The following is a 121,154-nucleotide window of genomic DNA, read 5'->3' on the forward strand; positions in this document are numbered from 1 at the left end:
GCTGAATGGTAGCTCTGTAAATTCCATCAACAACTTGACAAGGTTTTGACCTGGAAGGCTCTACATCACCAGAAATTCTGTTTTTCATTTTTTTGCATCATGTATCTTGTAGGAATTGTGACACAGGAACCTCCTCTTGCTATCTGGCAGAGGGCACAGATGGTCACAGAGTTTTATAGAGCTACCCTTGATGTACCTTGCATAATTTTCTAAAGTGAGGCATGTAAGGCTTCCACCAGCCTTGTGGGAGGGACGACTGGACCTGAGGCTCGACTTATTACTTGGTATAACTAATAAAGATCTAGGTCAAGGAGCCAGTAACCCACTGGTCATTCTAATCATTGTGAAATATTTAAGGAGCTGGGCCCATATTAAACATTATGCTCTTAACGCGGGTAACCAGATGACATGTCTTAGATAGGTTTCTTTCAGGCATGGGCTAGGGCAGTGGTTCCCAACCTTTTTTATACCATGGACAGGCAAACTCATTCACAAACTTTTGGTGGACTGGTAACAGTTTACCTGAATGTTGGATATTCATTATGCAAATCATGAATATTCAAATATGCAAATAAAATGTTACCAGTCTGCCAAAACTTTGTGAATGGGTTTGCTAGTCTGAGGTATAAAAAGCCCCAACACCCAGAGCCCCACAGTGCCAGCTCTAACCCCCAAAACCGCCAGCCTTCACTACTCCCCAGCACCAGCTGCAGATCCTATGGTCCCCTGCACCAATCCCCCCTTGCCAGCCTTCCACCCTCAATGCCCCCCAGTGCCAGCCCCTCATGCCAAAAGCCTCAGTGCCAGTCCCCTGCCCCTTAGAGCCCCCCACCACACTCCCCAGTGCCTGCCTTGTTTCGAGCCCCACTGCACCCCACCTGCCCCAGAGCCCCCTCCCCGTGCCAGCTCCCAATCACCAATATTAGCCCCGTTCCCAATGCCCTACGGTGCCAGCCCTGCAGCCCGGGTGGCTGAAGCCCGCTGGGCTCGTGAATACTTATTTCTTGTAAGGTCATTGCGTACGGCACGCCTCGCAATACCGCCCGTTTGCACACTGAGCCACCGACCGACTGCGAAACATATAAGCAGGGAGAACAGCGGGGGCCAGGGGCGGCCTTCAGCCGATTCCCCGGCATGGAGCCCCGCGCCTGACGGCACCCCGTACCCAGGAAAGTGACGCATGCGCCGTGTGCCGGGAGCACGACGCTTGCCCGGGGCGGGGGAGGCCACGCATGCGTTGTGCTCCCGGGCGCACAGCGAATGCGTCGTGACGTCCAGGACGCACGCGTTGTGCCTCCAGATCGCGACGCATGCGCCGTGCCGCCCGGGGCCCCGCGCGTGTGAAGCCCCGCCCCCGGAATCGGGCCCCGCGCTCAGTAGAGCCGGCCCTGGGGGAGGGGTCCTGGTTATGAATGAGCACAGTGGATTGTTCTGAGACATCTGGGGTGCAAATAGATCTTTCACCCAAGAGGCGAGCTGACAATGTGACTGGTTTTATTAAAGGAGGATCACAGCCACGCCTGGCCGAGCGCGTTGGGAGGACTGTAGGTGAGCGGGCTTTTCAAGATGTGCAAGTATCTCACTAAACCGTTCTAGGGTCTGTAATGCATCTTCTGATTGTATTTCCTATGTAACCAGTGGTTGCCAATACTTTCACTTCCTATCACTGGAATCTCCGTTCTTTGTTAAGAACGTTTACTGATTTGCTCTGTAAATGGAGTGTGTCATGGGGAGTTGTGATCTGAGGTGAAACTGGTAAGCCACAGTGTGTGGCTAATTTAAAGTTGCCATATTGACTGCTGCCAGTATCTCTTTTAGAACAGAGGCTGGACAATACTGGGAGACACTTGGAGCCTGGGATGAGTCTATTACTAACTTGGAGAGAGGAATAACAGTGCTTGCTTAGTTAGGCTTAGAGGAGAGTGCTTGTGTTGCCAGTGGAGTTGAGCACAGACAAGGCATTTTCCAGGGCAGGTGGTATTGAGGTATCAAAACCTGAGAAGTACATACACTTGAATGTTTTGCCTCTGCCTTGGAATATCTTCTTGCTTCTGAAGTTGGAAAGTAAAAGGACTGTTGCTTTTTTCCCCACCTACGGTGTGTTTTGGGGCCTGTCTTGGTTTGATATTCATATGAGTTTCCTGTGGGGAATATGGTAGGACTGGAGGTTGTCATTAAATTATGCACCAGTGATGAAAGCAAGCCTAAGTGCTTCATTCAGAATGAAATTATAAAAACATAAGAACTGCCATACTGGGTCAGACTAAAGATCCATCTAGCCCACTATCCTGTCTGCTGCTATTATGAATTATGCTTGTTTTGTTGACAGCTGACAATGCATTCAGTGGATTTTCAGATTGTTGTTCTCTTTTCCTCCTCTCTCTAATGATTTTACTGATCAAACAATTTGCTTCAGATGTCCAGCTTTTGGGTTTTTCCCAATGTAGTGGTTTGGAGGAAAGTATTCTTAACACAGTGTAAATTTGGAATTGTGTAGAATAATTGGCTCCTACATATTTGAAGATGCAGATATTCTAGGTTTCCAGATTTTTGGGTCTGATAATATTGTGCTGTTCTTTGCTGTTGTCCCCTGAAAAATCAGGATGATTGTCCCTAATAGTTGCAGCTAACTTAGGGTGGTGTTGGAGTACTGGATTCTGATGCAGATGGAAGGAAGCATTTTTTACTTTCTCTTTATCCATCTTTTTTAACAATGCTTCCTACTCCTGTGGTTTTGTGGGGAGAATATGGAACAGAGAGGTGTACATCATGGCTCAGAGGGTAACAGTCAAAGTAGAGAATAGCACATAGATGGAACTATCTCTTTAAATCTGCTTGATTCCAAAGGGGTTAAGAGTGAGGGAAAAGAAACAAATACTGCATAATCCTATAAAGATATGGTGTGCTTTGAGCTCCTGATCAGTCCTGGTGAATCTAGAGATCCCTGTTGTAAACTGAAACAAAAGACAGAACTATGTAGTACTTTAAAGACTAACAAGATGGTTTATTATGTGATTAGCTTTCGTGGGCTAGACCCACTTTCTCAGATCAATACGTGGAAGAAAATCGGCACGACCGTATATACCAAAGTGATACACTCAAAAAAATGAATGCATGTGAAATTGACAAATCAAATTTTAGAACAGAATGGGGATGAGGGGGGAAGGTTAGTGTCTGTGAGGTAATGACATAGGGGTAATAATAGGGGAAGTTTCAGTGAGGTAATGACATTAGAGGGGATAATTGGGGAAGCTATCTTTCTAATGGGTCTGGCCCAGGAAAGCTCATCACCTAATAAACCATCTTGTTAGTCTTTAAAGTGCTACGTAGTTCTGTCTTTTGTTTCACCTAGACCAGACTAACACGGCTGCATCTCTATCACTGTTGCAAACTGTGGATGCTTTAGAAGTCTTCAAAACAGATTTATTTTTCTGCTATAAATTGTTAGGCAATCTGTATATAGGAATTGTGACCATTACTGCATGGTATATTTGTGCCATTCTAGACCACTCTCAACAAAACTGAAACTCAGATATTGAAATTGATATTGCCTAATTTATCTAGCCACATAAATCTAAACATTTGGTATAATCTAAAGCTGAAAAAAGAAAATCTGTTTTGGAAAATAAATAAGAAGCATTAAACATTCTAACAGTTGTTTTTCACAGTTCAGTGCTTTTAATACAGTTTGAATGATTAATCAGCTTTAATTTTAAAATATTGACTTCTGACTCTAATGATTTTATTGATTTCTATGTCCTGATTGAAAATTTCTTAAATTGATCATATTCTCATTAAAAATTTTTACATGGAATATTCACGAATTTACAGCTTATTATTGTATGGAATTATTTCACTGAGCTCAGAACTGATCTCTGTGTAGCTTGGTTTAGTTTGGGTAAATTTTAGCGCAGAACCCATATTGTCCTTACATGTGTTTAGAGGCTGAGAAATAGTCTTACATAATTTGTTGGAAATTTAAAACAATTGTATCATGGCTTGGATGAATTATATTTCTCACTGGTTTGATGAAGATGATTGGTATGAAGAACACAAAAGAGTAAGAAATCTTTAAAATTACCAATTTTTATTGTACTGCCTTACATTTTTCTTTATTGCACTGCTGTTTCTCTGTGTTGCATATACTATTAGTATTATTTGCACTGCAGTACTGTGAATGGATCAGTAAATATTTTATTCAGATTGTTTTAAACTTAGGATAAGTATATAGTGTCCTGTTTTGAAGATTTCAGTATAATATGATTAACTAGCAGAACAGCATTTTTCATTCTTGGAGCTTCAGTCACTATATAGCTGCATTTTTATTTTTTGGTTGCATACTTCAATATGTGGTAATTTTTCAAATATTAAATATTACATTTTAGTCTTTTAGAAGGAATAAATATAGTAGCTATGGGTTCTAGTGGACTAACTATAGTAAAGAATAGACTAGATTGTGGAAAATCGGAATAAGACAATATTTAATAAATAGAGCACAGAACTTTACTCGGGGTCTTCTCCATGTTGCATGGTGGACATCTGTATAGGATTTTATGGAGCAAGTGACATTATTTCAAAATAAGAAGAATGTTGCTATGGCAACCTTTGCAAGAGTATTGGAAAAAATAAATCTGTTTGCTTAGAATATGCTCCAGGCAAGCTTGATCAATTACCGTTTTTCATAGGTTTAAGGCAGGAAAATAATGAAAGGCATATTTCTTTCAATATGTTATGCTGTCTTTTACTGTAATTGCTTGGTGTCTCTTTCATATTTTTCTTTTAAAGGTATATTTCTCAGCCATTAGATCATCTTGCACCAGGAATTGTTGGCTTCCCTTTTTTTCAGTAGTTCCTTATTAATTAACTATATGTGTGATTTGTTAAGTGTGGATTATGTACTCACTGCTGCTATGTAGAGCTGGAAGATTTTAATATTTGTTCTCATTTTTATCTACTGTATCTTTTCCAACACACAGTTGCTTTTGATACAGCCTCATACTCTAGCAGCCACACATGAGGTAAGAAGGCATGACATAAATGGTAGACATACCTCAGACAAATAATGATGCACTGTAGGGATGTAAGTGACTAGTTCAACTACCCGATATGTAGTCAAGTAGTGACTCAATGAATTGCTCCCTGTGCCCTGCTATCTCTTCTCTATCAGAGAGAGGCAGTGGGGTGGAGTAGGCTCCGATGCTGGGGGAGCTGGCTTAAAAGCTGGTTCTTCCCAGCACCATCTGGGAGAGCTGCAGAGGAAGAGGTGTAGCTGGGACCGGGCGTGAGCCAGGAATCAGCTGTTCTGGCTCATGCCCGGTCCCCCCAGCTGCACCTCTGCTTTTTAAATGTATTATGAGCATGATGGCTCTTAATGCATTTAAAAGGCAGAGCTGCAGCAGGGTTAGCGCCTGTCATGTTATTGGATTTTATAATGAGCAGACAGAACGAGTGGGGTGTGTGTGTGTTTTGCCCCAAAGTCTATACAAACGGGGCCATGTGGGGTGTCAAATGAAAGCTTATGTTCTACTGATTCTATGTATGCTACTCATATACTTGTGTGATGTGTGTATGTGGAGTTATAAATATGGAATCTGTGCTTGTACTGTGAATGTTCTCTGTCTGAGACAGAGCAATGGCCTGGACTGCCTGCTATAAGGAAGGAATGGCCAATGAATGACTATGCTAACTAGCATGGCTTCGTGGACAATGGCTCTCAGAGAGGCCAATACATACCTGAGGAATGCGTCTGGAAACATGAAGACCAGCCAATACCACATGGCTGCTGGCATGTGAAATGTGCCATCATGTGACCAGCTCCAGCTTGGGAGACACCAGGAATGAATATAAAATGCCACGAGGCTGTCTCCATCTTGTCTTTAACCATGCTGCTGATCCCAGATGCAGCCTCGCTGAGACAGAGAGCTGGGAAGCATTGATGACCCATTCTGACATAGGATATACACCAGAGATTTCTAATATTGCAGTTTGTAACATTTGTGCTAAGAGCCTGCATCAAGAACTTGGTGATTGGTGAATGTAATGTATTCTCCTTAACAACCTTACTCTCAATCTTTTCTTTCTTTTATTAATAAACCTTTCGATTTTAGATTCTAAAGGATTGGCCCAGTGTGATACTGTGGGTAAGATCTAAACTATAAATTGATAGGGGATCTGTGACTGGTTCTTTGGGACCGGGAAGCTAGAGGGCAGGACTAGGACTATAAGAGCTGCAAGGTCAGTCAGAGCTGGGCAGCTGACCCAAGCAGATGCCTGGTCCCGGCTCCTGCAGCGAAGGGCTCAGCCGTGGTACCCCCGACCGGAAGACTGGATTGGGCTGCCAGGACCCCTGCCAACGCTGGAGCTCTGTCCTGGGCTGTGGAGACCCTGGCCACTACTTGAACCCTCCAGGACCCTTGCTAGGCACAGATGACTGGTTCAGTGCACCTGGATCCCTGCCTGAGCCGGAGCCCATGGACACCCTGCCAGCCCCTTCGTTGCCCGCGGACCCCACGGAGCAGTGTCAGAGTGTGGTAGGCCCTTGGGGGGATTGGGAAGCGGCCCAAGGTTAGTCGATCTCGGAGCGGCTGAGGAGATGGAGGTCAGGTGGGCAGCGCATTATGACCTGGACTCCTGCTGACCCTCGACCTAGTCGGCATGTAACGGCCTGGATCCTCGCCGACCTAGTGTCTGCAAGGCCGCCACTATCAGGGCCCTGGGCCGGGACACAGTGGAGTGGGTGGGCCTGCGTCCCCTCCTGCCACCCCTACCTTTGGGTGGCAGCTTCCCCCTGTGGGGCCAAACCCCCTCTGCTTGTCGGCTTTCCAAGATGAAGAGACCTGACCCTTGCTTGGCTGGAACCTGGCCGGAGCTTTAAACTACTGAACCCCCATTGCCTAGCACCCTGACCCAGGGCTGCACCTTAGACGGTGACCTTTGAACTATTTGTGTTCCTCCATTGCCTCGTGCCTTGACCCTGGGCTGAGCCGTAGGAGCTGTCGCTAGGGCAATGGCCAGGCTGAAACATGCCTTAAAGACTGGTGGGCACTCTGGGGAGTCAGCGATGCCTTCCTCCCCTGCTGACCATGACCCTTTACAGCCTATGAGGGATGTAGGTGACTAGTTGACTATCCGATAAGCAAATGCTTATCGGAGAGTCGATTTGACTAGCTGCTCCCCCAGCCTCACTGCCTCTATCAGAGAGAGGCAGCAAGTGGTGGAAAACAGTAAAACCAGGGTTTCCCCCAGCACTGTCTCTGGGGGGGGGGGGGGAGGAGAGGGCAGGGGAAACAGAGGCACAGCAGGAAATGGTGCGAATGGGTACTGCTTCAGTCCCCACTCCTGCTGGTTTCCACTGCCAGCGCTTCTGCTTTTGAAATGTACAAGAGCCCTCCAGGACTCTCGTACATTTCAAAAGCAGAAGTGCTGCAGGGAGCATGGGGTGAGCAGGGATTCAAGCAGTCCTGCTGGCCTGGTACTCTCTGTGGCTACCCTCTGCTGCCTCTCTGAGAGGCAGCAAGGTGGGGACAGGAGCCAGTGCAGGGGGGAGCTGGCTTAAAAGCTTTAAAGAGCTGTCTCTGGGGTGCTGTCTGCTCCTCCCCTCCTCCCCCTGTTGCCCCTATCAGAGGCAGCAGTGGGGGGAAGGGGGGAATAGGGGACACTGCTGTGAAGCAGCCTCTTGTCTGCAAGGGTCCCAGTGGGGAGCTGGGCCCCCTTGTGGACAGGGGCTGTTGCTGCCAAGCAACCCCTTTTCGCAGCAGCCATTGCTGGCCACGGACGTGGACTCAGTGTGAGTCAGGACCAAGCAGTCCCGGCTTGTGCTGATCACTGCCCCTCTGTATTTTAAATGTAGTAAGAGCCCAGTGGCTCTTACTACATTTAAAATGCAGAGCTGCAGTGTGGGAGGTTCTGAAGCCAGCACAAGCCAGGACTGCACAGTCCTGGCTCAATTCGACTCCTCAGGAGCTACCCCTGCTGTGGCTCTGCAGAGGTGCTTATCGACTAATCGTATATTCGATACAAAGTGTATCGATTATACTATTAGCCAAATCATCGCATTTTAACATTCTTACTACCTATTTCTGTCTCTTGTCCTCCACGGTTGCTGTGATAACTATAGCAATAGTTAATCTGGAAAACTAATTAATTGGAAGTATTTAATATCTTTCAGCTGTCACTTTAATTGCATTTAACATTGAAATCTATTAATTCTAGTATCACATGACCAGCCAGCTCTTAAAAGATGTTGGTTTGAAACCTGCACTACATATTGTCTCAGTCTGAGATAACTACTTGTATAATTCAGCGTCTTGCTAAGTGCTGTTAAGAATATTAGCATTCTGGAGCACTGGTATTAGCATTTGCATGTTCATCTTAATGCAGTTCTAGAAGAAAGAATTTGAAGAAGGAAAAGAATAAAATCTTGTAATCTAGGGATGAAAAAATCTAATAGATAGCACTGGTAGAGTTGCCTATAGCTAAGGTCATCAAACACTTTTTGTTATTAGACCCTTTTTTAGAAGCTCATAAGTTTGCCAAACATTAATCGTTTAGGCAGAAATTTTCCGTGTTGGTATCTTCTTTTTATGTTTCAGCCATTTCTGAGAAGCTTAGGAAAAAATACATTCTCTGCCTATGTTATAAAATTCTTATAACCATTTATTTCGGAAGCTCTACTAACTCTTCTCTGCTTTGCAGCGAAGACTCAACATTTTGGTAGCTAAGTCTGGTGGAAAAAATATGTGATCGTGTAATCAAAGACCATACCATGAGCATATGTGTAAAAATGCTGAATTAAAGTTGCATGGGCATCTTTAGTTCTGGCATTTCCTAATGCTTGGGGCATTAATTCTGACTGAAAAAATAAAAATATCTACGTGATTTTGTAAAAGACTTCAAGGTAGGGGTAGAGGAGTAGAAGACGTTCTAAGCTGGAGTGCTATCTTTATAAGATAGCATTATGTTCTTGTGGTTTATTTTGTATGTGTCTCTTTAATTCTTCCTGTGCTAATGATTCCCAGGATGTCACAAGGGGTTTTGCATTTTTCCAAAATGGAACTTCTGAGTTCCTGGGCTCACCCTTTGAAATCAATAGAGATACCACAGAAGCCAATGTTATTGGGACGCGACATATAGACAGGTTCTCATCCCCATTGTGAAGTACAGGTTGGACCTACCAAAACCGGGACTCCCTCATCCGACAAGATCTGGGAGTCCTGGCTGAGATCCTCATTGACAGGAGGGCTGGTATCTCGGAACCCAGCGGGGCTGGAACCAGCGCCAGAGCCCCAGTAGTGCAGCAGGGGCTGTCGCAGCCCAGGTAGCAGGGCTGGGGACGTGGCAGTTGTGGCAGCGGGGTTGGAGCCACAGACGAAGAAATCACGACATCCCTGATAGTAGGGCCAGGGACAGACGTGCGGGCCAGAGCAGTCCGGACTGCTGGGGCTCAACTTCCAACTCAAATGTATCTTTAAATCAGAAGTACGCAACCTTTCCAATAATGCAAAGTCAGCATGCTAGGAGCTTGAGGATCAGGCATAGGTTTTCATACTTCGATCCATTGTACATACACAGAATTACATATTTATGCAGTAATTGACAAAATATGGGTAGAAGTCTGCAAACTATCAGTGAAAAATAGGACTGGACATACCTATTTTTTGAAGTCTGTTTTTATCTTTGAAGCAGCCACCAGCTCTTTAAATCTTACAGGCATTTATAGAAATATAGTAAATTCTCATGATTGACGTTGTATTGAAACACTGTAACTCAATGTATTCTCGAATTTCTTAGCGTGCGTGCGTGTGTGTGTGTGTGTGTGTGTAAAACCCACACCTAGTGTGGTTACTGAGCAATCAAAGTGGTACCTAGACCACAGCAACAGTTAAGACCAAGAGACCTCTACAGGATGTGCTGGCAGCCAGCTGGCTTTTAGCTCAGAGAGTAGAAGCTCCTGTACTCAGCTCCAGAGGTCCTAGGTTCAAATCCGCCTGGTGGTGATTGCGCACGTGCATTTATGAGAGTCTACTTAAGATGGGTCTGTAAACATGTTTGAACACCTCTTTGTTCCTTTGAAAAAGCTTTGAATTTTGAAGCTTCTTGCACCAATTGACATAGAAATGGCAGGCACTCACACTTTGATTTTGAGATTTTGTTGGCAAGCTGGCAATTAGGATTTATCATTCCATGGAAGCTGCCTTTGTAAAAGCATATAGCTAGCTGTAAGCAAAGTTTTTGATCATCCAGAAGACTATTGTTTAAACTGAAATTCCTAATTCTGCTATCTAGCACAATGAAATCTCGACTTTTTTCTTTTGCTCATTTTCATTGGTTCCCTGCTTCTTCAAAGGTATGTGAAAATTATGGGCAGTTTGGGAACTTGGATCATGCATGGGAAACTTAGTAAATTTTTCCCGTCTATCTTCAGTGAATGATCACACTAGATAAGCACATTAGCTGAATAGTTCTAATAAAATGGCCAGCAATAAAGTAGATGAACTATACTTAACATTTTAACTGTCATCATTAGTTTACAGAATTGAAATCTAATTTAGAAGTATGGGGCATTAAACACTTATTTTAGAGCAGCACTGGCACCAAATCTGTGCAATTATTATTGTCACTGTCATTATAAATGAAAAATGTATTAGTGGGCCAGAAAAGCTTTGCAAGGCTTTGGGCTGTTTTTCAAGGCAGTGGGTATATAGGTTCATTAAGTCTGCATTGGATCAATTGATATTCAGAAGGCCATTTTTGTTACCACTAGGGCTAGAAATTTGAAGCTCCATATCCAGAACTGGACATTCATGAGACTTGTTTGCCACCAGATAAATAACAGAGCTTTTGCCCCTTTTGATTGGTATGTACCTAATGAGAGAGTTATCATTAATGTTTTCTGTAAAGGGGAAATATAAAATATTTTTAAAAAGCCATCATTTAAAGTACCTGATTTTGCCATCTATTGCTAGATTTCTAACTTTCTCTACTTAGTTGAGGTTACCAAGGAGTTGTTAACTAATAAACATGACATAACTGTTTTCTGTCAATATTCTCAATTAGAGTCCACATTCGTTTATGATAGGAAGGGACTAAAGTAAGGGAGAGCAGCTGGTGAGCCCAGTTTGCTCTATTTTGCTAAAAACTGCACACTTCTTTCTGTATGATGTGTTTAAGTAAAGCTTCCCACTGTTCCCCTGGTGAGAACTCCTTCTGATTCCATCTATTTTAACAGCTGGCATAGATGGTGGATTTGCCTTTTAGCCATGGGCAAAGGACATTGGTGATTGATTCATATTAATGTTACATTTGTCATGTTACTGGATTTTAAGGGGAGCAGCCAGATCACTGCTTCACCCATGGGAGGGGGGTATTTGCCCCAAAGTGTATACAAAGGGGGCCATGTGAGGTGTCACATGAAAGCTTCAGTTCTACTGATGCTATTCATGTAATCATCATATATATAGTAGCCCAATGTCTGTGACTCTGTAACACTGAAATACTGGCTGTTCCCTCTGGGCGGCGCTGTTGCCTCCCTGGCTGTTCCCTCTGGGCGGTGCTGTTGCCTCCCTGGCTGTTCCCTCTGGGCGGTGCTGTTGCCTGAGTCACATTCTTTGCCTCCCGCTGTGGCGCTTGGCTGACTTCTGCGCCGCTCAGCCGGGCCGCCGCGGGGGAACAAGTGGCGCAAGTGGCCGTTTGGGCACTGCGGTCCCCATGCAGCACTCATGAGCTTTCGAGGGCACAACCCACTTCTTCAGATGACCACGGCGGGAGGGGAAGGGGACAGGGCAGTGATGTACATGGCCAGGGGGCGGGGCCTGTCTGTGTACATCACCACCCTGCCCTCCTTTGTGCCCTCCTCTGCCTTCTGCCATGGCACTCGGCTGACTTCTGCGCTGCTCAGCCGGGCCGCCGCGGGGGAGCACAAACGGCCGCTTGCTCTGCATGCTCCCCTGCGGTGGCGTGGCTGAGCGGCACAGGAGTCAGCTGAGCGCCACGGTGGGAGGCGAAGGGGGGCGGGGCTGGACGAGCGTGCATCCCCAACGGAGACAGAGGAGAGCAGAGAGAGAGTGAGAGGCAGGAGGGGGAGAAGAGAAAGAGAGAGACGAGGAGAGAGAGGCAGAAGGCGGAGGAGAGCTGAGAGAGAGAGGAGCAGGCAGTAGGAGGAGGAGAGAGAGAGAGAGAAAGAGACACGGAGCGAGAGACCAGAGGCTCAGGAGAGAAGACGGGCGTGGAGGAGAGACCTGAAAATCCCGTCTTATGATGGGCTAATTGGCTAGTCATATATATATAGTAGCCCAATGTCTGAGTGTCTGTAGCGCTGAAATGCTGGCTGCTCCCTCTGGGAGGTGCTGTTGCCTGAAATGCTGGGTGTTCCCTCTGGGAGGCCCATGCAGCATGGGGAGTGTGGGGCCCAAACGGCCGCTTGCTCCCCCGTGGCGATCCGACTGAGCGGCACAGAAGTCAGCTGAGCGCCATGGCATGAGGTGAAGGGTGGGCGGGGTGGTGATGTGCAGCATGACTGCAGCTCCAGATCCTGCCCCTTGGCCGCGAATGTCACTGCCCCGCCCTCCTTTGCCTCCCGCCGTGGTGCTCGGCTGACTTCTGCGCCGCTCAGCCAGGCTGCCGTATGGGAGCAAGTGGCGCAAGCAACCATTTGGGCTCCGCGCTCCCCGTGCACCACGGGGAGTGCAGAGCCCAAAGGGCCATTTGGTCTCTGCAGTCCCCTGAGTGAGAGGCAGAAGGGGGAGGAGAGCTGAGAGAGAGGGGGAAGGAGGCAGTAAGAGGAGGAGAGAGAGAGAGAGAGAGTGAAAGACCGGAGGCTCAGGAGAGAAGACCGACGTGGAAGAGACACCTGAAAATCCCGTCTTATGACGGGCTAATTGGCTAGTTGTATAATATCTGTATATAAAGTTATAAACGTACTCTGTGTGGATGCTGGAAAATTCTGTCTCCGGCTGAGAGATGGGCAAGGAATGCTCAGCCTATGGCTATGCTAATTAGGAAGGAGACAATGAATTTCAAGGTTCCAATACACACCTCATGAGTGTGACTGATACCTGCTGCCAGTTTGGGACACAGGGATAGGTCATTGGACCATGTGACCTGCAGTGACCTGTTCTGGCCAGGAAGATGTCAGGGGAGGTATATAAGTGCCATGTGGCTCCCTCCATCTTGGTCTTCAGTTTTGCTCCAGATCCCAGATGCAGCCTTGCAGGGAACAACGAGCCAGAAAGAACTGTGGACCCATCCTGACATAGGATGTACACCAGAGACTTTTAAGACAGCAGTTTATAACATCTCTGCTAAGAGCCTGCATCAAGAACTGGGTGATTCGATGCATGTAATGCATTCTCCTTTAACAACCTTACTCTCATGCTTTTCATTCTTTTAATAATAAACCTTTAGATTTTAGATTCTAAAGGATTGGCTCAGCATGGTCTTGTGGGTAAGCTCCAGAGTGTACATTGACCTGGGAACTGTGGCAGGTTTCTTGGGACTGGAGGAACCCATTCAGGGTGGGTGAGATTGGGTTCTAAAACTCCTCACCTGTGTGTTAGGCCCGGGACTGATTGGAGCACAGGAAGAGCTTGGGTTTCAGAGGGGTTTTGCTTGTGAGGCTTCTGGCTGGCCAGATTGGCAGCTGAAGTGCTCGGTGTAACTGGTTTGTGGCCTATTTGAGAAGGTCTCCAGTGTGGGGCTGTAAGGAGCCCCAAGTTTGAGCAATTCACCCTGATCGGATGCCCTCAGCTGTGCTCAGACCGGTCCCGGTCCATCACAATGTCTATGTCAGTTCCTCATCCAATAAAGGTCTGTCAGTCTGCATACAGGGTTTGGTGGGAATGCTGGTGAAGTGACAGTAATTTGCCTTCCTTTGAGCCTATTGGCCAAATTCTAGAAGGATCAGCTACAATACATCTAAACAGATCTATGCTGGAACAATGGCTCCTTTCTCTCATCAGTTCACTTCTGTTTGTTGGTGTGATGCATCCAATACTTTAAGGTTGGCTAGTGTCAAATTGTACTTACAGAATGCAGAACTGCATGTATGCACAAGGTGTTTGAGTGTGAGCACACGCTCGCATCTGTGTGTGAGAGAGCTCTCTCATTCTGCCATCTTCTCAGAAGAACCATGAATAATCACTTGAAAATGAGTGGTAAGTAAGTGGTATTTTTTTGTGTGAGGTATACATTATGTGTTTTGTTTTGTTGTTGTTGTTGTTGTTGTTGAACACACTATGCTTCTCATAGACTTCTTCATCTTTAGTTAGATAAGTCCTCATATTTGACTTATTTTCTTCCTTTGCCCTCCTTTAAAAAATGGTTCCTTAGTCTTCATTTCCATTTCAAGTTGAATGTCATGGAAATTTTTGAAACATAGCTCCAAAGCTCTCTTTTTGGGAAAGTTTGGGATAAAAAATGAAAACAAATCTGATATGAAGCTTTCCATGTGAAATGCGAAGGGGTTTGGTTTTTTGGAGATATGGGGGGAAGTACTTACAGTCTGTTTTATAATTGAAAGCTGGACTCAACTTCATCTCCATAAGTATTTTAAATAGTTTCCATGCTTTGAAATAGGGATGTTAGATATTAATTGAATAATTGTGTAACCACATCAAAGGTATGAGACATATGCCATAAGGGGACCGTGTGCTGATTCTGAGTGGCAAGTGCAGCTTCCCTGGCTGGAGTGTTGTAATTGCCACACAGCTATAGGCTAGAGGACTAGCTCTAGCTTCCTGCTGGTAGGACAAGTGGGGGGAAGTGGAGGTGTGAGCGTGGTGTAGGGGGTGAGGCAGTCTAGCAGGTGCAGTGGGTGGCATGACCCCAAACTGGGCTCCGTGTCCCAGGAGCTGCCCCTGTCCAGCCTGGATGTGCGGCTCCTAGGAGGTAAGGGGTTAACATCCCTCACACTACAGACTCTGCTCCAGGAGGGGGTGGGGTTGGAGCTGCTCTGCAGATTCAGGGATGTGCATCCAGTCACAAGCTGCTGCCACCTCCGTGGAGTGCTGGGGCACGGGCTGCGGCATGTTGCTCCTCTTCCCCAGTTCCCCCCTGCACCTGGCTGGGCTGGAACCAGCCCCAAGCAGCCCCTGGCTATGCCTACCCCAGCCCATCAGTCTGCAGGATAGGAGGTGTGCAAGGGTTTCTCTGAGGGGGATAGAGCGATGCAGGGGATCAGGCTGAGGGGTTAGGATCATGGGACTGAGAGGAGCAAAGCGGGAGCAGAGGGAAGATGTAAGAGAGGGGAATACAGGCAGTCCCTGGGTTACGTACAAGATAGGGACTGTAGGTTTGTTCTTAAGTTGAATTTGTATGTAAGTCGGAGCTGGTACATATTGTACCCCAGGTGTCCCCGATTCAGCCGCTGCTGAAACTGACCAGCGGCTGACTACAGGAAGCCCGAGGCAGAGCTACTTTGCCCCGGGCTTCCTGGAATCAGCCGCTGATCAGTTTCAGCAGCAGCTGACTTGGGGACACCTGGGGTAGAGCAGCTGGGGTGCTGCCAGGTTGGTCTCCGCAGCGCCGAGGTGCAGCGCTGTGGGGACCAACCCGGCAGTGCCCCAGCTGCTCTGTCCCAGGCGTCCAGATTCAGCCGCTATTGAAACTGACCAGCAGCGGCTGAATCGGACACGCCTGGGGCAGAGCAGCTGGAGTGCTGCTGGGTTGGTCTGGTAGCGCCGACCCTTGGCGTGGCAGGACCAACCCGGCAGCCCCCCAGCTGCTCTACCCCAGGCGTCCTGATTCAGCCGCTGCTGAAACTTACCAGCGGCGAGAAAAGCCTGGTCTGCTGGGGGGAGGGGGAGTGCAGCTAGTGCGCTCCCCCCAGCAGACCAGGCTTTTCTCACCGCGGAGGACGGGGGCGGCGGGACCGCGGCGCGTGTCGGTGGTCCTGCCTCCCGCGTCCTCCGCGGTGAGAAAAGCCTGGTCTGCTGGGGAGGAGGGGCACATTAGCTGTGCCCCCCCCCCCAGCAGACCAGGGAGACGCGGGCGGCGGGACCGCCGAGATGTGCCGCGTCCTCCGTGGCGAGAAAAGCCCCATTCGTAAGTAGGGATCTGACATAAGTTGGATCCATATTACCCGGGGACTGCCTGTACAATTTTACTTTGCAGAAGTTGCGCTTTCCTTTACTCCCTATTTCTTTGCCTCCCTCCTCAACTAACTATTTGGCTGCATTCTCACCCTCTCACCTTTTCTGTGTTACTCTCTCTACCCCTTCCTGCCCCCAAACTCCATCACGTATCTCTACCACGCACTCTGTCCTGCTGCCAAACTCTCTTCCAGATCCTGCCCTCCTCATCCCCTCCTGCACCCCAACTCCTGCCCAGATTCTGCATCCCTATCCAACTCACTAGCAGCCCTGTCCTGCACATTGAACCCCTCATTTTTATCTCTTCCCCAAAGTCTAAGGAGGTCCACAAAATCCACTAACTCTGGAACCCCAGAAAAGTAAATCTGGCCTGTGAGAAGCCCTGAACTTCAGTCATCCCTGTCTCTTCCCCTTATCCATGGGGCTGGTACTCCAGAAGAGTGGGGTGTCTCAGCTGGGGGCCACATCAGTGAGGGTTAGTGGTATTTGGTAGAGTTTTTTTCTCTTTTCACTTGTGTGGTCCCCAACTGATTTTTCTCTGAGTCAGTGGCCTCCGACCCAAAAATAGTTTGCCTACCTCTACCATAAATGAAGAAAACATTGAAACCTTTTGTGTTGGACATGCATTTGATATTTTACTTTATTTAAAATGGAGTTTGATAAACTAATATGCAAAAGTTAAAACACTTAGTCTTTTTAACAATTTAAATTTAAACTGTTCTCCCTAGCTGCAGCTGGTTCAGAAAATATGGTCACCGTACTCAGCTGGCCCCAACCCCAGCTTTCCCTTGGCATTCATATCTGTAACTAGAAGTGAATAAGTTAAATCTTGGCACAGCACTTCTGAAAGGTTGCCAACCCCTGAATTAAGCAGTTGAATGTGTTTATTGGCTTTCAGATGATACACATGTCCTGACTATTTCAGTGTTCTTTCCTAGTACCCTGCATTATTCCCTGTGGAATCATTATGTTTGACATAAAAAGATCAGTTGGGACTTAGTTTTGCTTTGTAGTCTTCAGTCCCTTTGGAAAAGAGGTAGTGTACTAGTTGCACTGTTACTTAGGGTTGCTAACTCTAACTTGAAGCTATTGCAGGAGGGTTTTTTTTCAGCATGACATAATGTCATTTTCTTTAAATATCCTATTAATCTCCAGGATTGCTTTCAGTAGTCACTGGGAGATTGACCTGGAGTCTCCTAAAATCAGCTTCAGTCCGGGAGGGTTGACAACCCTAACTGTGAGGCTTACTTCCTCTGAGGCTGGGGGAGAGTGTTAGTGTGTGGCATAACTGGTTGTTTGGCTAGTTACCCAGATACCAATATGGATAAGGGGTGGGGAGCAGGAGCCCGTTGCTGGGGGAGCCGGTTTAAAAGCCGGTTCCCCCCAGCAGCATCTCCACGGGGACTGGGTGGGAGCCAGGAATCAGCTGATTCCCAGCTTGCATTCAGTACTAGATGCTACGCCTCTGCTTTTAAAATGTATTAAGAACCAACAGGGTTTTAATATATTTAAAAGGCAGAGTTAGCTCTCAGGGCAGGAGCTAACTCCACTGTGGCTCCCTCATTTATCGTCTAATCGATAGAAAATCCATCGACTAATTAATTAGTTGATTAAACTAAATTTAACATTCCTCATGCATTCTATAGACTCAGAAAATGGGGCTTTGAATAGTCAGTATTCCAATGTATAAGAGGATCATAAAGATACAGCATATTCATGCACCCATACAATACTATATATATCAGCATAAACAAAATGATACCTTATGAGTCAAAATCATTCATAGCATGAGGATATAAAACTGAATTGATTGTGGCCACTAGTCATTAATTTATGTGTGTTTATATTATACATATATCCTGATTAAACAATGCTGTACTGTGGTAGTCATGCCTTTTCACTGGCCTTGAAAAGGCTGCTGTTTTGCAAATAACAATGTAGTACCATCTTGAAGTATAGCAAATAGATGAAATACACAGAGTACATGAAACAAAACAAAAAGAGTTAGTTAAAATGGTACCTCTGAAAGAGCTGCAGTTGCCAGGCTACTGACACTGCTATTCTGTGTGTGTGGCGTGACACAATGCTCAGGCTTTTCTTCTGCTTCCTTTAGTAAGTCTGCACTATCTTTTGCACATCAGGATTTCGTTCCTTCATCTGTTGAGTAACGTGATCTCTTTCTACATCCAGATCAAGAGATTGTATATTTTGGGAACTACAAGGTTTTGGAATGGACATGGAAATTCTTAAGTGTTTCACAAAAAATGATATTTGTGCCAAGGTAGGGATATAGACATAACTGAAAATAATGATAAAGCTGTAGCTATTCATCCAGTTCATTTTGTCAGATGGGTTTATATAGTTTAATAATAGTATCTCTAAAGGAAACAGATTTTCAGTTTAATGATGTTTTCTGTATTTAGTAATCAGGAAAGTGTGCTCATGCCAGTTGAAAAGAGGAAAGGCTTGGGCTTTTCTCTATCTCCTAGGAAACTGTAGACATTCTTTAATAATAGCTTCCTTAGTGCTATATACATTTGACAGAATTTTTGAGTAAGCAAAATGTTTCTGCATTTTATATATTTATACACACACACACACACACACACACACACACACACATCAAATAATTATTTGTATTTGGAATAGAAATGAGTTTAACAGAGTACGACTGGAAAATAAAGATGAATGGCTAAAGATGTAGCATGTAACACTTTGGATATATATTTATATTGTTTATCTAATTTGCTGCAGTTTTGTTCATTGTGCTGTTCTGATGAATGCTGGTGTTTGTCTCATACTATGAGCATGTTTGACTGAAACCTGCAATGTCTGAGGAAATCTACAGGATGCTGGCCTGAAACATGGTGTTGATAAGAGATAACCTTGAAAAATATGATTTAAGTTCTTTAGCAGTAATGGATTTATCATGAAATAAAACTGAAGTATTTTGCAAGCAGATAGTATCATTGAAATTTTATAAATAACAAAATATCAATACGTTTACAACAGGCACTAGAAAGTCAAGTTTAAAGTACTTTATATTATAGCTCAGAGTAAACACTAATATTTTGAAAAAATGTAGATTCAAATGTAACTGCAAATCAAAAATAAAATAACCATGTAAGGAATTAATACAGTATTGACAGTGTTAAGTTCTATTATCTCAAGAAAATATTAAGCAAACTTAATATTTTCGTTTTAACTGTGCTGTTTATAGCATAATTTCATTTTGAAAACACATTTTAAGAAAAACACCAATTTAGCAAGTCAAAAAATATATTATTTTCTAATGACCTGGCTCACCTTGTTTGCCAAGTCTCCTGTTTGTGTCTCTAAAATGGTCATGCCAATTCACTTTCAGAATATGATCCGAAGAAGTGGGTCTGCCCCAGGAAAGCTCATCATCTAATAAACTATCTTGTTAATCTTTAAAATGCTACATAATTTTTTTCCCTTTTCTTTTACCAAGATCAGACTAACACGGTTACCTCTCTCTTCTCTAAATTGTGTATTTCTATCTTTTCATAGAGTTGCTTTTTGCCTTTTTAAACATATTCTGATAGAAGAAAGTCAAGCCAAATTTAATGTTTTAGATAGGAGCACAGTAGGTAATGTGGTATATACTTTGATATGGACACACATCAATTGGGAACTAGAATGAGAATACCAACTTGTTTCAGAGCCATCAGAAGACAATGGATTTTGATCACCATTAACAGAGCTTTCACTCACACCAGCAACCTAAAGGTCTTGTATCCCATTAATGATACCTTCAGCTGTCCAGAATTCTTTATATAATTTAAAAATATAAAGGACTATATACATCATGCAGACACATTGAAGGAGAGAGTGGGGCTATCTCTAATGCAAAATTGCTGTTGTCTAGTAGTTGATGAAGGAAATTTGCAGCCCAGCATGAGAACCCTTTCCTCTTCCTGCATCTGCTCTGAAATTGAGCTTTAATCCTTGGAAGTCTCCCTGTTTTAGAACAGTTTTTTTTGCTGACTGAATTTTAGTGAGCCAGGTATAATCCAGCTAAAGGGAAAGGGTACAAGAAATGTTTTTAAAATGAAAACTTTACTTAATATTTTACATTTCAAACATTTTAATTCCTTTTCTGTATCTTCATTAAAAATCCGTTTAACCTTTTATTAGCGTTTGCGCCAGGGTGCTCAGATCTCTTTATATCAAATCCTGGACCTCGTTTAACACACTTTAACATTAGCTAGTTAGGGGGGCCATGTCTACACTGAGAGAGAAGGCTGAATTTATTAGGATCAATTTTTTAGCACCTGATTTTGTAAAGTCAAAGGCACAGGTTCCCACTGTGTGCAAAAATTTAATGTAGTTTGAAGTAGCGCATCCCCAGTAGGGTTGCCAGATGGCTGAAAGAAAAATACCAAACCCCCCCCCCCCCCCCCCCCCCAAAAAAAAAAAAACACCTGGAAAATTTTGTTGAAGGAAAAAAAAGAGGGGGGGGGGGGACCAAAGTTGTTGAGGAGAAAAAAAAAAAAAAACCACCCCTCTGAGAACCTGGATCACTGCTAGGGGTTACCAGGTAATCATTTAAACCCCCCTCCCCCCAAAAAAACACCCTGAACACGCTTCATTGGGGAGGGGGGGACCGGCCAGGAAGGGAACGGTGCTGGCCAGCAAGGGGGGGCCTGGAAACAGCTGATGGGGGGGGCAATGGGAAGCAGGGCGGGTTGGGAAGAACCGGGCTAGCCGTGGGATATCGGGGGAGGGGGGACGGGCTGGCCAGGAGTAAGGGAGGGGGGGCGGGAAGCACAGCTGGAGGCCGTGAGGGTGGCTGGGAGGAAAGGGGAGCGGGAAGCAGAGCTGGCGCGGGGGGGGGGGGGAGTGGGAGAGGGTTTGCAGCAGTGCTGGCTTGGAGGAAGAGGGAGTGGGAAGTACAGCTGGCGGGGCAGAGGTGCCGGGAGGAAGGGGGGCGGGAAGCAGAGCTGGCGGGGGCAGAGAGAGGTGCAGGAGCGCTGGCCCGGGGAGAAAAGGAAGAGGAACGGGCCGGCGGGAAGCAGAGCTGGGGGAGATGCGGGGGAGGAGGGGTGGCCAGGGAAGATCAGGAGGGGAAGTGGGGGAGAACCGGCCGGCCGGGAAGGGGGTGGTGAGCACATTGGCTGGTGGGGAGCGGGACTGACATGCACTTGCTGCCTGTCCCGTGCAGGCTCCTGGCGACGCACGAGTGAGGAGGCGTCTTCCCCTCCTCACACGCATCCAGTTGAGGGACTCCCAGCCGCTCTCCCTGCTCACGCCAGGCTTCCGTCCGGTGCACAGCTGGAAAAATCAGAAAATACTGGACATTGCACATGTCCCATATTTTCTGATTTTTTTTACCAAGCGCACAAATACTGGACTGCCTGGTACAATACCGGACACCTGGCAACCTGATTCCCCAATAGAGTGGCTACTGTCAACTTTGAGAGCGATGAACTGTGGGCAGTTATCCCTCAGTGATTGTGCCCCTTTCCATTCTAGGTTATGCTCCCACGGCAGGCCGGGACCAAAACTGAATGACATGTCATCAGTGGCCCATAATGCACTCATTCCTCCCTCCCTTCCCCCTCTACCACCGCAATGGCGAACCGTATTTGTGCCCTTTTTCTCTTGTTGGTTATCCACACAGACACCATAGTATATGCTGTATATTTATAATATAGATGACGAAGAAGCGTTGATCTTGTTCAGCATCAAAGCTTTATGATTATCACGTTAACTTTGGTGCACCTAATGCTTGAGTATGTCCAGAACATATCCAGGATCTGCCAGAATGAGGAAGAATCTCAGAAGCATACTCTTTTTGTGATGCACTTGAGTGAATTGCAAATGCCACTGGCATTTTATCCTCTCCACACAATGGAACACAGATTGTGGTTGCTGTGAGACAAGCAAAGACTGATCAGCTGTGGCTGCAAAACTTTTGCATACATAAGACTGCTTTCATGGAACTTTGTGAATTGCTTTCCTCTGCCCTGGAGCACAAGAATACCTGAATGAGACTTGCTCTGACAGTGGAGGAGCGAGTGGCAATATCCCTGTGGAAGCTTGCATTGCCAGACAGCTACCAGTCACTTGGGAATTAATTCATAGTTGGGAAATATACAGTGGGCGCTGTTGCAATCCTTGTAGCCAAGACAATCACTATCTTTCATCCATGGAGGGTAGTGACTCTGTGAAACATGGAGGACATAGTGGAGGGCTTCGCCAAACTGGGGTTTCCTAACTGTGGTGGCGCGATAGATGGAACACACTTCCCTGTTTTGGCACCCAGTCACCTTGCAAAGGAATATATGAACTGCAAGACGTTCTTCTCAATGATGCTGCAGGGGCTGGTGGATCACAAGGACCATTTCACTGACATCAGCATGGGATAGTCAGGAAAGGTGCATGACATGGACATCTTTAGGAACTTCCAACTGTTCAGCAAGTTACAAGCTGGAATTATTTCCGCCCCTCCTCCCCCCACTGGAAAATTATAACTGGAGATGTTGAAATGCTGCTAGTGATCCTTGGAGACCTGGCCTTACCCCTTGCTCCCATGGCTCAAGAAGCCTTACATGGGCAGCTTAGGCCACAGCAAGGAGAGGGTTCAGGAATGGTGGCAGGGCAACCCACTTTGAGCAAGATAAAAAGTATGAACTCATCAGAAGTGCCTTCCTTGGGATCAGTGCCTGACTGAGACATCCTGGAAGGAGGGGACTGTCTCCAAAGTTATAAAAAGTTCTTGGCTGTCAGTGACCTTGGTTGCCCCACTCACCAGCTGGGCATTCTGTCCCTTCTCTTTCTCCTTAGCCATGTAGTCCTCCATGCCCCTTCCTAAGGCTGCCTGAGTGCCTTGGGAGGAATCCACTGAAAGACTATGGAAGCTGGTCTGGGTCGCCCCCAAAGGATTGCATGCAGGTGCTCGTACAAGTGGCATGTTTGTGATGCTGCTGCAGACCATCCGTTTGCCTCTTGCCTTTTGATATGATTGCTTCAGCTTCTTTATTTTCACAAGTTACTGCCGGGCATCTATGGCATATCTTCTCTCCTCTATGATCCTTTCAGTCTTGGCATGGATATCTGCATTTCTTTCACTGATTTGTAGTTCTGTGAAAACAGATTCGTCTACTCACATAGCAATGAAGTTCAGGACCTCCTGCACACTCCTTGCTGGTGCTTGTCTGCAACCCTGGGAACTTACGGAGCTCATGGAAATTGAACTCACGGAAGTCACGGTCAGGTGCGCTGCTTGGGTGTGCTGCCTTCTCTGAGATCTGCAGGCCATAAAGGAAATGGAATTTCCCAGGGCTTTTCCTGTTCACTTGGAGAGCAGTAGAGTTGAAAGTCATGGCTAGACTGGTCATCATGGAGCATTGTGGGGCACCTCCAGGAGGCCAAGAACATCAACTTTCACCGTGCTACATCTGCACTACTGGAAAGTTGACCATTAAAGATATAATTTAGAAGCTACTCCTTGTGAAAGCAGGAGTGCAGAAATGGACTTTAATGGCCCTTAAAGTTGATGGAATGGGCTTGGTAGTGTGGACTCATTGTTTAGAGAAATCCGTATAATGTGGTTAAGTTCAAACTAAACTCTAGGGCTGTGTCTACACTGGCCCCTTCTTCGTAATAGCCATGCTAATTTAGAACTTTGGAATAGGGAATGCGCGGGGGATTTAAATATCCCCCGCGGGATTTAAATAAACATGGCCGCCGCTTTTTTTCCGGCTTGGGGAAAAGCCCGAAAAGAGCGTCCAGACTGGCGCAATCCTCCGGAATAAAGCCCTATTCCGGAGGATCTCTTATTCCTACTTGAATAGGAGCCGGAAAAAAAGCGGTGGCCATGTTTATTTAAATCCCACGGGGGATATTTAAATCCCCTGCGCATTTCCCTATTCCAAAGTTCTAAATTAGCATGGCTATTCCAAAGAAGGGGCCAGTGTAGATGTAGCCTAGGTGTAGAGCAGGCCTAGGTTATTTAAAACACCTTTAGTGCATTTAGTTCATCTATCTTAATGCAACATAGCTGTTGTGCGAAGGTTGTACCATCCCAGGGCACTTACTCTTAACAGTTGTAGCCAATTCTCCTTCCTCCCAGCCCCATGCACTTTAACAGCTGTAGCTTCCAGGCCTCCCCTTCACATAATAATAACAATGACTCTGAAGCTTTCTGCAGACTTGGGAAGTTAATGTTGCATCAGCTGACACTTGGTTTGTATTTGAGAGGTTTTTGCCTGAGCTAGAGACTTTAACTTGTTTTTTTAAATAAAAGCTGAGATACTACAGAATCTGATGGCCCACATCTGAGGAAAGAGCCCTGTGACGGGGCGCTCCCGCCCCACACTCGGGGACCGAGGCGATGGCCGGAGGAGTCCCTGGGGTGGATAAAGCCAGCCTGTTGCGGGAACCCAGGAGCTGGCTCCGGACTTGTGGGCCGGCTCCATGGGACGCGGGGAGCACGGTGTGCTGACGGGGAATGCCCCGGGAGGAGGGGCTAGTGCGACGCGGGCGGATGACGTCAAGGGGGGGGTGACCCGGGTCGCAGGCGCGGTGACGCCGGGAGCTCCGCTGGCGTGGAGCTTAAAACAATGCCTGGCAGCCGGAGAAGGGGAGAGGACGGCGAGGCACTGGACGAAGAAGAGGGTGAGGAAAGGGCACCCGGGAGAACTGGCCACTAGTAGTGGCGAAGCAGGAAGTGGCCCAGGGCAGGGTCGCGTAGCCCGTGAGCGGGTGTGTTTAGGGGCACTACCCCCATCCGCTGAGCAGGGACCGGTCGCCCCTGCCTTAGGGCCCTGGGCCGGGGTTCGGAGTGAGGGAGGGCCCGAACCCCCCTACTCCACCTGCCGGGGCGTAGCAAGGCGCATCAGTGAGATGGACTGCCCAGGTCACCGGCAAAAGTAGAGTGACTCTGGAACCAGGGGGGCGAGGCACGGGACTATTTTGGGGGTGCTTAGCCATAAGAAGTACACAATAAAGAGGATGGCAGGAACCCACCAACTGTTGGGGTAGCGTGATCCTTCTACAAGCCCACCTTGACCTACATGAGTGGATTTTGTAAGCCAGGGAGTGAACAACTTCTTAAGGAATCTTTTCTCTGAACTTCCCAATTTTATTTCACACTTCTCTCTATTTACGTGGTTGTGTGTTAAAGTAATATTAGGACAGTCTTAATATGAAACAAACAAACTCACTGTAATATGATGGGCAGAGCTTCTTGGTTACATACCGTTATTTTGTATTCATGCTATTTATTTCCTTTGCTTTAACTTTACCCTGTCATTGCTTAACTAATAGTAATTAGTATTTAATTTCCCCCTTCAATGTCTGGAACACCCACTCCTGTAATCTCTGAGTCACTTTGAAGTTTGGCTCTGTTGTCATGTATGTTTACTGTCCCTCCAATTTTGCAGAATCTGCAAAATTTAATCATGGTTGAAATTGTGCCAGAAAAACACATAAAAAGGGCATGAAGCAGTGATGTGTTTTTGGAATGCCTAACGTGGCCTAGTCTGGATTAGTCCTACAATAGTAGGATTTTTCACTTCTTGGAAACTAGAAAGGCAAAGTAGGTGAAGTCATAGGCGTGCACAGGGGGTGTGCCAGGTGTGCCCAGGCACACTCTAATGTCTCAAAAAAAAGTGGCTTTGCATTTTAATGTAATTGCATGATACGCTCTTTTAGTTTTAAAGTATGGATTGTTGTATTATGCAATAAGCGCCGAATGTAGAAATGTATAGAAAGCCCACATTTGCTCGCAGCATATCCTTTATGATTGAGTATTCAATATATGTTCATCTTTAAAAAAAAAAAAATTCCCTGGGTGCACACACTAATGAAATGTGCTGCGCACACATATGGGTGAAGTACTATGTTTTATTGGACCAACTTCTGATGACGAGAGAGAAATTTGAGGTACAAAGATCCTTTCTTGAGGTTTGCTTGGAAACTGACAGATGTTTCATACAAAGACTGAAATGGAAGCACTTGGAAGTATTCTATGAACCACTGGTGGCTGTGAACCACCGTTGGGTAACCACTGATTTAGAGTGCCAAGGATTTCTCTCTCTTTGCCCTCCCTTGTCACTTAGATTATTGATTTAATCCATATTGTTATAAACCCTACTATTTCTCATTTAAATGAAATTAAATGGAAACACACTGTCAACTCAGTGAAGAGCACCTTTGGATATGAATTGTACAGCTAATGAACTGTGTGTTGAGTTGGGAGCATGCTTAATTGTTTACAAAGACCGGTGCGCATATTTTAATCTTCATTTTAAATATAAGGGCTATGTACAAATATAAATGGATTTTTTGGGGGAATTTTTAAGAAACCACTTCACTTCATTATAAATATACATCTCCCAATCAGAGTGAGGTTGGGATATCACACCCTGCTTTGTTTTATACTGGAGTAATTAATTTGTGGGAAGAAATAGAGGTTAAGTGGCTCATTTTTTGCAATTGGTCTTGGTGTTGCAAACATTTTGTATCTGCAGAGATGTGTGCTGTCTCGGTCACTAGATATTATATGAAGGGTGTGAATGAGCTGAGTCACTATCTTATCCCCAACAAAACTAGTAACAGAAATAATAACAAAGCATACATTTTTATCTCAAGCTTCATTCCTGAACTTGGCCTTATCTTGGTTTTTCTGTGGGACCTTTCCTCCTTATATACCCACTCTCATAGGCCACATTTTTAGTAGGTGGAAGTCAATCTTCTGGGGTTTGATTTAGCCAGTCTAGTGAAGACCCACTAAATTGAACTTACAGGGCACCCCCATTGGTGCCAGTACTCCTATTTCTCATGAGGAATAAAGGAAGCTGACAGGAGCATTTGCTCCTGTCGACCTACTGCTCTGTGGCCAGCGCGGAAACATGATATTAGATACATTGACTCTGGCTACGTTAATTACTTATCTTAATTCAAGCTTCCACTATAGGTAGACCAAGCCATAATGTTCCAAAGCTAAGTACTTCTTAGCTTTATTCATGTGTCTAATAGCTACAAACAAGGCATGTCCACAGGAGAGTCCCATTTCAAAGTGGTAAAAGCGCATCCACAAAGACATTTAGAGATACATTAACATGCCAGTTGTCGTCTTGTTTATTTTTTCTGATGCATTTTAAAATCTTATTGTAGAAGTAGAGTACTCAAAAGCTATGAAATTGCATTTTCACTGATCCAAAGGGAAAAAGTAGGAATTAAATAATTAGCCCAGAATAGCTAAGACTAATTGTTTAAAAGATTAAAAAAAATCATGAAAATATGTTGCTTAGTTTATTTTACATTGAGATGTTTGGCGCACAATATATTTTACTTGCATATTTTGCGGGGAATTAGATTTAATAGAAAATGTTGAATTTTACTGTTGAACAAAAGTGTTGGCTCATTTGAAAAGGGTCCTGTCTTTTGTTCTCATTTCCATACTTTAATTTTTTATAGGCAAAAATGTCACAGGTTAAGCAAGTGGGCCTGTTAGCTGCTGGATGTCAGCCATGGAACAAAGATGTATGTGTTGCTAGTGGCGACAGATTTGCCTATTGTGCCACCCTTGCTATTTATATTTATCAGGTAAGACTACTTTTTTTTTCTCAACTAAGTACTTTAGAACATTGTTCTCCACTTTTTACTTCACTTTCGTCCCTTTCAAGAAATGTTTCTGCAGTAGTTTTGAAGTATGATTATAATCAGAAAAGTGACTGTAGAATTGGCATCTGTTTACTCAACATATCTATGGAAAAAGAAGTTTAAAAATGAGTTACAATTTGTCATTCAGGTCAGCATTGCAGAGCCAGTATAGATATGGGAGAGGGAACAAGATTTCATGTTGACTTGTGCATCACCATCAGAATTGTGTGGCACTGATAAGTAGGGCTTCCTCAAATTCACAGCCATGCAAAACATATCAGACCATGAAATCTGGTCTTGTGTGCTTTTACCCTGTACTATACTGGTTTCATTGTGGGGAGACTGGTATTTCTCAAATTGGGGGCCCTTATCCAAAAGAGGATTGTAGAAGGCTCACATTATTGCCACCTCTACTTCTGTGCTGCCTTTAGACCTGAGAAACTGAAGAGTGGTGATTGTAATGTTGGCCATGTGCCCAGCTCTGAAAAAAAGGCAACCTTCCAGCAGCAGTGCAGAAGTCAGGTATTTTCCAGGTAATACCATACCCATATCATCCTTCTGTGCTGCTGCTTTTAGAGCTGAATGGTCAGAACATGGCAGCTATTGACTAAGAGGCCAGCTCTGCAGGTAGCAGCACAGAAGTAAAGTTGATAATGCCTTACTATGCCATTGTTACTTCTGTGCAGCTGCAGAGCTGGATTCCTGGCCAGCTGCCACTGCTCTTCCGATGCCTAGCTCTGAAGGCAATGCTGATGAAGCTTTTCCCCAGTGCTCCCAGGTACCTTTCCCTGACACTATGGGAGTGGTGGGAAAAAGCTATAGGGGAAGTAGATTGCTGTGCGCCATTCTCCCTCATGCCTAAACTCTGTACTGCCCTACCTGGCCTGGCAACATCTTTAATCTGGCATACCTCATTTTCCAGAGTTGCTGGATTAAAGAGTTTCAAATAGATCTGAAATAATTACATTTACCATTTTTAAAATCCTATAATGTGAAATTGACTATGATGGGCCCTACCGATAAGAGAATGTCAGGATCAGATTTACCTGCAACCACTCCCTGTTTCCACTACTGTGTTCCTTTAAAGAAGTGGGCCCAGCAGAGTTCATCATGTGCTGTGATGAGACTGAGCTGGTTTGGGGTATGTGCAAGTGGCATTTGAACGTAAGAATGGACATGCTGGGTCAGACTAAAGGTCTATTTAGCCCGGTATCCTGTCTTCTGACAGTGGCCAATGCCAAATGCTCCAGGGGGAATGAACAGAAAAGATCATCATAATAATCCATCCCGTTGCCCTTTCCTAGCTTCTGGCAAACAGTAGCTACGGACACCATTCCTGCCTATCCTCCACAAATGTATCTCTCCTCTTCTTGAACCCTGTTATAGTCTTGAACTTCATAGCATCCTCTGGCAAGGAGTTCCACAGATTGACATTGTGTTATATGAAGAAATATTTCCTCTTGTTTTAAGCCTACTACTTAAATTTAATTTGGTGACCCTAGTTCTTGTGGTGTGGGAAGGAGTACATAACCCTTGTTTATTCACTTTTTAATTTATTTGTTTTATTTTAATTTTAATAAAATTTCAGTTTTCAATCCATCTCTCATTTTGAAGTGTAACAGTTCATAATTGGGTAAAACATCTCTGCATCAAATAGAGTAGATGAGGTGCATATTATGGAGATCAAGCAAGGTGATAAACGGCAGCCTTTCCTGTAGCCTGTGGTCTGTGAAAAATTAATGGGGCATAACCATTTTTACTGCATGTGGGCTGTGAAACATTAATAGAGCAAAACCTTCTGCTGACAAAAATGAGTATTCAAAATGGCATACAAAATAATCAAAATTAATACTATATGTAGTCCACTGAACTCTTGCAACACCAGAGCTTCTCCATGTGTCATTTTCCCTTCTTTGCTATATTAAACAAAACAAAAAAAGCCAGTTAAGAAAACTGAACCAGAGAACATACATGAAAGAAATATTAATAGTTTGATAAAAGGTAAAAAAAATCAGAATCAAATCTTTACTAAGTCTTTAACCAATCATGTGTTCAAATGAGACAAACCTGGGTTGATGTTGCTCACCATAAATACTTAAACTTCTAACTCTGAAGTGTTGGATACACATCAGTGGCACTAAATAAATGTTCCTGGAGATTATATTGATGACCAGATATGGAAAATCCCCACTGAGTTCATTCAAAGCAGGATCACTATATCACAAGTAAATGTTTTAGGTTTCTTCAAAGCGCTTTCCATTAATGCCAATGCCAAATTGTTATTGGTCTATGATCTAGGAATCATAAATTCTCTGCCACTGACTGGCTATGTGATGTAGGGAAATCTCTTCATCTCCTTCTTCTGTAAAATAGATATAATATCTGTAAAGTACTTTAAACTTCGGATATGAACATTGCTGTAGAAATGAAATAAAATAAGTTATATGGAACACATGCATTTATTTTTTAGGAGGGAGGGGAAGGAGCGTAATTGAATACTTTTCTGTGTAATTTAAATGTATTTGTACCTAGCTTATTAAATGTAATTTAAACGTATTTGTACCTAGCTTATTATTGCAAATACTAGGACTTGTTAAAAGCAGTGGAAATCAAAGTACTACTGTAAGCTTCATATTCTTGGCCATTAGTGACTTAAGCCACTACACTAACTTAGCAATGTATACCATAGATGTTAAATTAGTTTACTGAAATTTGAGATTCTAAAATAAATGGTTTTTTTGTTTTTGTTTTTTGTAGTTGGATCACCGGTACAATGAATTCAAACTCCGGGCAATTATGTCTGAGCATAAGAAAACAATCACAGCAATATCTTGGTGTCCCCACAACCCTGATATGTTTGCAAGTGCCAGTGCAGATAACTTAGTGATCATTTGGAATGTGGCTGAACAGAAAGCTATTGCAAAACTTGACAATACAAAAGGTATCCGAAACACAGAGGTTTATTTCTTATCGCTGTTCATGTTAGCAAAAATATTCACATGTACTGATTGTTGAATGATTGGTGGAGAAGGTTTTAGAAGTTAAGCAGTTATTGAAAGAACACAAAATTCTTTAATTTCACTTCTACTATAGTTCATTGTAGAAAATGAGAAAAATACAGTATTTTGGTACTGCGTCAAAGTTGCTAATTTCACATGGTGGGTCACTTTTGAGTAGTAGGTTGAATGTTATCTCTCCACATTTGGGGAAACAGCAGCTCTCTGTCTAATTGCTCACCATCACTCTCAGCCTAAACTCTTTACTTTAGGGGCAAGTCATAATCTGACTTTAGCTAGTCTGATCACTGGCATAGCAAGGGGTGTGGATGCAATAGACTAAATTTCTTATCCCAGTCTTTTCCTCTTTTTTACTCCCTCAGACTTCTGGGGCCCCAAAGGGCTGTTCCTTGGGCTTGCTCTGCTTGCCTCAGACCTTCCCTCCTGGTATCTGACAATTCCTGCAACAGGCCTTCCTCTAACCACTCCTGGCACACGTCACTAAACTGACTAAAGGGGAGGTTTTTAAGCGTTTTCAGAGGGTCCTTGATTGGCACCAGGTGTCCCAATAAACCTCACTGTTTCAGCTGATTATAGCAAGGTCTAAATGGCCTCCAGGTGTCTCAACTAACCTGACTCTCTCAACTGAGTTATAGGAGCTTTTTAATTGACCCCAGGTGTCTTAATCAAAACAGAGTAAGTGTCATTTGGCTGTCATGGCAGGGATTTGTTCATTTTAGGGTTAATATTTATCTCACTTTCTGGCTTCTCCCCATCCAGTACATTGTTCTGAACTATATAGTAATTGCTGAAAAACTGATTTCCCCTCCTCCCCCCCAACTCTTCTTAAAGCAAAAATAGCCTTTCAAATTTCTTTATATTCAGGGAAAGTTTATTTTTATTGGCAAATAAAATAGTATCAGTTATAATCAATCATTGTAGTGAAATGCAGGCAATTATGATTTAAGATTTGGATGGTGAGTTTTCATGACAGTTTTGCAAGGCTGAGCACAAGTAAAACCTGATCTACAACAAAGGCTGCTGTTTACAGGAGGCTGTTTACCAACTATGATCACGCTTAAAATCTGAAGATACAATTTTTGGTTCTGTTTAGATAAACATCTCAGCTAGCTCTTATCAAAAGCATGAAACTCTTGATCCACCTGTATTTTGTTTCAGTGTGTTTGCCAATAGTGAATATGATGACTGCCTCTGCAATAAGTCCATGTTCCTTCCCTGCAACTAGCTAGATCACTTCAGGTGCTTTGCTGCAGTCAGTTTTTCAATACAGGCAGTCCCCGGGTTACGTACAAGATAGGGACTGTAGGTTTGTTCTTAAGTTAAATCTGTATGTAAGTCGGAACTGGCGTCAGCCGCTGCTGAAACTGATCATTTCAACCGCGGCTGAATCTGGACACCAGTTCTGACTTACATACAGATTCAACTTAAGAAACCCAGGCGTCCCCAAGTCAGCTGCTGCTGAAACTGATCAGTGGCTGATTCCAGGAAGCCTGGGGCAGAGCAGCTGGGGTGCTGCTGGATTGCTCCAATAGCGCGGCTCCTCGGCTCTACTGGAGCAACCCAGCAGCACCCCAGCTGCTCTGCCCCAGGCTGACCTGAACCCAGCAGCGGCTGAATCAGGACGCCTGGGGCAGAGCAGCTGGGGTGCTGCCGGGTTGGTCCGGAGCGGCGCTGTGGGACCAACCCGGCAGCCCCCAGCTGCTCTACCCCAGGGGTAGTCAAGAAAAGCCTGGTCTGCTGGGGGGAGGGAGGGGGGGCACTAGCTGCAACCCCCCCCCCCCCAGCAGACCAGGGGGACAGGAGCAAAGCCGCGGAGCATGCCCGCAGCGGGACAGCCCAAGCGTGCCTGGGCTGTCCCGCTGCGGGCGTGCTCCAAGGCTTTGCTCCCGGTCTCCCTGCAGACCAGGGAGATGGAGAGCAAAGCCGCAGAGCACGCCCGCAGCGGGACAGCCCAAGCGCACCTGGGCTGTCCCGCTGCGGGTGTGCTCCAAGGCTTTGCTCCTGTCCCCCTGGTCTGCTGGGGGGGGGTCCAGCAAAGCCGCTGGACCCCCCCAGCAGACCAGGGACACCAGAGCAAAGCCGCCACCTGGGTGGCTTTGCTCGTTTCCCTGGGAGCAAAGCTGCCCAGGCGGCGGCTTTGCTCGGGTGTCCCTGGTCTGCTGGGGGGGTCCAGCGGCTTTGCTGGACCCCCCAGCAGACCAGGGGTACAGGAGCAAAGCTGTCCAGGCGAGGGGAGTCCCGCTGCCTGGGCGGCTTTGCTCCAGGGCAAACGAGCAAAGGCGCCCAGGCAGCGGGACTCCCCCCGCCTGGGTGGCTTTGCTCGGGTTTCCCTGGTCTGCTGGGGGGGGTCCAGCGGCTTTGCTGGACCCCCTCCCCCCCCCAGCAGACCAGGGAGACCGGGAGAAGCTTTTCTCGCCCCGGAGGACACGGGTGGCGATCCGCTGCCTGTGAGCTCCGGGGCGAGAAAAGCCCCATTCGTAAGTGCGGATCCGACATAAGTGCGGATCCGACGTAAGTCGGGGACTGCCTGTATGTTTCACCTGCATAGCTGAACCTTTTCAACTTCTGTGAGATCCAGGAAGTCTAGCAGCCTCACTAAGGTTTCTCAAACTCTCTGGTGCTCTGTGGCTTCACATTTTGTATTTATAGAATATATGGCATGCCTTTGAAAACCTTACGCACTGTGAAATCTAAAGGTCACATGAAAGCACAAGAAAGCTGCTTTACCAAATGTGATACAGTGGTACAGCTGAAATTGGTGCAGCTGTGCCAATGTAGCCCTTCTAGTGTGGATTAGCCCACTGTGATTAGACTTCCTGATGGTTTTTTTCCCCAAAATGTCAATACTTGTTTTAAAAGTTTGTATATAGCTTTGTTTTTAACTGATCAATAACAGTTTATTACTCTTACTGTAAGGCAGTGGTCTCCAACCTTTTTTTGTGCGAGATCACTTTCTGCATTTAAATGCAATCCAAGATCTACCTCAGATCCCCTTGCCCCACCTCCTTCGTGCCCTTCTCCAAGGTTCCACCACTGCTCACTCCATCCTCACCCTCACTCACCTTCACCAGGCAGGGGCGGCATGTTGGGGTGCAGGCTCTGACCTTGGATTAAGGGATTTGGAGTGGGAGAAGGACTCTGAGCTGAGCTTGGGGCTGGCAGTTGGGGTGTTGGAGGGGGTTCTAGGTTCAGGAACTGAGAGGGCATTTGGATGCAGGGCTGTTCAGGGCTAGAGGTGCAGGAGGGGCGGTTCATGACTGGGGTGGGCACCAGCTGGGCACTGCTTACCTCAAGTGACTCCTGGGTGCAGTGGAGCTAAAGCAGGTTCACCTCTGTCCTGTCCCTGCACCACTTCCAAAAGCAGCCAGCAAATCCCATTTCAAGTCCTGGAGATAGGATACAGGGTGGGAGAGGGGGAACCTCTCCTCCCCCACCTGCCCCACAGAAAATAGGATGCTCCTGATGGAACAATTCCAAGGCAAAGGGCAGGAGATGAGCAGCAGCGGGGGGAGCGGCAGCTGAAGTGCCAGCACTTGACAGCCTCTTGGCCAAACCAGTCAGGATCCCCTGTCAGAGGCTCCAAGATCTACCAGTAGATCCCGAGCTACTGGTTGGTGACCACTGCTGTAAGGTAACTAATTATGTAAAAATGAACATACATCATATGGGAGCAGGATAATCCTCTTTGGCACTAATGAAACTTAAGCATGTATTTCACAGTATAGTCTGCTACCATGTAGTATATACAATCATTTTTCACTCTCTGAAAATGTGTGTACTTGGTATGGCATGAAAGTAAACTCTACTTACACAATTGCCTACATATAGATTAAAGTCTGTTAAATTACTAGTAAAGTAATAACATATTTAAGATCTGTATCTTTTTAAGATCTATGTCAGTAATGGGCTGAGAATATTTGGCAAACAATAGCATTCTAAATTTTAAATGGTAGTTGATATGCAGGTGTGGGTTGTTTTTTTTAATGTTTCAGGGGTTCCTGCCTCACTTAGTTGGTGCTGGAATGCAGGGGATGCAGTTGCATTCGTTTCCCATAGAGGCCCATTGTATATCTGGACTATCTCCGGAGCAGACAGTGGGGTAGCTGTACATAAAGAAGCACATAGTTTCTTGTCAGACATTTGTCTATTTAGATGGCATCCAAAGAAGAAAGGAAAAGTAGTATTTGGACACACTGATGGAAGTCTTTCTATTTTTCAACCAGGTAAAATTTACTTGATAACATTATTATTGATCAATGTACAATTTCTGTTATCATTAGGTTTGATAAAACTTTTATAAAAATTTGTTCAGAATATTGTAGTATTCCTGTTCACTACATATGAAAAAATGCATCTGATTAGCTCAAGAAAATGCATACTCTTTTATCTTTGTTTAATCCTATTTGGTTTGCAAATCAACACTGCATCTTTGAAATGTACAGTAAGCTGATTCTTAGGCTGTGATAACAGCCCTCTTTATAATTTTGACCTGCCATGATCCCAACATTTGCTAGAAAGTTCTGATCTTCTTATTTTATGTATTTGGATTGTTATTTGTTAATGTACATAATTCTTTGCCTTTTGGGGGGAAAGGGGGACCATCAATTATGAACAGATCTTGGAGTCTTTCTCCTATTAAAAAATATTAAGCCAAGTAACTGCCTTTTTAATTTTTCTGAAGTGTACCCACTACATTCTTGGATACTTTAAAAATAGAGCAATACAGTATTAATGCACATTCCTTAAAGGAGTATTTGGAATTATCCTTTGGGACTAAGTAGTTAATTTTTGTATACATTCCTCACTGCTTGGTGAGAAAAGATGACTATCTGTGATTACCATTGACTCTGTTGAGGGGTGCCTTGTCCACTCTCCAAAGACGGCAGGGAAAATTTGTTGCAGTCCTTTGGACACCTGTTCAAGATAGACTTTGTGGGTGATAGGCCACCCTGTGTACTGTGACCGGCAATCAGGGAAATATGGCCTAATGGCCACTGAGTCCAAACATTCCCCCTTGCATTTAGGATAACATGGCCTAGCGGCCACAGATTTAGTACACATTATGGCCCAGCATCCTCAGTCCACATGCAATCCCCCTGTATTCAGGGTAGTACAGGCCAGTGGCCACAAAGTCTATACACAGTACAGCTCAGTGGCCTCAGTCACTAAGTAATCAGTATTCAGAGTAGTGCAACCCAGCGGCCACAGAGTTTATACACAGTGCAGCAGAGAAGCCTCAGAGTCCATATACCGTCCATCTGGGATCAGAGTAATACAGCCCAGCAGCTCCAAAGTCCAATATATAATAGACAAAGCTCCCTCACACAGGGGTATCTGAGGAGAGAGGGGCAGGCCCTCCCTCTCCACCAGGTCCCAGCCCAGGGCCCTATCAGCAGTGGAACAGTCCACTACTAAGTTGGCAGGGAGTCCCATTGCAACACACCAAGCTCTTGGGGCACAGTTCCCCACCCTGGGCTACTTCCTACATAGATCTTATAAGAAGTACCCTTTGTCTTCACACTCTGGTCCAGAGGCTTCTACTGCAATCCCTCTTAGCTTGTTACCATGCAGTTCGGCTGTGCTTCTCTTTTGGAGCTCCTGTAGCAGTCAGTCCCTGAGTGTCAGCTCCAGAGGCCTTTATAGCCAGCCTCCAGTGGGAGCATGCCCAGCAGAGCTGTGGGGGTGAGACTTTCTCAGCCAGTTGGGGCAGGTTAATGCCTTCAGCCCCTGTGCCCCCATCACAGTGTCCCTTTGAACAGAAGTAGTTGAAAAGACTCACACTTCCTGGGCAGCTCCCAGGCAACGGTCCAGTAGGACTGAGATCTGCAAGCCCTTTCAGTTGCTTCTGTTTAAAGGGTTTGCGCCTGTCTAGTGGTTACTAGGTAATGCAGCTATCCAGCAAGCACGAGCCTTTTAAATAGAAGCAGTTGAAAAGGCTCAGGTGTCTTCGGCTCCCAGGCAGCACGCTAGGGCAGGGGTCAGCAGCTTTCAGAGGTGGATTGCTGAGATTTGACTTATTAGCCTCTATTTACGGGTCTGAGTGCCAGAGTGACTTTTTAAAGTCAATAATAGTCCTATTTATAGCAGCTTCATTAATAAATAAATAAAGATGCAGCTCTTACCTTTTAGTGCAGCAGTTGGCAACCTTTTAGAAGTGGCGTACTGAGATTTAACTTATTCACAGATCTGTGTGCCAGGGGAAGGAGAACGGGAGGGGAGGCAAGTTCAGACTGGGTACGGTGACCCTATTTTCTGAACCAGCTGCAGCTAGTGAGAATGGTTTAATTTAAATTATGAAACAGATTAAGTGCTTTAACTTTCTCATGTTAGTTTATCAAAATTCATTTTAAATAAAATAAAATAAAATGTTATGTCCAACACAAAAGTTTTCAATGTTTTCTTTATGGTAGGGGTTGGGAACCCACAGAAAAATCAGTTGGGGATCACACCAGTGAGAAGCAAAAAAACTCCAAAACCCGCCAACACTCACTGATGTGGCCCCATCTGAAACACCTTACTCCTTGTCAGCCGACGGTCAGGGCAGTGTGTACGTGTGTGTTATACACCTGAGACTTCAACTGCTGAGACCGGGGTCCCTTGCAGCGGGCAACCTGGAGGAGGTTGACGGGCACCCCAATAAGTTTACAGGGAGAGCTTATAACACCTCAGATTTTAGCTGCTAGGATGCAGAAATCCCTTCGCAGTGGGCAGCCTGGGGAGGCTGAGAGGTGCCCCAACGGATCTGTCCCCTGGAAGCGACACGATCCAAAACGCCCAAGCTCTCCCTATATCTGTCCCTTATGACCGGCTGAAGTTCTTTTAAAATTGTGCTTGGTTCTGTTACAGCAACTGAAGGAGTCAGGTTAAAGCTTAAACAGTTACTATTTTATTGTTACAGGGTAAACTTAGTTGTTAAATGCTATTACTGTGTTACAGATAACACAGTCACTACAAAGGACAGGACAGAAATTACACTAATAAGTCACTTATAGGTACCATGAAACCCCTTTGGTTCACTGACCTCTTATTAAATGCATGCAAAATAGACACATATATTCTCACCCCTGCGTTCCAGACTTGGCGTGGCCAGCGTCTTTCTCTCAATCCCTTGGGAAGAAGTAGGACGAGGTTGGGCGCCCCACAGACCTCGGGAGACAATCAATACCTGCCAGCAGGTATAAATGATTGGAGCTCAAATGGGGTGGGCTACTAAACCCCTCTTTATACCCCTTGGGTCACAAAGGCTTCTTCCTGGTCTCAAGTGGCCAATTAGGAAAAATGGCTTTGAATGCCAAGTTTCCCACGAAGGGTGCAAAGCATAATTCACACCTGGGAAAATGCAGACAATGGGCACCTCTGGTATGTGCTGGGCGAAGATTCCTCTCCTGGGACAGTGCAGGCATGTCAATTACTGGTACTAGCCATCAGGACGACGGGAGGCCCCGGGTCGTCAGCTAGCCCATTTACTGTCTGGTTTCTGTTTATGGTAGAGTCAGGGACAGGCAGCACACCTGCGTTCCCAGGGCACCAAAGGCTGACTGCCTTTCTCTTGCTCTCTGGGGGGTGGGGGAACAAGATGGGGTTCGTGTCTGGCTACACTCCTGTGGTGCCCCAGCCTTACGGGGTGAGAGGAAGGAAAGGGGGGTGGGAGGGACTGAGGTTCAGGGCTTCCCATAGACCAGATTTACTTTTCTGGGGTTCCAGAATTAGTGGATTTTTATGAACCTCCTTAGGCTCTGGGGTAGGGACAAAAATGAAGGGTACAATGTGCCAGACAGGGCTTCCAGCAAGTAGAATAGGGATGGGGTGCAGGATTTGGGAAGAAGATGGGATGCAAAAGGGGAGAAGTTGTGAGATCTGGGTGGGGGTAGGGTGCAGAAGCAGGCTGGGCGTAGGGTGTCCGGCCAGGTGGAGAGAGAAGGAGCAAGGGAGGGTACAGTGTGTAGCAAGGAGAGAGGGTGCAGGAACAACATGCATAAAGGAGCAGAGTGGGGTTTCTGACCAGGAGAGAGGGTGCAGGAACAAGGGAGAGTGTCGGAGCAAGGTGGGGGTGCTAGGTCTTGGGGGGGGAGGGGCGGAAGTGAGGGGTTTTGCATGGGGGTGTCTGGGCATGAGGGGGACCTTACCTGGCTTTGTGCCCCCTTTCAGCAATGGCTGCAGCCAAGCTGTCCTGGCCACCCTGAAGGGAGGTCCTGCTGCCAGGGCCCATGTGGTCTGTACCTGGCCTTGACCCTGGAGGCCCCACAGGCCACGCTGCCAGTGCTGACACAGTCCAGGGCCACCTTTTAGCTGGATTCTGGTCAATAGCAGCATAGGGAAAGGCTCCAGAGAGCAGGCTGTTGTTCTCCTAGCCTGGGGGGATGGGGAATGCTTCTTCCCCACACAGGGAGGGTCTGTACTTTCTCTCCCTACCCCCACGGGAGGGAGGGCGTCTTCCCTACACAGCAAGGCTCAGAGCTTTATCCCTGCCCACCTCTCACTCCCTCTGCAGCACCCGTCTCGGGTGGTGGTTCCGGCTCAGGGCTCTGCGCCAGCTTCCCCTGGAAGCAGCTGCCCAGGCTGTGGGCCACCTCTGGCAGGAGCAACCAGTGGGTGGGGGTCAGGAGGTGGTGGTGGCAGACTCCAGGACACCTTGGGCCCAGTGTTGTAGTGTGACAGGGTGGAAAGGGTCTTGAGCTCCTAGCTCATGAAGCCACTGAGCAAACAGGCTGATTCTGATCCATCCAGCCCAGCCCCAAAACAGCCACTTGCTGAATCATAGAACACTAGAACTGGAAGGGACCTCGAGAGGTCATCAAGTCCAGTCCCCTGCCCTTATGGCAGGACCCAATACTGTACACAAGTGTTTCTTAAACTGTGTTCCGTGGCACACCGGTGTGCCACGGAGAACCACAGAGTTCAAAATGGCCACCCTTAAAGGGGCAAGTGACCTTTTCTTAAATTTTTTTTTGCTCAATAATGTTCCCCCTGACTTTTTTTTTTTTTCTCAACAAAAAATCCTTGGTGTTCTTCATTTAAAAAAAAATATTGTTTGGTGTTCTTCGGTCTTAAAAAGTTTAAGAAACACTGCTGTAGACCAGCCCTGGTAGATGTCTATCTAACCTGCTCTTAATATATCCAGAGATGGAGATTCCACAGCCTCCCTAAGCTACTTATTCCAGTGTTTAACCATTCTGACAGTTAGGAAGTTTTTCCTAATGTCCAACCTAAAACTTCCTTTCTACCGTTTAATCCCATTGCTTCTTGTCCTATCCTCAGAGGCCAAGGAGAACAATTTTTCTCCCTCCTCATGACACACTTTTTAGATACCTGAAAACCGCTATCGTGTCCCCTCTCAGTCTTCTCCTTTACAAACTAAACAAACCCAATTTTTTCAGTCTTCCTTTATAGGTCATGTTCCCTAGACCTTTAATCATTCTTGTGGCTCTTCTCTGGACCTTCTCCAATTTCTTCACATCTTTCTTAAAATGTGATACCCAGAAGTGCTGAAGGAGCGCTTCTTCTTGCTACTGCCAGAGCTGGCCGTCAGGATGGGGAGAGAATCCACTGGTCTCTCCAGTCTCTCTGCTCCTTCACCTCGGCTGTCAGCGATGGGGGAAGCTGTATGGCTAAGGGTGGATGAGCAGCAGGATGAAAACTTTTCCTGCGGGAGACAGTGTTACATGCTGACTTTACTCTGTTGTCCCGGAGGAAATTTTTTTTTAAATATAGAGAGATTTTATTATACCAGAGGATGATCATAACCCATGACAGAAAAAGAAACCTAATTCTCCTGTCGCAGGAAAGTGATTTGACTTCAGAACTGAACCCGAGTGCCTTTGTGGAAGAATTTAGACACTGTTATGTAAGATTTCAACTTTAGTTTCATAAACGGTCTTTATGTTATACAGGGCATCCCGGCTATAAGTTGCTCCTCTATATGTCTGTTGCACACTAAAGTCATGGCGCTTTTAGGAACTGATGTGTTATAAGTCCTCCCATTACCCGCTCTTAAGTTGCACAAAAAATCCCAATTTGCACAAATGAAAGTCAGCTGCGGGGAAAAAAAATTCTCCTCTTTTATAAGTCTACGTTTTTGGAATGTATCTTGGACTTATAGCGAGTATGGCCTGTATTCCACTTTCATCTTAAAATCAATCTTTTTATATTTATGAATCTTTGAATTTGGAATACCGTATTTTCCGGCGTATAGGGCGACTGGGTGTATAAGACGACCCCCTATCTTTTTAATTAAAAGATAGGGCTTCATCTTATACCCCAGCGCCCCTCCGCCTCCTTTGCTCCCGGTGTCCCTGGTCTGCTGGAGATGGTCCCCAGCAGACCAGAGGCACCGGGAGCAAAGCCGCCAGGAGCGCCTGGGCTGCCCCCCCCCACCCCCCCGCCGGAGCCCCTCCGCGGCTTTGAAAGCCTCGGGGGAAGCCGGCGGGGGGGCATCCCAGGCGCGCATGGGCTGCCCCCCCGCCGGAGCCCCTCCGCGGCTTTGAAAGCCTCGGGGGAAGCCGGCGGGGGGGCATCCCAGGCGCGCATGGGCTGCCCCCCCGCCGGCTTCCCCCGAGGCTTTCAAAGCCGCGGAGGGGCTCCGGCGGGGGGGCAGCCCATGCGCGCCTGGGATGCCCCCCCGCCGGCTTCCCCCGAGGCTTTCAAAGCCGCGGAGGGGCTCCGGCGGGGGGGCAGCCCATGCGCGCCTGGGATGCCCCGCCGCCGGCTTCCCCCGAGGCTTTCAAAGCCGCGGAGGGGCTCCGGCGGGGGGGCAGCCCATGCGCGCCTGGGATGCCCGGCCGCCGGCTTCCCCCGAGGCTTTCAAAGCCGCGGAGGGGCTCCGGCGGCGGGGCATCCGGCGTACAAGACGACCCCCGATTTTTGGGGGATGTTTTTTAACATCAGAGGTCGTCTTGTACGCCGGAATATACGGTATATCTTACATATTTAAATGGTGGTTCAAATACATCTTTTCCTTATTGCATAACAATAAAGTTTTTAAAAAAAGCCTCTGGTTAACACTATGCTTTTCACTAAGCATGTGAATTTTTGAAGGTAAGGACAACAGCACCCCTTGTCATGTGGTCCTCTATGCCATGTCAATGTGCTGCTAGCTGTGGGCTTCAGACAAATTAACACAAATGTCTATCAGTGTATGTGTATATTCATTTTTATCAAGTCTGGCATGTATTGTTTGCCCAAACAGCAGGAGCAACAGGTGGTGTTTTAATTCTACCTCATAAAAACCATACATCTGTAAGCAAACACACTTACTGAATTATTTTCGGTTATTTTTACTTCCTAAGGAAAAATGTTCCCCAGTGAGCAGAAATATGGGTTCAGTATATTAATGATAATTGAGATTAGATTTTTTTCTTTTCTATCTCAGGCATTAAACAAAATCCATCAAAGGAATAACATAATTTTTAATGTTTGTCAAAATATGACAAATTAATAATATTCCTAGGTGTCAAAATTAAAGTTATTCAGCTTTTTATCTACCTTTTGAGAGCTAATTAGTGAATTCATTCTTTCTAGGGAAGAAGCACAGCATGTTCATTTATTTATTTTGACTAGAACTCCATCATTTTGTAAAATAAAGATTTGTATTGTTATCTGTGAGTGGGATTGTTTTTTGCAATATCAAAAATCAGCACTAGCTTTCTATAATATTGGATAATGACCATCATGACACAAGTTACTGCACTCATTGCTAGGACAGCAGAGTGTAATTTCATGGGCTGATGTATACAGGATGCATTAAGGTCTTGATGCTGCAAAGCCATGAATAAGGGCTTGCAGGATCTAAACATGAACAGCTTTTTTCACTTCTTCTTTCCATTATTAAGATAGAAAGGAAGCAGTGGAAATGTTCGCTAGAGTCAGAATGACCTTCGTTAGTGTGTACAGCAGAGGATTAGCTTTGCTGGCTTCAGTAATACAGCTTGTGCAACAAGCTACAGAACGTGATGGAGAAAAATATTGATGGCTTGCCAGCCTATACGGAAATAACAAAACTATGCTTAACATCACTGTAATTGAGAAACATTATATCTAATTGAAGGTGATCTGATGCCTTTTGTTGTTAAAGGTTCAAAGAGTCAGAAACATGTCCTGAGACCAGAGTCTCTTGAAGGAACAGACGAAGAGGATCCAGTTACAGCCCTGGAATGGGACCCTCTGTCTACTGACTATCTTCTTGTTGCTAATTTACATAATGGCATTCGACTAGTTGATTCTGAGTCTCTCTGCTGTATCACAGCATTTAATTTTCCTAGTGCAGCAGCATCAGTTCAATGCTTAGCCTGGGTTCCTAGTGCTCCTGGAATGTTTATTACTGGAGGTAAACTTTTCTTTTTGCAAAATACAGGACTATGTAGCACTTTTTGGTTATCGTTTATTGATTGGTTATAAATATTGCATTGACTCTCCTAAATGGGTATTTCATACTTAATTTTTCTACTCCTTTGATTTGCCTGTCAATAGAAACAGAAATATTTTAATATATTCTAGAAAAAATGAAATGAAACAAAGGAACAGAGAATCAGTACAAACAGTTTTCCATATGGTATGTCACTTTTGTTCTCATGGAGAAAAAGAGTATTTATGTCTAGAAACTTTCTTGGTTTTGATTGCAGTCCCTTTAACATTTTCTTGGTGCCTACAGCTTTATTATGAGTTTACCAGCATGGATTGTAATTGGCTGAGGGATGGGAGTAAGCAAACCACTCCCCTCTCCCTACTTTCCTTTCTGTTGTTTTTAGAGCTCACTTTTTTCATTCCTTTCTCCTTTATGAGCCACATAGTGAAGGGGTAATTGTGGGAGAATTGTTAGGGAGAGGGAGAGAAAATATGATATGAATCCCACACACCTAGTGGGTGTGGTTCACTGTCCCACAGAGCAGCACTTAGGACACTTTCAGTAATTGATAAGAATAAGTGAGATCTACAGCGTAAACTTGAGCGCCAGCTGCCTCTATAGCTTAAGCTGTTGAGGCTCCTACACTCAGCTCCAGAGGTCCCAGGTTTAAATCTCCCCAGTGTGGGTTGCAATACGTAATAATTTATGCTGTTATTGATTGTTATACCTACTGTTCTATAAGAATGAACATCTCTATATTAAAGTAATATTGTGAAACTTGCTTCTATTATGTACATTGTTTATATAGAAGAGACATTAATAAATGGAGCTACTTTTTTTTTTTTTAAATCTCAGATTCTCAGGTTGGAGTGTTGCGTATATGGAATGTTTCACGCACAACCCCCATAGATAATTTTAAACTGAAGAAAACTGGGTTCCATGGTTTGCATGTGCTCAATTCTCCTCCAAAGAAAAAGTGTAAGTGTACATTTTGTTGTTGTTATAATTCATTGCAATGGATGCAAGTTAAAATATATAGTTGGTTCTCTTTGTCTGACTCTGTACACCCTAATCAAAATTCCCTGACTTTGGATCTACTTCTGCAGTCTGTAATCAAAACAGCTATTGATACCAAAGTATTATCAGATTAAGTGTTATCAGATTAAACCTTTTGTTAAGTTCTTCCTTATAAGGCACATATTTAGGAATATTATACTCTTGTTCCCAACACCAATGAAGGATAATATACATTCTGTTTATCACAGATACCTCATAACAATATGCAAAGGTTATAGAATAGCATTATGGAGAAGGAACACAGTAGACAACATGAGGCAAGGTTGGTGAGATAATATCTTTTATTGAACCAACTTCTATTGGTGAGAATGTACAGAGATCTTCATTAGGTCACACTTGATGCTAGATTGCTTTTGCATCAGATTTAAGTTTCTTGTCTCCACCTTCATAGCTCCATTTACTTTAAGGATGTTATATAGCGTGTAATTGAATAGTCTTGTAACCACACCAAATTTTATCGGTTACATGACTATTCAATAGTTCCCAGAGGCATGGCTGGCAGCCAGTGCACTCCCAGCCCCACTCTTGGGGATCCCCCTGCCACTCCATGCTGCTGCCTCTATATTAGTTTTAAAAACCAGCTCCTCACACAAACCAACTACTGCCTGTCACATGGTGCTGCTGCCTCTGATACAGAGGCAGCAGCCCAGGGTAGTAGCATGCCCTGTCTGTGGGGTGCCCAAGCTCCATGCAAACAGAGGCTGCTTTGCAGCAGCCTCCCCTGCCTATCCCCAATGCTGCTACAAGCAGGGGCAGGCGGGTTCGGGGAGCCAATGTGTGGGAAGCAGGCTTAAAAGCCAGCTCCCCATGCATCTCACAGATGCTGCCTGCTCCCCTTACACTCCACACTGCTGTCTCTCTATGAGAGGCAGCAGCGTGGGGTTGCAGAGAAGGCGGATCTGGTGCTCGTAGGGAGCTGGCTTCCCATGGGCACTAGCTCCTGCCTCTCTCCCTCTTGCTGTCTTTGATACAGAGGCAGCAAGTTGTGGGGGTGTGTGGGAAATGCGTGTAGTCAACGGACTTATTGGTTAATCATGTTGTCTACACGTTGGCTTCCTTAATATACTTATCCTCTCTTGTTCAGCGCACATTGTTCCTGTCCCCTCCACATTGCTGATTTTCTGCTGTCAGTTGGTTATTTTTCACTATTGTCCCATACTCACCTCCCTGCCTTCTTCTGTGTAACATCTATGGATTGCACAGCTTCCAAGTTACCACGACATAGACCCATATTTAAATTACTTTTAGAGACCAACTTTTGCCGTGCTACAGATAATGAATACAATTACATTCCTCTGGTTCCTCTCTAACCTCTTCTTACCTCTACCTTAAAGACTAACAAAACATGTAGATGGTATCATGAACTTTCATGGGTACAACCCACTTCTTCAGTTTCATCTTTAAGGTGGTGCTAGACCATTCATTGTTTTTTAAGTTTTTCCAGTTACAGACTAATTCAGCTACCCCTCTGAAGCTTTTCTAACCTATTTTCCTTTAAGCTGTCAGTCTCATTGCAGGAGGGTCTATCCCTTCTTGAATGTCTGGAGGGTACCTAGCATTTTTAAAAAGATGATTATTCTGGTCTTCTTTAACGTCTGTTCTTGTTTTATGTCAGGCCCTATTTTTCTGTTACCAGTATCAATTTCTATCACTTCATTTACTTGATTTTGGAGAGACACTATCAACTTGACTATTTTGAAGAAGACAATTTTCAGTAATTGTGGATTCTGATAAAGCACCCTTTAAATGGTGTAACCTATTATTTTTTTTTTAAGTTTCTTTAATATTTTTCTCAGGGAATTTCTCTGCTCTCCTGTTGATGTTTAGAATATCCGATATACTCAGGCCCACCTGTTAACCATGGAAACCTTGCTACTTGTCAGCATCATATACACAAATAAATTGTAAACCCTGATGTGAAGTGATGTAATTGCTATTTGTTTTTAAATATGAAAGAAATCAAAATATGTTAATATGTCTATATCTTTTTATTAAGCACTTTCATCACATTCTCCTACTAAAAATCATCATACATCATCTACCAGCGAGGCTGTTCCACCCCCAACTCTAACCCAAAACCAAGCATTCTCTCTTCCTCCTGGCCATGCTGTCTGCTGTTTTATGGATGGTGGAGTGGGGCTTTATGACATGGGAGCCAAGAAATGGGATTTCCTTAGAGATTTGGTATGTCTCCTCTGCCTGTCCAATGTTTTGAATGAAATAATAATAATCATTAATGTATGTATATACACACATACCACATTTTTATGAACAATAATCAAGGATTGAGCATAGGTTTGACAGTGCAGTGTGCAGCCAAAACAGCTTTCATAGGGCTGAAGATTTAGAAACTTCTAAAAAGTTGAAGACTGCCAAATAATGTAGGATGCAAATTTGAACTACAGGCAGTCCCCGGGTTACGTACAAGATAGGGACTGTAGGTTTGTTCTTAAGTTGAATCTGTATGTAAGTCGGAACTGGCGTCCAGATTCAGACACTGCTGAAACTGACCGCCAGTTCTGACTTACATACAGAATCAACTTAAGAACCCCAGGCGTCCCCAAGTCAGCTGCTGCTGAAACTGATCAGCAGCTGATTCCAGGAAGCCCGGGGCAGAGCAACTCTGCCTGGGGCTTCCTGTAGTCAGCGCTGGTCAGTTTCAGCAGAAGCTGACTTGGGGACGCCTGGGGCAGAGCAGCTGGGGTGCTACTGGACCAACCCAGCAGCACCCCATCTGCTCTGCCCCAGACGTCCTGATTCAGCCGCTGCTGAAACTGACCAGCAGCGGCTGAATCAGGACCTGGGGCAGAGCAGCTGGGGTGCTGCCGGGTTGGTCCAGTAGTGCCCACAGGCGCTGCAGGACCAATCGGCAGCGCCCCAGCTGCTCTGCCCCAGAGTCCAAAACAAAAGCCTGGTCTGCTGGGGGGGGGGGAGCACACTAGCTGCGCCCCCCCCCCCAGCAGACCAGGGACACGGGGAGCAGAGCCGCAGCGGCAGCGGGGTGCCGCGCCTCTGAGGCTTTGCTCTGGCAAAGCCTCTGAGGCGCGGGACCCCCCGCGGCTGCGGCTTCAGTCTGGATGCCTGTGGTCTGCTGGGGACGGTCCCCAGCAGACCACAGGCACCCGGACTGAAGCTGCAGCCGCGGGGGGGTCCCGCGCCTCTGAGGCTTTGCCAGAGCAAAGCCTCAGAGGCGCGGGGAACCGCCGCTGCTGCTGCTTTGACTGAAGCGGCAGCAGCGGCGGTTCCCCGCGCCTCTGAGGCTTTGCTCTGGCAAAGCCTCAGAAGCGCGGGACCCCCCCGCGGCTGCGGCTTCAGTCCGGGTGCCTGTGGTCTGCTGGGGACCGTCCCCAGCAGACCACAGGCATCCAGACTGGAGCGGCAGCAGCGGGGGTTCCCGCGCTTCTGAGGCTTTGCTTTGGCAAAGCCTCAGAAGCGCAGGAACCCGCCCGCTGCTGCCGCTTGGGTCCCGGTGCCTGTGGTCTGCTGGGGACAGTCCCCAGCAGACCACAGGCACCGGCACCCAAGTGGCAGCAGCAGCGGTTCCCGCGCTTCTGAGGCTTTGCTCTGGCAAAGCCTCAGAAGCGCGGGAACCCGCCCGGTGCCCCTGGTCTGCTGGAGACGGTCTCCAGCAGACCAGGGGCACCGGAGCAGCTTACAAACGGGGCTTTCTCGCCCCGACTTCCAGGGCGAGAAAGCTCCGTTCGTAAGTGCGGATCCGACGTAAGTCGGATCCGCGTAAGTCGGGGACTGCCTGTACCTTCAAAAGTAGTATTCTTTAGTGAGGGGGATATTTTAAATATATTAGTTTAACTTTTTTCATTTCCTCTCTCTCCTCACAAAAAAGAAGAATTACCTTTTCAATAATGGCTGAGGAGAACATGTATAATAATTGTCAGACTCTTTGTATGATGCATGTTAGTTATTCAGCCAGCACATGCTGCAAATAATGCCTATGTATTAACTGATGATGCTCTTAAGAAACAAGGAGGTAAAAAAAAGCAGTTTTGTGTCACATTTAATATAAAAAAAAACTAAAACCAAAAGCCTAAAAAGGAGAGATGAGGGAAAAACAGTTTACTTAACTGAAAAAGCCTACACAAGCAAGCAAATAAGCCTGTTTTCAAATGTCTCACCGTGTGATCCTTCATTCCATATGCAAACAAAGCATCTAGTGAAACCAATGAGTTTTGCTGGCGTAAGCCTTGTGAAAGAGACTATTAAACTGTCTCAGAGAAATGGAAAGTAATGCAAAAATCTAAAACTATTAGAATTACATCATAATGTCTTTTTTCAATGAGCAAAGACAAGAGTTAAAATCAGCAAAGCTTTTTCACGGAGCAAAAGTTTTGTATTACACTGAGGGTGTGTCTAAAGTACAGGGTTTTGTCGACAAAAGTGGACTTTTGTCAACAAAACTATACCTGCATCTACATTACCGCCAAGTTCTGTTGACAGTAAGTCAACAGAACACGGCAGTTTTGTCGATGGCGATAAACCGCATTCTACGAGAAATAATGCCTTTGTCGACAGAGTTCTGTCAACAAAAGGTAACTGTGGATGCAGGGAAGAATTTATGTTGACATTAAAAGCCTCCAGGAAGAAGCCCTGGTGGACACTCCTACCACAGCTTTCAACTCTATTGTTCCTGCCTGCAGCCATCTTTAAAAAGCACAGGCACGTAGGATTACTATTCTGGTAGCAAGCCAGCTACTGCCAGGACCCTGAGACTGCGCAGCTCAGTCCGATCAGGAAACTCGGAGCCATGTCCCAGGGACAGCCCCCCAAGGCCCTTCCAAGGACACATCCCCCCAGGAAGCCAGGGACACCAAACGCCGGGCACCCTCCGGGTCTGGGTCCGAGATAAAAGCCCTCTTGAAGCTGTGGTCTGAGGAGGAGGTTCTTCAGTTCCCACAGTCCAGGCACAGGAACACAAGGAAAGGCCACCACCCCTGCACCATATCCCAGGTCAGAGCCAAGGTGAAGGAGCTGCAGCAGGGATATGCCAGGGCCTGTGAGTGCAGCTCCCGCTCCGGGGAAATGGCACACTACTGTGCCTACTACGAGGACCTGGACCGGATCTTGGGGGCAAGGGAACCCCTGCTTCCCGAGATGTTTGTGGAGTCTGGCTTAGAGACCCCTGTGCAGCAGCGGCCGCAAGTCCAGGCAGACGTCCAGGAGCTGCAAGAGGAAGAGGGGGAGGAGGACAGCACCAGGAGTACCCAGGAGCCAGACGTCCACGCTCAGGAGGCCTCCAACACAACTTCGGACACCAGGGAGGGAATATCAGGTGAGTGATGTGAGGGTCCAACACACACAGGGCAGGGCAGGAGGGAGCAAAGTGGATGGTGCAGTGCTGTGACCTGTCTTGCTGATCACAGCCTGGGGGGGGGGGGGCACACCCATGGCCGCTCTCAGGGAGGGCCATCCTACCCTTGCACCTGCATGGCTGCAAGGCACCACCTGCTCCTGCAGGCAGTGATGCCAGGTGCAGGCATGGGTTGGGGACGCTGGGATTGCCTCACAGCTTCAGGCCTCTCAGCAATCTGTGGGAACCCCAACTGTGGTCTGACACTTGTCTATGCTGCTTGGCCATGGGGTGTGTGTGGGGATGGGGGTGGGGGGGGGCAGGATGGTGGCATGTTCACTTTCTGGGCTCCAGGGAGGCCGCGGCTGCTAGCCAGGCCACACCATGCCTTAGTGAAACGCACATGAGCATCCTCTGATCCTAGGAAAGGCATTGACTGCTGAGAAGAAAGAGGGCATGCCCTCTCAGGGAAAGTGAGAACATGCATGACTGATGACTTTCCCTCTTGTCCTCCACAACTGGACCAGCTGACCAGGAGGGGTGCCACACCTGCACCACCACCCAAATGGCTGCAGGGAACCCGTCAGCACTGGCACACATATTTGGACCTGCTTCGCCAGCACATCTCGGTCATGGAAGGGATGTAGGACGCAATGAACCAGAGGATGGAGGCAGAGGCAGAATGGGGCAGGCACTTGCTGGAGGAATTTGCCCAGCAATGCTCTGAGATTTGTGCTACTATCCAGGAGGCATGGAGTTCCCCGGTCTTATGCCTGGTCCTGCTCCTCCTGCCCCCCCCCCCAGCCCCTGCCATCCCAGAGCCAGGTGCAGCCTCACCTCCTGCCCAGCCTCCTACTGTCCCAGCTTGCATGCGTGGCCGTGTGCGAGAAGGCCTCTGCATCCAAAGTGCCAGGGGCTCTTCATCAAGGCAGCACCTTCAGCTTTGAGCCTCCCTCCCCCCTTCCGAGTTGACATTTCCCCTTTCTCACCTATGAGAATCACTGAGGGAAGCACTTTACTTTGTTTACAAACACTTTTATTTTTCTGAACAAAAGAGTATTTTAGTTTTTCCAAAAACCAACAGTGAAATAAAATGTAAACATTTTTTCACCAACACCTGTCTGTGTTCTCAGTGTGTGATGAATGAGTACAATGTGTGAATTTGGGGCCAGGAGCTGTTTTGGGAAGGAAAGCACCGGGGGCATGGAGCAGTCCCACATTTGGAAGGCCCAGGGAAAATTATCGACTTCCTTGGGAGAATTGCTCCCTCAGGGCTTCTCGAATGCGCAAGCCCAGCTGGTGTGCTTGCCAGATGGCAGCTGTCCAGGGCTGCTCAAAGTGCCTGCCCTCCATATCAGCCCATGTCCCCCATGCAGGGAGGAAGACCTCCTCTTTCCTCTCCCTTAGGTTGTGCAGCACACAGCATGCTGCAACCACATTGAGGATGTTGTGTTCCCCCATATCCAACTGAGTTAGTTGGGCGCCCCATTTAACGCGGCCTATACAAGTCATTTTTACTGCCTTGTCACCTGATCCTGGATTGTGTTACACTACTGGTGAAGAATTACAGCTGTGCTGTATTAGTGTTTTGACAGTTTAAGGTAGTAGCTCTCAACATTTTCAGACTAATGTACTACTTTCAGGAGTCTAATTTGACTTCTGTGCCCCCAGGTTTCATCTCACTTAAAATTTACCTGCTTACAAAATCAGACATAAAATACAAACGTGTCAGAGCATATTATTACTAAAAAATTACTTTCTTCTTTTCTCACAGAATTATAAAATAAATCAATTGGAATACAAATATTGTAAGTATATAGAGCAGTAAGGTCAATCCATTATCTTTATGAAATTTTAGTTTGTACTGACTTCACTAGTGCTTTTCATGTAGTATTTTGTAAAACCAGGCAAATCTCTACAAGAGTTGATGAACCCTGCATTTGCTTCATTCCTTGATTTGCCTAGGGAGTGCAGGAGACAGACGAACCTGGACCTGTTCTAGCTGGGGGACATGCATCCCTCCCCTGGCTGTGCCCATTGGAGCGGTCGCAGCCATAGAGAGGCAGTTCTCACCTGGCCCCAAGCTGCTGTGTTGAGAAGGTTCTGGAATAGTCATCTCTCCTCGGGTATACTGAACCCCTTATTGCAAGCCCCACCCTAGAACAAATTATTTATGTGAAGAAAAACAAAAATTATTTGAGTTAAGGAAGTGTTTCCCAATTTTATTTGGCTACAGAACCTCTAGGGTTGTCTTAAAAAAAAAAAGGCCCTCCCACCACGATTTGTTACACAAAAGAAGACCTGCCACCACTTTTCGTTGAGGAAATAAAAAAAAGAGTCCCACCGCAAAAAAGCTCTGTCTCTTTAAGACAGAGGGGGTGAGGAAGTGTTGGCTCCTCGGGGAACCCAAGATAAGGGATTGGTTGTCCCAGGAAAATGGCGTATGCCTGAAATGGGATTGTTTCTCACAAAACGGAAAAGGGAGGGTTCTTCTGTATAATGACCACATGAGGCTATCAGGGGATATGGTATGGAAAGTAGAGACAGTTGACCAGTATAATGACCACTGGGGGCAGCAAGGGGCCAGAGATGGAGACTGAGATGGCTATAACTCTATTCTGACAGCGGGGAACAGGGGTAGAGAAAGGAGCAACTATCTGCTATATATTTGAGCTTCTTATAAAACCATACAGAAAAGAGAGAGAATCACTAGATAGGGGAAAGAGGCTGGTTCAGCCCCCCTGATTCATATGGGAACATTGCTGCCTGTTCCCCTTTGTCAGGAAGCTGCATTCCTCACTTTAGCTAGGCAGTGCAGGGGACAGATGAATCTGGACCTGCCCTAGCTGGGACAAGGGATGGCAGGGAGCGACTGAAGCTCCCCTATTCCTAATTTGTATGAGAACATTGTAGGAGACTGGAAAAGGGCAAATATAATGCTCATCTCTAAAAAGGGAAATAAGAACAACCCGGAAACTACAGACCAGTCAGTTTAACTTCTGTGCCAGGAAAGATAAGGGAGCAGGTAATTAAGAAATTCATCTGCAAATATCTGAAGGAAAATAAGGTGATAGGTAATAGCCAGCATAGATTTGTGTAACCCTTCTGCCCGGTAGGCCTGGCAGCAACTAGGACCGGGTTCAATATCTTGGAGTCCATCTCATACAGAACTGGCTTGAGCCCCCACCCAGTAACCTGGGAAATTCACACACCCCTGGGTGCCTCTGAGAGGCAATGCTTTCCCACTCGCAAGTACAGAGTCTAAGTGTAGGAAAGAAACATTTAATGAAACAGAGAAAGAAGTCCTACAGCATTAACTTGAGAAAATACCACAAACAGAGTTCATAACCCAAACATGAGCTAAGTCCCCCCCTCCTATCCCCTCAGCCAAGAATCACCCGAAGTCCCAAAGTCCGACATCCCAAAACTCTCTGTCCCTGGTCAGTGCCACCCAGAGTCCAAAAGTTCACCCACAGGGTTTCACCTCCCAACCTGGGTAGAAATGGGGTGGGGGGATAAATGGGGGCACCTTACGAGCCGCTCCGCCAACTGTCTCGTTCCACGTGACCAGATGCTCCGCTGGTCGCCTGCCACTGCTCCTACCAGGCGCGCCGCAGCGCTAGTCACCTGCAGCAGCTTCTTGCCTGCCACTGCTGCTACCAGCCGCGCTGCGCCACGGGCCAGTGATTCCCACCAGCCATTCTGCTGGCTACCGCTGCTTTGCTGGATGCAATGGGTCTGGCTCCCAAACAAACCAGTGATTTCAGCTCTTAATGATTTCAACTCTTTCACCCACCACCTGGACTGGCAAAGGATTCCAGCTTCCACTGGACTAGCAAAAAGACTCCTCATAGAGTCTGCTTTAGGTCTGTCCTTAAAACAAAGGGGGAAAGGGGCAGGTTGGGCCAGTCTTACAGCTTACACCTGGCAGGTGTGAAGCAGGCTGACTCAAGCCCTTTAACCATTCCTCCCAGCTCAGTTCACTCAACTCTGGAAGGGGGGAGGCTTGTTCCTCCGAGACTTCTTACAATGATGGTGTCTCTCCTGCAAGCACTGGTGGAATGTTTTACAGTTCCCACATTTAGGGGTAGTATGATTTGTGACCCCCACAACAGCCCCAAATTATTTACAATAAACCTCATTCCATTCCAACTCTGATCCTCCATCAGCCCTGGCTGAACTGGATTTACATAGCCACACCTCGTATTCTCTCCCCATCCTGGCATGAGCTGTATTTACATATTAACAGTTAATTATCTTGCACAGCTAAACAATTGTAGTGGGCACACCCACCCCATGGCAGCTCTCTCCTTTTAGCTGGCTTATAGCAAGTAGCAGTTCAGCCCTTGCTTATATTTGCAAAGAACAAATCATGTCAAACCAATCTAATAGCTTTCTTTGATAGGATAACAAGTCTTGTGTATAAGGGAGAAGCGGTGGACGCAGTATACCTTGACTTTAGTAGGGCTTTTGATATGGTCTCACATGACCTTCTTATCAATAAACTAGGCAAATCCAACTTAGATGGTGGGTGCACAACTAGCTGGATAACTGTTCTCAGAGTTTAGTTATTAACACTTCATAGTCATGCTGGAATGGCATATGAAGTGGGGTTCCTCAGGGGTCTGTTTTGGGACCTGTTCTATTCAATAACTTCATCAATGATTTAGATGATGGCATAGAGAGTACTGTTAGTAAGTTTGCAGATACCAAGCCGGGGGGGGGGGCGGGCGAAGGAGTTGCAAACATGATTTTGGGATACATTAATAGGAGTATTGAAAGCAAGACACAAGAAGTCATTCATCTGCTCTACTCTGTATTGATTAGGCCTCAGTTGGAGTATTGTGTCTGGCTCTGGACACCACATTTTAAGAAAGATGTGGAGAAATTGGAGAAGGTCCAGAGAAGAGCAAAAATGATTAAAGGTTTAGAAAACATGAGCTATGAGCAAAGGCTGAGGAAATTGGACTTGTTTAGTTTGAAAAAGAGAAGATTGAGAGGGGACATGATAGCGCTTTTCAGGTATCTAAAGGTGTCTCACAGGAAGAAGGGAGAAAAATTGTTCTCCTTGGCTTCTGAGGATAGGACAAGAAGCAATGGGCTTAAACTGCAGCAAAGGAGGTTTAGGTTGGAAAGGTTGGTTTAGGTAGGAAAAACTTTCTATCTGTCAGGATGGTTAAACACTGGAATAGATTGCCTGGGGAGATTGTGGAATCTCTATCACTGGAGATATTTAAGAGCAGGTTAGACAGCTATATATCAGGAATAATCTAGACAGTGCTTGGTGCTGCCATGAGGGCAGGGGATTGGATTTGATGATCTCTCGAGTTCTCTTCCAGTCTAGTATTCTACCGTTCTGTGATTGCTGGCTATTCTTCGTCAGGGAGCAAGGAAAAAGTTCACAGTTTGTTGCATTCCTTGCTCTGCCCAGGGAGTGCAGAATGCAAATGAACCTAGACCTGTCCTAGCCGCGGGACATACATCCCTCCCTGGCTTTGCCCACTGGAGCGGCAGTAGCCATGGAGAGGCATTTCTCACCTGGCCCCAACTTGCTGTGGTGAGAGAGATCTGGAATAGTCATCTCTCCCCAGGGCATCCTGTATACTGAACCTCTCATCCCCAGCCTCATCTCCGAGTAATGATTTAGATGAGGAAAAACAAAAATGAATTAAGGACCTGAGCAATACTGGATAAATCTTCTAGTATTTAATATATAATGTTAATATAGATGTAAAGATTTTAGAGAAGTACAGTGAACTGGAGTTAAAATGATAGCAAATAAAGTTAGTTTATCAATTAAATCAACTTATTTTATTTAAGAAATAACTCTTTAATGCACTAGTATTCTTTTTTATTATTATTATTATTGTTCTGTCACTGTAGGGTCATGTTGAAACCATCTTTGACTGTAAATTCAAACCTGATAACCCTGACCTTCTAGCTACAGCATCATTCGATGGGACAATAAAAGTGTGGGATATAAACACTTTAACTGCAGTCTACACCTCTCCTGGGAATGAGGGGGTCATTTATTCTCTTTCTTGGGCTCCAGGTAAGAGTGTTTGATTTTAGGAATAAATATTATTTTATGTTGATGGAAATTTTATGCACAAACTGCATTTGACTTGATGAATTCCAGTAAATACTCTTGTAATTCTCAAGTTGGCAAGCTGGAACATACATGCGATTATGTGGAGCTGTCTGTGCCCATGGAATAAATCCTTCCCTTTCCTTTGCTGCAATTTGTAAAAGACCCTGATTTGCACCAGAATCTGGGTGGTTTTGCTTCATTGGAATGGAGGCTGATTTGAGAATTCTATACAAGAGCATTCTTTATTTATTCAATGTGGATCTGAGGGTTACCTATGAGCAACTTTTGACCTTAATCAAATTTAGTGAGATATGTCCCCTAGACCATCTAAGGAGGTAGTTCAGTGCTTCTAACTTAGATTCCCAGTGATATCAGTTAGGCATGTAAGAGTATGTCTACACTACAGCGCTATTTTGAATTAACTTAATTCGAAATAGTTAATTCAGATTAAGCTAATTCGACATAACGCTCCTGCACACAAAAACTATTTCGAAATAGCATTTTGCTATTTCAAAATAGCATGTCCACACTGAGTGGACCCTGAACCAAAGTTAAGGCTGGCCAGAACCAGTGCCGGCAGGCATCAGGTTAGGACTTAGTGTGTGGAGCTGCTGCCTGAGGCTAACTGAGCTCCGTGCTTAAAGGGACCCTACCCCCACCATGGACAGACAGTTCTCAGGGTTCCCTGCTTGCTTGTCTATCTCGATGAGGGACAGCAAAGCAGTCCTGGCTTGGAGTGCCCGCACTTGGGACACCACAGCACTTAGCCACATGGAGCCAGAGCTGCACCTGGGATGCCGGTGCATCTCGTGGGGTCGTTGCCATCAGCCTGACTGCACTTGCTGCAGGCTGCCATCCAGGGGGGTCCATCGCGGGGCTGTCAAGATCCAGGAGGCCCTAAGGGAGAACATCCACCCCTCAGAGCCATTTTGGAAATTGACTATCCTGGAATAACTGCCTGCGTCTACACGCGGCAGTGAAACGGGAGTTCGAAGTAAAGCCCTTCATTCGAAATAGCCGTTAAACCTTGTTCCAGGAGGAGCAAGGAGAGGCTGAGTTGGGACTCCAGAACAGCCATATCTGGTTCCCTAGAGAGCCAATATGGCTTATGAGCCATAGGTTGCTGACCCCTGCAATAGGGCAATAGCACCATGTGGGTTTTTTTTCCTGTATTAGATGTGCCTGGTTAACTGTAGCAGTTTCTGTTCTGGGATTGAGTAACAGTGTGGGTGAAGGTGAGTCAGTGCCTTACTTCTCCATTGTAGAATGTATAGGGCAAGGTTGGGGAACCTCAGGCCTGGGGGCCGGATGTGGCCCCTGGCTTGCCTGCATCCAGCCCCTGAGGGTCAGAGCTTCCTCCTGGCCCTCCCTCCACCCTCCAGCATTGGGGAGTCCATGCCTGCTGTAGGACTGGAGCACACAAAATTTACTAGTGTGGACCCCACCAGGCTCTGATGTGCGAGGGGTATGTGGAGAATGTCTTTCTCCTTCTCAGTTAGGGGCCACATCAGTGAGGGTTTGTCTTTTTTTTTTCTTTGCTTCGCATTTGTGTGTGGCCCCTGGCTAATTTTTCCGTGTGTCAGCAGCCCCCAACCAAAAAACGTTCCCCGCCACTGGTATACAGTAACAATTCCCTGCATCATAGGAGTGCTGTGGAGGTGAATTCACAAATGTGTTTTAAATACTCAGTACTACAAGTGGGGACCATAAGGGATCTGATGATCCAAGTAGTGGAAGTGGAATCTGATGATCCAAGACTGGAAGTAATTTTAAAAAATAAATCATTGGTCAAATGTCCTCATATCTGTCCTGGGGATACCCTAGTTATGAGAGAGGTAATGCTTTTTCCTCTGTGTTCTGCTATTCAGACAGGTAAAATGCAACTACATAATTTTCAGCAGTTGCTTTGAGCTTTAAGCACTAGACATAATGTAGCATTTACAGTTTCAAACAACCTGCTGTCAGATGCCATGGGACTTCAGCTCATGTCTGCAACTGACAATACTGGTTTACCTTGCTCAGTGGAGCATAGAGTAGGAGGGTAGAATACATGAGGTTTTTGTTGGAACTGCTGCTTCTGACCTTGTGTCAGAAGTAGCAGTTCCAACAAAATTTTGGGGTCAAATTGTGAGGATGCATTGCTGATCTGCCATTGCTATCATATAGTTATCCATTTCTTTAATTAACAGGCAAATTTTTACATGTAAAAATAATATTGACATTGTACTCATTATAATATGTGTCTCATGTCTGTTTCTCAAAGGGGATTTGAACTGCATAGCTGGTGCAACCTCCAGAAATGGTGGCTTTATCTGGGATGTCCCAAGAGGCAAAATGGTAACCCGATTCAGTGAGGTGAGATGAATTTATTTTGCTTGGTTTCTTAAACATAAGTGGCTCCCTTTAGTGCTGATCTAGATAAAGCTGGATCAATGTTTGTATGTCTGAAAAGTCCCAGTCTTAATGTCTCTTCATGCAGAGGCCATTCCATACCTCTAATAAATGTTGTTACCTTTTTTTAACCTTTTCTAATTTCTGTATATCTTTTTTGAGATGGGGATGACCATATCTGCATGCAGGGGAGCTGATCGCTATGCCGGGCCCTTCAGTGGAGGGAGCCTGCTCTGTGTCCTTGGAATGGGTGGGCTTCAGCTAGAAGGGACGCAGCCGAGGCAGCCACCCTCCCCCAGCTCTTAGAGCTGCCATGTACATACCACAGTGCACTCTGGTGGCTATTTAAAGGGCCTTGGGTTCCGGATGCTGCTAGACCCCAGAGCAGTTATCTCTTTCTTTCCCCCTCTTCTTTCCCCAATGTCAAGACTGTTTGCACGCAGTATTCAAGATGTGCATGAACCATGGATTTGTGTAGACGCAATATATTTTCTGTCTTATTATCTACTCCATTCTTAATAATTCCCAACACTGCTGCTGCACATTGAGTGGATGTTTTCCGCAAGCTATCCACTGACTCACAAGATCTTTCTTGAGTGATAATAGCTAATTTAGACACCATCATTTTATATGTATAGTTGAGATTGTTTTATGTATAGTGAAGAATATTTGGGGATCAATGGAGTACAGTGTTATGCTGGCCACACTCTCTTTTTCTTGATCACATACCCTATGTAGCCCAACTGGTCTAGGGACTCATTACATAAAAGTACAGTATATTTGCTGTACTTGGGCAAGTGGGGCTGAATCCTACTAGTTAAACCACAGAGAAGAAAGTAAATAAGAGGAAAAAGAGGTGATTTATTTCTTATTAATACATATTTTGCATTTTTTGAAGCATGGAAAGAATGGAATCTTCTGCATTGCTTGGAGTCATAAAGATTCCAAAAGAATAGCGACCTGCAGTGGCGATGGATTCTGGTGAGTGTCATGTTGAAAAACAGTCCCCTATTTGGGCAAATGAACTTGGATAGCACCATATATTTAATGTTTAAGATCTTGGCATAAATAACCATTGGATGTGTTTTACTCGCACTACATCAGCATCAGACAATGCAGTAGTGACATCTGCATATATCAGGCCACATGCTAGCAAAAATGCAGCATCTTACGTATGTGTGCTACTGCCTATGTTATGCCCAGGCAAGTGTGGGTAGGGAATTCTAATTCCCCTGGGTGATATGCTCTAGCTGTAGAGTACTCCTTTAAAAAAAATTGTAAGTACAGTAATTACTCCATTTAACACGTTCCTGCTTAACATGTTTTCGCAATAGCACAATTTTTTTTTTAGGGAATGTTTTTCGAATAACACGACTGTCCCCGAAATAACATGAAAATAATCAAGTAGCGGACTACTTTGTGCGGCGGTATAAGTTGGTGAAAACAGTGGTAATACGCATGAGCGGATGAATACGTGTGGTCACAGCACTCCTCCACTCACTCATGTGTTTATCTTTGTGTTTTAACAAACCGTGGCAACTTGTGTTGCTAGATATCTTGTGTTGCTAGATATCTAATGTTGACGTTGATGACCAAGCACCAACAAAAAATTGACTTTGCCACTACCACCTGAAATGCAGCCTTCACTTTTCCATTATTTTGACCCTTTAGCACTTTTTCGCTTAGCACGAACATTTTCAGAAACGCATCTATATAGTGTTAAATGAGGAATTACTGTGCCCCCAGTATCTACAGTTGCAACACTTTTGTTTAAACAACTTAATCGTAGCTGGGGAGGCAATACAATTTTTGGGTGTAAAAAGTACAAAAGATAATAAAATGCTGTAAAATTAAAAAAAAAATCAGTTTTCTCCAAATTTCAGTTGTGTTCACGTACCTCCCCCCCCCCCCCCAGACTTCTCTCGAGTCACCCTAAGGGTGCTCGTACCACTGGTACCAGGGAAAGTGTGATATGAACCAAGTGTGCCACACTTGACTAGGGAAGTCAAGGAAGCTCTTTCACTGGAGGTTTTCAAAAAGAGTCTGGATAGCCATCTGTCTAGGCTGTTTTAGACACAATAAATTATGCATGTTGGCAGATAAGATGGCCCTTGCAATTCCTTCCAACCCTTCAGTTCTATGATATTGTGTCTTCGAGAAAAAGGTACCTGTAAGCAACCCTTGTATTTGAGGATGCATAGTAACTATAACTGCGGAGCTTTGTGGTGGCTGCAAGGATGGGTAAGCTTATTTTGTTATTTTTTCATTTGTGCACTTCTGCAGTCTGGCTCCTTGTGCTTATTATAGATGCACAAAATCTCTGTATTGTCCTACTGAGAAATTGGAAAGGGTCCAGAGAAGAGCAACAAAAATGATTAAAGATCTAGAAAACATGAGCTATGAGGGAAGACCAAAAGTACTGGATTTGTTTAGTTTAGAAAAGAGAAGACTGAGAGGTGACATGATAGTGGTTTTCAAGTACCTAAAAGGATATTACTAGGAGGAGGGAGAAAAATTGGTCTCATTGGCCTGTGATGATAGGATAAGAAGCAATGGGCTTAAATTGTTTCAAGGGAGGGGCTTAGGTTGGACATTAGGAAAATCTTCCTAACTGTCAGGGCTGTTAAACACTGGAATAAATTGTCTCGGAAGGTTGTGGAATCTCCATCGTTGGAGATATTTAAGAGCAGGTTAGATGGACATCTATCAGGGATGATCTAGATGGTGCTTGGTTCTGCCACGAGGGTAGGGCAACAGATCTTGATGATCTCTTGAAGTTTAGTTCTAGTATTCGATGATTCTATGTTGATTTTTTCTTATTACCATATTGTAATTTATTTCAGTATTATTAGAACCATTGATGGCAAAGTTCTTCACAAATACAAACATCCAGCTGCAGTTTTTGGTTGTGATTGGAGCCAAAACAACAAGTGAGTAATAGTTAATTGAACATAAAGCAATATGTGCAGCTTGAATGAATGACCATAAAGATCATGGAAAAGTATTTTAAAGTGTAATATCAGTGTATTGAGCTGGTTTTAGAAAGGCAGAAAATCCTGGGACCTTACTGAGAAGTCTAATTTCTCTTCCCTATTTACAAACACTGTTATTTAACATGAGCTGCACCTTGATGTATAGTTCTGTCCTAATTATATGACCAAAAAACCCCATCAAACATCAATCTGTAAGCTGAAAGTTACTTCAAATTCTTTTCCTTATGTAGCATCACGAGTAATACAAAATCTGCAGGCCAAATATTCTGCCGTCCTTGAAGGCAGTGAGATCATGTACAGGAAGACAGGATTTGGCCTGTAGACCTTGTGTTACTGGTGATGATGCATGTGAGAAGAAAAGAACTCTCCTTCACTCTGAATGAATCTGTAGAGCTAGGAACATGGAAGTCAACGCCATACTTCTGAGTCATTTTTCAGAGCAGAACTGAAAGTATTGCTTTTGAGTGCAACAGGTGGCAGAGTGGCACAGTGACCAGACGCTTCACTTCCATAAGAAGAGAATTTTCAAGGCTGAGAGTTGTTTGAAAAAGCTCAAATTGGTCATTTATTTCATAGGAGAAACAGTATGCTGACATATGGAACAATATACCACTGAAACTTAGCAGGTTTGGCTTCGTCCCATGGATGAAAAAAAGCATTATTTAAAATTTATTTATTTCATGTATTTTAGATGCTTCATTCTAAAATAAAACCTTCATTTGTGAGCAAATAAAAAATCATTTATTATTTAGAAATGGGTTTATGTTAGTATTTAACAACCATACATCAGAACAAATAAGTATACTTCTTGACAAGTGAATTCCAGCTCTGCTAACTAAATAAAGGTTCAACAGGCTTCTCATTTGAAGTCAGCAGGAAGATGAGGAATAAATGGGAAGCGTTGATGGTATGTCCACACAGCAACTGGAGGATGTTTCTTATCATAGGAAAGTAGACACATGCTAACTTTGCTTGAGCTAGTGGAAGTCTGTCCACCCATACTGGGAAGCATAGACATACTCTCAGTATAGGTAAACATAAAAAAGAAGATGCACTGCAGGTACCAACTGACTTGCAGAAACAGAAATGATTATATTAAATTAGCAACACTGATACTAAAAACAAACATCTGTCAAGTTTAATAAAACATATTCCATGAGAATAACTATAAAAAGTTAGAATATTTGTAGTGTGTAAGTCCAATAATGGTGTGACTTGGTTACAAGAGGAACAAAGAACACAAAATCTGCGTCATCTTTCCTGAGTGCTTACAACTAAAGAAATTCTGTTTTGAAAACCAATATTTCATATATTTTATCAAAATATTGACGTTGAACAACTGTTCCTGTAAATATTGGTAAAAATGCTAATATTTGGCTTTGGGTGAATAATTTTTCCAACATTAGAAGTTGCACAGGTAGGAAGGAGAGTAGCTTCCTTCCCCATAGAAACATCAGTGTGATTGACTTGCCTGTGGCTTCTTTCCAGTTCCTTTTAGCTTGTTCTGATGGTGGCCAAGCTTGGCTTAGCAGGGAAACAGAAGTGTCTGCCTCTTTCTGGCCCCTTCATGTGGCAAATAGCAAGCTGCTGCTTTTTCTTTTCTTCTAATGATCCATTTGTGACAGACTCCCCAGTTCTGTTCCTCTACAGTGAGGCATACCTCACTATACACAAAGGTGAATTTCAGTATCTTGGAAAACTAGTTTTCAGAGGTATCCAAAGTTTGTTGTGTGGATAATTTTCTTCCTCCTAATCTTTGCTGTCTGTATTTTAATATGTTAAAAAACATTGCTTATAAAAGACAAATATTAATATAATCATGTGCGCTAACTTATTTTAACCCTCTAGGTTAGGGGTGGGAACATATGATCTGTGGGCCAGATTCAGTCTGCCAAGCTGCCAGATCCGGTCCCTGAGAACCTCTGCTGGCTCCCTGCCTACCCCACCCGTACTCAGGAAAGCTCTCTGCTGCAGGGCCATGTGCTTCTATGAATGCTGAGAGTCCAGGGGGAGGGGGTGAAAGGCTTCTCACCCTGCTCCTACTCCCAGTAGCCCCAATTAGCCAGTTTCCTGCCAATAGCAGCTGCTTGCTTGCAGGACAGACAGCATGTGAAGTACCCCTCCCCCATCATCCCCCACACTCACAGTGTTCACAGCAGCAATCAGCCTAAAGGCAGGGACCCTGGTTAAGGAACCTGCTGGCTGGAAGCCACCCAGATAAGGCCTGCCTCTGGAACCCCAGCCTCTCCCTCTCCTGCACGCTTACTCCATATAATCCAAACCTTCTGCACCCCTGCTCCATTCCCCATACATCTTTCCAGACACTGTGTCCCCTCCTACACCCGTCCTCAGGTCAAAATCCCCTCCCAGGCCTTGCACCCCAATCCGCTATCGCTGGTCACTACTCAAATCCCTACATTCCCTCCTGGACCCCTACTCCAGATCACACTCCCTCCCAGACCTTGCACATCTTCCTTTACCCCAGTTCGCTGCCCCAGATCACAATCCCTTCCTTCACCCAAACTCCCTCAGATCCTATACCTAAGTCCCTTACCCCAAGCTCCCTTCTGCACCCAACCTCCATTCCAGACTCCTGCACCTCCTTCATTAATAGAGTGTGGCCCTCAACCATGTACTAAATTTTTGGAATGGCCCTCCATCAAAAATTACTGCCCACCCTTGACTTAGAATGTGCTTTTTAAACTTTGCAGAAAGAACTTTATTTTTTCAAAATAAAAATACTAAATACAAGTAATCATGTGTAGAACAGTTCATTGCCAGAATATCTGTAGAAAATTGAGATAAGTTGAATTTCTTTTTGTTTGTAAAAGAGTGGACTGAAATTTTAGTACATCACTGAATCAAACGTGTATGTTCCCTCTGCAGTGCTTTCTCATAATATACCTATAATAGCCCCTTATTAACAATGTACAGTAGTAAAAAGAATATCTGATCTGCAGTGTTAGTGAGATTATGAGGTTGACTTAAGTTTTAATGTTGAATTTTTAATACTAATCCTGCAGCAAGAGCTGAATCTGAGTTTATGTTGGGGGAGAGAAGATGCAGGAGAGTTGGGTAGCTGCAAGTGAGATTGAGTCATAGCTGCAGAATGTGGGTAGAAAGGGAATAGGGGAGTCCTGCTGACCCCAGGCTCCATGCGGGCGCTTCCGCTTTGAAAGGTGCAAGAGCCACAGCAGGGGACTCCCCGCTGGCCCTGGGCTCCACGTGGCATTTCAATCTTTGAAATGCACAAGAGCCCCTGCTGGCTCTCTTGTATATTTCAAAGAGGAAGCGCAGCATGGAGCCTAGGCTAGGGTCATTGTGGGACTCTTGTGCATTTCAAAGTTGGCTGCCGCTGTGCCCCATCCCTTCCCACGGAGCTGGAGCTGCAGGAACTGGCTTTTAAGCCTGCTCCCCCCAGCACCCTTCCTTCCTCCCTCTCCCCTCCCCCGCGTCTTTGTGATAGAGACAGAAATGGGGGAGGGGGCGGAGTGACTAGTTGATTAGTGTGTTGACTATCTGATAAGCTTTTGCTTATCAGATAGTCGATTGGTCACTTACATCCCTAAAAGGGAAGTTTCATGGGTTCAGCAAATGTGAGGTGCAAATGGGTGCAGTGAAATAATGAGAGAACTTCTCACAGTTGGAGAACTTTTTTCAAAAGGGAATGGTCAAATAAAATACATTGTGATAGATATATGACTTTATCACTTCTTTTTCTGTCACCATTTGACTTTCAGTTCAAATACCGTTTCCATTTATCAGTTTTTTCTAATTCTACAGCTGAACTCATAGCCTAATCCTGAGCACAATGCATACAGATGCATACATTACTTTTATTTAAAACCTTGTTGCATAAATATGGCAACAAGGCTTTAAGGAATAACAGCGAAAAGAACATGCAACAGATGTATCATGTTATTCATTTATTTTGGAAATTTTTGCTTAGAACAGAGTTAGTGATAAGTGCAAAAATGATTCTATCGGTACTGTGTATTAAGTAAATTTATTGAAAAGCAATGAGCTAGATTCTGGTGTAAATTTTTTAGCTCCATTGAAATTCATGGAGCTTTCTCTGTTTACACTAGCTGAGGTTCTATCCCATTGGCTGTGGTTGTGTATATTATATTGAAGCATAATTTCAACTATGGAAGAAAAAGGAAATACAAATCAAATTTTCTGAGATATACATTAAAAGGTGCGCTACATTTATATTTTTTAGAGTTAAAAACAGTTTATTTCTACTGACTCCAAAAGCTGATGATTGTACTGTTTTCATTTTGCAGAGATATGATAGCCACTGGCTGTGAAGATAAAAATGTTCGTGTTTATTACCTAGCAACCAGCTCTGATCAGCCACTGAAGGTTTTTACAGGGCATACTGCAAAGGTGTTTCATGTAAGATGGTCTCCTCTGAGAGAAGGAATCCTCTGCAGTGGTTCTGATGATGGGTATGTATTCTTGGATTCTGAGAGACTTAAAGTCTGAAGTTGCACTTATGCTGGCACCATAAAAAACACCACTATTATCATTTTGTATCAATGAATAACATTTAATGTCCAACTCTGCCCCTGCCTCCTCCATAGTACAAATCTGGGGTTGGCTCCATGCCTATGTAGCAGTGCTTGCATTTGGAAGCAGCCGTGTGACACAGAGATTATTACAACGCTCCATCCTGCCCAGAGAGTGAAGTCTATGACTGCCACTACTACTTAGTGATTATATTGGGACAATACTACATATTCAAATTGCATCCAAGACCCTGTGAATGTAGGGAATAAGGTTCCCTTTTATGACTATCTAGAGTATGATTGATTGAATATCATCTGTGGAGATCTTTGAGGGAACCACATTCCCCATAAGTGGCATTACTGATGGCAGCTGTCGTAAACAGTGTCAGAATCCATGTGGGTAAAGAATCTTCTCTATAAGGGCATATCTACACAGCAGGGCATAAACTATGTCAATTGCGTAACTTAAATCGAAATAGCTTAATTTGGTTTTTGGTGCTGTCTACACAGCAGAAGTTGAAGGAATAACACTCTTCCTTCGACTTCCCTTACTCTTCTTAAAAACAGAGTTACCGGAGTCCAAATAAGAAGTCCTCCAGCTCAATATTATTTTGAAATAATGATTTGCTGTGTAGATGCGCTCTGTGTTATTTCAGAATAATGTCAGTTATTCTGAAATAACACTACTGTGTAGATACAACCTAAGAGAATGAGGAGAGAAGAACCACCTTTTCTATGATTCCCAGTCATTTTCCATCAGGTGTCGAAAATATTTTTGGGAAGGGTCATGAAATCAGATGATCTGAGCCTGTACCTGTCTCTGCCCGACACCCAGTCCATGTGGATTTGTACAGTTCTAGTATGGCAGTAAACTTGGCCTCTGGCAGTGAGAGGATGTGTAGGGAGCTCATGGGTAGAGCCCTGCAAATCTGCAGATATCCATGAACTGTGTTTGCAGTTTGAACGCAGATAAAAATTTTGTAGCTGTACAGTATCTACTCATTGGTATGATAACCATTAAAAAAGCCACTTTATTTTCAAGCTTGGAAGGCTGACAGAAAAAAAAATCTTGTAAATTGCATACTTTTTATGGATTCAGCTGGAGATAATAAATATGTAAGACTGTAATATCATAATTACACAAAAGTCTGAGTGCCTTACAATCTATGGCAATAGAGGCCATATCAGTACCACAGATAATACAGAGTCATTTTCAGAGTTCAGTCACACTGAAAACTAAAGTCAGGAGAGTCCTACGCTATTCTGGAAAATGTGTTAGCCTTTTGATTCTTTCTTATTTTGTAACACTATATATCATGAATGAAATTCTGGAACTATGCCAAATGTTCCCCTAAACTGATTGATTAATGCATTACATAAGATTTCTGAGAGCGGGCTGTACATGGGTGGCCTTTGGACCATTTAGAAATCATGAGCTATATGCATTTGCAAAGCACATCCTCTGACTGTCCATACTGCTTTGTGATACAGGCTTTGTAGAACAGTTCTTCTGCAGGTTTGGGGAAACCCAAATAGGACTGCTATGCTCTGTGGCATGAGTGGGCTTTGCCAGCATGCAAGTAGGCACGTTGTCCGTCAGATTTTATTTCTTTTTATAAACAAATATGATTTTTGTTTCAAAAAACTGTTTCCCTTTTAAAAAAAATAAAACCTCTTATGTTTGGGGATGACTGTTTAGATTTAGTCATTTATGAGAACTACTGTATATGAGAAGATATTTAGGATTTTAATTTGGTTATTTTTAAACCGAAAATATAGCAATATTATAGGCATAATTGATTCCCTCCAAAACAGCATAGATATGTGAGGGCTTCCACAGTTTCAGAAATCCTGCAGAAACCATTGCTGCCATAATGGAAATAACAGACTCTAAGGAGAGGCAGGGTCATTAAAGGCAAAGGGGAGATAGTATAAGCACAAAGGGCCATTGTAAGTGGGGGGCAAAAAGGACAATAAGTAGGAGGGGACACTTTAAAGTTATGTGGCAGGACCTTTCTGTTTGAATTTCTGCTTGGAAGTTATTCCGAATATTGTTACGCTTCTGCAAGGCTTATTCAGAACAATTTGAGTTTATTAGAAAGAAAAAAACCATACAATTATACATACATACAGTAGGATCTTTCATTTCATAAAGGCAAATAAATATGGTAATAAGCATAAGGCCATAAAATACAAGTACCTGTCATGATGTATATTGTATGCCCAAATTCTTATACTGACAAAACTTAGCAGCACCTGTTGAGCAGTTTCTCTTTCCCGGGAGTATATTCAATCTGTACTCTATAATTTGTGGTGAGTATGTTCTGAATTAATTTTAAGATAATGATTGTAACCTGTAAATGGTCTGGAGGATTGTAACCTGTAATGGTCTTTATCTAGGAGGATGCCTCTCTTTTGTGTCATACTGCCATAGTTGTTCTCAGCAGAAGCATCTGAAATGAAACCCATTCAATATAACACAGAAGGGGCTACTGGTTCTCCCCATTAGAGACCTGGGACTTTGGAACTGACTTTCTCCTTTGGTCTATAACAACCTGAGTTTGTTTGCCTGCAAGGTGCCCTGGAATGCCAACTTTCTCTCCCTAGTTTGTAATGAAGAGAGTGTAGAACAGGACTAGATGTAGGCCTAGGATTGAGTGGGAAAGGAAGGGAGGGGGTTGACTTGATTTAATATAATATATGATTTATAGTGAGTTCAATCTGTTTAGTTTAACAAGTTTAGTTAAGGAATGACTTGATTACAGTCAGTAAATACATATATAGGGAACACAATCTAGCATGGGGATTCTCAACCTTTCTGAAGCCTCCATGACATGTTATAAAAATTCCATGGCCCATTTGTGTTATAACAACTGTATTTTTGCATATCCAGTAGATTAAAAGCTAGGGCCAATGTTAAGGGGTAGCAAGCAGGGCAATTACCCAATCCTAATACCACATGGGGCCCTGTGAAGTTAAGTTGCTTGAGGTTTGGCTTTCAGCCCCATGCATCAAGACTTAGACTTTGGCTTTCTGCCCTGGAGACCAGTGAGTCTAATGCCAGTCCTGCTCTCTTATTTATTTTGGTGGGTCCCGTGCATCCTGCTTGCATTTCCTTAGTGGGCCCCAGAACACTCGCTGAGAACCACTGATCTAGCAGAGGAGGGTGTAAAATGATCCAGTGGCTGGAAGCTGAAGCTAGACAAATTCAGACTGGTAATAAGGAATAGATTTTTAACAGAGAAATTAACCATTGGAACAATTAACCCAGGTTTATGATGGAATCTCCATCACTGATAATTTTTAAATGAAGATTGTATATTTTTCTTAAAGATATGCTATAGAACACTGGTCCCCAAACTTTTCAGGGTTATGCCCCCTCTCTTACTCCTGTCTGCAATCCCTCACACACATGTCCCCTGGCTGGGAGTGGGGTTTTGGCTCCTTGAGGGCAGGAAGCAGCAGACTGGGTTAAGGGGACAAAGGCTGGGACTGGATCTAGGGGCAGATCTGAGGCTGGATTGAGAACAGAGCCCCAGACAGAGGTCAAGGCTGTGGCTGGTGTTGGAGCTGGAGTTAGAGTCCATGGCTGGGTACAGAGCAGGGTGTGGTGGGGCTCTCTCTGCAACCTTCATGAGGGCTGGCCCAGGCTCTGCTGTACCCCTCTTGAATGTTTCTCTGAGCCTCTCTAGAAGGACACAGTTTGGGGATCTTCTCTAGCAATAATTCTGGGCAAGTTCTATATCTGTGTAACACAGGAGGCCAGACTAGATTATCACAATAATCCCTTCAGGCTTTAGAATCTATTTTAATCTATGAATTTCAGCTATATTTTTGCTGTCACTGTGTATTTGAATTGATCTGGAGGAACTGATAGTTCTCTTTATTTTAGTGTTCTTGTAACAGAGTGTATAAGGTGCTCAAAGCATAAGAACTCTTTTATTAGTGTGTACATCTAGATAAGTAAATATTCTGTGAAATGTAAACTTTAGAATTTTGTTGTGTTCAAATTTTGATAGATTGATGGTTTTAAGCTTTTTGTGTCTTGTTTTCAGTACTGTCCGAATATGGGATTACACACAAGATGCTTGTATAAATGTTCTTAGTGGACATACAGCACCAGTACGGGGACTGATGTGGAATACCGAAATCCCTTACCTATTAATATCAGGCAGCTGGGACTATACAATACGGGTGTGGGACACAAGAGATGGAACTTGTCTAGACACAGTTTATGATCATGGTGCCGATGTATATGGTAATATAGTTTTAAATCTTAATTTTTCCATTGTTATTGTGCTAAAATGTATTTACATTATACATTAAAAGTCCTTGACTTAAAACTATTTAGTAGATACATTTCATTGTCGGAATAATGTTTAAAATGGTCTCTTCATTAGGATTAACATGTCATCCTAGTCGCCCATTCACGATGGCCTCTTGTTCTCGTGACTCGACTGTGAGACTTTGGTCTTTAACACCTCTAATAAACCCTCTCCAAATAAATATCCTTGCAGACAGATCTTGGGATGAGATCATTGGCAATACTGGTAGGTAAATTATACATAATATTATTTTCATGTGCTTTGTGTTAGGTTGCCTTTAATAAAATATTTGTGTACATAAACATTTCTGTTGAATAGATCGTGCTGTGGAACCAGGTGCTCCTCCTTTGCTATGTGGTAAAGTATCCAGGGATATTAAACAGGAGGTGGACAAGCTGACTGGTAATACTCGAGGGAAAAAGCTAAGGTGGTTTTCAGAATGTTTGTCAGTAAGTATTCCACATGTTGCATGTGTATGTATTCATTAGCTTAAACTGAAGCAAAAAAAAGTGTCTTCTTCCCTTCCCTTTGTACTATTTCCATTAAAATACACTTGGAATATGCAAGAATGACTTCTGTTTAGACAGTCTGTAGATGGAAAAATGTCCCTCCTAGAGCTGGTTGAAAAATTTTCAAATGGATTTCCCGATCAGAAAATATGGTGTCATCAAAACCAGAATTTTGTACTGCAATAGATACATTTCAGCAGATCTTTCTATTGAGAATTTTTTTCAAAAAATAGCTTCACTTTGTTCATCCAGAATTAAATATTTTGTTTCTTGTTTGTGAAAGTGAAGTGGTTCAGGTTGGGCTAAATCTGCATTAAACTCTGTGATTGTCTGAGCTGCTGCAGAGCTTTAGGAAAGTTGTAGTTCTTGATCCCTGAAGCCCCCTCTCTCACCCACTGGCCCCATTTATTTCAGTCGAAAACACTGATACAAAAAATTTTCAATCAGAATTTTATGACATTTTTTGTTCCGCAAAGAGTAGCAATCTTTTAATATTTAATTTTTATTCAGAATTAAACAAATATCAAAATACCAGATTTTTTAAAATCTGCTCTTGTCACTACTTTTAAAGTCTATTAAACACTTCAGGACTAGAATTGGGACGTAGTGCTTACTCCCAGTTCAAAATATAGTAGACACTGAGAATATATTAGACATTCAAATTACAACATTGCTCTAAGGAGACTTTTTGGGTCACTTTGGTGGTCATTTTTTCATTTTTAATTTTAATCTCTCTCTGAGCCCTAGATTCATAGTAACCTAGGCATCTGACTTTACAAGTTGAGGTATACAAGAATTAGACCCAATAAAATTTTTAAAACTTCACTAAAACATTCCCAAATACTCTTTCTGTAATACATATGGTATATAATAAATGAATGATTATGTGGTGATGAATAAAGGTTTTATCAGCATTCATTAGCATATTATTTGTTAGTTTGCCACATGAGTGTTCTTTATTTCTGATGTTTCTGCAATTTCCCACATGTATCTTCAATCTATTATACAGATATACTTTCCATACCTGTGGTTTGTGTGTGTGCCATGTATGTGTATAAATTGGTTGTGCTTTGTGTCTACATAACTGATAAGTGTATCAAGATGAAACTTCTAACTGCACTAATATTTTTTACTACAGTGAGTAGTATCAGACTGTAGTATGTGACTCACATGATACATTCTGAAAATGTTTACCTTTGAATTGACAAATAATTGCACACCGTATCACTTGCAGGTTTCATTTTAATACCTCTTGCCTATTATTGTAATCTATTTCTTTTTTTTTTTTTTAATTATTTCAGCCTCCAGGAGGCAGTAAAAATTTATGGGACCTAGTTGCTGTAATAAAAGGTCAGGATGATAGCTTGCTTCCACAAAACTACTGCAAAGGAATTATGCATATGAAGCATCTGGTTAGATTTAGAATGGTAAGTGAACTATGCACACTATGTGAAACTTGTTCATTGGTAGTTTTATTTTTTTAGTTATGAAAATCCATTGGGTTGCAAAGCTGAACACTTCCAATGAAATGAAGTCACATTTTAGAAAAAGGCAGACACATTTCTTGTTTTTGCAAAAGATGAATTGCGAGGATAAAGCCCGTGGACATAAGTGTAACATGGATTATTGACAAAAGCACTGACTGGATCATGTCTCTTTCCTCTTTCTTCTTTCCTTGTGGTGTCTCCTAGGTCGTAACCCACCAGTCCACCCCTTTGTGGCTCTGCAGATGCTTTGCATGCAGCACTATCTTAAGTTCTTTCAATCAGTTACACAGACTAGATTAATTCAAAACATGGGGTCTGATTTACTAAGTCTTTTTACAGTGTGTTTTTGATAGTCATCTCACTTCACCACACGCTCAATCTGTAGAAGAGTCCTGGTCAGTTTCCTTCCTCCTCTTATGACCTCTTAAGTTCCCTTCCTGGAGTGGGGGCTGTACTTTGCATCATCACTCTATCAAAACAAAAGGAAGCCCCTTGCTTCCTTTGGGAGCAGGTCAATAAAACAGTCACTGTTTCTCCATTAGTCAGGAGCCCCACCTCTTCTCCTGGATCTGGGTAATTCAGATAATTATTACTTATCTCCTTAAGACAGGAGCCTCCAGTTCTCCTCTTTAGTTCTGGGTTGTAATTTAGTCAACCAAAGGCATTAGTTAGCCCCTCTGCCCAGCTAAGTCTCAGGATGAGAGGGTTCTGCAGCCACACTTCTGCTAGTGTCTGCTCTTCAGTGACAGAGGAGGCAGTGTTTTGGCTGATCCATTTCCCTCACCTCATCCCCAGTTTGTTGGGTGAAAGGGGAGGTTTATCTTATTTTCTCTGCAAGGCTGCTGGCCAGTGCCCTTAAAGACTCAGGGTATGTCTACACTACAGCATTATTTGGAAATATCTTATTTCAAAATAGTTTATTTGAAATAAGATATTTTGAAATAATGCGTCTACACACAAAATGCATTTCAAAATAGTGTTTTGCTATTTTGAAATAGCGCGTCCACACTGATTGAACACTCAATCGCACTTAAGGCCAGCTGATACCAGTTCCAGCAGGGCATCAGGTCAGTGTGGCTGCTGCCTGAGGCTATCTGAGGCCTGTGCTTAAAGGGAACCCCCTGGACAGCTTGTTCTCATATTTCCCTGCTTGCTTGCCTACCTTGCTGAGGGACAGCAAAGCATTTTTGTTTCTGCCTGCTTGGGTTACTCTGACTCGGGACACCACAGCACTCGGCGCCATGGAGTGAGAGCTGCTCCTGGGCACTCTGGTGCTCATTTTGGATGTCTTGCTGCAAGCCTGGCAGCAATTGCTGGAATCTCCCTCGCAGCATCTGCTGCAGCCCGACCCCCAGGCCCTCTTCTGGACACTCCTGGGGGATGAGGAGGAGCAGCAGCAGCACCGCCCGGGTGCCAGCGTGCCCTGTTGCAGAATAAAGAAAACCCTGAATCTGGATTATCCCTGTCTCAGAAGTGCAAGCCTCCCAGCCAATACTGTATCTATTATTGTCAAGGATCTTACCCCTCTTTCTCCAAATGTGGTATGAAATGAAAACAAATATTAAAGTAAGTCAATGTATGTATTGAGAAATAACTAACAGTGTTTAGGAAAATAGAGAAAAATCTTTAAAACACATACTTATATAACCAATAATATACAGCCAGCATTCATAAAGTATAACGCTTCAAAATCCCAGTACAGGAACTATTAATTAGGCATAAAGCCCAAATCCAAAATATCTCAGGTGGCAAAAGGAAGAAAAGAGTGATAGTACAGACCCCAGACAAAAGGAAGTTTACATTACAGTGTCAATGGAAGTGAAGTACAGCGTGAAGCCTGGGACCTCAACCATTGAGCTATTTGAAAGCTCATCAGGAGGAACTCCTGGGTGATCCCACCAGAGAGACTGGTGATAGCAGTGGATCCTGTAGTGATAAGTATCTGCTCCTTTTCATCACTATAGCACAGATGGAATTCCTGAATGCTAAAGGCCTGGACCGCGTGAGGAGTTGCACTGTATTCACTTGGTCTCAGGTGGAGCGAGATCATCTGTCCCTGACTGACAGCTGCAGGGCCTTTTATTACCTCAGTGGCGTGAAAGTTCATATGATTGACAGCCCTGTGGTGTGCAACTCCTGAGGTAAAAGAATGTTCAAGGAGTTTATGGCAGGAAAATCTAGTTATAGCCGGATTGACCCAGCTCTGCCTTATGTTTCCTTGCCGATGTTATCAGACATTTTTCAAAATGGAGTTTCTCTCTCAAAATGGAGTCTTAATCATTCACTTTCAAATTACCTGTACCTAGCTTACAGAAATCATCAGAAAAATGCAGTCTTGGCTGGGAGGCTTGCACTTCTGAAACAGGGACAATGCAGATTCAGGGTTTTCTTTATTCTTATAGTTGCCTTTGTCACTGAGGTAAAATGGCTAAGAATGAAATGAAAATAAATGTAATAAAAAAATGAACCAGGAGAATGGAGTGAAAAATATATGAATACAACCAATTTAGTCTTAATGCAGTGGTTGTAGAAATGTAATACAGTAAAACTCCAATTGTCCTGCATCCAGTGGTCTGGCACTCCTGATAGTCCGGCACCAACTGGAACCTGGAAGAGCTCAGGCAGCTGCATCAAGAAGTTGTTAGTCAATTACAGTACCACCAGGTGTATCCACAGGTGACAGGTGGTACTGTAATTGACTAACAACTTCTTGAAGCAGCTGCCTGCCTCTCGCCCCCTCTCCGCCGCCGCTGCTTGCAGGCTTTGCCTCCCTGCAAAACAGCAGAGGGTTCGTCCCTCGCCGCGCCGTTCCCCGCCAAGCCCTCCCCTCCCCCCCGCCGGACACAGTGTGGGTCCCGGCGGACCCGTCACAGCCCCCCGCTGGAGTACCTCCCAATAGTCCGGCATATCCGATAATCCGGCACCACCTGGATCCCAAAGGTGCCGGATTATTGGAAGTCTACTGTAATTCAGTGTAATCTCTTCAGGGTTTAAGGTCTTTAGTTAAAAAGCTGTGGTTTATCTTCTCAAAAGGTAATTTTAATATTACCATAACAATTCTTTGTTTGAATACTTGTTTAGCAATAATTGTATTATTAAAAAAAATAAATACAGTGCTTTTTCTCTTTACCAGTCCAGAGCCCAAGAACTAACGACAGTAAAAATGTCCAAATTTGGAGGAGGTATTGGTGCACCTAGCAAGGAGGAAAGGCTAAAGGAAGCAGCAGAAATACATTTAAGATTAGGACAAATTCAGAGATATTGTGAACTTATGGTGGAGCTTGGAGAGGTAAAGTACTAAAGCAACTAATGAAAAATTAAATACAGTATAAAATTGTAATAATACTACTTGTGCAAGAGTGAAAGCAAAAGAGTTATAAATCTAGCAAAGAAAGATCTTCCTGCAGTTTTGATGTTTATAACATATACAGAGAAACTTGGCTTAAGTAAACACTAGGGACTAAGAAAATGTGTTGCTCAGAACAGATGATTTTTAACTGAAGTACAAACAAAATTGTATTGGCAACTGTCGAGAGGTGTTCTATCTTGGGAGGCCCCTTGTGTCTAATCTCCTCTAAGGGCGCAATTTGGCCCTCTCACAAGACCATCCACCAGATTCCAAGTCTGGCTCCTCCTATACCTCTGGCAGAGTGGTTTCGGGTCCAAGTCTGCATCCCGAGTCCCTCTAGGTGGGGTGATATGGCCTAGTGGCCAGAGTCCATACCCAGGTCCCCTTTGGTAGGAATAATATGGCTCTGAGGCCTAGTTCATAAGCAGGTCCCCTCTATTAGGGAAAATACAGCCCAGAGGCCTAGTTCATAAGCCAGTCCCCTTTATTAAGGAAAACACATCCTAGAGACCTAGTCCTCAGGCAAGTCTGCCTTTCTAGGGATACCATGGCTCAAAGGCCTAATTCACAGGCAAGTCTCCTCTATTCGGGAAAATACTTCCCAGAGACCTAGTCCACAGGCATGCAGGAAGACTTCCCCCACACAGGCCAGCTATATGTATATTTAGGAACATACCTCAATACTTCTGTAAATCTGGGGATTAGTTACTCCAGAATAAAAGTATCCAATTTGCAAGTAAAAAGTAAGACAGGATTTTTTTTACCTCCATGATAATTTTAATTTTAATGGAAAAGACATGTACAGGTTGAACCTCTCTAAACCGGCACACTCTGATCCAGCAACATTTGTGGTCGAGCATGATTTTAGTTAGCCAGATGTTATAGAATCATAGGGTTGGAAGAGATTTCAGGAGGTCAAGTCCATTCCCCTGCTAAAAGCAGGACCTATGCCAACTAAATCATCCTAGGAAGGGCTTTGTCAAGATGGGACTTATCCACTTATCACGGGTGTGGCCAAGTTTCCTGCAGTCCCATAATGTTTGTTTACAGCCACTAGTCTTGGCTCTCAATGTTCCATGCTGTTATTTAGCTGTAATTTACCCCTAAGGGTATGTCTAGACTACATGGCTCTGTCGCCAGAGCCATATAGAATAGTTTACTAGACATACCCAAATGAAGTAGCGATTTAAATAATTGCTGCTTCATTTAAATTAAAATGGCTGCCGCTCTGAGCTGATCAGCTGTTTGTTGGCTCAGTGCGCTAGTCTGGATGCTCTGCGGTCAACATCAAAGGCATTTGTCGACCGCCCCATTATGCCTCGTGGGATGAGGTTTACTGAGGCGGTCGACAAATACCTTTGATGTTGACCGTGGAGCATCCAGACTAGCGTGCTGAGCTGACAAACAGCTGATCGGTTCAGCGTGGCAGCCATTTTAATTTAAATGAAGCAGCAATTATTTAAATCGCTGCTTCATTTGGGTATGTCTAGTAAACTAATCTATATGGCTCTGGCGACAGAGTCATGTAATCTAGACATACCCTAAATGTCTTCTAAGAGTCCAATAAGCAGTGGGAGTATTAGTATTGACCTTCTATTGTCTGGCATATTCTCTGGTTCAGCAATGGTCAAGTCTCAAGGGGCCTGGTGAGTTTCAATCTGCACTTGATAAAAACTAGTTCTAAATGTAAATTTTTTTTGTACACTAGTTGTTGTTGTGTTTCAGTGGGACAAAGCCCTCTCAGTTGCACCAGGTGTATCTATGAAATACTGGAAAAAGCTAATGCAAAGGTAAGGCTAAAAACATATTGATCAATTGTAGCTTATAGTATGCATAAAATAAAGGACCACAGCAAATATACATAAGATAAACTGCATCTAGAATGTTTTTCAACGTTTCAGTGATGTTGCTTATATTCATTAAAATGTGATGGAATGAGCCAGTATTTCAATAGGGATCTCATATATGTATAAAGCTTGAAAGTTTTTAATGCATGATGAGGCTTGAAATCTTATAGTGATGTGTCTTCATGGGAGAATTAGCTTGTAAGGATATGTTTACACAGCGTCAGGCAGTGTTCTTCTGTGTCTGGGTTGACAGATTTGGACTCATGCTACCATTTAAAGTAGCTGTGTAGATATAACAGCTTGGATTGGAGCACAGGTTCTTTGAGTGCTCTCTCATGTCCATTCCATCTTAGGTGTGTGTACTTACTTAAGTGGTATCCATATAGGGCCAACTCCGGCAGACCCTGAAGAGCAGGGAGTATGGTACAGTATAAGGGGTGCTGCTGGCATCTCTCACCGTCAGTTCCTTCTTACTAGTGATGATGATAGAATGTTCATTTTTCTAGCAAAGATTTTTCTCTCCAGTCTGTTCATTGTTAACTTTCTGCTATAAATAATTAGTATTCTTCCCTTAGTGAGTTTAGAATTTAGTGTCCCAGAATGAGACTTGGTGCAGGATGTTTTGTGTCTCCTGGTGCTGCTTTTGCTGACAAAGGCAGCACCCAAGTTAAGGGATAAGCCTGCCTCTGGATCACCCCTTCAGCATGGTTCCACACACTCCCTCGTGGAATGTTCTGCCCGTGGTCAGCTGCTCAGAGCCACCATGATGCAGATATAGGGCTACCATGTATCAGAGCCCTCTTTAACTGTCTCTGGATTCTGGACACTGCTCTCTGTGCTCAAAGATCCAGTTGTCGACAATGTGGTGCAGGCCTTTTGAGGCATGCATGGCCCCCATCGTCCTGTATTGGGAGTGTAGTAGCTGCTCTTCATCAGTTCGGCATCATTTCTATGGTGACTATGGTGACTATACGTAGTGGCCTACAACCTATTGGCATGAGTTCCCACCACAGCACTGATGATTGACATCGCTGCACCAGTTTCCAGTTCCTGCTTCTCTCCACAGCAGTAGTCAACAAATGTTTGGTGTCAATCACCAGGATACTGTTTCAGATCCACTGAATGCCATCACTGGTGCCTGGTCTTGATGCAGTGGGTCATTACCCACATATAGTTCAATTTTGAAGTGAGGTGCATGAGGCTTTGGATACAATCTCACCAGTTGCTTGCTACAATAGATGCCTCTGCTGGGGATCACTGGACAAGGTGGTCTCTGTTCCCCCTAGAACACTCATTGCACTTCAGTGGTGAACTGATCCAGAGGCAGTCCTCTATGGGGTTCCTTTTGACAGCCTGTGTCACTAATATCAGATGCCTCAGATCTCAGTTGGGAGGTGCAGCGTGGCAAGATGTGTACAGCAGGTATGTGCTTAGTACAGGAGTCAATGTTACAGTTAAACATGAAGGAGTTCAGAGTGGTCCATCTAGCCTGTTAGGTGTTCCTTCTGCAGTTGTCAAGCTGAGTGGTTCACATGTTAACAGGCAACATGTCCTTGATGATTTACATCAACAGGCAAGGGGAGCTCACTCATCAGCCTTCTCCCAAAAGATACTCTGCCTTTGTGACTTCTGCATCCAGCATATGATTCACCTGGAAGCCTATCATATGCCAGGGATCACAAACAAACTAGCAGACTGACTGAACAGATCTTTCTTTTCTCCTCATGCGTGGTCAATCCATCATGAAGTAGCCCTGATGCTCTTCCAAAGGTGGGGGACTCCCCAAATAGAGACCTGTTTGCTATCAGGAAGACTAGGCAGTGTCATCACTTTTGTTCCCTTCTTGGTCTGGCCAGGTGCACACTCTCATATGCTTTTCTCTTGTCATGGTCAAGAGACTGGTTGTACACATACTTGTCAATCCTGTTTGTCACCAGAGTCCTGTCAAAGATAAGAAGGATAAGGCTCAGGTCATTGTGATTGCCCTGGCATGGCCATACCAGCATTGGTTCGGCACACTGCTAGATCTGGCGGTAGCCCTCCCATGGCTGCCTTCAGACTGTCTGGACCTTCTCTCTTAAGACTACAGTTGTCTCCTGCATCCCAACCTCACCTCTCTCCACCTCACAGTGTGGATGCTGCATGGTTGAACATAGAGGAGCAAGCTTGCTCCAGGGAGGTGCAGCAATTTTTTTTTGGGGGGGGGGAGTAGGAAACCCTCCATTTCAGAGGCTTACCTGGCAAAGTGGATGAAGTTCTCCCACTGAGTGTGACAGTGTGTTGGAGTGTGACATTCCCATATTCATTCTTCATCCTGGATCATCTGCTCATGCTGAAAAATCAGGGTCTGGCCCTTTCTTCCATCAGGGTCCATCTAGTTGTAGTAAGATGAAGGCCTAAAACATAGGCCAGTGCAGCACAGGCCTGGTCTGAGGCCTAGATAACAATGGACAAAACATGGCTAACATAAAGCAAAGCTAAGCTGTGAACAAGAGGCAGGCCCCTGCTCACAGAACTTGGCACAAACAGGGCTGAGAGTGCAAAACACTATTTGGTAATAGGCCCAGGTGCAGAACCATAATTGGTACTGGTCATAAGTTGAAATCACATGGTACAACCAGCTCATTAAAAAAGACCTTGGTAACCACTCCTACAGATACAGACCCAGGTTCAGGAAAGGGTCTAAAATGACAGCATGATGGATAAAGATGGTCTAATCAAACCACAAGGTACAGGGTGATGGGTGATAACCTGACAACATCAGCAGTGAGGAGTGAGTTGTTTGTACCTGTATATAAGGTGGTGTCTTGGGGGGGGGGGCAGTCTTTGTATGACCTGGGTGCAGTGGAAATTTCCTACTGATTGAGTCATTCCATTGTGGAAAGTACATATGCGTAGTGGGTCAGTAGAGTTTACTGACAACTATTACTGTACATCGTTTAACAATAAACCTGGCCAGGCACCTTCGATCCTTATCTGGTTTGTGGTCTTTGGAGGCCCTCTTGGGGTCTGCTGTGGTCATTGGGCCCACATCATAGATCACACATGCAAGCAGCCTTCTGATTATCATCACTGACGGAGCCAGAGACCTGTGAGGACACCATGGCAGTAAATCCACCTAACTACACTGGTGACCCTGACATGATTCGACAGCCGCCTCCCTGAATAACTACAGTTGCCATTTTGGCTTTTCTGAGGAATATCAGAATTCTCACACAAGATGTCCGTCAGGGGTTCAAGAGGCTTTACCTGTTAAGTTAGGAATATTGTCCTGCAATGGGATCTTAATCTAGTTCTCTCTAGAATAATGAACCCACCCTCTGAACCTTTGGGCTCTTGTTCCCTTTCCCACTTATCGTGGAAGGTCACCTTCCTTGTGGCAGTTACCTTGGCCAAGTTAGTTTTGGAGATTAAAGCTCTGACCTTGGAACTGCCACATACAGTATTGTACAAGGACAAGGTTCAACCATGGCTGCACCCGACATTCCTGCTGAAAGTGGTGTCTTCCTTCTATATTAATCAGGATATATCTTCCTTCTGGTGTTCTGTCCTATGCCGCACAAGATCAGTGAGGAGAAACAACTACACACCTTGGACGTCCATGGGCTTTGGCTTTTTACCTTGAATGGACCAAGTCTTTCCTCAAATCCAGACAGCTCTTCATCATGTTGGCGGATAGGAAGGACAAATCTCTGGTCTCTCTGCATTTGAATCTTCATTTGGATTACTTCCTGAATCCAGGCATGCTGTGAGTTATCACAGGTCCAACCACCTCCTCTGGTAAAGGCACACTTGACAAGAGTGCAGGCATCCTCGGCAGCCTTCCATGTTCCATCCAGAATTTCTGTAGAGCTGTGATGTGGTCTTCGGTTCACATGTTTACAGAGCGTTATGCCATCATCCGGCAAGCCAGAGATGATGGTATCATCAGAGCTGTGTTACAAGCTCTTACCCCACCTCTGTTGGTACTGCTTGGGAGTCACCTAACATGGAATGGACATGAGCAAGCACTCAAAGAAGAAAAGAGTGTTATCTTTTTCCATAACTGGTGTTCTTCAAGATATGTTGCTCATGTCCATTTCATGACTCACCCTCCTTCCCCACTATTGGAGTTCTAGCAAGAGGGAACTGAGGGAGGGGGGAAGCCAGTGGTCCCCTTTATACCTGGCAATATAGGCATCATTCCAGGAGGCATCAGAGCCAGTCCCCTATGGATACCACAGAGGGAAAAACTTCTGGCACTGATGCATGTGGCAGGCATACACAGCTAACATGGAATGATCACAAGCAACACATCTTGAAGAACACGAGTTACAGAAAAAAGTAACTGTCTTTTCTGAAGCCTAGAGTGGGGGAAAGGAAGTGCTTCAGAGCCTGAGCTCCAACCCTACCTACTGCTTCAAACTGCTGTCCACACAACAGTTTTTAGCAATGAACCTGAAATTACTGACCAGCCTGGGAGGCTCACTGCCATGGGCTCTGTAGTCACACCTGGTGTCTCTTGGAGTCTAGCAAGGCAGATGGTTTTTAATGAATGTTTTATAGTTAGTTGTACCACTGGTGTGCAATAAATACACCTAACAGCAAATGAAACTAAACAGCCAAATCATTTTCAATTTCATTTAGGAGAGCTGACCAGTTAATTCAAGAGGAAAATGATGATGTCATCCCATACTGCATAGCTACTGGTGATGTGAAGAAACTAGTCACTTTTTTTACTTCAAGGGGCCAACTTAAAGAGGCTCTGCTTGTTGCACAGGTATTTTTGCTGATATGTATATTGGTCCATATTTATCATGAGCAAATGCAGCATTTCTCAAACTGAGGGTTCCAACCCCCCAAAAAAGGAGTTACAAGCTATTGTAGGGAAGTCACAAGATGTAAAAAAACCCCATCAAAACAAAACAAAACAAGCTTTTGAAGGTAGCACCACTGCCAGCCCCCACACAGAAGTAAGGATGGTAGTATGTCAGATGTGCTCCTATGACTAGGTACAGCAATTTGCTATCACCTTTTTTGAGAGTGGGTGGAGTTATCACAGCCTGAAATAATTTCCAAGGAGGGTCAAGCAAAAAAAGTTTGAGAATCCTTGACCTAGTGAGTAAGTACTTTTGGAGAAGGGATAAACTTAGTTATTCGTTTCTGACCTTTTGACATGAAATCAGAGACAAAGAGTATATTTAATCGGTCAAAACATACACTTCTGTTAAATGGCTAAAAATCCCAACCCCACATGTCACTCGTATTCAGCTGGCCAACTCTGACTTTGAAGCGATCAAAAGGGTCGCATATTTGGAGATGATAAATTTCATTCTGCTACATCGTCTTTAAGGTGCTACTAGACTATTTATTGTTTATTAAAGTCAAACAAAACAGATAGATGGTATCATGAGCTTTCCTGGGCATAACCCACTTCATCTTGTTATGCCCATGAAAGCTCATAATACCATCTAAATCAGCGTTTCTTAAACTGTGTTCTGCGGCGTGTGCTGTGGAGATATGGTGACCATATGTCTCTTTTTTTTTTTCCGGGACAGTCCCGGATTTAAAGACACCCAGTACTGGTGTGGCGCAGCAGCAGCTCCCCACCTCCACCCAGCACGTAAGCAGCTCCATTGGTGCTTTGCGCAGGCAGCCAAGGGCGCTGTCAGTGGTGCACAGTGTCCAGAACTCCAAGCTCCCATGCAACACGCGGCGCTGTCCGGCAAGCCCCTCCCCCCACTCTGTGGCCCTTACCTCCTCCTGTGGGACTGCCTCGGCTGTGCACCTCCAGCCCGGCCTCCTCCATCCACAGGCGGCCGCCACCGCTGCCAGAGGGGGAGGGGCACTGGTTGGAGCTGGTGAGCTGCTCCTGGGAGCTGCCACCAGAGTCCTGGCAGAGACCGCGCAGAGCTCAGCTCGAGTGCTGCAGAGCGGGGTACGTTCGGGCTCTGCTGGTGCGCTCTGTGCATGGCCCTTTCTCCCCTCACCCCTTCCCACTCTGCTGAGGGAGCAGCAGTGCACAGACCCGCTTGCACAGCAGCGGTCCACAAGCCAGGTCTGGGAGGGTGGGGGCTTTCTTCTCCCCCTGCCCCTCGTGCTCCTCCTAATGGGAGCCAAAGCTGGATTGGGGACTGGAATGTCGCAGGGATGGATTATCCAATAAACAGACTAAGCATGTGCTTAGGGCACCAGCAAAGCAGGGGAACCAAAAAAAAATGAGAGGGTTTTTTTTGGAAAAAATTTGATATTTCAAAAAAAGCATTGACGTTGTCATCATGGGAAAAGTCAGAACTCTGCAGAACACTCTTTTTCTCAGCTGAAAAGAATATAAAACCCTCAGAGAACAACAATGTGTCAGGACAGACTGGATTCACTTTCCCTATTGTGTATGGAAGCGGACGTGCTTCACCAAGTCAGCTTCGATGAATGTATCCAGAATTTTGCAATCAGAAAATCTAGAAAGAAGCTATTTTAATTTCAGAAGACATGTCAGTTTTGTGTCATTTCAAAAAATACAATTTTATTTTACGGTATAGTATTGTTTTTATTTTTAATTACATTTGGGGGGCACCGTAATCTTTTCAGTGCTTAGGGCCTCTAAAAGTCTTAATCCGGCCCTCGAAATGTGGCACTAACATTCGCACCGGGAGCAGCCCAGCTTCAGGCTGAGCAAGCAGTCCTGCCTTGGAAGCAGCTGGGGCCAGGGCTGCGGGGACTTCTGGGGCCGACCACAAACTCCAGCCCCACAAACTGGAAGGCAAAAGGAGGGGCTCAGAGAGAACTAGGGGGAAGGAGGTGAGAGATGAAGGGGCTTGTGCTGAGGTGAAGGGGGCAGGGCAGGAGAACAAAGGGGAAGGCACCAAGGGACAGGGTGAAGGAGAGACAAATGCCAGGGGGCCAAGCGGATACAATGAGGAAAAGGGCAGGAGGAGGGAGGAGAGGTTTCAGTGGGGGTGGGAGGGTGAAGGGGACAGGGTGATGCTGGGAGAGGAGAGGGAAAGGGCATTGGGGGGCAAGAGGAAGCAAGGAAAGGGGGAGGTACTGGGAGAAGGGTTGAAAGGAGGAGTGGGCACGAGGAAGGCAGGGATGGAGCAAGTCATGTGTGAGGGCACAGAGGGGCATGAGAGGAACTGGGGCAGAGGATGGTGAGGGCATCGGTATCAGGGAGAAATAGGGCAAGGGGGAAGGGACAGTGAGGGAAGGAGAAGCAGGGGTAAGGGAAGGTGCAGGTGCCAAGGGATTCTGGGGATGAAGCAGAGAGGCAGACACCTGCAGGGGAGAGACCAGCACCAGAGGAGAGGGTTCAGTGGGGGCCAAACTCATCCCCTATGGGTATGAGGATGGTGGGAAAAGTTCTTAGAGGGGGTTACTTTTACTTCTGGTCATGTGTCCATCTTGACCCCAAGAGTCAGGGGCATAGTAAACAGAGGTCAGGGGGTGTAGGTAACGTGTCCCTAAATGTGGTTCAGAAAATATGATCCCCATACACGGAGAAAACAGAGTTCAAATGGCTGTCCTTAAAAGGGGCAAGCTTCATTTTTTTTTTCCCTCAAGAAAAGTCTTTTGGAACACACAAAATTATTGCTTGGTGTTCCTTGGTCTTAAAAAGTTTAAGAAACACTGATCTACATGTTCTGTTAGTCTTTTAAGTTGCTATTAGATTATTTGTTGTTTTTTAAGTTTTTCTAGTTACAGACTAACTTGGCTACCCCTCTGTAGCTATTGACTTTTAAGTGTTTAGGACTGGGTCCCTTGATAGGATGATTCTGCACTGTTCTAATAGCTATTCTATCTTTCAGGGAAATTTTTTAGGAAAAATAGTTTGATTAATGTAAATGCAGAAAAGCACGATAGTAAATGTGTTCAGTGAAACTATGCAGCAAAATACTAAAAATGTGCATCTAAAGTTGAGAATATTTCAGAAAATATAGTTCTACATATCTGATTTAGTTAATGTGTTCAGTGTGATTGTAAGGCCAGCTTTGAAAATAGTTTGTCCATTTTTGCCTTCTTTTTGGCTAGGGTTCCCAGGTGTCTGGTATTGACCTGGACAGTCCAGTATTTTCGCCTCCTGGCAGGGAAAAAAAAATCAGAAAATACCGGACACCTAAAATGTCCAGTATTTTCTGATTTTTTTTCCCTGCCAGGAGGCGAAAATATCAGACACCTGGCAACCCTAAGACACTTAGCAACTGAGCCGAGCTCCTGGCCCCGCGCCCTCAGTCCCGGGGCCCCTCTGCTTACCTGGCTCAGCAGGGAATCTGTCTTGTGGCATGGAGAAAGAAAACAAGATGTCCGCCGGCAAAAAAATCCCCAAAGGTCTGAAAGGAGCCATGCTGGGTTTTTTGTATTTTTGATTTTTTATTATTATTATTTTTTTTAACTTAATAATTGTTGGGTCCTTTTTTTTTTCTCAACAGCTTTGATCTCCCCCCCCCCCCCCCCTTTTTTCTTCAACAGTGGTTTTTTTGGGAGGGGGTGTTCGGTATTTTTGGTTAGACCATCTGGCAACCCTGTTTTTGCCACCCCAATTTATCTTTGAGCTCCGAGTGCTAAAGGGACACAGGATCATGCCCCTAAAATTATGTTTAAACGACAGAATGTTTTGCCTATTTTCATTTGCTTTCTCTTGTTTTATTCATTGCAAATGGTTTCCATTGATTTGAAAGTGCTTTTATCCATAAATAAGCAAATAAGATGGCCTAGGCTTCTTGGGCCTGACTATCCTGGAATGCTTTTGTGGTCTTAGCTTAAAATCATTGTGAACTTTTGATGTATGTTTTGTTTTTTTAAAACTTCGCGTTTGCATTGCTTTTTTCCGTAGTTATCATACACAATTGGGGAAAAAGCTTAGATCAGGGGTTCTCAAACTTCAGTGCGCTGTGGCCCCTTCTGGCAACATAAATTGCTATATTTCCCCAGGATGGGGACTAAATCTGAGCTCATACAAGACCAATTGCCCTGGGCAGGGGGCAAAAGCCAAAGTCTGAGCGCTGCCACCCCAGGCAGGGGGCCAAACTCCAAGGGCTTCATGCCTGGACAGGGTGCCTATAACCTGAGCTCTGCCATCCTGAGCACTGTGTGGTGTGGCTCAGACTCTACAATTTATTGGGCCTGAGAACTAGGAAGACCCTCAGCATTAGGGATAGGGATTGAAAGTGTTTTGCTTCCTCTTATTCTCCTGCACAGCTGAGAAGATTCTGGAAAAAATAAAATAGCTCTAAGTTTGTTCACTGGAATGTTTCCTTTGCTACCCTCGAGCAGTTTCAAAAGGGATAATTTATCAAATTGTCCAGTTGAAAAAATATTGTATGGTTGATGCATTAATTTGTTTGTTTCTAGGCAGCTTGTGAAGGAAATATGCAAATCGTACAGCTTTCAACATCAAATGGATCTTCAAATCCTGATGGAAACATGGAAGATTACAATGAGTGAGTCTACAGAGAATTCAGTTCTTTTAAAGTGTTTCTGTAACTTTTTTTATGCAGAATATAAGCACTCAAGGATGCTACTACACTGGAACTCCTGTTACTTGGATTTTACACCAGTTTTATAGAGTCCAGGAAACAGCCATTTGCATTCCACCTATACTTAATTATTAGCAGACTCTGCATCCTTCAGTGAATGTCAGCTCCTGGCACCAAATGGATTTTTCCAGATAAATTAGGCTTGAAATGCTTATTATGGTTACTTTTTAGAGTTGTTTAATACCAAAGAGGGGTATTCATTTTCATGAAATTCAAACTTTACTGAAATATGTTTTAATAAGTATCAGTTTAATGATCTCTGTATGTCACACATCCCCTCCCCTGTTCCAGAAAGCAACACTGGTCTTCACCAAGGAGGCAAATGCCACATAGTGGACAGTAATAGCCACATTTTCAGATACTGAAGGCTGACATGCTGTTGCAGGGTCCACTCACTGCAGGTGATACTTGCGCCTAGCCACTCTGGAGAATCAGCTGTTGCCAAAGCCTTCTTTTGCTGTGTAGGTGTACTAGATGAAACTCCCTCCTCCAAGAGAGTAACTCTGCTCTACCATCAATTGTCTCAAACAACTTCCATTTACCCAGGGAGTGACTTCAGATCACATCACTGCAATCCCTTTTTTGATAACAGCTCTCTGGCTTTATAGATGCTCCACCTCTTCCTACACAGGTGATCTTCCCCTACTTACAGCCTTTCTCTCACCCTTAATTCTCCCAGACTGCTGTCTAATAGGTTAATTGACCTATCTGATCTCCATTAACCCTTAAAGGGAGTGTCCCTATCAAACTTCCTGCAGTAAAAACCTGGTGAATGTACTAATGTTTGCACCTACATTTAAAAACATAAATCATGTAATGTATGCAGAGTTGGGCATGGGCAAGCACAAGTATTGGTTTACATGCACAGTTATCTGTCTTAGATAGTCTTTTGAGCAAGCAGATGTAGGTTCAGGCAAATTCGGCATATATACTATGATCTTTTAAAAATACAGTGCTATTGTTCTAATTCTGATTCAATACAAATGTGTATTGATATGCACATGCTAAAATCAGCATCCTTTAAATACACATATATACAGATGTTTATTAGTGGTAGTATTTAGTATTTGCTAGGACTATCAAGTGATTAAATACTAATTGTGATTAATTGCATGATTAAAATATTAATCATTATTAATAATGCTGGTATTAATAGAAGACCGTTTATTTAAATATTTTGGGTGTTTTCTACATTTGCAACCCGAAAGAGCCGGGTTCGGGCAATCTGCGCATGTGCAGATTGCCGGACAGCACGGCTGGCGAGCGGGGCTCGCTACGGTTAGGCGAGCCCCAGTCATCAGTGTGAAAGCATGTTCTCTGTAATGGAGGCCAAATCATAAAGGGACATCTGAATGTTTAGCAAATCTGGTGTGTAAATACTTTGCACTGCTGACTACAAACGTGCTATGTGAATGCCTATTCTCGCTTTCAGATGACATTGCAAATAAGAAGTAGGCAGCGTTATCTCCGGTAAATGTAAATAAACTTGTTTGAATGATGGGCTGAACAAGAAATAGGACTGTTTGGACTTGTAGGCTTCAAAGTTGTATATTGTATCATTTTTGAGTGCAGCTATGTACAAAAATCTACATTTGTAAGTTGCATTTTCATGATAAAGAAATTGCATTACAGTACTCGTATGAAGTGAATTGAAAAAATACTATTTCATTTCTTTATAATTATTACAGTGCAAATATTTGTACTCCAAAATAATAATATAAAATGAGTACTGTACACTTTGTATTTTGTGTTGTAATTGAAATAATATGTTAAAAAATATAGGAAAGCATCCAAAAATAATTCATAAATTTCAGTTGGTATTCTACTGTTTTAATGGTGGGTTTAAAACTGTGATTAGTTGTGATTAATATTTTTGCCTTAATTGGGCGAGTTAAACTGTGATTAATTGCCAGCCCTACTGTTTACATCATGTTAAGAGCTGCCCTCATGGATCAGGACCATGTTAGGTTCTGTACAAGCACAGAACAAAAAGATGGTCTCAGTCCCAAAGGGCTTGCAATAACATGGGAATATACATTTGTATTTCTAGTTCTCCACTTTGATGCAGTCAAAATCCAGGACCCAAAAAAGCTTGGTTTGAAGTCTAGTGGTTTTGATAAGATGAATACAGGCAGTCCCCGAGTTACGCTGATTCGACTTATGTCGGATCTGCAGTTACGAACGGGGCTTTTCTCGCCCCGGAGGACTGGAGCGGTGGGACGCCCAGATGCGCTGCAGTCCCACTGCCCCCGTCCTCCGGGGCGAGAAAAGCTGCTCCACGTCTCCCTGGTCTGCTGGGGGGGAGCCCCCCCTAGCAGACCAGGGAGACCGGGAGCAAAGCCGTGGAGGATGCGGGCAGTCCCGCCACCCGCGTCTCCCTGGTCTGCTGGGGGCTGCAGACCAGGGAGACCGGGAGCAAAGCCACGGAGCACGTCCGCAGGGGGACAGCCCGGGCGCGCCTGGGCTTTCCCGCTGTGGGCGTGCTCCAAGGCTTTGCTCCCCGTCTCCCTGCAGACCAGGGAGACGGGGAGCAAAGCCGTGGAACACGCCTGCAGCGGGACAGCCCGGGCACGCCTGGGCTGTCCCGCTGCGGGCATGCTCCGCGGCTTTGCTCCCCGTCTCCCTGGTCAGCAGACCAGGGAGACGGGGAGCAAAGCCATGGAGGACGCGGGCGGTCCTGCCACCCGCATCTCCCTGGTCTGCTGGGGGGAGGAGAGGTGCAGCTAGTGCCCCCCCCCGCCCCTCCAGCAGACCAGGAGCACCCCAGCTGCTCTGCCCCAGGCGTCCCCAAGTCAGCCGCTGCTGAAACTGACCAGGGGCTGACTACAGGAAGCCCGAGGCAGAGTTGCTTCCTGGAATCAGCCGCTGATCAGTTTCAGCAGCAGCTGACTTGGGGACGCCTGGGTTTCTTAAGTTGAATCCGTATGTAAGTCAGAACTGGCGTTCAGATTCAGCCACTGTTGAAACTGATCAGTTTCAGCAGCGGCTGACGCCAGTTCTGACTTACATACAGATTCAACTTAAGAACAAACCTACAGTCCCTATCTTGTACGTAACCTGGGGACTGCCTGTAATTTACAACAGAATGGGTCAGTAACATCTCTAGTTTACTTGTTAGTGTGTTCAGCTGCATTTGATACCCTTACTTATAAAGACTGCAGTTGGTTTAGTTATAAACTTTAGAAGTGTTCTTGCAGAATTCTTGTTTTGCTCTTACAGACTCCTCCACAGGGTCAGTAAAGAACTGGCAGAGTGGTATTTCCAGGATGGCCGTGCAGTTCTTGCAGCGTGTTGCTATCTAGCTGTTGAGAATATTGAGGTAAATTTTTGTTTTTTTCTTTACAGATGAAAAGATCAATAGTAGGTTATTTTTTATATTGATAGTTGTAGTATATTTTCTAAAACATAGATTACATAGATTACACTTATGTCTTTTTATTCCTTCTCATTGATAAATAGAGTGAAATCCTGACCCCATAAAAGTCAATGATAGACCTCCCATTAACTTCACTGGGGCCAGGATATCACTTTTAAGCACAGAAAGAAATTATTTTATATACTATTATATGAATAAATACAAGCTCTAAATATAGGAAAATAGAAATATTAGTGTATTATTTGTATTGCTGTGTTGCCCTAATAAGAATAGGGATCTTATTGTGCTACCTGGCATGAAAACACATAGGGAAATACAGGACTTGCACTCTAAATAGGCAAGACAGGCAAATAGTAATAGAAAGACAACATATACACAAGGGCTACGTCTACACAGCAGGCTTTTTGCACAAGAACGGCTGTTCTTGCGCAGAAACTTGCAGAGTGTCTACACTGCACATGCATTCTTGCATAAGTATATTTACAGTAAAGCATCGGAACAGAGGGCTTCTTGCACAGGAGTTATTCCTCTCCCCACGAGGAATAAGCCCTTTTGCGCAAGTGCTCTTGCACAAGAAGGCAGTGTGGCTGGGCAACAGGGGTGTCTTGTGCAAGAAATCCCTATGGCTAAAATGGCCATCAGAGCTTTCTTGTTCAATAGAGCACCCACACTGCCATGGGTACTCTTGCGCAAAAGCACATCTCTTCCACAAAAGCACATGGCAGTGTGGATGCCCTCTTGTGCAAGACCTTTTGCGCAAGAACTATTGCGCAAAACAGTTCTTGTGCAAGAAGCCTGCAGTGTAGATGTAGCCAAAATGTTAAAAATGCATTTCTTGTTAATTACTTTTTTTATTTACCTTGCTTCAGACCATCACCATCATCTCTCTCTCACTCTCAGTTTGTCCTCTTGCTGTCACATGGTGTCCTTTTTCCACTCTGCCCTCGCCACAGAAATAGATTCCAGGAGAGTGGGAGATGAGGAGAGAAGGCAGACAATGAGCTGGTGCCTGAGTTACAAGGGAACTAGAAGTCTTTAAAGGTCTTGTGGCCTCTTCTGTCCTCTCCAGTCCTTGCTGGCATTGCTCTTTACCCCAAGGAGAAGGTGGGATGAGACTGGGGAAACTCATACCTCCAATCTTAAGTCTCCTGGGCTCAGGAACAGAGGGCAGAATGGCTTTTGCAGGCCCTGCAATCTGTGCTGGGAACTGACAACAGTGGATTCCACTGAAACAATGTTCATTTATATTTGTTTTTTAGACCATTTGGCAGGACAAAGGATGATGTTAGACTTTGGGTCAAAGGAGAGCAGTTTTGTTCCTTAAAAGATAATAGATATGTGGTAGACTATTACTGAGTCCTCTGAACAGCAGAACTTAAGTTTTAGGCTTTTAAATTAATGCATGTTTTGTAACTCTGTAGAAAGTGCAGTCTTACCAATGATGTAACATGCTAGTCACAGTGTTTCCTAAAAAGTGCTTGTGTCACTTACTGATATGATTTTCTTATTGAGCAAGCTTGCCATGGCAAACCTGATTCGTGGAAATGAACTGGAGTTGGCAGTCAGTGTGGGTACTGTCTTAGGAGAAAGTGCAGCGCAAGCAACACATTATGCTCTAGAGTTACTAGCAAGAAAATGTATGACAGTAACAACATGGTAAGAATTTCTTACTCCAAAGAAGATTTTTTTTCTAACAAAGCAGAAAGTTGTTATAACTGACAGAAGTCCATAGAATATGAATTAAGCTATCATTTGGAATCCTTTGTAGCTCTGTAATAGAGCTGCTAATAGAAATGAGATACAAATTGAGATACCATTCACTATATACCAGAGATGGTGAGATCTTGGAACATTTAATGCATAGAAGTAGTGTGCCAAAAGAGAGAGAGGCCATGATTCTAACGTCTTTATTCAGGAAAACCTATTAAAAATCGTTTGAGTTTTGCCTGAGCAAGAGCAGCAGAATCATACCTTTAATGTATAAAACACACATTGTAAATAAGTAAGCAGATGCAGTGTTCCCACAATGATTATCAAACTTTTAACTTGTGTTTGAACAGTTAAATCTACTTCAGTTGCCCAAATCAAGAAATTAAAACTGCATCAATTTCATAAAAGTGAATGAAAATAGTCACTAAAATGGAGAAACTAAGCAGAAGTCACTTGGAAGTAAGGCTAAAAATTATCCATAACTAATAAGTGAACGGCCTCTTAGATAAAAATTTATGATATGGTATTTAAAAGGACTATAAGGCATAAAGACCTAGGCGGGAGAGGCATAATTTAATATGGCATTGGAAATACCAGTAGGAGAGATGAAAATCTATTGAGAGTCCACAGAATTGGTGTTTGACTTTCCCCAGAACGAGACCAGACCTATGTTTCATACAATGGAAATTTCACAACGTCCTGTATTATGCTGTCCTCCATGCATTGGTTTTACTGTGGTCCGGTACAATTACGGCTTATCATTCTGTGATAGAGAATACAATATATAATGAAACAAAACGATTATGTAGGAAAAGTTGGCAGTGTTTTAGGATTTGTATTTTGATTAAAGAAATAGAAATTAACTTGGGATAATCAATCTGTTTTAAAAAAAAAATCTAATGGCCTAAGTTTTAGTTTTTCTGTCAAAGTTGGTGATTGATTGCCGAGACAGAGATGTACCAGGATTAGCCTTGTTGACCTCTTTTCCACATAAGAGTAAGTCTAGTTTATCCAAGGAAACCATTGCAGGAACATTGATTGCATCAAATGATTTGTTATAGCTCTTGTTTTGAAAAGACAAGTTTGGCATGTCAGCACAGCAGAAAGTTTGACAGAGTTGTTCTGGCACAAGCACTTTCAACACTACAATACAATTCAACATTTTACCAATAATAGATGCATTGTTGAATTCTGATGATTGTTCCTGATGATTGTTATTCCACAATACACACAATCACTGTGGAAGCAGTTGCTTTTATGTAACGTCTGAACAGGAATTCTGCAGATATAATTGGGAAGACAGATTAAATGGTACAATTGTAACTCTTGTATCTTACCCATGCACACAATTAGACTGATACAAAGCTGAGGCTTTAAATATATTCTGTGCTCACTTGCTGAGTTCTAACTGTATATACCCCATAAACTAAAAAAACAACAAATGGTCTGGTAGCGCTCTACAGACTAACAAAACATATAGATGGATACCATCTATATGTTTTGTTAGTCTGTAGAGCGCTACCAGACCATTTGTTGTTTTTTTAGTTTATCCTGTACAGACTAACTTGGCTATCCCCTGAAACTGCTGTATGTACCCCAATGATTCAATTTAACAGATCATTAGAGCTCTTTGATCTAGGCTGCTTTGAAATGGAACTAGCTCAAAGCACTCTAATAAACTGTTGATGCATATCATCAGAGTGCACACCCTGTTCACACCCCAGCTTGCCACATCTAATTTCTCATATAGACAGGCCCTTAGAAGAAACCATTGCATTAAGCTAAGGACATCATCCCAGTTACTACAGCCAATGCTTGTAATATTCCTAGGATAGCAGTTGTGTGTACACTGTACAGTCTTTGCAAGCTCAGTGTTCTGACCTAAGTTGTTGCACCAATTTTTAGCCAGAGACTGCTGCAACACAGTTCAGCACACCTTTCAGATACCTCAAATAGCAATAATATATACTTTTGCAATATGTATGTCTTACTATAATGAGAAGCAGAAATTGTGGATTCTCTAACCTATATGGAACTTCTATTAACATTAGAAATCTTTACGTTTCTATAACTCAATTTAAATTTAGAAATACTCACTATTCTGAAACATCTTTATTTTGCTATAGTTCATGAATTTCTCAGAATACTGGAAGATCTTTTGTTAACTGATGATGAAATAGGTTATTAATGGAACATTATACTATACATTCTTCCACTGTTATTCTCTAAAAAACAAAATATACTGAGGAAAATATATTGAGTGTTTGATAATGTCAGCTTAGTTTGGGTATTTACCCTTCACCTACTAGCATCCTAAAATTGCACTTCTTTCCATTAGATGAACCTTTATGGCATGTATTTGTTGAAAGCTTACTCCTACTTCATTGGCCTCAGCTGTACTATTTTTCTAGATACAGTATTTTTTTCAAAATTGGTTCTTGGAAAAAAGTCAGGAACATAGTTGAGGATGGCAGAGACTTTTCTTTTAAACAGCTATTTTCCATGTATGGTCTCAAATTACTTGTGCCAGTTTTCCAAAAAATAGATTTTATCTAGATACTTAGGCCAGTACATGCCAGCAAAGCCATATTATGGAAACAGTTTTTTGGGAACTGATCTTGAAAGCCATTTCAGGATCCTACAAAGATTGTATTCTGAGTATGACTTCTGTGTATCTTGGAAAATTAGCTGTTATATATTTAGTGACACATGCTAATATTCCAAATAGCTTCTCAAATCAATTTTGCAGTGGGGGACAGAGTCGAGCCATTGATATAATTTGCTGCTGCTGTTTCACAAAGCCAAATATATCTGGCTATTGGAGTGCTAGTGCTCTTTGTTCATTAATTTGTCCCTTATTTAGTAAATAATTTTTTTCTCATTACTGTTTCAATATCTTCCTTTTAGCTTTCCACCTCTTGGATACAGGTACTTTGTTGTTTCTAAAGAGAGATTCTAAAAAATATCCATTGATATTCATATACTATCAGCCTAGGCTAAAAATAGCTTTAAACTGAATACTTTTTTCTATTTTTCCCCTAGTGCTGATGAAATATTTATTTTATATATGTTTTGTAGAATGATAGATGGGCAGAAGTTGTTTGCAAAGAAACAATTCAGTAACATTTTCAGGTGACCACATAAACTCTGCTAGGGTATGTCTACACTATAGTGTTATTTCAAAATATCTTATTTCGAAATAATTTATTTCGAAATAACGCATCTACACACAAAATGCATTCGAAATAGCATTTTGCTATTTCAAAATAGCGCGTCCACACTGAGTGGACTCTGAATTGCATTTAAGGCTGGCTGGAACCAGTTTCAGCAGAGCACCAGGTCAGAACTTACTGTGTGGGGCTGCTGCCTGAGGCTATCTGAGGTCTGTCCTTAAAGGGACCCCCCGGACAGCCAGTTCTCAGCTTTCCCTGCTTGCTTGCCTACCTCAATGAGGGACAGCAAAGCATTTTGTCTCTGCGTGCTCTGGTTGCCCTCACTCGGGACACGACAGCACTCTGCAACATGGAGTCAGAGCTGCCCCTGGGCACTCTGGTGCTTCTCTTGGATGTGTTGCTGAGAGTCTGGCTGCACTTTCTGCAGGCTGCCATCCGGGAGGTCCATCGTGGGGCTGTCAGTATCCAGGAGGCCCTGCGGGAGAGCTTCCACCCTGAGGAGCACTAAGAGCCTCCCTGGTCTGTCCCACTGGGGGCTTGTGCCTCATTCCTCCCTCATCCTTCCACTTACCCCTCCCTAACCTCCCTTCCTGGTGTAAAATAAAATACATGTATTTTCATGAACACAAACTCTCTTTATTTAACAAAACTGGGGGAGGGAATGAAACTCTGGTGAGACTGGGGAAAGGAGGTGGGAGAGGGGAGAAGAGAGGGTGGGAGAGGGGAGGGGGAAACCTGGGAGGAGGGATCTGGAAGGGGGGAGCAAGGAGAAGAAGGGGAAGGGGAAGCTCAGGGCTCAGGGTTGGGGGTCTCGCTGGACCAACTTAATTGTAATGCAAACCTGCTCCTGGGTTCGCATGTGGCCTTTGGTCGCCAGGCTGTCAGCTATCCTGCCATAGATGGCTTCATTCCTCCGTCTAGTGCAGATATCATGGATGGTGGGAGCATCCCCCCCCAAACCTGAGTAAGGTTCATGATTTCCACCCTGGACCAGGAAGGCGCCTGCCTTCTCTGGGCCCTGGCAGGCTTCTGGGAGCTGGCAGACTGCTCCTGGGGAGCGGTGGACGGCTGGTTGCCAGTGGCTCAGGTTTTGGGGCCAGTGGGTCAGGTGCAACGACTGCTGGCTCTGGGATGGTAGGCTTGGAGCTCCTGTGGCCAGAGTCTACCTCTTTAAGGGCTCCAGGGAGGGGAGGAGGGAGTGGAGTGTTCTTGGTTGAGGCTGGAGTGGCCACCAGGGCATCCTGGGAAGGCTGGAGGCCTCCAATCATATATATAGTAGCCCAATGTCTGTCACTCTGTAATGCTGAAATGCTGGCTGTTCCCTCTGGGCGGCACTGTTGCCTGAGTCATGTCCTTTGCCTCCCGCCATGGTGCTCGGCTGACTTCTGTGCCACTCAGCCGCAGCTGGCTGAGCGGCGCAGAAGTCAGACGAGTGCCACGGCAGGAGGCGAAAGGGGGTGGGGTGGTGACATGCTGCGTGACAGCGTCCCCTGGCCGTGAACGTCACCATCCCTCCTCCCTTCACCTCCTGCTGTGGCGTTCGGTTGACTTCTACGCCGCTAAGCTGGACCGCCTCGCAGGAGCAAGCGGTGGTTTGGGCTCCATGCTACTCATGCAGCACGGGGAGCACTGAGCCCAAATGGCTGTTTGGGCTCCGCAGTCCCCCGAGTGAGAGGCAGGAGGGGAGGAGAAGAGAAAGAGAGAGACGGAGAGAGAGGCAGGAGGCGGAGGAGAGGTGGTGGGGGGAGGAAGGAGGAGGAGGAGAGAGAGACACGGACATGGAGGGGAGATCCGAAATTCCCGTGTTATGACGGGCTATTGGCTAGTTTCAAAATAAGTGTCTACACAGCACTTATTTCAAAATAGCTACTTAGAATTTGGCGTTATTCCTCGTAGAATGACTTTTACCAAATTCGAAGTAAGCACTCTGCTATTTCTAATTTATTTCAAAATAGTGATTTGGCTGTGTTGACACTAAGAAAGTTATCTCGAAATAATGGCTGTTATTTCGAAATAACTTTGCAGTGTAGACATACCCTTAGTAAAGAGTAAACACACTAGAAGAATAAAAATATGGAAATAACTCTATTTCTATTCTTAACTGAATGTACATTTATGATCATATGTTTAAGGGATTAGAAATAGTCTGAATCAGTTAGAGCTGGAAAAAGAAAGAACACCCATTTTAATAAGAAAATAACAGAATAATGAGTAGGAAATGTCATCCTCCCCACTCCTATTCAAGTATGTAGTGCCAGAATTCAGCAAGAAGAGACTGCACTCCAGTTGAGGAACATTTGAACCTCAGTGGCCCTTTTCTCCAATATAAGTTGGAGTGCTAGGAATGAAGGGCACCCTTGCTTCACCTGCAGATGCACTATACTCTTTGACAGATGGTAACAATCTATAGATATACTTGATGTTTGGTGAAAACGTATGTGTGTGGAGAACCACCTCAATCTATGCAGTTGTTTGAAGCTAAATTGTGCATTTCCCCATATTGACCATAAGTATCATTTCCTGTATAGTCAGTCCTGGCATAATTAATGAACAATTAAAATTACTGTCAATACAAATGTGTGGATTGTACACTCAGGAACATCAGTCAGAGATAGCTCTGCTGATGAAGAGAGCTCAATGCTATGGCTAACCGCCACATTCCCTGAGCTACAAATGAAGTGTTCAAACCTGGAGCGGTACCTCTTTGATGCTTGTAGGGCTGCAAGGATCAGGCATAGCACACTGGGAAAAGAGGAAGAGCCAGGATAATCTACTATAAGGTGCTAAATAAAATAGCTGTTTAAAAATGTTGCTATGTTAGTAACAGTTGTTCTTAAATAAATGTTCCCTAGATGTTATTTTATGTGAGTTGAGGTTAAAAAAGTAAACTTAATAAAGAGTGTATTTTCAGCAGTGAGACTGCCACAAGGAGCAAATCCATTTGCATTGGACTGAGAATGTATCCCGTTTTGAGTTTGAAATTCTATTTTGTAATTACACAACACTTTTAGTGCTGACTGTTGTTGATTTCATGAAGTTCTGGGAACTTTGTGCCTTGCTAACTTCCTGGAATTGAAGTAGAGCAAAAAGAGGCAGTACTCTCCTCATAAGCCTCTATCTCTAATTATGTAGGCTTACTGGACTGATCCCCATTTTCCATTTCCCCAGCAACAACAGCAGTTTCGTCAGTGTAAGAGGAAAGGCACATGTAAAGAAAACAGTCCTACCTCTGACATTGCATCTCCATGATTATGTATTGGTTGTTGAGAGTGACTGCCACATCTTCTGTTTGCACAGGGACTTAGCAGCAGATCTTCTCATGATGACTCCCAATAATGAACTGCAGTTAGCAAAGCTGTGTGCTTTCTACCCTGGATCGACAGCAGAGATAAATGAGCTACATGAAAAGGTGCATTTAAGGGCTTTTATTTTTAAAAAATTATTTGAAGAGTAAAATGAGATTGTGTGTTAATTTGTTTCTTAATTTGTAGATAAATTCATAACAATTGCAGGCAAATTCATTTTAGCATGGATTTGACACAATAATATTTCCTATTATCTCTCATAAGTTTTGTTGGTTTGTTTTTATCAGTTTATGCACAATAAGAAATGTGTCACAGGGTGCTATAAAAGCTGTCATTCATGTTAAAAGTCTACACTTGCCAACAAGGACTTAACAAATATTTGAACTATCTCACCCATTACAAGACAGTTTCCCCAATTATCACCTCTAATACCATTAACTCACAAACATCCCACTCTCCCTACCTCTAATATCATCAATTCACAGACACTTACCTTCCTTCCTTCCTTCCCCCCCCCCCGCATCCCCCTCCTGTTCTGCAATGTGATTTGTCCTTTTCATATTTGTTCATTTTTTTTAATTGTATCCTTTGGTATATATGGTTGTGACTACTTTCTTCCACTATTTGATCTGATTTGGTCTGGCCCACGAAAGCTCATCATCTAATAAACCATCTTGTTAGTCTTTAAAGTGCTACATTGTCCTGCATTTTGCTTCAACTACCCCAGACTAACATGGCTACATTTCTATCAGTGATTAGATAGTGTTGATAGTAGTTTCCCTGCTTCCCTCCTTGAGGAGGGCATGCCGGGGCCCCATGACTTCAAACCCTGTCAGCAGTGCTCCAAACCCATGCCCCACGGAGATCCACACAAAGATTGTTTGAAGTGGTGAGGGCCATTTAACTAACACCTGCAAGATCTACAGGTTCTTTAAGCCATGTACTCAGAGGGAGGGAGACTCAATGCTTAAGCTCCTGTTAATGGAGTTGGCACTTCAACCCCCCCCCCCGCTGGAGGCAGCACCGTAGGTAAGGAGTGCACCAGTGCCGACTAGAGAGACAGAGAGGGCTCCAAGGCACACGGAGCCTTCCTGGCACCGATCGGCACCGAGGCACCGATCTCAATCGCCGGTGCCATTGACTAGTAAATGGGTGTGAAGTGAAAGGTCACTGTGGAAGCGGGACTGGAGCACCTGCCCCCTGGAGCCGGTGCTTCAATGGAGGAGCCCGGTAGGATCGGGAGCCCAAGGGGGCTGGGACCTGTCCCTGGAGGAGGTCCGGAGCCATCCATGCCGGAGACATTCTCAGCGGCCCGGGAGCTGATAGAGCTGCACACCCTTAAAGACTCCAGGGCCACCCTAAAATCCCTGGGCATCCACACCCCAGCCCTGCAGCAGCGTCCACTCAACCAGAGGCTACAAAGAGGCTATCAGCAAGGGCCGCGGTTTGATAGTAGAAGGTCTAGGGCTCCCACAGCCAGGGGGAATAGGAGGAGATCACAGGGTCCTCCTGACCAGAACCCCGGGGGCCTATGTCCGGCTTTTGAAGGTGCGCCCGAGGACGGAGTTCCAGTCACTTTTGCCAGAGGCTGTCCCCCTTTTACCAGGCCTGGTGTGCTATCACCACAGACTGTTGGGTACTGGACATGGTACAGAGGGGATACTCTATCCCATTCCTTTCTTCCCCATCCTCCCATCCCCCTCCCCTGTCCCTTTTCAGGGATCCCTCTCACGAGACCCTGCTCAGGCAGGAGGTCTCCATGCTACTTTCTCTAGGGGCAGAAAAGGAGGTTCCACTGTCCCTCCGGGGAAGTGGCTTTTATTCCCACTACTTCCTGATCCAAAAATCCAAGGCGGTTTTGTGGGGGCATGTTTGGACACGATGTGTGGCAGGGTGTCCCTCCTGTGTCCACAGACATCGTTCGTGGCCTTCAGGCTGCCCCCATGACCATGGCACGGAACTGCATTAGGCTTTTGCTCACATGGCGGCATGCACATATGTGGTGCGCTCCACCAGGCTCCACCTCAGTCCTCTCCAGAGCTGGCTGGTGATGGCGTCCAGGCCAGCCCTCAACCATATCGACCTGGTGGTGACGGTTCCTCCAGCAATCCTATCAACCCTAAACTAGTGTCTGAGGGACTCCAAAGTATGCAAAGGGGTCCCGTTCCACCACCCCTCCCCCACAGTCTAGCTGTTGACTGATGCATCTGACACAGGATGGGGTGCCCACCTGGCGGATCTTTGTACTCAAGGTATGTGGTCGGGGGCAGAGAGGAACATGCATATCAATGTCAGGGAGCTGAGGGCGGTTCAGCTAGCTTGTTAGACATTTATGCCCCAGCTATGGGAGAAATGTGTCCCCGTTCTCACAGACAACACGATGGCCAGGGCTCGCTGAGTGGTGACGAGCCCTGCTCGCCAGCTGCGCGGTTCTGCGCTCTGCACCGGCTCTTCCAGGGTGTAATCTACTCACCACAGGCGAGTAGATTACATTGTTTGTCAAGCCCTGATGATGGCGATGTACTACATCAACTGTCAAGATGGTGTTCATTCCTCTCCCCTCTGGGATCATTCGCTAACCCTCTGGGATCTGTGCACTGCTTTACTTTTGACCTGATTGGCTCATCTAATCACTTCTTAAAAAATGGATTTTCGCAGAAAACCCTCTCACAAAGTTCTTATATGCTGAGGCTGATGTTTACCAGACATTTGGCATACTGAGTCTACCAATGTTCTAGGGCCATTCTGTGCAAAAAAATTAAAAATTCTGCATGCAATATTTTAAAGTCCTGCAAAATTCTGTGTATTTTATTTGTCAAAACTCTAGTTTCAGTTATTTTGGACAGTATAGAAACAGTAAAAAAGATTCCTGTAGGATTAGAAAGTTAAAGAAACTCCTTACAACATCCCCATTTCAACTGAGAGGTGAATAAAGGTGACATCTTTATTACCTTTTAAATAAAGTGAATTATCTTGTCTTCATATATGAGATAATCTATTTTAGTTATGCTTTATGTGAACTGCAGAAGTTTTTTGAAACTTAGCATATTCAAACAAAACTATTTATTTTTTGTGTAAAACTTGTTTTCCAGTGTAATCTACCAGGAGTAGATGAATGTATGCAGTTGGCAGAGACAGCTCAGGCAAAAGGAGACATATTTGAAACCATAAAATACTATTTGTTGAGTGCAGAACCAGAAAAAGCTCTTCCCATTGGCATTCGATATATTAAAGGTAGGATTATGAATGGAAGAACCTGATCTCAATGTAAACATTTGTTTGGCTTCTTTCCGCTTTGGTATTTACCATTTTAATTTTTTGTTTGTATTTTTCAACAGAACAAATTAGTAGCTCAGATTGGACTTTGGATTCAGTATGCACTTTTCTTGACCTTCTAAGCTATATACGCACTGAAAGATTAGTCCTGCATAAATGTAGTGAGTGAGTATATTTTCAAGGACTATAAGATTGAATCTACACTCTTGGTGTAAAGATTACTCTTTCACTTTGTTTACAGTCATGTCATCTGCTTCTTTCCTACTGCTAGCAATCACTTGGATATCTTTACAACATAGCTTTTAGCTGATGCATCTGAATAAAAATAATAAATATTTATTATTTAATCCATCGTCCCTAACATAGGCAAACTTCCTAATAGCCAATAGGTGTTTTCAAATGTTAGAAGTGAAGGTTAAGTCCTAAATTCAGATTCAGGCCAAACTGTCTGCATTTGTAGTAGCAGAGCAGGATCTTGAAGGTATGAGGCAGGATATTCTCTGGTTATTTCACTGAGTTGATGAAGATGTTGGAGGAACTTCAGGCCACAACTAGTGATGTAAACAACTGGTTGAGGCTACCTGATAAACAAAATGCTTATCAGGTAGTTGCGTAGGAACTCGACTAGACACTTCCTCCCTCTTGCTGAACCAGTTCCCTCCAACACCATCTTCTCAGGAGGTAGGAGAGGCAGAAGGCAGCGGAGATTGAAACAGTCCTGATCGCACTGGTCCGACTGCAGCTCCTCTCCTTTTGAAATGTTCGAGAGCTGCAGGCAGCTCCTGTGCATTTCAAAGGGAGAGAGGCAACCGGAACCTGCTAGGAACCCAGTTCCCACTGCCTCTATTCCTTTGAAATGTATAGGAATCTTGTACATTTCAAAGGGAGAGGTGCAGTGAGATAGCGAGCACCCCTCTTATCGACTAATCGAGTAGACTCAATTAGCTGATTAATCAAAATTTAACATCCTTAGCCACAACCTGTGCATTCCCTGTTTTGTGTACTTATTGAGAATGCTGTGGGATGACCACTGCCACAATGTCTATCTCCTCAGAACTCCTTGACATTCTAATCAGAGGGGGTATAAACTTGGATTTAGGACACAGACTGCACTTCTTGCATTTAATTATCCGTTTGTGGTAACAATGATCAGGTATTCTTGCTAACTTTTAGAACAGTCAGCTGCCTTTGAAGATGCTGATCATGAAGTGTTGCTGGCCCATCTGTGGTCTCAGGTAGGAGTAGCTGGGGTGTAATAGGCTGCCAATAGCCTTTGTTAGCTGAGAAGACCTGAAGAGTTGCACTGGGAATTATTTGTCAACTGTAAAGGCACTCCAGTGAAGCAAGTAAAGTCTATTGCTTACCGGTATGGGGAGAGGGGAGAGAGGAGAGGAAGAGGTGAGAAGAGAGGGAAGTGTTACCAGCTAAGTGGGGTCACATGGCCTTCCCTGTAACTCCTTCCCTCCCACGGTGCTCATTCTTGCCCCTCCCCAAAATCCATACCATTTTACTTGTGGGGAGTGGCATAGTGTGCTCTCTCCTCCTCCTGCTGCACTGGAGACTTCAGGAAAAGAGCAGAATGTGGGGCTGCTGGGTAGCCCCACACTGGCAGCTCTTCTGGTATTAGTATTGTACTGCCCCTTAATTCGAATTAGCTGTTAAACCTCATTCCAGGAGGAATAACAGCTAATTCGAGTTAGGGCTTTACTTCGAACTCCCGTTTCACTGCCGCGTGTAGACGCAGGCGGTCATCCGGGCTAGTCAATTTCCAAAATGGTGACTGCCTGGGAACATGCTAATGAAGCACGGGATATTTAAATCCCGCGCTTCATTTGCAATGTCGGTCACCCTCATTAGCCTCCCTAGTTCGAACTAGGGGGCTAGTGTAGACATACCCTTAAGAAACAAAATAGCTGTGGCTAGTAGTGCAAAGAGCCATGTATTATATATTTTTATGTATATCTATAAGGCACATATATATTTATTTTTATATAGCTGTAACCCTAAGGCACCCCCAGCCTCCCTGCTTTAACCCAATACCTTCTCCTTCCCCCAGAGCCAGGCATCCCCAGCCCCCCTTCTCTAACCCAATCTCTCTCCCATTCCCCAGAACCAGGTGGCCTCAGGCCCCTCTGCCCCCGCTCTAACCCAATGCCCTTCTAGGTCCCCCAGAGCCAGGCAGCCACAGTGTGTAGGGCAGTGACTCTCCTCCCCAGCCTCCTACTGGTGTCCCTTGCACCACAGCTCTGTGTCTTTGCATGTTTTCTCCGTCTTTCTCCACACAGCCATTTTCTCTTTGGTTGTCCCTGCTCCTTGGGGGAAAAATTCTTTTGTTTTATAAATATTGCCCTATCTGCACGGCTAGTTCCTGCACTCCCCAGGAGGCTGGGGCTGCTTGCCACTGACAGATGAGCACTCTCAACAGCCATCTCCCTTGGACGGGAAGGGAAGGAGCAGGCTACATGCATTGGAAGGGAGAGAGAGGTGGGCAGGGGAATCGGGCTATGCAGCTTTTCACCCTTGCTGCCTCTCTTCCCCTGACCCATCCACCACAAGTACAGAAATACAGCCCCACGCTCGCTGCTCCTGGGAGGGCTCCCTTCCCATTATCCCCTGGGCCAGCAATCACGCATCAGTTTGAACTGACCACCATCTAGCAATCCCAGCCACCCACCCCTCCCCCAGAGCCAGGCAGCCCTAGATTCTTTTATTAACGCCCTGGGTCTCACTGGAGTCGCTGCAGCCACGTGCTTTTTCCTCAAGGTGCTGGGGCACGTGTGCAGAGCAGCCATGAACTGTCCAAGCACATGGTTCCGAAAGACAGTCAAACGTTTCCTTGGAGGCAGGTGCTGCCACCCCCTCGCCGAATCCCAGACATTTTTTATGTTTTAAAAAAGCCAGGAAAATGAGGATATGTCTGGGAAAAAATGGACATATGGTAACCCTAAAGAGCCGCATTTCTATGAGCAAAGAGCCGCATGTGGTTCGAGAACCACGGGTTGGCCACCTCAGATGTAGATGGTATCATGAGCTTTTGTGGGCAAAACCCACTTCTTCAGATGACTGGAGTATTAAAAGTCTAGATTGATGATTAAATAAGGGAATGGGGGGGAGGAAAAAAAGAAGAAGAAAGACAGTAATAGATTGTTCAAGTCGTTACAAAAGGCTGAAATTTGTACTTGAGTTTTATTTTAAATAACTGTCAAAACACTCAGAATCTGTGTGGGGCACTTCTTATTCTGCAGCACAAGAAAAAATAAAAATCAGTAAATGGACTCGGTGTTGAGCAGAAGAAGTGTAGTTTACAGATATCTAGTTAGAGCTGAAATGGAATCAGTCAGGCAGCACAGACATTGCCTACACAAATACACAGATCAAACAGGATTTTGAATTAGTTAGTAGAGTGATAGTCTGTTTAAAGTTTCTGCAAACGATTTAAACTATTTTTTATCTTTTTTTTTTTAGAGTTCGGAATGAGCTGCTGATATTGTCTGGTTACATTGGGGCTTTACTTGCTATTAGAAGAGAGTATGCTAGCATTGTACCTGCACTTTATGAATACACAAGGTAATTTTAATTATTGATCTATTTGCACTGCAGTACATCCAGGAGCCTGAATCAGGATTATGGTACATAATAAGAGACAATCCATGGCCCCAAAAGCTCATCAATTCAAAGTCCCTTCCTGCAATGATCTCATGTGGATGTATTCCTGTGCTTACCCAGAGCTCCATTGGCTTCTTGGGTGCATCACACAGGTACAAGGGTCAACCTAAAAGCAGAATGTGGATCTCAGTCAACCAGCATGATCCTCAAAGAAAAGATTGTTTTTTTAAGTAGTCTAGATTTTCTCCTTGCTTTATTATAAGTTATAAACTGTACTTTGTCATTTATTTGACTAAAAATAATTTGAGAAATAACAACAGGAAGATATAATAGACTAAGGAAAAATAGGTTAGTAATAACCTCTTTGTGACACTTCAGCATCAAGTTTTGAGATGTTCTGGGACTTACAGAATCCACGGAGAACAAGGCCCTTTTAAAGCCTTATTTCTTTAGCATGACCTTGCAAGATGGATAAAATCCACCACAATCTGCCATCTGAGCTTTTTAGACTCCAATCCAACAAAATATATAAGCATAAGATGTTCCAGTAAAGTCAAATGGTCCTGTACGTATGCTTAAACATAAGTACTTGCATAAATGTGGAATTAGGAACTATGTACATCGAAAAGTTGTCCCTCTTTTCTTGCCTTAGTTCAGGTTGGATCTCCCTGGTCCAGCACCCTTAGGATCTGACTAGTCCTGGATGAGGGATTTTGCTGGACCAGGGAAGGTCATTTCTGTCCCTTTGCCATTGGCTCCCTCCATCCCTGGTCCAATTGCCAGCCTCCTGGCTGGCTCCCCTCTCTCACTGTCCCCTGCTGCTGTGCCTGGCTCCTGCTGCCACACCAAGCAGCCTAGTGGCCTCCACATGCTGGCTTCCTGCTGCCACACTGGGCAGCCCAACTGCTTCCATGCCCCAGGCTCTCGCTGCCCTATGGGGCTGCTCTACCACCACGCTTAGGGTTCCCACTGCCCTGGCGGGAAGCCCTGCTGCTGTGTGTTGCTCTCCTGCTACCTGCCAGTCTGAAGGGCTCCTAGATTCTAGCTTTCCACCTGGACTCTCTGGTCTTTAAACATCCTGGTCCATCTGGACCACGGATGTTACGGACCAGAGTGTCCCAGTTTAGAGTTTCAACCTATATATGTAAAAATTAGGTACAGTGTTAGTTTTCTGAAAAATTCTATTTAGACATCTATTCGGGCAAGACAAAATTGTTTCAGATATTGTGCTAAATCACATTCAGTTGATCTACTTAGCCCTCCATCATTCTCAGGTATTATATTTATTTATCTTTTCAGTAAACATCAGGAATACAGACCAAGCCACACAATACTATAAAATTCAATAACTGTCATTTTAAAGAAAGCATTTACAGCCTTAAAAAAATATATATCAAAGGAAAACTCAAGATAATTAAATCAAGATAATTAAATGTAGACATATAAAAACTAATTATGCTTAAATTCAGTTATAGCATTGTAGCAAAAATATCCAATTTTATGGTCAGTTCAACATACAGTATACTTAAAAACAGATTCACATTGTTTATTTCTAGATTATTTTTCCTTCCAGTCTAACAATGTATATTTTCTTAATTTAATTTTTTCTGTGGGAATATATTTTATTTTCAAATTCTAATTACTTTTTATTTCTCTTTAGTCAGCTTTTAAAACGGCGAGAGGTCTCTGTTCCCCTGAAAATTGAACAGCTCTCTGAGGAACTAGATGCTTGGAGAGCTTGCACTCACTTAGTCAACAAGTACGTGTGAAATGTAAAATTATCATAATAGAAGTTACTATAATTTAAATGTGCTCATTGTAAATACATTGTTTTATCCCATTTTTTTCTTTGTAGAATATGATTATATCAATTTATATAAAAATTAAGGTACTTCATTTTGAAAGAATAGTTTTTGTGCATCCTGAGGCATACTGCAAATAAAATAAATAGCTTAAAATGAAATGTATTTTACTCACAGATCTACTGATGAACTGTCATATACCTCTCCATCTGAATCACAGAGAATGGTATATTCAACATTGGTATCACGAATAAAAGAAGAGCCTCTTAAAGGAATGATTGGACCAGATTACGTCACTGGATCTAATCTTCCTAGTCACTCAGACGTTCACATCTCTTGTTTGACAGGATTAAGGATACAGGTACCATTTTATGGAGCCTGAATGCTCTTTTTGGAATCTTACTGTATATTTTAGAAATGTGCGTCTCTCTGTTCATAAGCATGTTAGTCCATTTGTTCAAGAATTCTTCCTAAACAGTAAGAGCTAGAGTCACCAAATTTGATATGCAGCTTCCTCTTATTATAACTTAAAGCAAGGTAAGGGTTTGACTGTGCCAGAACAATGGGATGTACCTGGAATTCAATTGTTTTGCATCAAATGGAAAGGGAGCTGGTGTGTGAGAGAAGGGACAGTTATACTCACAAATGACCACATGGTGCCCCAGTTCTGGGGAACAGCCATTGCAGGCCTCCGCAGCCCCGAGCTGCCCCTGGGGAGCAGCCCCAGGAAGAAGATGGTAGGCAGGTCATAGAGAACACTAGAACTGGAAGGGACCTCAAGAGGTCATTGAGTCCAGTCCCCTGCCCTCACGGCTGGACCAAGCACTATCTAAGACTATCCCTGATAGATGTCTATCTAACCTGCTCTTAAATATCTCCAGAGATGGAGTTTCCACTACCTCCATAGGCAATTTATTCCAGTGTTTAACCACCCTGACCGTTAGGAAGTTTTTCCTAATGCCCAACCTAAACCTCCCTTGCTTGAGTATCCTGAAATGGCTATTGCTGCCATTTTGACTTGAAGGAAATTGTCCTTAATTACAGTAAGTTATACAGAAAGAAATTGTCATGAGCAAAAATAGTTGAAATCCCTAACTGGACCGGTCAAAAGGTTTTAGTCTGTATAAGAAAAAGAAATTTCTCTTTGTATGTGTTCTCCTTGTTTTAATGTGTGTGACCTATTGCCAATGTCACCATGGTTTGAGTTTAAAAGAATTAAAAGGTTTTTAGATTGTCCTTAATGCTTTGGAAATATAATATGCATTTCTACAGCCAACCACTATCATTACATGAATTAAAAACATACATTGGTGAGCCTTCAGAGGACAATTCACTTTCTCTCCCTATAATTTAATAATATAAAAGATACACATTCAAACATGACTATTAGCCTTTGTGATCAAAGTATTTAACATATATTATTCCTCACCACATCCCCATGTGGTACATATTATTATTGCCGTTTTTACAGATAGGGAAATATCCAGAGACTTTCAACTCTGCACAGTACATTTCTCCAGACCATGCTGCAATTTGAAGATACCCTGGGCTTGTATTCATTAGTGCTTACAATATATCATAAAATTGCCTACAGGGGTAAAAAAGACATTCCTTGAGGGACATAAGTTATATTGAACTTAGTGCCAATGTAGACATAGTTATACTGGTGAGAGAAGTTCTCCCGCTAACAGAGGTACTTTACTCAGAAAGGTGTCAAAATTATGCTGATGGGAGAGAATAAATTCTCAACAGCCACACAGAAATGATTAATTATCTATAAGATAGTTTGGTAATATGACAGAATTTGAAATTTGGGCTTGTAGATTTTAGGGCACATCGGTATACTGATTAAAATAGCATTATAAATGGAGTGTGAAAACTTTAGTCGGGTTTGATTACAACAGATATAACTTTTTAATGTGAGTGTAGCTATTACATACATTACTGTTGTATTCTCTAGACATTTTCATCTCCAGTGAAGTAGTGGTTTTCAAACCACAGGTTGTACCCAGTACTGGGTCATGGAATGTCAGGCACTGAGTCTCATTGCTGCAGGGTGATCAGGTGACCAGTGGGGGGCTACACTGTGTTGCATCCCAGAAGTGGCTGGAAACAGGCCTGGCTCTCTGGCTTTCCCTCCCTCTCTCTCTTTCTCTCTCTCTCTCTCTCACACACACACACACACATCACTGACTGGGAGCCACTCAAGGTAAACCCTTCCCCAGACCTGACCCCGCCCTCCTGCCCAAAGCCAGAACCCCCTCCTACATCCCAAAGCTCTCATCCTCAGCACCATCCCAGAGCCCACACTCTAGTCAAATTATGTTGGGTGATGGGCATAAACAATTTTCTTCAACTGGATCATGAGTAAAAAAGTTTGAAGACCACTTTGCTAGATTGCATCGCTTCTTGAAGTATGGTGACATGATTATCTTTTTTCTTCCCTTTTCTAAACATTCACAGGGTCCTGTGTTTTTCCTTGAAGATGGAAAATCAGCTATTTCACTGAATGATGCTTTGATGTGGGCCAAAGTGAATCCCTTCTCACCATTAGGAACAGGAATACGACTTAACCCATTCTGATAAGATTGCTCCACCCCCGCCCCCAGTGCTTAAAAGAAGTAACATCCAGCAGGTTAACGTTAATTTAACCTTGATTGTTGAAGGACAGAAAGATGGCAGTTGATTCTTCCTGAAAGACAGTTACTTGAATTTTGCAAAATGTAAATGAGAAAATGAAAAATTGATTTTTATATATAAAAAGTTATGATAATCCAAAGAAAAAAATGTCCTTACATAATTGACAGCCATTTTTTTTAAAGATGAGAATACTGTTGTTAGACAACATAAACATCTTTCAGTAAATTTTTGTGAACAAATTGTAAAGCAAATAAAGAAATACCTGCACATTATCAATATACTGGGGTAGCCTGAACTGTGAAATTCTTAAGACATTTTAAAATACATCAGTACACAAATTATTTATGCTTTTATGAATTGCCACTGAGATACAGCTGAGCTTCATATATCCCTTTTTATTTGTACCGAATACTTGATAAATATGATTCTAAAAAGTGATAGTGTATATTAAATGACAATATAGTCAAAATACTTCAATTTTTAATTAAAAATCTTTTACTACAATAAATATTTAAGCTTGAACAGTAAAAGTCATTTTGATGAATATCTAGATTAGAATAAATTATATTTTCTGATAAGTTCACTTTTAGTACTCCCCCTTATATTTTAATGAGCTAAAATATTTTATGAACATTATTTTTTTAATAAATAGCTTGTAAGTAATAACTTATTCAATGAAAATTATTGAAATACATTATGTAAATTAAAACTTTTGTTTTTTAATTTTGTATAGATTGTAAAAATGCATATGATATTGAGAACCTGATACATAAAATGTGGGCATTGCTTTATTTAGTCGGTTAGTTCATGTCCAGAAGTATCTACTCAAATGAAAGAAAAAATGATGGCAATGAGTATTTTAGCTAACCATTGTGTATAATATCAACTACGCTAATGAGAAGACCAGTCGTTCACAAATAGAATTATTCTTACATCAAATACCATTAGAAATCCTTTTACTGTGTTTCCTGATCAGCATGTTAGTGGCACTGTTCTCTTCAACTTCATTTTCTCTTCTCCCCTGCATCGTCCCCAGAAATAAGTTATGTTGGTTAGGTTATAAAGAGGTAACAATAAAAAATAACTGAATGTGTTTTAAGTAACCTGTACAAAATAGGAATAACACAAGATACAGCCCCTCTCATCTTATAATGCCTTGCAAATGTAACCAATATAATTAATCCTCACATTAACCCTATGAGGTAGTAAGGCATATAAGGATGTTAAGAAGCAGGTAATTGACTAAATGTGTATTTGATATAATTTGTATCGAGTACACAATTAGTTGTAAGGGGCCTCACTGTGGCTCTACAGTTTAAATGTAGTAGGAGCCAGGCACTGGGTCACAGACCACTGTGTGTCTGCTTTTTAAATGTAGTTAGAGCTGCCTGGCTCTTATTACATTTAAAAAGAAGAGATGCAGCAGGGGATCCAGCACGAGCCAGGACTCAGCAGTCTCGCCTTGCGTCAGGTCCCAGACTGCTGTGCATCTGCCTCCCCTGCTTCTTCCAACCCTTCTGCACCATGGAGATGGCCTAGGCTTATCAGATAGTCAACTACTCAACTAGTCACTTACATCCCTAAAGACATGTCCTCATTTTACTAAGCAGAAACTGAAATAGACTGTGGTGATCTGCCCTAAGCTACAGAGGAAGTTAGAACTCAGAAATTCCTGGAATCCAAAGCACATATTCCAGACCAAGTGTAGAAAAACATTTTTATTTTTATTTTAAGTTTGAAGTTAATTTCTATAAAGGGTGTGTTTTTGGCCACTCAGAGAAATAGGATATTCTAACTACTACCCCTTCTTTTGTAAGCCATCTTTACACCTTTATTTGGGTATCAGAGAATTAGGTATCACTTTATAGCTTCCACCATTTGGGATTTGTTTCTCTTTAGGGAATTAGAGTTGGAATTCAGAAAAAAAGACAACATTAATTTGTAGAGGAACTATAACCTCTCTAGCTGTGAATAAACAATGGGTTACTTTTTTGAATCAGAGATCAGTAGTTACCTTGTGTTGTGTGACTTGTGTGGTAAAAGAAATCTAGGCATTTAACAGATAGGGAAAGATGGAGAGTACTGATCTTCAGTCCTAATGCTTGTTCAACTTTATGAATTGGAAACTGAAGGATTGACTCAACTGCCACTCTATTCTTTAAATCTTTAGTAGTAGCTTGAAGACTTATACTGCTACTGCTGTATTTAAATCTTTAAATAATTATAAATATGTAGTATAACTGCATCTGTTTGTGAAAATTGTGCCTTAATTTGGAACCTCAGACAAATCTTTTTCTTCTTTAGACACTGAGGAAGGTAAATTATTTTATTATGTTACATTTAGATTATACAAATTAAGTCAAAGGGAAGCTTTTATATTAGAAATATGTCCGCTAATAGTCTTTGTAAACAAAAATTATGTTGCATTTACTTTATGGCAGTCTTACCCTATGTGAAGGGGAAAAATGTCAGGAAAAATATTGTAAAATGTGCATTTACTGTTAAATATGTAGTTGCAACTATCAAAACATAGCTGCATCAATGTTTTCTAAACTAATTTCAGGTTGTTTGCTAAAATGTGATTTCATTGTCAAGCAGAACTGCTCAACTCTAAGCTATTTCTCCTTCACTTAAAAAAACTCTCTTGTGTCTTCATCTTCAAATAAATGTGCTTGACCTATACAGTGTCTGAATTTCTTTATAACTTTCCAGGCAAAGCTATTTCAAGCCTTACAACTTTTATACCCTGTAACAGGTACTCTGAAAAACCTCGTGATCTTAGTGTTCTTGGAATAAGTGTTAAATTTATAAAATGTCTCAACCAAGATAACACATTTGTCAAAATAAAGAAAAGCCATGTCAAACCTATTATTATTGTTCTAAATTTCAGAAACAGGAGGCAAACACAGTTCTAAAGTTTATTACACATCTTAGTGATAAACTAACTTTATGCTGTGATATGAAATGTAATTTTGGACAACTCAGATTTTTGACTTTTGTAACAAAAGTTTATTCAGTACCACAAGTAAAAGGACACTATATGTGGACAAGGACTTACAAAATACTTTACCAAATTCCAGTGATTGAATAGGCCAAAAGGTAAGATTGAAGAAAAAAAAAAGTTGTCCCCCACCTAAAACTGATGACATGATGTTAAAAAAACCAGTTATTTTCCAAATGTATAAGCAGCAAATTAAAATTCTATTCAGGGTGCAAATAGACAAAAGTATTTTTTAAAAAATAAACAAATAAAAACTTTATTAAATAACTTTAATTTCTTTAAAAGTAAATCTATTTAAAATTTGAAATTGACACTCTAAATATTAAAATCATATAAACCAAATAAATGAAATAAATAGCACATTTGATGTAATATTTTAAAATCAGGTTACTGAACTGTTAGGACCCACCTGCTAACCCGCTGGAGCCAAATTTCAGAAAGTTAAGTGTATTAGTCTGTTTCAGCAAAAACAAGGAGTCCTGTAGCATCTTAAGGACAAGCAGATTTATTTGGGCATAAGTTTTTGTGAAAGCTTATGCCCAAATAAATTTTAGTCTTCAAGGTGCCACATAGCTCCTATTTTCACCTGGAACCAGAATTTATTGAAGTGCTAATTAGGGCTGTCAAGCAATTAAAAAATGTAATTGCGATTAATCTCGTGATTAATCGCGTGCACTGCCCCTTTGAAACGCTGCAGCAGTATTTCAAAGGGGCAGCACTGTGGAAGCCTGGAATCAGCTGGAGTCCTCAGCTGACTCTGGCTCGGTGCAGTGTTTCCAAGAGGAATCACCGCGGGAGCCCTGGGTCAGCTGGAGTCCCCAGCTGACCCCGGCTCCGTGCCTTTCTGCTACTTAGAAATGCCGGATTGGCACTACAAAGGGGCAACGTAACCCGGAGCCGGGGATCAGCTGGGCAGTGCAGCTGATCTCGGGCTCCGCATTGCACTGCCCCTTTGAAGCACCACTCCAGTGCTTCAAGAGGGTAGCACAGCATTAACGCTTGTGATTAACGTGTTTAAAAAATTAATGCATTAATCCTGCCTTGCTTTAATCACAGGTGTTAATGCAGATCAATTGACAGCCCTAGTGCTAAGCAGGTTTGACAGCAGTAGCCTCTTCCAAAGATTCAGAAAGTAATAGATGTTTCCCTTTGTTCAGTAAAACAGCTAGCTTTAAATGCAAAACAGGTCAGATAAAAGTTTGAGTTTTTCATATTTAAGATGGAGGCTGAACCTCTCTAGTCCTGAATTCTCTTGTCCAGCAACATCCGTGGTCTGGCATGATTTTAGTTAGCTGGATGTCTGCTTATGGACGAGACCAAGTTTCCTGCAGTCCCATAAAGTTTGTTTACAGACACCAGTCATGGTTCTCAGTATTTTGTGATATTATTTAGCTCTAATTTACCTCTAAATGTCTTCTGAGAGCCCAACAAGCAGTGAAAGTATTTGTAATGCTTCTAAGCATAAGTATGGTTTCTATGCCTTATCTATTTATTTCCTTGTGCCAATACAGTAAAATTATGTAGCAACACTAACACTTTGTTATGAAGAGAGCTAATGAGCACTGAAATAGAACTTGATACAAATCAAAAGTAGAACATTAATCATCTACTGAGGAATGTATCATCATTTTCTAACAAAAAATGTAAAAATTAAGAATGTGAATAAGTCCATTTCTATGACTTGTGTTATAGAGATCAGAATGGATGATCATAATATTTCCTTCTGTCATTGTAATTTATGAAAGCTGTGTTAACTGCTTAAATGGATATATATTGTATCCTTCTGGTAATATCCAAAAACAAAAACCCCCACCAAATTTAGTGTAAAGAATACATTTAGTTGAAAACCACAATTTTTTAAACTTTTTTTCCTGAAAGTACAAAGGCAAAACATGGCTAAAATAAGATTTTAAAGCCAGGTGTCATACAGGCTGATATAAAGCATGATAAAAATTGATATTTAAATCATTTTAATTTAAATAAGTTCTTTCCCCCTCCTCTCCCTCTTTCCTTAGTCAGATCCTTACTGTGCACAGAATCATTTCTAAGGGAATGTTCAGTGGCCACGGATTCTAAGATTCCAGTAAAAATGTTTGTTTCTAATTTTTCACTCTGAAGATTACCTTCAAAATATACAGAATTAATATGACCCTGAAAAAATAATGTTTCTCCTGAAATAGAACTACAGTCTTTGAAAGGCATAAATAGGTTACTTACTGAAGCAAGAAACAATTTTTATGGCTTTAATTTGAATGTAATAATGTCAAAATCTGTGAAGAGAAAGTTACTTTGAATACTTCAATCTGTACATTTATATATGAAGGAAATAATCAATGGCCTGTTTTTGAGATAAATATTAATTGTAATCACTTATTTCAAAGCTGCATATAAAAATCAATGTACAGTAGGACAAAAGGACACAAAATGCAACTCAATTTATTTAGTTAAACTCATCACGTTACAATATTCAACAAGGTTGACCACAAATCGTCATTACTCATCTTGCACCACTACAATCTGTAAAATAGGAATATTTCAGTGATAAAGAACTTGAAATATTAAAAACAATTCAAAGTAATCAAGCCTAGGAGGCTGAGCTGTAAAAGCAACTATCACAGCAAGCCACTGAAGCCATCCAACAATGGGAAACTTTTAGATGCTGCTTTGTTTTGTGATGTTTTAGCTTGTCACAATTCTACAAATACTAGATTTCTAGTTTGTATTTTGTTTTGGCATTTACTAGAAAAAATACTCTGATTTAGCAGACACTAAAACCAGTCAGGCATTTCTCTCCCAGTGGACAGACAGAATTATAAAGTTGATCTTGAATATTTTCAAAGCTGTGGTTTCTAAGTCTTGTTTTTTCCAGTGTTCAGTTAGAGACCTTTTTATCTTGGTGCTTGGAGCTGCCATGCTTATAAATCCACTGTAAAAGTTCATCTGTCCGCTTGTTTCACCTGAATTTCTTTGAAGTGAACTCCAGTTTTGCTTCTGATTTCTGGGAGCCCTAGGTCTAAGAAAAGAAGCAAATGAAAAATGTAACCATTTCCTTTTGCTGCTGATTTATGAAATACCACAATTTAACTACAAAAATATTCTGAATACAATGTCATTTATCTCAAATGGTCAACACAAGCTTTGTTTATACATAAGCTTTGTATCCATTTAGTTATATAGTGGTACAACCATCCAATTTATAATCCACTTAATATGGATGCACTTAAATTGGTATGAAGTTGCTTATAGCAATAAAATGTATTTATACTGGTATAGAAATATCAGAAGAATTGTAGCTAACCTAGAAGTTAGGCAAATAACTATACTGAGGGGGGCGGAGGGGAATCACACCTCTAACTAAAACCGTTAACTCATTACAAAAACTGTGCAGATCAGGCCACAGTATACCTCAAACTATCATAGATTTGTTCCTGAACTCTTCTATAATATTATGATCAAGATTTCGGATCACATCAGTCACTAGGCAACGCTGCCAATCCTCTTCCCAGAGTTCTTCTGGAGATTGCAAAGAACAGCTGAACTGTGATAGGGTACATCTACGCTGCAGGGCAAAAGTTGAATTAAGCAACAGAACTTGAGCTATGTCAACTGTGTAGCTTAAGTTGAAATAGCTTTTCGTGCTGTCTACACTAGAGTTTGTTACACACTGACTTTGTTGGGAGTTCTGCTTAAATAGGGACTGCAGGATTTGTCCAGTAGAGAAGAAATAAAGAACAGCTGTTACCACTACACAAAAGAAAAAGAACTGCCTTCAGAATGTGCTGCTAAGTATGGTGGAAGTTGTAATCATAAGACAAAATTCTATGGTGTAGAAAAGAAGCAAGTTTGACTTCTGAAATATAAGCAGAATATGTAGCTGCTATCACTGAACAGAAGAACTTTTTGGAAGCACTGTAGTTATTTCCTAGGGTATGTCTACACTACAGAGTTTTGTCAGAAAACCGCCAATTGCATTCTTTCGCAATTGCATTCTTCCGCAAGAAAATCAAAAGAACAGAGGGGTTTTTCCGGCATTGGCAATCCTCATTCTATGAGAAAGAGCTGTTTTGTAAAAAGGCTTCTTTCGCAAAAAGACATGTGTGGACTGGGAAGAGGGAGTTCTTTCAGAAGAAGAGGAAAGAAGAAATAGCAGAAGTGCCCTGGTGACCAATCCATTCATAGTAATCACAGCTTACATGCGAGAGAGCGTCCATTCAGTCTGGACGCTCTCTTTCAAAAAAGATCACTTTTTCGATGCACTTTTGCAGTATCAATGCTCTCTTTCAGAAGAAATTTTTCCAGAAGATCTCTTCCGAAAAAAGCTGCTTCCAAAAGAAGCCTGCAGTCTAGACATAGCCCTAATTAGATCCAACAGCTTATTTTTTAAACCATTTATAGAATTTGTTTTAGTAAAAAGACCACTTATACATATAATCAAAGTTAAACAACAAAAATTCAGTCCAATGGTAGAGATTAAAATGAAATCTTACTTGACATAGAAGAAAGTTTCTCTCTCTGGATGTTAATTGCACTGCCAGAGAAACCTTCAGCCGCTGGATGACGAACTGCGCGTTCTGCCAAGCTTGGTTTAATGTTAAACCGCTCTTGAAAATACAATTACAATTTATTCATTACAGTCCATAAAGTCATAGCCTCCATACAACTGGCCACTTATTCAAAGTCATTTTTTTTCCTTATTTGAAGAATATTTCCACCTTTATCTTGGTTTCTTTAATTAGTTTTTAATCACAAACTTCAGCAAAAGAAAAAAGTGCTCCAGCCAAAAAATAGTGTAATTTTAGTCTCCAAAAGCTACATGCAAGGGGGGGACACAAAATCCAGCTTGCCCCTGGATCTGGCCCCTGAGGCTCAGGGCTCCCCTCCAGCACTGGGGAGCTAGCGCTGGCACTTAAGCTCCACTGCCACCCCACCGTGTGACTGGATGCCATAAAATCTAATAGCCTGCTCCTGCCCCCCTTAGGATCTGGTGTGTGAGGAGATAGACACTCTTCACTTTCTCCTTCTTGGTCAGGGGCCACATCAGTGAGGGTTTTTTTGTTGTTTTTATTTTTAACTTATCACTTGTGTGTGGCTGATTTTTCTGTGGGTAGGTGGCCCCCCAACCCAAAAAAAGTTCCTCATCCCTGCTTTAGGTAAACAAAGTGATGCAGTCCCACTAGAGCAGTGGACCCCAATCTTTCGTGGCTGCCGGGCTTCCAGGGACGGGGCCACTCATGTGCCGCGCTTCCGGGGGTGGGGCCACACATGTGCCACACGCCTAGGGCAGGAGCCACCCACGTGCCCTGAGCCCAAGGCCGACACCACACATGTGCCGCGCGTTGGGGGTGGGGCCAGCCCAGATGTTTTGGCGGGCGCCATGGCGTCCACGGGCACCACATTGGGGACCACTGCACTAGAGGCTTTCCTAAAGAAACACTGCTTTAGTCAAACAAGTTATGGAATTTCGAACAGATAACTGGGCAAAATATAAATGGCCCCTGCCACACAGGAGGTCAAACTAGATGTCTTATGGGCTCTTTTGACTTTAAAATTCTGTCAATACATACATTAGTATTTGCAGGATCAGGACCCCAAGAGAATAATTTTTAAAAAGACTAGTTGCTTTTAGCAAAATCACCCAAGATAAGAAAAAGTGAAAGATAAGAATAATTGAGCAAGCTCCAGCCCAAGCCTACCGTCCAGTTAAATTAAATTGACCTAATAAGTGGACAGCTAGGTCCAGTACTGCCCTACTTGTGTGTTTTTACTAGCAGGAAATCATTGGAGAACCAAGGAAGATCTCTCTGCTGCAGAAACATCACTTCAACTAGGAGTTAAGCCACCTAAAGAACCGATGGCAATAGTGTTTAATGCCAAGGAATGGCAAAATGGGGATGAATCACTTGTAAGTAATATGGCACTGATGGAAATTGTATGGGTTATTTAAATTATATTTCATTATTGTAATACAGGTTGAACCTCTAAAATCTGGGATTCTAGGATCAAAGAGCTCCAGCTGACCAGGTTCGGGGCTACACTGATGGTGGGGAGTGTGGGGCTTCATGTTATTCATGCCAATAATTCCACTAACTTCAGTGGGGTAACAAGTCATAGTTAAAGAAAACCTGACTTGCCCCAAAGATAGGCAAATACTTGAACTATTTTCCATTTTCAATCATCAGACTAACAAACTAGGACAGCACACACGGGAAACAATCACTTGCTCAATGTACACCAGTTCTTTACACTGAAAAAAATACTCACTTGGATTTTCTTCCCTCTCTACCAGTCTCTGTCGTGTATGCATTTTGATGATGGCATTAACTTTTTGTCTATTTTTGTTGATGTTGGGTTCTATCATTATTTCTGTTAGTTTAATGTTATTCTTGATAGCTTTTGAAGCTGTTGACCTGGCAACCATTGGTAACTGCTCTTGATAATAGTAGTCTGTAAAGTCAACCTCATCCTGAATATTTTTAATTCTGGGGGGAAGGGAAGAAAAAAAGCAAATGTTAATGAGTCAATTACATTACTACTAATAAATACACAACACATTATTATGCTCAACTTTTTTTGAAGTATGGACCATTCTTAAGAGAGTGTCTTCTGTGGGCCACCTTCATTCACATTCCTAATCATAATTGTGTGACATATTCAGGTCACAATTGGAGCCAGAGAGCAGCAGGAGCTTTCTACAGCTGTCTATCTTGGGGGAGCTGAACATGCAGACCCCTGCTGATGCAAGTTACTTCACTCAAGTAATCATTAGACTAGAGCTGTTCACATGCACATGTAAAACATATATGAATGGTTAACTGTCCAGATAATACTATGTGCTTTGAAAGCTTTAATATACAACACTATGTACATCACCATCAAAGGAACAACTTTGCTTTTTCAATTAATGAATTAGAGCAAAAAAACTGGTATTCTTTGTGATGCGGGTAAAGATTCACAAGGGATTTAAATATTTTATGTGTGAAGTAGGCATCAGATGACCCTGGCCCTACTGAAGTCAAAACTCAGCTGACTAGATGAATATTTGAAAAATGATGAGTAACATTTACTCATTTACATGCTAAAAAAATGAATCATTTATATTGTCTAGTAAACCTTATACGTAATAAATACACTTCTGTAAACAGCACTCACTGTCTATTTGTCAGCATTGAGTAGATGTCTTGTACCAAAATTTCTGCTGCTCCTGGTTTACAGTGAATGGTCCCATCTATTAGTTCTTGGACAGGCTTCAATTTTTGTTTGGAAAAAAACTATAACAAAAAATAAAAACTGAGAGCATTTTAATTCCTAGTACTTGACAGGCATAAGTCCATCCTTCCATGCTTTTTATGTGATGTGTGACTGATCACTTGTTTTCTCTCTGCCCCTTTCCAATACAGTCTCACACTAAAGAAATTATGCAAAACAAGGCGTGAGAACTGAAATATAAACTGAACAAAAATTCAAATTTGTTGTTTTCAAAACAATTTAACCTCCCGCCACCCATTGTTACGTATGAGATGCATTTGTTAACTGTACAAAAACTGGTGAAGCCAAGACTTTCATGAGAGCAGTAGGGATGTGAAGGAATACAGGACAGGATAGTCAACTAGTCGCCCCCCCTCCCCCCCCTATCAGAAAGAGGAAGCAAGGGGGAGGGGGTACTTCAAAGTGGTAGGGCTGCTTGAAGCCTGGGGCCAGACCCGGGCTCCATGCTGCACTGCTGCCTTGAAACGCCATGTGCAGCCCAGGGCCAGCTAGGGTGACCTCAGACTGTATGTGGCATTGCAAAATGGCAGCACCAGGTGTAGCCCAGGATCAGCTGGGGACTCCACTTCAGAGGTGGAGGCTCCCTATGGAATAATCAATGCAAAATGCATCAACTATTGGATTAGTCAATTAGTTGCTATTTAACACCCTTAGTGAGCACTAACCTCATTATTCACATGGCAGATGCTAGGAACAAATCGCTGGGCTTGGCCAGAGCCAGGGGAGTCTGCAGGTAGCAAGGGGGCTGCCCCAGACCAGAGCCGCGGCCGGGCTCTTGCGCCGCGCCCCCCGCCGGCTCCCTCACCTGGGCGAGCTGGGACCAGTTGCTGAGCTTGGTGGCCAGCGAGGCGCCGTTCTCGTAGCTGTGGCTGTGGATGTCGGCGGGGTAGTACCACGAGAAGATCTCGGCGATGAGGTAGCCGTTGGAGAAGTCCCTGCCGAACAACGACAGTAACGGTGAGGCCGAGGGTGGCGCGCGCGGGGCAGCGCCCGGTTCGCCCCCGCCCCCTCTCACCGTCGGAAGTTCCTAGGGAAGAAGCTCAGGTCCAGGCTTTGCAGCCACCTGAGCACGGCGCGAGGCAGCCCCGTGCGCCTGGGCGGGTGCGGGTACGACATGGGGGCGCGCGGGCTGGGACGCTCAGACAACTGCACGAGTCGGAATAGGTTACCTAGCAACCGCCACAAACCATGGAAGTAGGCGGGGACTCATTCGATTCTGCTCACTCGGCAAGTCACGAGTGGTAATTGCCCGAGTGCGCCTGCGCAGCGCTAGCAGTTGAGTGCCTGTGGGCTGCCTGAGGTGAGCGTTCTCCTGGGTGAGGCGGGCGCAGCACCACACAGCTACTTGGGGTGGCGCCAGTGTCCCAGCTGTTAGCTGTGAGTCTCCCCCCCAGCAGCGTCCCTCGGGACAGACAAGAGCTCGCCCCCCCTATCGGGGCTGCTTCGTGGTAGCCTCCCCCGCCCCCTTCCCCTGCTGCCTCTGATGGGGGGGGGATTAAACTGACTCCCCCCAGAACTGGCTGCTGCCC

At 43.8% G+C, this 121,154-nt stretch overlaps 2 protein-coding genes across 5 annotated transcripts; one reads left to right on the plus strand and one right to left on the minus strand.

Annotated features, from left to right (window-relative positions):
* Positions 1–1,325: 1,325 nt before the first annotated feature.
* On the plus strand, positions 1,326–112,039 carry WDR17 (WD repeat domain 17). Of its 3 annotated transcripts, none has more exons than XM_014577787.3 (30): positions 1,326–1,548; positions 27,534–27,662; positions 30,477–30,660; positions 34,729–34,959; positions 42,807–43,058; positions 43,932–44,054; positions 46,150–46,337; positions 55,342–55,510; positions 57,813–57,904; positions 58,839–58,921; positions 60,784–60,870; positions 65,220–65,384; positions 69,500–69,702; positions 69,845–69,994; positions 70,088–70,218; positions 71,580–71,705; positions 74,899–75,054; positions 76,840–76,904; positions 81,588–81,720; positions 86,286–86,374; positions 89,690–89,789; positions 91,363–91,502; positions 94,464–94,484; positions 98,027–98,138; positions 101,127–101,268; positions 101,373–101,475; positions 104,776–104,877; positions 106,577–106,675; positions 106,896–107,079; positions 109,182–112,039. In XM_014577787.3, exons 2-30 carry the CDS (start codon positions 27,540–27,542, stop codon positions 109,299–109,301), a joined length of 3,873 nt encoding a protein of 1,290 aa, XP_014433273.2. In that variant the 5' UTR covers positions 1,326–1,548; positions 27,534–27,539; the 3' UTR covers positions 109,302–112,039. The 3 variants fall into 3 exon arrangements, with proteins under 3 accessions (XP_014433273.2, XP_006131659.2, XP_006131660.2); XM_006131597.4 differs by lacking the exon at positions 1,326–1,548 and adding an exon at positions 17,972–18,366; XM_006131598.3 differs by lacking the exons at positions 1,326–1,548; positions 94,464–94,484 and adding an exon at positions 17,977–18,366.
* Positions 112,040–114,775: 2,736 nt separating this feature from the next.
* Positions 114,776–120,912, minus strand: SPATA4 (spermatogenesis associated 4). 2 transcript variants are annotated; one of them, XM_075930232.1, is made up of 6 exons: positions 120,795–120,912; positions 120,431–120,560; positions 119,509–119,627; positions 118,621–118,838; positions 116,847–116,960; positions 114,776–115,372 (listed from the first exon to the last, which is right to left on the minus strand). In XM_075930232.1, exons 1-6 carry the CDS (start codon positions 120,833–120,835, stop codon positions 115,296–115,298), a joined length of 699 nt encoding a protein of 232 aa, XP_075786347.1. In that variant the 5' UTR covers positions 120,836–120,912; the 3' UTR covers positions 114,776–115,295. The 2 variants fall into 2 exon arrangements, with proteins under 2 accessions (XP_075786347.1, XP_075786346.1); XM_075930231.1 differs by lacking the exon at positions 120,795–120,912 and adding an exon at positions 120,641–120,788.
* Positions 120,913–121,154: the final 242 nt, after the last annotated feature.

This window comes from Pelodiscus sinensis, chromosome 5, assembly GCF_049634645.1.
Source record: "Pelodiscus sinensis isolate JC-2024 chromosome 5, ASM4963464v1, whole genome shotgun sequence".
NCBI classification, from domain to species: domain Eukaryota; kingdom Metazoa; phylum Chordata; order Testudines; family Trionychidae; genus Pelodiscus; species Pelodiscus sinensis.

Coding starts and splice junctions, on each gene's coding strand:
- WDR17 (XM_006131597.4), top strand. CDS start 18,316: ATGGACATGGAAATTCTTAAGTGTTTCACAAAAAATGATATTTGTGCC. Junction 65,385..69,499: donor TGCAGTGGTTCTGATGATGG/GTATGTATTCTT, acceptor TCTTGTTTTCAG/TACTGTCCGAATATGGGATT. Junction 94,485..98,026: donor TTTCCACCTCTTGGATACAG/GTACTTTGTTGT, acceptor CTGTTTGCACAG/GGACTTAGCAGCAGATCTTC.
- SPATA4 (XM_075930231.1), bottom strand. CDS start 120,741: ATGTCGTACCCGCACCCGCCCAGGCGCACGGGGCTGCCTCGCGCCGTG. Junction 119,628..120,430: donor ACTGGTCCCAGCTCGCCCAG/GTGAGGGAGCCG, acceptor TTTTTGTTATAG/TTTTTTTCCAAACAAAAATT. Junction 118,839..119,508: donor TCAATGCTGACAAATAGACA/GTGAGTGCTGTT, acceptor CCTTCCCCCCAG/AATTAAAAATATTCAGGATG.